The sequence below is a fragment of the Cynocephalus volans genome, chromosome X (assembly GCF_027409185.1).
Source record: "Cynocephalus volans isolate mCynVol1 chromosome X, mCynVol1.pri, whole genome shotgun sequence".
In the NCBI taxonomy this organism is placed as follows: domain Eukaryota; kingdom Metazoa; phylum Chordata; class Mammalia; order Dermoptera; family Cynocephalidae; genus Cynocephalus; species Cynocephalus volans.
Genome location: NC_084478.1, coordinates 88183212 through 88327390, shown reverse-complemented (window position 1 = coordinate 88327390; position 144179 = coordinate 88183212). Strand labels below are relative to the sequence as shown.

Below are 144179 nucleotides of genomic sequence, written 5' to 3'. Positions count from 1 at the left end.
TGAAACGCCCATAATGTGATATTCATTGCATGCCCAAAGTTGTGTGTGCAAATTTATACCGTCATCCAGCTCTCCCAGCTCAACACAGGGCCTAAGCGCTCTTTATACTCATACGTGCTGTTTCTTCAGACATGTAAGCATGCTAGTGAACACACACATTTACACACACACACAGAGGCTGGCCAAACAGAAGTCTAAATGCACTCAAGTGTTTCATTTCCCAAAAAGATATCAGGGCTAAATCAGAAATATTTATACTCAGAGCCATATTACAAAAATATAGATATAATTCATTTCTTAAAAATATAACACAATGTGTATAAATTCACAATCCAACTCAACCTGTCCAGAATTGGACTCATTACTCCATATTTTCTCACTCTAAGCCTGCTTTTCTTCCTATATGCCTTATATTAGCCAACAGTAGCTGCATGTCACTCATGCTAAAAACCTGGAAATTATCCTTGACAATTCCCCTCACCTTCGACATCTACTGTATTATCAAGTCACCAATTTAATCTGCTATTCCTCCCTCTTCTATCCATCTCCTCTTCTCTATTTTCCATTTTCTATTTTGATTGGCTTCAACGTCTTTCTCTGGGGCCAGTGCAGTAGCCTCCTAACAGCTCTTCCTGTATCTGGCATTGTATCTGGTATCATCATCTTTCAAACTGTTCAGTATATTGCTTGCCAATATACTTAAAATATCAAATTGATAACATCACGTATCTTCTTGAAACATTTCATTGACTTCCAATAATAAGAGAATAAAACAAACATATCAAAAATATTGTTTATTACTTCACTCAAATCTCCCTCTCCAGTCTCATTTCCTGCCACTTTTTTTCTCTAATGTTGTGCTTTTATGATACCAAAATGCTTGTGGTTCCTTTCATACAACATGCTGTTCCTCACCTCTGTGCTTGTGGCCATATTGTTATTTGCTTCCAGAATGCCATTCCTACCTTTATTCTCCTGAATAATTCTTACTCATCTTTCAAGACTCAGTTTAGTTGTCATTTTCTCTGGGAAATTAAACTGAATTAAGTTCTCCCCTCCCCCATCCTCAGAAGCCCCATATCACACTATGTACGCCTCTATTACTGCATTTATTTGCTGTATTATTATATGTTTTCTTGACTGTCTCTGACACTATACTTTGAGCACCTTCAGGGAAACAACTATTATTATCATTTATTTTGCATAGCCCTAGTTCCTAGCACAGTGCTTGACACGTAGCAAGTTTTCTAAATATTTACTGAACCAAATTGTTAAATGATTTACCTCTCCAGATTTATCTTCTACCATCATTCTTAATATACATGTACTCTAGTATTGATAAACTACTCGTTGCTTTCTAGACCTGTGTACCTCTTTGCCCTTTCATGTGCAATGCATGCACTTTACCAAATGTGCTAGGTTAGAACACCTTTCCCCAATCGTCCCTCTGGTGAGTTTCTACTCATCTTACTCATTGCAACACAGCACAGTGATTAAGTGTGTGGGCTATGGAATCAGACTCCCTGCCATTTAAATCCTATCTCTAGCACTTATCAACCATGTGATTTTAGGAAAGATATATAACCTCATAACCTCAACTCTAGCTCCATTTACTTATCTACAAAATAGGAATAATAATGGTACCTATCTCACGGTTGTTTTTTCTTTTTCTCATTTAATCTTCTCAATCGTCCCATGATATTTGTATTATTATGGTTTTTATTTTTTAGTTGACATTTATTAATTGTACATATTTATGTGGTAAAGAGATATATTTCAATACATGTGTGCAATGCCAATGCATGATGATCAAATCAGGATAATGAGCATATTCATCATCGCAAACATCTATCATTTCTTTGTGATAAAGAGCATTTGAGCTCCTCTCTTCTAGCCATTTGAAAACATAAAATAAATTACTGTTATAGATGCCTAGCACTACTGAAGACCACTAGAACTTACCTTTCCTATATAGTTGTAATTCTGTATCCATTGATCAACCCCTTCTTATCCCCCCTTTCTTCTCCCCTTCTCAGCCTTTAGTATCCACAATTCTATTATCTTCTTTTATAACTCAACTATTTTTTAGCTCCCACATACGGGTGAGAACATGCAAATCATATTATTGTTGAGATGGTTAAATGAGATAATACACTTAACAGACTTAAAAACAGTGCATATTAAATAGCAAATGCTCAATATATATGTCATTATTGATATTATTAACCTCAAAAATCTAGACCAAGGTTTATAAGGTTCCATTGCTCATCTAACATTATCATGTCTCTTTAGAAAATATTTTAAATGCTAGATTTTGTGAAGCTCTATGCCCTCCTTCATTGTTCCTGAATTTCTTTCCCCACCCTAACATCCCTGGCTTCTTTTATACTGCGGCTAAACTAGTGGTTATCAACCAGAGAAGATGTTCCCCCATTGGGGACATTTGACAATTGTCTGGAGAAGTTTTTGATGGTTATAATTGGGGAAGGTGGTGCTGCTGGCATCTAGAGTGCAGAAGCCAAGCCGTTAAATGTCATAAAATGCACAGGACATCCCTCCAACAAAGAATTATTCCACCCAAAATATCAATAGTGCTGAAGCTGAGAAACCCTTTTCTATACCCTTTTGTCTGTGTTTTCTGAAATTCTCATTTAATAGTCAACATTCTCTATTATGTCATCATTCTCTTAATGCAATATTTACTCCACCCTGAGCTTTAACTAAAATTTGTTGCTGTTTTTTTGTTTTTTGTTTTTTCTATAAGATACGTTTTCATTACTTCCTTCTCAAAGAAGAGGATGCTCACTCTTCCACATCATTAGAGCCTGGTATTAACATCCTCTTAGTCTTCAATGCCACCCCAGACCATTATTTTTCCTCTTTCATACTAAATCTCTCAGCCTTAGAAGTTTATTCCATTTAGCTTATTACACCTTCTAACTGTTATGTTGTTGTCATCTATTGGCTTCCTGGACACATTACCATCACTCGAGGAGAAGTTGGGTGTCTAGCCTCTTAGGCTTTATTTTCAGTCAGTTTCTGCCATCTTTCTAAGAGTATTCAAAGTCCATTTGGATTACCATTCAATACTCTAACCTCAGAGTCATTTTTTTTCTATGACCTTAATAATCTGCATCTTAACAATCATCCAGTTTTATGGTCACTCTGTAGACTATGTCACTATCTAGGTCAGGTTCATCTCTGATATCTTAAACCCTAAAAGCACATAATTAAGTCTTCCAAATTGCTCATGAAGTTATTCCCCATACTTGATTTTGACCTCATTGAGACTGCTCATTATTTGACCTTTAATTTTTTTCAACTTTATTAGCCCTCTTTTTCTTGCATTTCTGACCTTCTGGCTTAGCTTTGCCACCATCTCACTTAACCAACTCTATCACCAATGTCTTCAACTCCCAACTACTCTTTTTCATTAACATTGATTGTCCCACAAATGTTCAACCTTAGATCACTGTTAAAATTCTTTGTCCATTCCTAATGCATGAGCATCTAAACATGGCTTAGAAAATGCTACAACTCTCATGAGTAGCGTCACTTTACACTTAGACTTTACAAACACAATTGGGCCTCTACAAAGTCACCAATCCCTTTATTAGCCTTTAGTTAGTTAGTATCTCATTACCCTTTCAGAAAATACTTCAACAGACAATTTGACTTTCCACTTTACTGATAAACATAATTTTTTTATTCCTTTATGTACAAACATACTTACATTTAAAATCATATTTCCTTCCTTATGAATAGTTTTAGATAGTTTTCTCTCCATTTCAGAGTAATTTCTGTAACCTCTCCTCTTGAACCAATCACATCTTGTATTTTAGGCAACTTTTTATCACTTACTATAATGTAAATTGCCTTTACATATTTTTAATCTCTTCCCATATACTGGGTCTTTCCTTTAGCTTATAAACATGCATAAATTTTTCCTATTCTATAAAAACACCTTCCACTCTTACATGAATTCTGTAGCACCCCTTCCCCCAGCTATCACTTTCTTTCCCTTATTCCCTTCACAGCCATAAACACATAATGGAAAGCAGAAGGAGAAGGCAGGGGGAAGAATTATTTAAAGAAAAAGTAAAAGAGAACTCCCCCTTGCCCCCCCCCCCCGTTAACATCACACACTAAATCACAAATCCAGTAATCTCAGAGAATGACAAACGGGACAAATCTCCAAAAACTACACCTATGCATAGCATATTCAAACTGCAGAAAGCCAAAGATAAAGAAAAAAATATTGAAAGAAGCCAGAGGAAAAAAATATCTTACCCACAGAGTAACAAAAATAAGAATTATGTCCAAGTTTTCCTCAGAAACCATACAAGCAAAAAGAGAATGAAATGAGCTATTTAAAGTATTGATAGAAAAAAGAAACACTAATATTGAATTCTGTTCCTTGTGAAATTATCCTTCAAAAGTGAAGGAAAAAATACTTTCACAGACAAACGAAAAGTGAGAGAATTTATTGCTAGTAGACCTGTTTTGCAAGAAATGTTAAAATAAGTTCTTCAGAGATTAAAAAAAAATGATATATGTCAGAAATTGAGACTACATGAAGAAAGGAAGAGTATTGGAGAAAAAATAAGTAAAGATAAAATAAAAAAAACTTTTATTTTTCTTATTTTTAATTGATCTAAAAGATATCAGTGTTCAAAATAATAATGGCAATAATGTATTTGATTATGTATGCTTATGTATGTTTATGTTATAAGCGAAATGAATGACAGCAATAATACAAGGGATGGGAAAGAGAATGAGGAATATTTTGTTATTATATGGTACTTTCACTACTCATGAAGTGGCATAGTGTTAATTAAAAGTGGACTTGTATTAGTTGTAAATGTATATTGCAAATTCTAAGGCAACCACTAAAAAAAGTTTAAAAATGAAGTATAATTGATATGCTAATAAAGGAGAGGAAATCATATGTTCAATTAAAATCACAAAAGGTAGGGAGTTTCAAGATGGCGGCGGCTGTGGCGGCTGGCGCGGAGTAGCTGAGGTGGAAAAGGTGGCCACTGGGCCTCAGGCAGCCGGGAAACTTGTGGACCTTCCTCTGGCCATCTCTTAAGGGAGGACTGCTGCTGCTGGCCGGTCGTGGGGGCTCAACGCCACTTTGCCCCCGGCAGGAGAGGCTGCCTCATTTACCGGCAACAGCTTTGAAGTGTGGAGCAGGAAAAGAACTGATTCTTAGCTGCAAAAGCGAGTCTTGAAACAGGGAACACGGCGCCAGGGCTGCTGTGGATGCAGCCAGGATCCCGGAGGCTGGGGCCGCGCTGAAGGTGGCCAGCTGCCCTATTCAGGATTCGAGGTTTCAGGCCGGCATTAAAGAAGATTCCTGGGAGCGCCCGAGCGGCGCCGCGACTGAACAGCCCGAGGCGGCAGCGCCGAGAACACGGAAGGCAACAAACCAGAGACAGAGCGAGCGCCCGACCTGGCACAGCACTGTGAGTGATCCCTGGCACAGCTCTGTTCGGGGGGTGGTTGCCCACCTGGCTCCCGCCTGCACCACCAGGCCACTCACTGCCCCAGTGCTGCCTCCATTTTCCCAGGTGCGGGCAGATCCGCCCTGTTCAGCCATCACTGAGCCCATTTGCTTGGCCTGGCGCGGGGCTTTCCGGACCCTGCGGGCCGGCCTCCTCTCCCACTCCCTCCGCGGTTCTCTGGCGGGGCTGGGGGTGTGGGGCGTCCCGACCAGTGTTGGGAGGGCTAGGAAATACGGGCGGGCCGTCTGTCACTCCACTACACCCTGGACTCCGGCCCGGTAAACTTCCTGTTACTGGGAGGCAGATACCATCTCTGCGACCACCAGTTTGGAAAAAAGCCTAACGAATTTCTGGTTGGGAATAGTGTGGCAGGAGAGTTCCCAGGTCCGCTAGAACCTGCCGGAGAGCAGGCTGCAGGCGGGCACTAGACTCGGTTTATACCGGGGGGATACAAAGGTGAACAAGACCCGAGAAAGATCTACACAGTGCTACAAAGGCACCCAGAGAGACCGGTCGTCTGTGCCTAGCAGAAACCTGGTAGACTTCCTGGGCGAGGCGGTGCTGAGCAGGGTCTTGAAGGCCCAGCTGATAGACGAGGGGTGCAGAAGACACACCCCAGCCCAGCACAGTGTGCACAGAGGGGGGAGACGTGCGGCCAGGGAGGCGGAGACTCGACAGAAACCACACACCCAGTGGGGTCGCCACTGCACGATCTAACAGCCTGGGCCAGAGCACACGGAACGGGGAGAAGTCCTGTACAGAAAGTGAAAGCTCAACAGAGATCACACACCCTGTGGTGCGTGATCCACCAGCCCAGCAGAGTACAAGCTGACCAGAAAGGTGGATCCCCGGAGAAGCCCAAGACCCGAGGCAACCACACACACAAGACACTAGAGGCCAACTGAGCTGTCACGGCGGGAGCCATACCAAATTGGCAACCACAGCAACATCCTAGTTAGTCATTAGTCTCAAACCGGTGGACTGTGAAACCCCCTGCCACAATGAATAAACACCAAAAAAAAGACACCAGAAATACAAAAAATCAAGAAAGTACTCCACCAAAAGTTAATAAATCTCATACTCTAGATCCTATAGAACAAGAAGCCCTTGAAATAACTGACAAGGAATTTCGAGTGATAATTCTAAGGAAACTGAATGAGATACAAGAAAACTCAGCTAGACATCATGATGAAATGAGGAAAAGTATACAGGATCTGAAAGAGGAAATATACAAGGAAATCAATGTCCTGAAAAAAAATGTAGCAGAACTTGCTGAACTGAAGAAGTTATTCAGCGAAATAAAAAACACAACGGAGAGTTTAACCAGCAGGCTTGTCGAAGTTGAAGAGAGAACCTCTGAACTTGAAGATGGGCTGTTTGAAATAACACAAGCAGACAAAAAGAAAGAAAAAAGAATCAAGGACATGGAAGAAAATCTGAGAGAGATATCAGACAACCTCAAGCGCTCAAATATCCGAGTCATGGGTATTCCAGAAGGGGAGGAAAATGGAGATTCCATTGAAAACATATTCAACAAAATAGTGGCAGAAAACTTCCCAGGTATAGGAAAAATCACAGATCTTCAGATCCAGGAAGCTCAACGATCTCCAAATGTATTCAACCCAAAAAGGCCTTCTCCAAGACATGTCATAGTCAAATTGGCAAAACTCAGAGACAAAGAGAGAATCTTAAAAGCTGCAAGAGAGAAGCGTCAAATCACCTATAAGGGAGCCCCAATCAGGTTAACATCAGACTTTTCATCACAAACCCTAAAAGCTAGAAAGGAATGGGATGATATTTTCAAAATACTAAAAGACAAAGATTGCCAGCCAAGAATACTCTACCCTGCAAGGCTATCCTTCCGAAATGAGGGGCAAATAGTATATTTCTCAGACAAACAAAAACTGCGGGAGTTCACTACCACAAGACCACCCTTACAAGAAATCCTCAAGGGAGTACTGGGTTTGGTTCCTGAAAAATAACTACCACTGCCATAAAAACCTAAGAAAAATCTAAACCCGCTAGTACAATAAAAATGGCATTCATGAAGAGAAAACAAGCTAACAAAAACACTATCTACAACCTAAGGAACCAACAAACAAAGAAACCAAACAGTAAATCAGAAAGCAAGGAACAAAAGACACCTAAGACAACCAAACAACCAATAAAATGCTAGGAATAAATCAACACCTTTCAATAACAACTCTTAATGTTAAAGGCTTAAATTCCCCAATTAAAAGACACAGACTGGCTGACTGGATCAAAAAGCAGGACCCAACTATATGCTGCCTACAAGAGACCCACCTCACCCATAAAGATTCACACAGACTAAGAGTGAAAGGATGGAAAAAGATTTACCATGCAAACAGAAAAGAAAAACGAGCTGGAGTGGCTATTCTTATATCTGACAAAATAGACTTTAAACTAAAAACCATAAAAAGAGACAATGAGGGACACTACTTAATGATAAAAGGACTGATCCATCAAGAAGACATAACAATCATAAATATGTACGCACCCAATGTTGGAGCAGCCAGATTTATAAAACAAACTCTATTAGACCTAAAGAAGGAAATAGACACTAATACCATAATAGCAGGGGACCTGAACACTCCACTGTCAATATTAGACAGATCATCTAGGCAAAGAATCAGTAGAGAAACACAAGATCTAAACAAGACTCTAGACCAATTGGAATTGGCAGATATCTACAGAACATTCCACCCAACAACCTCAGAATATTCATTCTTCTCATCAGCACATGGATCATTCTCCAGGATAGATCACATATTAGGTCACAAATCAAGTCTCAATAAATTCAAAAAAATTGGAATTATCCCATGTATCTTCTCAGACCACAATGGATTAAAACTAGAAATTAATAACAAACAAAACTTTGGAAACTATACAAACACATGGAAATTAAACAGCATTCTACTTAATGACATATGGGTCCAAGAAGAAATCAAGCAGGAAATCAAAAAGTTTACTGAAACTAATGAAAACAATGATACATCATACCAAAACCTGTGGGATACTGCAAAAGCAGTATTGAGGGGAAAATTTATTGCATTAAATGCTCACTTCAGAAGAATGGAAAGATGGCAAGTGAACAACCTAACACTTCACCTTAAAGAACTAGAAAAACAAGAACAATCCAATCCTAAAGTTAGCAGACGGAAAGAAATCATTAAAATCAGAGCAGAACTGAATGAAATTGAAAACCAAAAAACAATTCAAAAGATCAACGAATCAAAAAGTTGGTTTTTTGAAAAGATAAATAAAATTGACAAACCATTAGCATGGCTAACAAAAAAAAGAAGAGAGAAGACTCAAATAACAAAAATTAGAAATGAAAAAGGCGATATTACAACTGATTCATCTGAAATACAAGGAATCATTCGAGACTACTATAAACAACTATACGCCAACAAATTGGAAAATCTGGAGGAAATGGATAAATTTCTGGACACACACAAGCTCCCAAAACTGAACCGTGAAGACGTAGAAAATTTGAACAGACCAATAACAATAAAGGAGATTGAAGCTGTTATCAGAAGGCTCCCAACAAAGAAAAGCCCAGGACCAGATGGATTCACAGCAGAATATTACCAAACATTCAAAGAGGAATTGACACCGATTCTTTACAAACTATTCCAAAAGATTGAAACGGACGCAAATCTCCCAAACTCATTCTATGAAGCAAACATCATCCTGATACCAAAACCAGGTAAAGATATAACCAAAAAAGAAAACTACAGGCCGATATCCTTGATGAATATAGATGCAAAAATCCTCACTAAAATACTAGCAAACAGAATACAGCAACACATACGAAAAATTATTCATCACGATCAAGTGGGATTCATCCCAGGGATGCAAGGTTGGTTCAACATACGCAAATCAATAAATGTGATACACCATATTAATAAACTCAAACACAAGGACCATATGATCATCTCTATAGATGCTGAAAAAGCATTTGATAAAGTTCAGCACTCATTCATGACAAAGACCCTCTATAAGTTAGGTATAGAGGGAAAGTATCTCAACATAATTAAAGCCATATATGCCAAACCCACTGCCAATATCATCCTGAATGGGGAAAAGCTGAAAGCTTTTCCTTTAAGAACAGGCACTAGACAAGGATGCCCACTCTCACCACTTCTATTCAACATAGTGTTGGAAGTACTAGCCAGAGCAATCAGAGAAGAGAAGGAAATAAAGGGCATCCAGATTGGAAAAGATGAAGTCAAACTGTCCCTGTTTGCAGATGACATGATCCTATATATCGGACAGCCTAAAACCTCTACAAAAAAACTGTTGGAATTGATAAATGATTTCAGCACAGTAGCAGGATACAAAATCAACACACAAAAATCAGTAGCATTTCTTTTCTCCAATAGTGAACATGCAGAAGGAGAAATCAAGAAAGCCTGCAAATTTACAATAGCAACCAAAAAAATAAAATACTTAGGAATTGAGTTAACCAAGGATGTGAAAAATCTCTATAATGAGAACTACAAACCACTGCTGAGAGAAATTAGAGAGGATACAAGAAGATGGAAAGATATTCCATGCTCTTGGATTGGAAGAATCAACATAGTGAAAATGTCCATACTACCCAAAGTGATATACAAATTCAATGCAATCCCCATCAAAATTCCAAAGACATTTTTCTCAGAAATGGAAAAAACTATTCAGACATTTATATGGAACAATAAAAGACCACGAATAGCCAAAGCAATGCTCAGCAAAAAAAATAAAGCTGGAGGCATAACACTACCTGACTTTAAGCTATACTACAAAGCTATAATAACCAAAACAGTATGGTACTGGCATAAAAACAGACACACTGACCAATGGAATAGAATAGAGAATCCAGAAATCAACCCACACACTTACTGCCATCTGATCTTTGACAAAGGCACCAAGCCTATTCACTGGGGAAGGGACTGCCTCTTCAGCAAGTGGTGCTGGGATAACTGGATATCGATATGCAGGAGAATGAAACTAGATCCATACCTCTCACCGTATACTAAAATCAACTCAAAATGGATTAAGGATTTAAATATACACCCTGAGACAATAAAACTTCTTAAAGAAAACATAGGAGAAACACTTCAGGAAATAGGACTGGGCACAGACTTCATGAATACGACCCCAAAAGCACGGGCAACCAAAGGAAAAATAAACAAATGGGATTATATCAAACTAAAAAGCTTCTGCACAGCAAAAGAAACAATTAAAAGAGTTAAAAGACAACCAACAGAGTGGGAGAAAATATTTGCAAAATATACATCTGACAAAGGATTAATATCCAGAATATATGAGGAACTTAAACAACTTTACAAGAAGAAAACAAGCAACCCAATTAAAAAATGGGCAAAAGAGCTAAGTAGGCATTTCTCTAAGGAAGATATCCAAATGGCCAACAGACATATGAAAAAATGCTCAACATCACTCAGCATCCGGGAAATGCAAATCAAAACCACATTGAGATACCATCTAACCCCAGTTAGGATGGCTAAAATCCAAAAGACTCTGAACGATAAATGCTGGCGAGGCTGCGGAGAAAAAGGAACTCTCATACATTGTTGGTGGGACTGCAAAATGGTGCAGCCTCTATGGAAAATGGTATGGAGGTTCCTTAAACAATTGCAAATAGATCTACCATACAACCCAGCCATCCCACTGTTGGGAATATACCCAGAGGAATGGAAATCATCAAGTCGAAGGTATACCTGTTCCCCAATGTTCATCGCAGCACTCTTTACAATAGCCAAGAGTTGGAACCAGCCCAAATGCCCATCATCAGATGAGTGGATACGGAAAATGTGGTACATCTACACAATGGAATACTACTCAGCTATAAAAACGAATGAAATACTGCCATTTGCAACAACATGGATGGACCTTGAGAGAATTATATTAAGTGAAACAAGTCAGGCACAGAAAGAGAAATACCACATGTTCTCACTTATTGGAGGGAGCTAAAAATTAATATATAAATTCACACACACACATACATACACACACACAAACCGGGGGGGGGGGAAGAAGATATAACAACCACAATTATTTGAAGTTGATACAACAAGCAAACAGAAAGGACATTGTCGGGGGGGAGGGGGGGAGGGAGAAGGGAGGGAGGTTTTGGTGATGGGAAGCAATAATCAGCTACAATGTATATCGACAAAATAAAATTTAAAAAAAAAATAAATTAAAAAAAATAAATAAATAAAAAAAATAAAATTTTTCTGAAGCCCATGCAGTATTAGGTCCCAACATGGCTTCAGTCCTTCTCACTTCAACAAAATGATAATCCCAGCCCCAGTAAACTGCATATCCATAACTTTGATTATATCATCAAAGATTACTTTTTCTGTCACAGAAACTGAGAATTGGCTTTAATTATCTCCTCTTCATATTAATGTGATTTTTTTTCATAATAATAATAATAATTAGACATTTGAGAAAAGTCTGAACCTGAATGATAGGCACTTGGGCTTTACATGATACTAATGTACTACACTTAAATTTAAAAATATATATATTATAGTATATGTTGAGGTTGCTTGTGAATAATTGTAAAGTGTATTGAAAATTCCAAAAATAATATTGAAGTTAAAATGATTTAAAATTTAAACATATGTTTAATTTAATATTTAAATATTGTGATTTTTAAAAATTTTGGGTCCTCAGAGTCAATTTCTCTTTACTTACACTATCAATTAGGAAAAAAAATTAATGTTGATTGAATTTATTTAATTAATTTTATTTAATTATGAAAGTTTAGTTCATATGGCCTTAAATAACATTTTCATAGAATTAAATATCTTTCTGTACCTGAAAAAAAAAAAAAAAAAAAAAAAAAAATCACAAAAGGTAGAAAAATAGTGAAAGACAAAAATAGGAAAAAAAACAAGAACAACAAATAGAAAACAGTAATAAACATGGTAGATATTAATCCCAGTATATTAATAAACATTTTAAACATTAATGGTCAAACTGCATCAATGAAAAGACAGAGATTATCAGATTGGATAAAAAACAAGATCTAACTGCATGTTTGCTATAAGAAACCCATGTTAAATGTACAGACATATAGATTAAATGTAAGAAGATGAAGAAAGTTATACACTAACCAAACAAAACTGGAAGTAGCTACATTAATGTCAAACAGAGCAGATAAGTGCAAGAAAAGTTATCAGAAATAAACAGAGACACTACATAATGATAAAGGGGTCAATTCTCCAAGAAGACATAACAATCTTTATTGTGTATGTGCCTAACGAAAGAGGATCAAAATATGTGAGGCAAAAGCTGAAAGAACTGCAAAGAGATATAGATTATAGCTGGACACTTTAACACCCCCTATCAGAAGCGGACATAATCCAGTAGGCCGAAAATGAGTGAGGGCATAGTTGAGCTCAACAGCACCATCAATTGACTGGATATTACTGACATCTATAGACTACTCCAGTCAACAAAACAGAATGCACAATCTTCTCAAGCTCACATAGAATATTCACTGAGATACACCACATTCTGGACCATAAAACACACCTTAACAAATTAAAAAGAATGAAAATCATACAATGTCTACTCTCCAACCATAATGGAATTAAGCAACAAATCAATAGCAGAAAGACAGGCAGAAAATCCCCAAATACTTGAAGATTAAAGAACACACTTTTATCAAGTGTAAAGAACACTCTTTTAAATCACACATGAATCAAGGAGGAAAACTCGAGAGAAATGTAAAAATATTTTGAACTAAATGGATATGAACATACAATTTATCAAAATTTGTGAGATGCAATGAAAGCAGTGATTTGAGTGAAATTTATTGTATGAAATGTATATATTAGACAAGAAGAAAGACTTAAAATCAATAATCCAAGCTTCTACCTTAGGAAACTAGAAAAAGTATAGAGAATTAAATCCAAAGTAAGCAGAAAAAAAGAAATAATAAAATTAGAACAGAAATCAATAAAATTGAAAACATGCACTCTATAGAAAAAAATGAACAAAACCAGAAGCCTATTCTTTGCAAAGATCCATAAAATCCATAAGCCTATAACCAGGTGAAGAAAGAATGGGAGAAGACACAAACAACTTATATTAGAAATGCAAGAGAACAACATTATGAATCACATAGACATTAAAAGAGTGACATTAATAATAATGTAATATTATAAACATCTTATGCTCACAAATTTGATAACTTAGATGAAATGGACCAATTTCTTGAAAGACCCAATCTGTCACAACTCACACAAGAAGAAATAGATGATCTGAAAAGGCCTAGAGCTATTAAAGAAGTTGAATCAATACTTAACAACCTTTCAAAAGAGAAAGCTTCAGGCAAAGATAGGTTCACTGGTGAATTCTACCAAACATTTAATGCAGAAATTATACCAATTCTCTACAGTCTCTTCCAGAAAACAGAATGAGAGGGAATACTTCTTAACTTACTCAATGTAGGCAGCATTACCCTAATACCAAAACTAGACAAAGACATTACAAGAAACTACAGATCAATTTATCTCATGAACACAGATGCACAAATCCTAAACAAAATTTTAACAAACAAAATGTATAAGTCACACAAGATCTATATGAGTAAAACTACAAAACTCTTCTGAAAGAAATCATAGAACAAAATTAATGGAGAGATATTCCATATTCATGGACAGGAAGACTCAATGTTGTCAAGATGTCAGCTCTTCCAATTTGATCTACAGATTCAATGCAGTTTCAGTCAAAATCCAGCACATTATTTTGTGAATATTAGCAAACCAATTCTAAAGTGTATATGGAGAGGCAAAAGATACAGAATAGCCAATACAATATTGAAGAATAAAGTTGTAAGACTGATACTACCCAATTTCAAGAATTACTGTAAAGCTAACATAATCAAAACAATGTGTTATTGATGAAAGAACAGACAAATAGATTAATGGAACAGAACAGAAAGCCCAGAAGTATACCAACATAAATATAGCCAACTGATTTTTGACAAAAGATCAAAGGCAACACAATGGAGAGAAAAGATAGTCTTCTTAATAAATGGCGATGGGTATATGCATGTATTCAAACAACACACTGTACCCTACAAAACATAAATATAAATAAAATTGGGGAAGAAATAACCAGCCACTTATGAAACAGCCAAAAAATAAAATAAAATAAAAATAAGTAAATGAATAAATGGTGCTGGAACAACTTGATATCCATGTGCACAAAAATAAGTAAGAAAGAAAGGAAAAAAAATCTAGACACAGACCTTACACTCTGCACACACACACAAATCAAATGGATCATAGACCTAAATGTAAAACACAAAACTATAAAAATACTAGAAGATAACATAGAAAATTTAGACAAACTTTGGGCCTGGCAATGACTTTTTAGATACAACACCAGAGACACAATCCATAAGAGAAATAATTGATAAGTGGACTTAATTAAAATTAAAAGCATTTGCTCTGCCAAAGACACTGTCAAGGGAATGAGAAGACAAGGTACAGACTGGGAGAAAATATTTACAAAAGACATATCTGATAAAGGACTGGTATCCAAAATATACAAAGAACTCTTAAAACCCAACAGTAAGAAAACAAACAGCCTAAGTTAAAATGGGCAAGAGACCTAAACATACAACTCATCAAAGAAGATACACGGATGGCAAATAATGCTCAAAATCATACATCATTAGAGAATTGCAAGTGAAAAGATCAATGAGATGCCACTACACACCTATTAGAATGGCCAAAATCCAAAACACTGACAACACCAAATGCAGATAAGGATGTCAAGAAACAGGAACTCTCATTTATTGCCAGTGGGAGTTCAAAATGATAAGACAGTTTGGCAGTTTCTTACAAAACTAAATATACTCTTACCATATAATCCAGCAATCATGCTCCTTGGTATTTACCCAAATAAGTCGAAAACATGTTCACAGGAAAACCTGATCATGGATGTTTATAGCAGCTTTATTTATAATTACCAAAACTTGGAAAAAACCAAGATGTCCTTAAGTAGATGAATTGATAAATAAACTGATGGTGCATCCACACAATGGAATATTATTCAGCACAAAAAAGAAATGAGCTATTGAGCCATAAAAAGACATGGAGGAAAAAACGCATATTACTAAGTGAAAGAAGTGCATCTGAAATGGCTACATACTGTATGGCTCCAACTATATGACATCCTGGAAAAGGCAAAACTATGGAGACAGAAAAATGATCACTGTTAGTTGGGGATTAGAGGGAGGGAGGGACGAATCGGCAGAGCACAGAAATGTCTAGGGCAGAGAAACTATTCAGCGTGATACTATAATGGTGTATACATGTCATTCTACATATCTCCAAACCCACAGGATGTACAACACCAAGAGTGAAACCTTAATGTAAATTATGGACTTTGGGTGATGATGATGTGTCAGTGTAGTTTCATCAGTTGTAACAAACGTAACATTTTGGTACAGGATGTTGATGACGGGGGCGTTGGGGGGGGGGCTATGTGTAAGTAGGGGCGCAAGGTGTATGGGAAACCTCTGTACTTTTCGCTGGATTTTTCTGTGAATCCAAAACCACTCTAAAAAATAAAATCTATATAAAAAGAAAAAAGTCTGTTATGTAACATACTTATATCTTTATAGTATTGCAGCTAAATTCATCTCTTGAGGAAATGTGAAACTTTTCTTATATTCCAAAGATACATTTTAGTTCACCAACTTTTGCTCCAGAAACCCTCCTCAACTGCTACAATGGCATCTGCTGTGAATATAGGTAAAATGTGATTAATTCAAATAGTTTGAGTAATTCCTTTTTATCTTCCAATACAGTTGATACTTGGTAAAGCGTTCAGAGCGTGCAATAAAGTGGGCTCTTTGTCATTCTGGATTTTTTCTAGTCACCCTGTACTTCTCAGTCATTTGGGCTATCATGCTTAAAAATCATCTTTGGTTCCTCTATCTCCTTTACCGTCCACATAGAATCAGTTCTCAAACCTTACTGAACATACGAAGATACTTCAAAATGTTCCTGGAAAAAGCAAAATAAATAAATAAATATTTCAATATAATAAAAACCACAGCTCTTAAATACAAAAAAAAAAAAAAACATTTCTGGAAAAAATGGAATTAAATATAATAAGTCTTTCCATGAACTTTTTGAAGACCCCTCATGTCTTAAAATGTCTCCATTTCAGTTGTTTCCTCCACACTGTTACCATATTCCTTCAGGTTCTCACCAGTTCTTTCTCATATTCTTGTAATGGCTGGTTTTTGTATACACTTCTGCCCTCTCCAATTTATCTTATACCTTGCAGTCGAGTGATTTTTATTTCTTAAATACAAATCTGATTCATCCGTTTTCCCGCTGAAAATCTCCAGTGGATCCCTAGTGCTGACAAATTCCTTAGCAGAGCATTCAAAACTTGTCATCTGGCCCCAAACTACCTCTCCATCTTCATATTCTGCAATTCTCCTTCTCTAATGCAGAAACCTTATAGTCAGGCCACATCAAACTATTATTATTATTCAAAGTTACCATGTGTTTTCATGGCCACATACATTTATTCATCTTTGTCCTTCTGACAAGTATGCCTTCTCTTTTCTCCTTGTTCAAATGTAAGGCCCAGCCCAAACATTGCCTCTGCTGTGGCGACTCCTTCTAAATTCTATAGGCAGACGAAATGGGTCCTTTCTCAGAAATGTTAAAGTACTTTGTTTATATCTCTTTTATTACAATAATAATAAGAAATTACTATAATTTCTGGCATACAGTAGGTGCTTTGTAAATGTTTTGATAATTTTGTTGCTGTTGAATTAATTTTTATTCTTACGCATGGAAATCCTATTCTGGGCAGCCGCAAACACGAAATTGCCACTAAGTAAGGCTAAGAATCACCTGTGCCCATGGAAGTAGATGTGTATCTGGGTGAGAGTTTTATTCCTTATAACAAAAAAGTGGAGATGAGAGGGGGAGGGACTTTGAATAAATATCACTATCCTTGACTTTTCACCAAAGGCTGGCATAGCCAGAGAAATTAAGCATTTTGTGTGGTGTAGTGGTTAAGAGGCTAAACTTTGGAGACAAAGAGATCTAGATTGGAATACTTATTATGTCATTTACTAGCTATGTAATTTTGGAGAAGTTAGCTAACTTTCAGAAGCTTCATTTATCCCATCTATAAAATAAGGATAATAGTAATATCCACCCCACCTAATGGGATTGTTGTGAGGAATGAAGAAGGAAATGGATGTAGACCACTACATCAAGAAAATAGTTGGCACCCATAACTAACAGCATAAATGTTAGATTACTACCGTGAAGTCACATATCCTTCTATCATGGATAAAGTCACCATTCAGTAAAAATCCTAGTATTAGGAAAACCTTGTACCACTAAGTAGCTTACTAATGCCTGCTATTATGAAGCATTCCAGTTTCATTTACAATAAATATGGAGAATATAATATTTATTAGTTCCATTCTTGAGATACACTTCTCAGCATAGGACTTGGGTCCATTTCAAACATATTTTTTTCTACATATCAAAAATATATTTTCTGTACATAGTTTAGCAAAAGTTCCAGTTGAATTCTTATTGTATTGCCCTGCAAGAATGAAGAAATATTTGGGAGTTACAAAAGGGGTAGGTATAAGAGAATGAAAAACTTCCTAATCATTTTTTTAATCTTGCCTTCTTTTGACAAGCATGGTAATCTCATACCCAGTTTCATTATTACTCAAAATTTCAAAATAAATTAACTGTCACTACTCAAACCAAATTAAATCAGTGAGGGGTGTACAGGGATGCTTAGATAATCTGGCAGAAACACAGTAGAGACTTTGTGGCCATTTTCCTTATGATGATGTTTCTTTTATTTGTGAGTATATGAATTTGGAAAACTGACATTAGGAAGGCAAGGTAAAGAAAGGCTTAAGCATTTCTATTGTCATGAGACAATTTATATAAGATAAAACCAGGGACTAGAATGGAGCATAGGTGCTCCTTATAGTTACATTTTACGTTATGAGAATTCTTGCATGCTTGCCAAACATCTGTTAAAGAATACAGAAAGCTCGCCTCTCTGTTCCTCAAATTAAAAAAAGAGTTGTAATTGGGTGTTATTATTCAACATTCTTGGTTATAACAAATGAAGGTGGATTACCTCAAAGGAGAAGAGGAGTGGCCAGATTTTGTCCAAGACCCTTGCCTGAGGGCAAGCCTCTAATTGTCCACCACTCCTAAGACAGGGTAGAGTTCATACACCAACTCAATGATCAAGAAGAGAGACCTCACCATTAGAGGGCTGATAAACCAGAGTAAGCAATATCTGATTACTATTTCAGGTTATCTTGAAAAGGAAATTAAGGGATTTTGCTAAAAATTGATGTCAATGTTTTACTTCTTATTCCACAAAAAGAATGCATTAATTAATTAGGTGCCTAGAAAAAAGATCAGACGTCTCTCTTGATTTTTGGCCAAAAATTTCCATGATGCAAACAGTAATTTTCAAACTACATCTCCACCCTCGTAAAGGTTGATATTGCTGTGATTCTGTCTTCCTATCCTCACTCTACACCCAGAAAAATGAGCATAGCCAAGTGTTAAAAGCTTCTGCTTTGGAGCCAGGAAGACTGGGATTCAAATGTCTGATCTACAACTTCTTACCTTAGAGAACTTAGGAAAGCCATTTAAAATCTATGATCCTCAGTTACATATATGAGGGTTTTTCAAAAATTTCTTGGAAAAATAGAATTAAAGGATAGTATGAATCTTTCCACAAACTTTTTGAAGTACCCTCATACAACGGAGATTATGATAGTATTACCTTAAAGGATGAGATATTGCATTTTAATAGTGCATTTTAAATACTAAATAAATGATAGCTATTATTGTGTAATTAAAGAATATAATAACCCTTCCCTACTCATAGATCCAAAGAGGAAATTTCATTTATGAAAAGCAGAGAACACCTCCACAGTTTCAATATGACGGTTGATGGAAACCCTTACAGAAACAAAACTGGTGCAGATAGGTCATGTATTAACCTTCATACAAATTATTTGGCTTATTTTATCTCTCCATTTAAAACGTAATATGTATTCATCACGGACAACTTGGAAAGAATATAAAAAGATAACTCACTAGCTTCTCAACATTTTTCCTTGAGTATAAACCCACAATTCCCAATATTTCCCACTAGATGACACTAGTGGGTAAAATAGAATCCAATTTTGCCAATATTTCCCAAACTGTAGCATGCATAAAGATTATTTACTGAGATTGGGCCAAATTTCAGAAGCAGATAAAGAGAGCAAGAGAGAAACAATACACACATAGCTTTAAGGTACAATCAGATGAATGAAGTAGCAAAGCAGAAAATGCTTGCTTAATATAGATCAGGAGAGGAATAAAAATATTTTGGGCAGTGTATTTGTGGATTTTCAATTGAGCATACAGCAACAAAAATCATAACCTCAAATTTTCTTGAATATGTGTTTCCATCATATGTTTGGAAATAGATGACCAGATAATAAAAGTTGAATAATTCAACATGTTTCTCTATCATTTGGCTACCAGAATGCTCAGAACAAAATTTACTAACAGGAACTATCCCTATTTTCCTTTTCTATATTCTTTGTTATATTTCTTTTAAGCTTTATTGCAACATTGCATGTTTGTGTACTTTAATTTTAAGCCATCTTCAATTATTATCAAAAGTGCTTGGGATAGAAATTGCAGGTTTAATATAATGTATTGCAAATATTCATAAAAATAAGAAAAAAGATTACTATATAAAATAAGTCAAACTCTAAATGCCAAGAAGACAAATGCTTTTCCTCAGATATTGTTTTGATTTGCATTTAAAAACATACCTTATTATTTTATACTCATTAAATCAATTTATTTTTTTAATAAATAACACCCAACACCATTTAGGAGTTTGTGGTAACATTACTGGTGACACCATGAATAAGAAAATTTTTTATTCAAGCCAATATGATAATATGTATCAGAAACCATAAAATTTTCATTACTGATCTATATGGAACAAATATAGAGTTGAGAAAGTTTGAAAGCAGGTATACAACATAGAAGTCAATAAGTTAGAAGAGAAGATGAAAATTGAGTGTAACAGGAACCTCAGAAACTAATTTAGTTGCAAAGGCTAGTCCAATCAAGAAGGTCCGGTCTGGTGGATGGGGTCCAGCCACGAAAGCTGCTAAGTGACGAGCAATAAAGCAGTGAGGTAGAGCCTTCCAGGTTACGGAAGGGTTTTCAATGTCCCTAAAGGAAATTTTTCCAACTAATAAATAGCATGGCAGATAAGGAATAGGGTTCATCCTCTCACTCAAGGAAAGAATTGGCACAGGCTAGACATTGTATCAGGAACCCCCAAAGAGGTAGAATCCTAGGGTTCATGTCTTAGAAAGAAACGAGAATACTCATCAAGACGAACTGCATATTTGAGCTCAAGATAAGCCCCAATCCTATGGAATGAAGAAACACTGGCGATGGGTTATGCTATGATTTGGTTGCCAATAGAGTGCCTGGGATTCAGCCTTTACCAAATAAGTCTCAGAGTCTGCACAACAGCATGTCCTCTTTGTGCTCTACCAAATATTGGAGATGAGGCTATTTAGATATTTTCTGATGTTATTGTAATAGATTCAGACATGGTGGTAAGTCTGTCAGGCAAGTGAGATATTTTTCATAGAGCAAACCCTGGGGGTATTAGATAGGTTTAAAAAAGGTTAGATGAGGTCATGTGGATAGGGTCTCCATGATAGGATTAGTGTTCTTATAAGAAGAGGAAGAGACTGGAGCTCTCTTTAGCATGTGAGGACACAGTGAGAAGGTGGTTGTCTGCAAGCCAGGATAAGGACTCTCATCAAGAGCTGAATCTGCTGACATCTTGATCTTGGACTTTGAGCCTGCAGAACTGTGAGAAAATAAGTGTCAGTTGTTTGAGACACCCAGTCTACGGTATTTTTCTGAAAGTAAACTAAGACATGATCCTAGAATCTGTCCTCTGGTCTACAGAGAAAAATATAGCTCCACACATAATTTTCTATTATTTGGCTTAAATGATTTAGTTACTTCAGGTAAATCACATACAGTGTTCCCTTAAACATAATAAGAACTCAACAGATGTTACGTTTTATTATCTTTATTATTATTATCATTATTACTATCACTGTTATCTTTACATAAATCTCTGGAATGAGTCACAAGAACCACAGGACCCTTAAGAATTTGGAGGGGAAAGGAATCACTGTAAATTGGGAAAAACTACATGAATAATACATAAACATTTGTGTAGAGCTTACAGTTTACAAAGCACTTCCAAACACTTGTTATATACAAGAGTCCTTCAAAAAGTTTGTGGAAAAATAGAATTAAAAGATAAAATGAATCTTTCCACAAACTTCTTCAAGGACTCTCATACACACACACGCGCGCGCGCACACACACACACACACACACACACACACAGACACACGAGGGTACTTCAAAAAAGTCACAGAAAGATTTGTATTATCTTAACTCTATTTTTCCAGGAACACTTAGAAGTACCCTCATGTATGTGTGTGTGTGTGTGTGTGTGTGTGTAATTTACACAATATTCCTATGAGGCATAAATAGTACAGGCAATAACCTGATTTTATAGATGGAGAAGTAAACGACTCCCAAAAGCTCTGGTAATAACTAAGCTTTGATGTGAGCCTGAGTCATCTGACCTCAAGCCTGGTGTTTTTTATGCTCTTTTGATTCCATTAATAATAATAGAGCTGAAAAAGAAACTTTAAAAAGTGAACTGGTCCAACCCAGTCCAAGTTAAAATGGAGAACAGGAAGTATAAAATCACTACTCAGAACCTTATCATTACTTTCTTGATGACTTTGTAAAACTCCCTCAGGGAAGACTTCTCCCTGCCTTACCCACTGTTTTCTGTACCTGTTCCTCAGAACTGTATTTTTACTGTCCCTTTCAGCTGAGAAGCTATTCCTATGATCAGTTGTTCTTTTGACACATGAAACCCCAACATTTTTTTCTTTCTCTTCTGCACCAGACATTTCTCCCCAAGAAAACTTTGCCTTGCTTTCAGAAAAAGAGCACACATACTATCATCAGATCAGTCTTCTATTTGCTTCTTTAACACCAAATCTTATACCATTTTGGATCTATACATTAGAAAATGAGTGTGTTCTTAAGTGTGTGGTGTTCCTTGGGACATTTAAATTTTTTTTACATTATATTTAATTAATACTAAAGATGAAACTGGAAAATGACTTGTCTGCGATGGTTAAGCCTATAAAAGACTTTTCAGAGGGCACTTTGAATATTTATTTTCAGGGCGGAAAGTTATAAGAGCAGTAGTTCTACAAAAAAATATTTTTTTCACCAGTTAGGTTATAAAACACCACAATACACAACTGAAAGTTTACTCATCAAGAACTTTAAAAATAAAAATACAATAAAATAACTACTATAATGGATGAATGATTTAGACCTTCAGCAGCTCAAAAGCAATATACTTTAGGTATTTTAAATATTATTTGTCCCTTTCTTCTGCTTTTATTTTTCATCTTCAGTGTTAGTTGGATTTTTGAGGTGACCTGATTTAGTTTCTTTCTCTTTCTTGTTTGCGTATTGGTTTTAACGGTGGGTTTTGCCCTTTCTTGTAAATCCATGATCCATCCAGTAGTCCCACTACTGGGCATATATCCAAAGAAATGGAAATCACCATGCTGAAGGGATACCTGCACTCCCATGCTCACTGCAGCTCTATTTACAATAGCCAAAATATGGAACCAATCTAAATGTCCATCAACATATGACTGGATAAGGAAAATGCAGTATGTATACACAATGGAATATGACTCAGCCATAAAAAAGAATGAAATTCTTCCATTTGCAGCAACATGGATGAGTCTGGAGAAAATTATGTTAAGTGAAATAAGCCAGACAAGGAAAGAGAAATACTGCATGTTCTCACTTATAACTGAGTGCTAAGGAAGGAAGTAAGGAAGGAAGGAAGGCAGGAAGGAAGGAAGGAAGGAAGGAAGGAAGACAGACAGACAAGACCTAAACAATTCCTTAAACTTTCAGAATACTTGAGATGGATGTGAGGCAAGGAGTGGTGGGGAGGGATAGGTTGGGTAAAGGATATAAAGAAAAATCACGATTTGTAATAACAATATGCTTATAAAGCAGTATACTGAAAAGTATAACCTCCTAAAATCTTTTTTTTTCTTTTTCATGAAATTACTCTACAATTTAGCCCAAACATCAATGAACAACACTAATGCTGTCTATATAATGTGCTCTCTTGATATTATCACTATCACTCTAGTCTAAAAGTGAAAGTACAAAAGAATATTCATAATTGTAAAACAACAGCAAGCCAAACGAAGAATTTCAGGAGTGCCCAGTGTAAGCTGGCCTTAAAATTGTGACCTCTCATTGTAATAAATTGAAATAGACTATACCCAGAGGATGAACAGCAGTAAATAAGCTTAAAAATTGCACCTGCATTTCAGAGTCTGCACAGATTCTGGTCTTTCCTATGAAAATGCTGTATGATGAATTCTGAAAAGCAAGGATGAATGACACTGTATTCATCTATATCCATCAATATTGGGTCTCCCAACTTCTCACATAGGCCCACTATCTTTTAAGGAAAAAATATTAAACTGTCTTGAATTGTTTTCTTCTTGTTTAATGTGTCTTAATCTTGTCTTCCCACTGAGAATATAAACCTCTCTGGGATAGAGGCATCCTTCTGTATCATTTACTTCCCTCCTCCAATATTCATTGTTCATGGGTACAGGTGAAGGAAAAAAGGTGACTTTCAGCAAGTCACTTATCCTTTCTGACAGTATGCTTCCCTATCTTTATAGTAAAGGAGTTGTTCTAGATCAGAGATTCTTCACCATTTGTCTGTATCAGAGGCTATTTGTCTAAGCCTAAACCCCAGAGTCAAATCTGGTAGATCTGGGGCAATGACCAAGAAAAATTTATTTCAGAGAAGTTCCTAATGTGGTTTTGAAACAGACCTCAAGTTGAGAAATGGGTGTAAGAAATCGAGCACTCCACAAACATGTTATTTCTCCTTAGACCATATAAAATGTCCAGTCCTTCTCGAGATTGTTTTGAGTCTAGGGCTCCTCACACTGGCTAGTTCAGCCACTGTTCTACATTAGTCAGCTATCAGATCTCACAATCTGGTCCATCCGGATCTCTAAATGTAAGAAGTAATGAGATTTATATTGTTCTCCTTTGTTTGAACATTAGCATTACTGAAGTGGGTATCCTATACATGCTTATACATTAAGGAGCAGGAGAGAAGAAAGCAAATATCTTTAACCACTTATTTAAACAAATATTGGCACTTAGACTCATCTTCAACAGAATTTCTTTCGTTTTAGGGAGATTCTCTACTCACTGCATTTCAGTGTCCTTTCCATTTTATGAACTTTCTGTTGCCCATGTTGATTATTTCCTCATCATTGCCCAGTCAGCAAAACTAAACAAGTAGGAAAATCATCATATCCAAAGTTTTTACTTCTCCTTGAGAGGAAGTCCCCCCCCAAAAAAAAAATAGAATAGATTTACAAAATACATGGTGTATCAACCTTTATTCTTAATGGATCTGGGAATGAGGATGAGAAACCATGAGTGACCACCAGCGGTTGTGTGACAGCTGACACCTGTGATGGCTGGAGGCCCTAAGCAGCAGTTTATGGCATCATTTGGAAGCAGGATTTGCCACTATACTCTGGTCTTCTGATTCCCAGTCCAGTTTCCTTTCCCCTTTTAAAACCAAAGTACCAGGCTTCTACATTAACTGGACTGGAAATCAGAAGGCCAGGATATCTTCCCTTCTCTTTGGGAATCTTTATTTTGGGGGGGGGGGGGCGTTGCTGGACGGTACGGGATTGAACACCGCACCTTGGTGTTATCAGCACCATATTCTAACCAACTGAGCTAACCAGCCAGCCCTAGTTCCCTAGAATTTTAAGGGTGAAAATTTGTCTAGATTATTTCCATGGGACTTTAAATTAACAATATCCTAGAACTCTTTAATATCAAAGATTAGAAAGCAAAGATCTTTCCTTTGGTTGCCTGTGCTTTTGGGGTCATATTCATGAAATCTGTACCCAATCCTACTACCTGGAATGTTTCCCCTATGTTTTCTTCAAGGCGTTTTATTGTTTCAGGGTGTATATTTAATTCTTTAATCCATTTTGAATTGATTTTCGTATGTGGGGAGAGGGATGGGTCTAGATTCATTCTTCTGCATATAGATATCCAGTTTTCCCAGCACCATTTGCCGAAGAGGCAGTGTCTTACCCAGTATGCAGACTTGGTGCCTTTGTCAAAGATCAGATGGCTGCAGGTGTATGGGTTGATTTCTGGATTCTCTATTCTATTCCATTGATCTGAAATGGGACTATATCAAACTAAAAAGCTACTGCACAGCAAAAGAAACAATTAACAGAGTTAAAAGAAAAGCAACAGAGTGGGAGAAAATATTTGCAAAATACACAACTGACAAAGGATTAATATCCAGAATATACAAGGAACTCAAACAACTTTATAGCAAAAAAAAAGTAACCCAATTAAAAAATGGGCAAAGGAGCTGAACAGGCATTTCTCAAAGGAAGATATACAAATGGTGAATAGACACTTGAAAAAATGCTCAACATTACACAGTATTTGGGAAATGCAAATCAAAACCACACTGAGATACCATCTCACTGCAGTTAGGATGGCTGATATCCAAAAGAATGAGAATTTAAATGCTGGCAAGGTTGTGAAGAAAAATGAACCCTCCTACACTGTTGTTGGGACTGAAAAATGGTGCAGCCTTTATGGAAAATGGTTTGGAGGCTCCTCAAACAATTACAGATAGATCTACCACATTGATCCAGCTATTCCCTGCTGGGAATATACGCAGAGGAATGGAAATCATCATGTTGAAGTGATACCTGTACTCCAGTGTTCATTGCAGCACTATTTTACAATAGCCAAGAGTTGGAACCAGCCCAAATGTCCATCATCAGATGAGTGGATATGGAAAATGTGGTATATCTACACAATAGAATTCTACTCTGCTACAGAAAAGAATGAAATACTACCATCTGCAGCAATATAGATGGACTTAGAAAAATTATATAAGTGAAGTAAGTCAGGCATAGAACGAGAAATACCACATGTTCTCACTTATTTGTGGGAGCTAAAAATAAATAAATAAATACACAAACAAACAGGACAGGGGCAGGGGAGAAGACACAACAATCATAATTCCTTGAGGTTGTTAAGACAAATGAACAGATATGATGTTGATGGGTAGGAGGGGGGAGGAGGAGGGGGGCGGGAAGAATTGGTAAAGGGACATGAAAATCAACTACATTGTATATTGGTAAAATAAAATAAAATAAAAAGAAAGCAAAGATCTTTCAAAAGCTCATGATGAATACCTCCTTAATTTTTCCTCTACGAGATCTTCTGCTATTATTGTCATATATTCCTAATAGCCCTCTGCCTCCATCTCTCTGAGCCTCAAGCCATAAGACTCTACCTAAGGAAGGAGCACTAGCTACTATGTATAAAATGGCACCGTCACCCCCACAGGATGGACTTAAGATCTAAGCAGATGCAGGGTTACCTAGGTAATAAAATTTTGAGAAACTGACATGGGAAGCTCGAATTTTCATACATATTTTTCTCATCAACACATAGAACATTCTCCAGGATAGACCACATGCTAGGTCACAAAACAAGTCTCAGCAAATTTTTAAAAAATGAAATCATTCCAAGTATCTTTTCAGACCACAATGGATTAAAACTGTAAATCAATAATAATCAAAACTCTGGAAACCATACAAGTACATGGAAACTAAATAACAGACTCCAGAAGGACCTACGGGTACAAGAAGTAATTAAATACAAAATCAAAAAATTTCTTAAAACTAATGAAAATAAAGATACATCATACCAAAACCTGTGTGATGCTGCAAAAGTAGTACTAAGAGGGAAATTATTGCAATAAACTCCAAATAAATACCTAACACTACACCTTGAAGAACTAGAAAAACAACAACAATCCAATCCCAAAAGTAAAAGAAAGAAAGAAATAATTAAAATCAGAGCAGAACTAAATGAAATAGAGACCCAAAAAACAATACAAAAGATCAATGAAACAAAAAGTTGGTTTATGAAGAAGATAAATAACAGAGAAAACATTAGCTAGATTAACAAAAAAAAAACAAAAAAGACCCAAATAAGATAAATCAGAAATGAAAAGGGACACATTACAACTGATACCACAGAAATATGAAGAATCATTAGAGATTACTGTAAACAACTGTATGCCAATAAATATGAAAAACAGGAGGAAATGAATAAATTTCTGGACACATACAAAATACCAGGACTGAACCAACAAGAAAGAGAAAACCTGAACAGACCAATAACAGGCAAGGAGATTGAGGCAGTACTCTGTAATCTTCCAACAAAGAAAATCCCAGGACTGGATGGTTTTACAGTTGAATTCTACCAAATATTTAAAGAAGAATTAATACAATTTCTCTTCAAATTATTTCAAAAAATTGAAACAGAAGCCATTTTCCCAACCTTATTCTATGTGGCCACCATCACTCAAAATCAGAGATACAACAAAAAAAGAAAATTGCAGGCCAATACCCTTGTTGAACATAGATACAAAACTCCTCAACAAAATATTAGCAATCAGTATACAGCAAGATATCAAAAAAAATATACACCGTGAACAAGTGTGATTCATCCCACAGATGCAAGGAAGGATCAACACATGCAAGTCAATAAATGTGATACACCACATCAACAAAATCAAGAACAAAAATTATAAATGCAGAAAAAGCATTTGACAAAATTCAACATAACTTCATGATAAAAACTCTAAGCAAATTAAGTATAGAAGGAAATTATCTCAGCACAATAAAAGCCATTTATGAAAAACCAATCGCCAATATCATCCTGAATGGGGAAAAGTTTTTCCAATAAAAACAGGAACAAGACAAGGATATCCACTCTTACCACTCCTATTTAACATAGTATTGGAAATACTAGCCAGAGCAATTGGAGAAGAGAAGGAAATAAAGGGCATCCAGATTGGAAAGGATGAAGTCAAGCTGTCCCTCTTTGCAGATGACATGATCCTATATATTGAACAGCTTATAGTTTCTATAAAAAAAACTCCTAGAGTTGATAAATGATTTCAGCAAAGTTGCAGGATACAAAATCAACATACAAAAATCAGTAGCATTTCTATACTCCAACAATTAACATGCAGAAAAAGAAATCAAGAAAGCTAGCCCATTTACAATAGCCACCAAAAAAAATAAAATACTTAGAAATAAAGCTGACCAAGGATGTGAAAAATCCCTATGAAGAGAAGTACAAACCACTGTTGAGAGAAATTAAAGAGGACACAAAAAGATGGAAAGATATCCCATGTTCTTGGACTGGAAGAATTAACATTGTGAAAATGTCCATATTACCTAAAGTGATCTACATATTCAATGCAATCCCCATGAAAATTCCAATGACTTTTTTCTCTGAGATGGAAAAAGCTATCCAGACATTTACATGGAACAACAAAAGACCATGCATAGCAAAGCAATCCTGGGCAAAAAAAATAAAGCTGGAGGCATAACACTACCTGATTTTAAACTATATTACAAAGCTATAATAACCAAAACAGCATGGTACTGGCATAAAAATAGACACACAGATCAATGGAATAGAATAGAGAACCCAGAAATCAATCTATATGCCTACAGCCATCTGACCTTTGACAAAGGCACCAAGTCTGCACACTTGGGAAGAGACTGCCTTTTCAACAAGTGGTGCTGGGAAAACTGGATACTCATACGTAGGAGAAAAAAATTAGACCCATACCTTTCACCATATACCAAAATCAACTCAAAATGGATTAAAGAATTAAATATACATCCTGAAACAATAAAACTCCTCAAGCAAAACGTAGGGGAAACACTCCAGGAAGTAGCATTGTGTACAGAATTCATGAATAGGACCCAAAAAGCACAGGCAACTAAAGGTAAAATAAACAAATGGGATTATATCAAACTAAAAAGCTTCTGCACAACAAAAGAAACAATCAACAGAGTAAAAAAAACAACCAACAGAGTGGGAGAAAATATTTGCAAAATATACATCGGACAAAGGATTAATATCCAGAATATACAAGGAACTCAAACAACTCTACAGCAAAAAAAAAAAAAAAGTAATAACATTTTTAAATATAAGAATGTAAATGGAAAAATGTTAAAAATAAAGCAGTACAGACAAAAATAGAAATAAAATTAATTAGTTAGTTAGTTAATTAAAAAATAGTAACAATCTTTGTTTTAAATGTATTATCCTGGATATTTTTTAAATGTATTTATTAAGTTCTGAAAACATAGCTGTGCTATTTATTTCTATTAATATCTAGTAAATAAATTGCATGCATATAATATACATAATAAAAATAATACAAATCTTTTCGTGAACTTTTTGATGTACTCTCATTTATCTCATTTCATCCAGTGTATCCAAAATAATATCATTTCAACATATAATACATATTAAAATATTATTGAGATTAAAAAAAGAAGAACTCTGATCCCCAATGTGGCAGTGTTGGGAGTTGAGCCCTAGTGGGAGGTATTTGGGTCATGGGAGTGGATCCCTCATGAATAGATTAATGCCCTATCTGGGGGTGGGTGAGTTCTCTCTCTATTAGTTCCTGAGAGAGCTGGCTATTAAAAAGAGCCTGGCACCTCTCCTTCCTCTCTCTCTTGCTTCCTCTCTCTCCACATGATCTCCTTGCACATGCTGCTGCCCTTCTGCTTCCCTCCATGAGTGGAAGCAGCCTGAGGCCCATATCAGATGCATTTGCTCCAGAATCACAAGCCAAATAAACTCTTTGTAAATTACCCAGTCTCAAGAATCTGGTTATAGCAACACAAAAATGGACTGATACGGAAGCATTGAGCTTAAATTTCCTTCCCTATCAGAAATATCATTTTAAATCAAAATGTTATGAAGTTTCTCAAGCATTTGGAAAAAGCCAGGCAAATCTTCTTCATATAATACATCCCTGTATAACGCAAAAGTGTTCCTCCCAGAAGTAAACAGTAACAGCTTGGGTGAATTCTCATACCTTATTTTACTTTCAGATGGTCCTGTTAAATGATCAGAAGGGATTTATCACAAGCATTAATTAGGTTGGCCAAAAAGAAATCTTTCCCCCATCCTGACTTTGAACATGATTGGTTAATTTGTTAGAATCGTACTGATGCCTTATAAAAGGGCCTCATATTAGCAGAATATTTTATCACTTATCAAGTCTTTTCACCTCTCTTTAACCCCCATAAAAGTACTATGATATTGTTGGGGCAAGTGTTGCTATCCTCATTTACCAAATAAGGACACTGAGACTGAGGGAAGCAAAGTACTTTGTTAGGCAGTTAGTGAGCGGCTGAGTTGAAACTTTACTAAAACACAAATCTTCTTATTCTAAATCCCTTGCTCTGTCTAGCTCTATTCCCACCTGTTTCACTGAATGATTTACTTATGTAACAGGATTGAAACAGGGATATTTGGACACGCTTACCACAGGAGAAAAGCTCTGCTAGGCTACAGAGACAAGTCTCTTTCCCCAACTCTCCTTCAAGGTAGTAACTCTATAAAATGGTACCTTCTATTTACAGATTCCAGAATTTTTGGTCTTTTTTCCATTTATTGGGTTCCTCAATTCTCCACCCACTGTCTTTATGTTCTGCTCCACTGCTCCCTCTCTACTTTTTACATTCTCTCTGTTTTTATAATCAACCTGGAAAAAGTAAAGGGAAGTGCTTAAGTTAGGGTTTCCAGATAAAATACAGGATGCCCATTTAAATCTGAATTGCAGGGAGTTCCGGTCAAGATGGCAGAATAGACGGTCCCTAGCATCACTCTCTCCCACAAATCAACCAATTTACAACTATAAAAATGTAACAATAGCCAAGCTTGGGCCTCTGGAGTTCAGGGGAAGAGGAGGAGAGACCTATGGAGTTCATGAAGGGGGAGAAGCCACATCCAGGCACACTGCCAGCACCTTGGGGACCCTGCCTAGAGGGTTGGGAACAAGAAGCTGGGGTCTGAAGGAGCATGCCAAAAACATCACCTACATGTGGGTGGCCTACCACAACCACCACAGTAATCACGGCTGCCATGAAAGTGGCTAGACATCACAACTATAACACAGATGGTCTGCCAGCCACAGGAGTGCATTGACACAAGGAGAGTCACCAGCAGAGACCAAAGAAAAGAAGAGGATGTCTCTCTACACAAAGCCCATTACAGAGTGATAGAAGAAGCATCTGCCCTATGATAATATTTGGAGACCTGAACACACCCCTCAGCATTGGACAGATCATCTAGGCAACAAATCAACAGAGTAACCATTACTCTTTCAGAGGGAGAGAAGAAATCAGTGGTTGGAGGAGGGAGAGAGGGGGATGGGGAGAGATTGGACAAGGGGCATAAAGAATAAGTACAATTTGTAACAATATACATACTAGTAATATTGATTTGATCAACATATGTCAACATTGAATCCCCAAAATATGTATAATCAATTATGATTCAATTAAAAAAAATAATTAATAAATAAATAAATAAATTTTAATTGCAGATAAACAATAATGTTTTAGCATTAGTGTGTCCCAAATATTGCATGGGGACATATTTTATACTAAAAAGTAATTTGTATCTGAAATTCAAATTTAACTGGTCATCCTATATTTCTATTTGATAAATCTGGCAACCCTAGATCAACTGCACAGGCTCTGATGTCAAAATTACTTCATTTGAATACTGACTCTGACCAGTTGTATAATCTTAGGCTATTTTTTTTAACTTCTCTGAAGTTTAATTTTCTCCTGCCTAAAACCGAGATAATAATAAAATAAGACTGTTGAAAGAAAAAAAATAGGATGCTGTGAATAAAGCTCTTAGCAGAATGCCTACCATACAATAAATACTCGAAATGGTAACTATCATTGAATGATAATGACTAATATCAGCATGTTCCCTGTTAGGTAGACAGGCATTTAATAGGTAATAAAATCTTCAGTTAATGGATAAAGCTCTTTGATAAAAATTTAGGAATTTTTACAGTTAAACTTTAACTCCTCAGTGTCTGAAACAGAAATAAGTTTTGTTATGAAGTAGAATGTACTATCAGTAGTTTTGAAGTCTGGAATGACATACGAGTATGAAGCAGGAATAATATAAAGTAGAATGTTCGGTGTAAACAACGTCCAATACCCAAAATGTGGTTCTCTCAGATTATTTAATGTCTCTGGTCAATCAATTTGGTCAACAGGTGTCAGACAATAAATAATTCTATATGTCAGCTTGTTTCTGTAGAGTACATCAAGAAGCACGTGACCTTAGAGAAGTACACAGTAATAAAGACTTAAAACAAAGCAAGAGAAAGTCAAAGAAGGTGACTAAAAGTGAGGAAGGTCCAGCCAAAGGTTTGAGGTTCAGGAATAGGTCATCATTTACTTAGAACTGTAAGAGAAAAGCGAGCCCCGAGTCTAGCAATAATAGTGTTACTCAGCATGTTTTTGGAACAGGAATCTCAACACTGAAGCAGATACAAGCAAAAGCGAAAGTCAAAATATTTAAAAACTTATATGGGACAGAAAGTGCCACAGGTAGTATTGGAGCTGGCTACTAGAGGCTCCTTTTTTTTTTTCGTTTAGTTGCTGGATCATGAAAAAATACAAGGAACCAGAGGGAGGGGCCAGAGTGTCCAGGGTGGTCATGATGGGAGGACTTGGAGAGTTGGAGGCAACAGCTTCATACCAGCTGGCATGGAAATACTTAACATGTTAATAATAGCTAGAGCCACACTGGTGGATATCAACTAAATAGCATTCCTGGATACAAGACTCAGACTAGTTTATGAGCAGGCCAAGCAGGCAGAGCTACTAGCCTGGAATGTGTAGGCAAGCATGCTTGTACTTTTTATGGCCCCAAAGTTAGACCGTGATGGTTTACTATTGCTCTCTGATTCCACATCAGCTAGACTGCAAGCTTAGTGAAAAGCAGGAAGTGTATCAATTTTGTTCAACATTTAGCCCTATCACTATCCCGGTGCTCACTAAATATTTGTTTAACAAATGATGAGCCAAGTAGTTTTTCTTAGTACCTAGAATGTCCTGAGGATATGACTCTCAGGAAGACAGAAAGCTCTGAGAACTCACTCTGGTTTTAAACTGGCATTGGAAGTCTGCTCCTGACTCATGCTGGTCCCATATCATTAGAACCCTTATAAATAAATTCCTGAGTTTTTCCTAAGGAGAAGACTACAAGGGTGTTCTACAATTACATGGCTTCCCTAAAGTATAGTGGAACCCTTAAAGGCCAGGGGCAGAACTATACAAATCCTTAGTATCCTAACCTGTTCCTTAAACTCTTTCAATTTTACTGAAAGTTTATTTAGCAGAAATTGGTTCAGTTTACAATTAACTGTAGAGAGAAATAAATTTCAGGAAATAATCTAGCTATGAACTTTAGTCACTCTCAGGTAAAACCAAGGTCTCTGACAATGTACGTTTCTCACGATAAACTGTCTCCACTCATTTGGAGAAGTAAAAACCAGAACTATATTGCAATTTGGTTAGCTACAAAGTCCTCAGCTTTAAATAGAAATAGCAGAACAACTCAAAAAATTAGCTTCCACAACAATGATTCTGTATTTTTTAAGTTGAAGTCGAAATACTTAATTTAGTTCTCATCATTTTTATAGACACGTTCTTAAATATAATTATGTTCTTAAATATAATTATGTAAAGGCTATTTCATAAAACTCCAACAAGTGATACTGTGCACTGTAACAAATACTAAACCAACAAATAATAATATCAGCTTTACAAATTTCTAGGAGGCCTTGAGGAAAAGAACAAGACAACACTACAAAAGTCCCAAATTTCCCTTTAGGCATTTTTTAAAAGAACAGTTATCTCTATTTTAACATTATGAGAAGATTTTTTTGCCATCTTTTTTTTTTTTTTTTGCTTTCAAATATTATTTTGTTTTTCATGATTTTCAAACATCTATAGCTGATTGGCTAATTTTCCACGCAAATGACTAGTCATAAAAACATTAAATCACTTTTAATCTGATTGAATGAATATCTGCTGACACTAACTTGTTGATAATTCCTTCCTGTATTGATTTAAAACAATTGCCCACTTTACTGCACAATTATTTCAGTTTATTTCACATACTAATCCTCATCAAGCTACCCCTCCACCCTACATCCAAGCACACATTATGTAGCAATGCTATGTTAGCCAGGTTTATCTCTTAAAAGGAAAACAAATTCATGGTATTTGACAGTATATATACAATTATATATTCATTCTACTCCTGCCCCCAAAGCAGAAACTATTTACCTTGTTTCTCCACTTCCACAAACCAGTTTTAATAAGACCCAGAAAGCCTGCTTACAACTTTTGTTTTTCTCTCAGTGTTAGGTCCGGCCTTAAGAACATCAGGGAGACTGGCTTCTTCTGCGGAATAACCCATGAGACAGATCAAGCCTGAAAATAGCAGGAGTTCAATAAAGACTCTATCCCTTGATTAGACTTTGATGTTTCAAGGACGCTCCTGACAGAAAGTTACCTGAGACTGGGTCAAACCCACTTTGGACCCTACAATAGTGACCTAGAATCCAAAGATGGGATATAAATTAAACTGAACTATACAGGCAGAAAGCAGTACTGTATTGGGCATTATTCTCCATCTCCTCAACTTCTTCCCTGTGAAGAAACATAATGATCCTCCCCAACTACCAAATTTCCCATTCTCATAGATACACGAAACTAATACTTTCAACTCCTGCAAAATTGAGACAGAAATTCATTATTCCATACATTTCAAAAATGTTTTGAAAGGTTATATAAGTGATACTCATGGTAAAAAAAGGAATGACGAGTGACCACTTAAAGCCAAGCTATGCTAAATCACAACCTCATGTGCATATTTCATTCAAGCATTGAAGTCAGAAGGTATGGGGTCAGGACAAAAGCAATACTAAACTCATCATCTCCTCTTATTTAAGTATTGCATTAAATTTTTAGACCATTTTAAACATAAGTGAGTATCTTTAGATAATAAGCATTTTGATGATATAGACAAGAGGGGGAAATTTAAAATCTGACAGTATAATTAACTGCATATCTAAATTTGATACAAGTAAATACTGCTGATTTTTTTATAATACTATGGAGTTGCAACACTATTTATAAATATATCTGCTTCATGAATAAAGTATTAATACATATCATTATACCTAAAAAAAACTATTCACACCAGTAATGTTGCCCAATGACATTTAATTCACTTTAGAAAAGATAAAGTTTAACATCAATAGTTTGTAATTTTAGTAACTCTTGTATTAAAACACAGGAATTTACCAATATAGAAGACAATACATACACAACTTTTTTTCAATCTCTACAAGACACTAGGTCAGTTTTTCCAAAACTCTTACCCATTGTCTCTTCAGAATCAAGTGACTGAATGATTGAAATTGATTAAAAGGATTATGGGAGAGGATGATGGGGAAAGGAGTGATGAAGAGAAAAACAGAAGACAGAGGGCATTTATTCTTAGATTATAGAAATTTGAAGATGGTGAAAATAAACTAAGAAATGTGTGATCAAAAAGAACAAGCTGTGAGGGCACTGAGGTGACTCATTTTATAAACCTTACTCAAAGACCAAAGAGATAATTGGAAGGGAATGTGATTACTAAAGCAAAAAATCTTATTAATATACAATGCAATCATAACAATTCTATAACAGAAATTCATGCCTTTTATTTTACAAATAAAAGTGCATGCCAGTAGTTTTACAATTTCTAGAAGAAGTGTGAGTTGTTAAGTATGGGGTCTTGTTTCCAAGTCTGCAATAAACCATACCATTCCTTTAGACTTATTGTTAACTTATTTAATTTAGATTCCAAAATTTTTGTAACATCTTGCTGAGTTTTATTCTAAGCTAGGATCATGATCGAGGATAATCTGAGAAGTATAAAAAGTTGCCAAGAGACCCTCTTCATTTCTAGATGGTGGTTCTCTGTGCACTTTGTACACTTTACCGGCATGCTTTCCTTCCTCCCATCCCTGAAAACAACCAGGTATAACATAGTGACATAAAAAAGTTGATGCTTGTCCCAAGAAAGTTCAAAAACATCATGTTTTAATACACATGGGACTGGAAAATCCTCCATTTTTTTAAAGCCCTCCCTCCATATTTTTTAAAACATCATTTAAATACTACTTTTATTCAAAGTATTTCCTTATATATGCCTCCATACCCAATCTTGAGATAGACAGATGAGAGTACTTCAAAAAGCTTGTGGGGAAATACAATTAAAAGATAATATGAATCTTTCCATGAACTTTTTGAAGTACCCTTGTAGATTTTACACACATACACATGTGCGCACACACACACACACACACCGTAATGTTCTGTAGGCTATTCTAATTGTCAGCGTAAAAGATCCTATGTGTTGAATATAAAAGGCATTTAAGTAGTACTCATATATCTTTAAGCGTTTTTGTGGAGAAATAAATGTCCCTCTCTGATATAGCTTCTAGTGGTACTTTTATTAGCTTAGAGCAATAGTCCATGCCTCAACCCACTTTTGTGGTAAATAAAGCTGAGTGACAGTGAGGTAATCAATCTGGGGTGGCAATTAGATAGGTAAGTACATACAAACTTGAATGTGGCAACCATTAAAAATGTCAAGATAGCAAGAAAGTACAGTCATAAAGTTCAGTTATTACAGTCTCTTACAAGAATTCAGATATACCATGGGTTAAGTAATTTCTCAAAAAATGTAATAACCACACCCCAAATAAGGCCTGATGTGACATAAGCCAAAGAAAATGGTTGTTTCTGCAGTCTATTAAGTCAGTCCAACCAACATGGTTCCTACTTTAGATGTGATACAAGTTCCCTACTTGTTTGGTTTGATATTTGTATGTTCGGAGTGCTGAATTCAGAACTGTTTCCATGGGAAACTTTATGGAGATTACATAGTGCTAAAGAATGTAGGAGAGCTTCCCGAGCTTTTGATGCTTCTATGTTTTGGTCTTGAGAGATCTGAAGGCTAATCAGATTTACATTATTCATTAGCAAATTGGAAGCCATAAGATTGGTTATGGAGCAGCACCTGGTAAGATTTTCCTCCAAAAATTGTTTGTAGAGTTCGAACACCTTTTTTTCCATATAACTATTAAGCATAGAATTAGAGAGGGGCTGCCTATGAAACAATACACTTTGTTCTTGGATTTCATCCCCATTCAATACCTTTGAGGCAGGTAGTTTTTCTAGAGGCTCAATGATAGAATGACCCAATGGTATATCCACCGAAAGTAAGAGGGACCATTAAAAACATCATCATGTGTGTGTTCCACAAAGCAGCCCGAATCATACACGTTCCCCACATGGTCACCTCCAATCTGTAGGTCAGGATAACTCTGGCAAATACTTGTACATGACCAGGATCGATATAAATCCAGCTGTTTTTCATCATGTTATTCTCTCCTCGGAATGGGCAACGCAACAGAAACATTTCCTGGAAGAGGTGTACCTCTGCATTTCAATACAGTTATCTCATCCACAGGTTTTATTTGATTTGTATCATTACTTTGCTCTGTTAAACTTTCTTTCATAACCTTTTCTTGATTTTCCATCTTAGTAGGAGAAAGTAAATTGTCTTCTATATCTAAAAGCTTCTTTTTCCAAGTTACCTTTTCATCACTTGAAGTCTTCATACGTGTAAGTGGTTTGCAAAATTTTGTATGTTTCTGTTCTTTGTATAGGAGATTAATTAGGAAGGCTTCTCCAAGCATTTTATTAGACAAGTTTTCTAAAAAGAAGAGTGCAGTGTATTAGTATAATATAAAATAACTCATTAAAGCAATGTACATTAAATTTCAAATAAGGATTTATCTTCTACATGAAACAAAAGTGATTTAGGGAGGCAGTGTTGCTCAAAGGACAGAGAATAGGACCAGGAATAAGGTGACTCAGATTCTAGTTCTGCCATTAACTGTTTAACATCAGGTAGTTTATTTAATCATTTCTGGGTCTCAGTTTTCTCATTCATTAAATAATGAAAATAATGTAATACTTAGCCTACCTTTTTCACAGAGTTATTGTCAGGATAATATACCGTGCATGAGAAAGTGTTTTAAAAAGTACAAACTCATACAAATGTATAATTATTATATTCAACTGTCTTTAAGGATTTATTTAGAAATGATATATTCTCTATCTTCAGAGTCTACTTAAAATGAAGCCTGCTTCCAAGGAATTGGTTTTAACTGTGCTTTTAATTAATGTCATTTGAGCCACACACTGAAAAAAATTACTATACCATAGATGTACACAAGATGTGTAAATTTACATATAGTTTGGACTTATGCAAACTTTTTGATTTAAATATGAATATAGCCACTTTACTTTTTCAATAATGTAAATACAAACTGGTTCAAAAAATTCACCATCATTCTTCCTTTCTTTCTTTCGGACTCAAATCTTAGGTCCCTAACCTCTTATTTTGGTCTTTTGCATGATTGTTTAGTGCAATTTTAACACTCCTGAATCTTCTCTATAAACTCTACAATAAAGTGTGAAAGCAAAAAGAAGATTTGATTCAAGACAGAATTCTCCTCTTATAGGTCTATAGTGTCTGCTATATATGCTTCCAGGAAATCTATTTATTATCATATTTGAAGGCTTTTTGGAAGAAAATAAAACAACATGAATCCAAAAACATAATAATTAAGACTTACCTTTTTCAAATGTCAGGATACCTAACGATTTGGTCTTCTGAGATTCCAACAGTTCAAACACAGAAAAAGTCCCTCTTGGCTCGTTTGTTCCTCAGCTTTTGCTTACATCTCGGGAAGATAGCTTTAATCACACAGAATAGTTCGGCTTTCCATTCATATCCTAGGGCTGAACCAAACTAATAGGAAAATGATGTGGGTTGATCACATGTGTGGTATGTTAATGAGCAAATACAAAAAGAGGATCTTGAAAGTGTTTATTCAAGTTGTGGATGACAATGAGAATGGGAAAATGTTAATAGCAATAGCTTTCTTTATACAAGGTAGAGATAAGTTTATTTTAAATTTTTAAGTGGAAAAAACAATATGGTAACGAATATATTTTTTAACAATAAATAATTGAAAATAACCTAAATGACCATCAATAAGAGAATGGTTAAATAAACTATGATACATTTATAACATGAAATACTAAACATTTTTAATTATGTAATGATAATAAGCATCTACTGAGGACTTACCACATGACAGTCATTCTAAATGTTCTACATATATTATTACCTAATTTAAAGCTAAGCTATTATTTCCATTTTACTGAGGAAACAAAGATAGAGAAAAGTTATATACTTGTTGAAGGTCACAAACCTAGTAAATGATGGAACTAGGATTTGCACCAGGTAATTGGATTAGGAACCAGAACTCATGCTCTTAACCACTAGTCTGTTTTCTCTATGTGTATAGAATGCAAGTTGCAGAACAATATATACAGTATAATTCCATCACAAATTGTGTGTGTTACATGCCAGACACTATTCTAAACACTTCACACAAAGTAATTTAATCCGCATAATATCTCTATGAAACAGATATTATTATCCTGGTTTTGCCTATGAGGAAACTGAGGCACAGAGCAGTTAGATAACATGCCCAGTATCACACAGCTGTAACTGTTTTCCTCACCCCTACATCCAGCTGATCCAAGTGTGGCAATGCCTTGTCCTAGAAATCTTTACCTTTTCTACTGTCATGGCTTTTCATTCTTGGATTGCTGTAGCTGCTTCCAATCTTGCCCCCTTCCAATCCATTTGCCATGCTAGATATTGGTCTGCCTTTCACACAAACCTGCTAAAATCTTCAATGGCTTCTGATCACCCATAATAAAAATAGATAAAATTTATTGAGTTCCTCACAAGAGAAAGATGTTCCTAGGCAACTTCTGCACTTAGGCAATTTCTTCACAGCAAATCTGCAAGTTATGAGTATCCACAATTTTGAAAAATAGAAAACATCGTGGAAAAGATTAAAAATCAAAATCTAACATGACACCTGAAAGCCTCTTTGGTTTTCCCTGTTACTTCCTCAGCCTCCATCTTCTATTCCTCTACTTGCCCCTAAAGCTCCAATTACCATGCTACTCATGACTGTTCCTTCTACCTAAGGAACAGTCTACGTGGAACATGTCTGTATTCTCATAATTTCCTGGCAGACTCTACATCTTTCAGGTTTCAGTTTAGCTCTCAATTCTTCAAGGATGCCTGCCTTAACCCACTCAATCTGGCTTAGGTTTCTCTTCATTGCATTTACCACATCTTATTAGTTACCACTCTATGAGTTCCTTGAAGGTAAATGTTTTGTCTTATCCATAGATGTGTTCCCAAGCAGTATGCAAAGAGTCTGGCACTTACTATCACCAATGATAATTATTATCATTTTCTGAACTACCTATGTGCAATGCGTCAGCTCCATTCGTTTAATCCTCACAGTGATGCTGGTAGGTAGGTATCACATCCTCACTTTAAACAACAGAGAAACTGACACTCAGAAAGAAGTAATTTGCCCAAAGTCCATAGTTATTAAGTGGTACAGTCTTAAATTCTATACAAACTTGCCTAACTCGAAAGCTGGGGCTGGGGTTCTTTGGCCCTTCACTCTCAATTTCCATTTTCCACCTTTGGCAAATCCCCCAAGTCCTGTCAATATTATTGCTATCTTCCATTACTTAAAAAGGTTAAACTCGAAAACAAGGCTAGAAAATTGAGCTAAGAATGAATTGAAGAAGCAGGCATTTAAGCGAGAAGTCATCTTTTTACACAGGGGGAAGGGAGAGGAAGTCCTAGGACAGGCAGCGACTGTTGCATCTGCAATTGTACTAACGAAAAGGTCAACTCCCAGTAGGAAAGGGTGGCCTACAGAGCAAGTGCTCGAGAAGGGAGAGGGTCTAGAGAGAAAAACGATAAGAGAAAAGAGAGCAAAAGTTGCTATGGTGGTCACGTCCCTACAAACCCAAGCAACACAAGTTTTATTTATCTCTTTTCTTCACTCATTACATTGCATTTTGGCCATTTCTCTCCCACGTTGTCTCGGTCCTTTCTAAGCGGCCGCGGTTGCCAGCAAGAAAGCTCGCATTCGCCTCCGTTCCCAAGCAAGGGGTCGGGGGCGGGGGGCGGGAGAAGCGGCAGCAAGCAGGACTGCGGAATCCATTTGCTCTTCCCGCTTCTCATCCTGTGGACCTCGCAGATGAGCAGAGATGAGAGGTCTTAGCTGTATCTTACTACTCTTGGGAGTCCAGCCCCCGACCCCAGGCAGGGGTGGGCGGCCCTCGTCGCCAGGCGCCCGGCGGTGCGGGAAATGGGCACGCGCCTGCGCCACAGGGGCACTTGTTTCCCAGCTAATCCTGAGTGCACGAGCCGCTGGCCCTTAGCAACGGCCTCGGGGAAGGGAAGGACTGGCTGTTAGAACTTCGAGAAGCCGAGCTGAACCTGAAACAGCAGTGAAGTGTTTGACCCAACGTTACTTCTTTAAATTAGCCTCGAGTCCAAACAGTGGGTTCCATTAAAGTGTATTATACCAGCGTGTCAGGCTCTAGGGAGGTGAGTGGGAAAAAAAGGACCTCAGCGGTGGGCGGCGGGAGACAACAGTTAAGACATTCCAGTAGGGGACTTCAAGACTGTGCTAAAACACTGCCATCCCCTTTCTGCCTTTTATTCTTCAACTCCTTAAGAGAACAGTTGCCTAGATCAGTGCTGTTCTGTGTGTGATTCACAGACTGGCAATATCAGCATTACTCCACCTTAAATGTACAAAATCAGATTCGCTAGGGGTGGGTCCCAGGACTCTTGTTTTAACGAGCACTCAAGGTAATTTTTATGTTACAGTTTGAGAGTCATGGACCAGAAGTGCTGTACCTCAGTTATGTTACAATAAGAAATAAAAAGGAAGAATAGAAAAAGATATTTCGTGCAAATAATAACCAAATACAGCTGGGGTAACTATACTAATTATCAGACAGTTAGACTTTAGTTGAAAACTGTTACAAGAGGCAAAGAAAGACATTAAATATTGGCAAAAGGGAGAATTACCAAAAAGTTGTAATCATAAACATAAGCACTAAACAACAGAGCCCCATAATATTTAAAGCAAACTTTAAGAGATTGAAGGAATAAACAGACAGTTCTATGATAACAGATGAGTTTTTAATATCTCTCTTTCAATAATGGATATAACATCTAGACAGAACAATAAAGAAACAGCAGAGTTGAGCAACACTGTAAACTAGGCCTAACAGAAATTTAAAGCCTTCTTCCACCCAACACCAGTAAAATGCAAATTCTTTTCAAGTGCACATGAAATATTCTCTAGGATAGACCATATGATAGGTCACAAAACAAATTAAGGTTAATTTTAAAATATTGAAATCATACAATATATCTTGTCCAACCACAGTGGAGTGAAGCTTAGAAGTCCATAACAGAAAATTGGATAATTCCCAAATATGTGGAAATTAAAAACACACTGAAACAACCAATAGCTTAAAAAAGAAATCACGAGGATAATTTAAAAACTATAAAGTATGGATAAAAATGAAAATACAAAATAGCAAAACTTATGGGATGCACTAAGCCAGTGTTCAGAGAGAAATCTATAGCAGTAAATACTTACATTAAAATAAATATATATCTCAAATCAATAACCTCACGTTACACCTTAAGGAACTAGAATAAAAGAACGAACTGGACATAAAGTTATCAGAAGGAAATAAAGACTGGAGCACGGATAAATGAAAGAAAGAATAAAAAGATAATGTAGAGAATCAATCAAACCAAAGGTTAGTTGTTTGAGAAATCAACAAAACTCAAACAATTGTAGTTAGACTGGAAAAGACAAGAAGAGAGAAGACCCAAAATACTAAAATAAGGAATGAAGGAATGGACAGTACTATCAACCTTAGAGAAATTAACAAGATTGTAAGAGAATATTACTAACAATTGTACACCAACAAATTAGATAACCTAAATAAAATGGACAAATTCCATCCAAACACACAAACTACTAAAAATGACTCAAGAAGAAAAAAGAAAATCTGGACAGAACTATAACAAGTGAGGAGATTGAATATATAATCAAAATCCCCCCAACAAAAAGTTTACGACCAAATGGCTTTACTATTGACTTCAACTTATCATTTGAAAAAAAATAAAATAACACCAATCCTTTTCAAACTCTTCCATAAAACAGAAGAGGATGAAATACTTTCTAGCTCATTCTATGTGGCCAGCATTACCCTGATACCAAAGCCAAATAAAAGACATCACAAAAAAGGATATTTACAGACCAATATCTCTTAATGGCTGTAGATATAAAACTCACCAAATTACTGCCAAATTGAATTTGACAGCATTTGAAAATGATTATACACCACGACCAAGTAAGATTTATCTCAGGAATGTAAGAATGGTTCAAAGTAAGAAATCAATTATTGTTCTACACATGAATAGAACAAAGGGAAAAAAAAAAAAAAAAACACATGATCATCTCAACTGATTCAGAAAAAGTATTTGACAAAATCCAAAACCCTTTCATGATAAAAAAAACACTCAAAAAACTAGGCACAGGAAAGAACTGCAACATGATAAAGGTTACTTATGAAAATCCACACCAAAAATCTTACTCAATTGGTAAAAGCCTGAAACCTTTTCCCTTTAAGACCAGCTATAAGACAAGAATGCCTGCTTTCACCACTGCTGTTCTACATTGTACTGGAAGTTCCAGCCAGAGCAATTAGGTAAGGAAAAGAAATAAAAGTCATCCAAATTGGAATGGATGAAGTAAAACGATTTCTATTTACAGCTGACATGATTCTATGTATAGAAAATCCCAAAGAATCCACAAAAAATGTTGTGGGAGCTTAAATAAATTCACTAAAGTTGTAGGGTAAAAGATCAGCACACAAAAAGCAGTTGTGGTTCTATATACCAGCAATGGACAATCTGAAAAGAAAATTAAGAAAACAACTCCATTTACAACAGCATTCAAAAGAATAAAATACCTAGGAATACATTTAACCAGGGAGGTAAAAACCTTATTATACTTTGAAAACTGCCAATTATTCCCTGTAGAAATTAAAGAAGACCTAAATAAATAGGAAGATATTTTGTGTTCATGGACTGGAAGACCTAATATTGTTAATATGGCAGTAATACCCAAAGCAATCTACAGATTCAATGCAATCAAAATTCCAATGACCTTCTTTGCAGAAAAGGATAAGATGGTCTTCAAATTCACTGAAATTGGAAGGGGTCCCAAATAGCCAGCGAAATCTTAAAAAAGAACTAAGTTCGAAGACTCACATTTCCCACTTTCCAAAACTTACTATAAAGTTACAGTAATCAAAGTAATGTTGCACTGGGATAAGGATAGGCATATAGATCAATGTAATTGAATTGGGAACCCAGAAATAAACCTATATATCTATGGTCAATTAATGTTTGCTGAAGGTGCTGAAACTATTCAGTGGAGAAAGAATAGTGTTTTCCATAAATGTTGCTGATACAAATGGATATCTTTGTGGAAAAGAATAAATATGGACCCGTACCTCACACCTTATACAAAAATAAACTGAAAGGGATCAAAGACCAAGATGCAAGAACTGACACTATAAATCTTTTATAATTGCACATAGGAATAAATCTTTGTGTCCTGGATTAGGTAATGGTTTCTTATATATGGCACCAAAAGCACAAGCAACCAAAGATAAAAATAGATAACTGGATTTCACCAATATTAAAAATGTTTGTGCATCAAAAGACACTATCAAGAAAGTGAGAAGACAACATGCTGAATGGAAGAGAATATTTGTAAATCATATATTTGATAGAAGTAGAGTACCTAGAATATATAAGGAAGTCTTACAACTCAAACACAAATAAATAAACAATCCAATTTAAAAATGGGCAAGGACTTGAATAGACATTTCTCCAAAGAAGATATACAAATGGCTAACATGAGAGATATACTCAACATCGTTAGTTACTTGGAAAATGCAAATCAAAACCACCATAAGACAGCATTCCACATTCATTAGGATAGCTATTATTGAAAAAGAAAAAGAAAGAAAAATAATAAGTATTGGCAAGTATATGAAGAAATTGGAACCCTGTGCACTACTGGTGGAAAGGCAAAATGGTGCAGCCATGGTGGAAAACAGTTTGGCAGTTCCTCCAAAAGTTAAACACAGAATTGTCATATGACTCTGCATATTCACTTCTGGATATGCAAACACATACATGAACAGCCCAAATGTCCATCAATAGATAAGTGGATAAACAAATTTTGGTATATAAATACAACAGAATATTATGCATCTATAAATGAGTGAAGTACTGACGCCTGCTAGTCACATACTGTATGATTCCGTTTTCTAAAAACAATGCAGAAGACATAAATCCATAGAGACAGAATGTAGAGAGTTAGTTGCTTAGAGCTCGAAGGAAGTAGAAATGGGGAGAAATTTGTTAATGGGTAAGAGGTTTTACTTTGGTAAAAAAAAAAAAAAAAAGGCAAAACAAAACAAAATACAAGATTGCAGCACCAACTATTGCCTCAGTTTCTGCCTGCCAACCTACTCTACAAAATTCAGATTTCCCAGCCTCCACAATGGAGTGAGCCAGTTTCCTGGGTCCAATTTAACATCTTGGAAATCAGCCAGTCCATGTACATTATCCTACATTTAGTTTTGTAACTTGCTTGTTTCACCATAGTGGGTATAATTGTGTTCCCTCCAAAATATGTTCCAATCCTAACTCACTCACACATTATTTGGAAATAGGGTCTATGCAGATATAATTAAGCTAAATATCTCCACATGTGAATATACTGGATTTAAGTTGGTGCCTAAATTCAATGACTAGTGTCTATATAAAAGAAAGCAGAGGGAGATTCGACACACACAGGGAAGAAGGCCATGTGAAGATAGAGACAGAGACTCCAGTTATGCTGCCACAAGCTAAGAAAGGCAGAAATCATTAGAAACTGGAAGAGCAAAGGAAAGATTCTCCTCTAGAGCTTTCAGAGGCAGTGTGACCCTGCCTACACCTTGGTTTCATACTTCTGAACCATGAGCTAATAAATATCTGTTATTTAAAACCCATAAAGTTTGTGATAAGTTATGACACCCCTAGGAAACAAATGCACTCCAAAGCAATGCACTCCAAATATATTTGTTTATGAAAAACGTTAGTGGATATCCTATTTTTTTATGTTTACAGTGGTACTAATGCCTATAAGATATATGAAAAGAAATAAAATGGCTAAAATTTCTTATAAAAAATCAACACAATCATGTGATGAGCCAAGTCCTTAAAATAATTTACACACACATCTCTCCTATTTCTTTTTTTCTATTCCTCTGAGGAACTCTGGCTGATAAAGATTTTGATACTAAGAGTGTTTCTAAAGGAAATGAATCTTTTATTTTTTAGTTTAGCTCTGATTTAGAAATCTATTTTATTTAATTAACAAATAAAAATTGTATATATTTAGGTGTATAATATGATATTTCCTTAAGGATAAATTTTCTGATTTGGTTCTGGGGTTTCTGGAATTGGTTCTTTAATCTGATTAGATTTAAATACATTAATGATTCTATTTCCAGTGGTAAAAGTGCATTATTAGTTAAAAGTGCATGATGTGTCAATAGAGATATGCAAAATACCACCATTGGGTACTTCTCATCAAATACTTACAAAGGGTAGGTTCTGGGTGGCCATATAGTTCATACCTAAGAACATTTTTGTCAAACTAAATGCATATAATAAAATTGGCAGGCTGCTGCTAACAGCACTGAAGAAAGTAGGGAAAGAAAAAAAAATACTGTTTTGTGAAGTTTCTTTTCCAATTATGAATATATATGTGGGAAGATAGATATGCATGTATGTAAATGTGTATATGTAGTGATTGATATAGAGAGCATATATATATATATAGGGATATATTTATTTATTTATGGGGTCATCATTTAAGATGCATCTCTCACTGGAGATCATAACCAAAAAGTTTAAAAGCCATTATTCTACTGGTTTGAAAAAAAATAAGCCAAACCTAAAGTTAAGGATCCTTTACATTCTTTCAGACTGTGTGTTTGTGGCTGGGCTGTGTGTGTGACTAGTTAAACATTTAGGACCTGGATTGTTCTGACTCACTCCCTTTGATGACAGGGGTGTAATACTGAGGTTAGACTATATTGCAGGTTAGTTTTGAAAAACAGAAGCACTGTGTATAACAACACAGAATAAGAGTCTATAATGGAAACAGTCCAAAGGATAAATAGTTAAGGAATATTTCGTTAATCTTACCCTCCTTGTACTGAGATAGTTTCCTATAGTAGCATTTACCTGATTTAATTATCCAGTATGACGTCTGTTTATTAAGTCAAGTACATTAAAAAATGAGTTACTAATATTTTGTTCTAGATATCCAGTCAATTGGCATAATTTGGAGGCATACTTGATATATCAGTCTATGAGCCTTTATGTTGAGAGAAGAGATACTGTATCTGAGATGGAAAAATTCATTTTAAAGTATGAATATATAAAATTAAAAGTTCCTTAGGCAGAAACATTTCTTCCTAAAGTGCAATGGCTTTCAAACTATTCTTGGTAGTAACTTGCGGATCCCTAGAGTTTCTTGGTGTTTGAGATGGAGGAGGGCAATGTAGAGGATTAGAAATCTTGATTCTTAGTTGATTTTTAGTACAGGGTTTTTAGGTAATGCATGTATGGGACAAAAGTCCTCAGTTAGGAGGCAAAGGCCTACAGCTAGGGGGCAAAAGCCCATCTAATCAATTCTAATCACTGTTTAGGGATGGGATTATGTACTTTGACTATTTAACATACTGATTATTGTTAAAAAGTATTGAAAGAATTGCTGTAGGGAAAAATGTGAAAAATATTTGCTAAGGGCAAGCTGTTTGTTGGTGGAAACTTTAGAAACAATTATACTTAGATTTAATCATAAGAATGTTAACACTTGCTTAAATCATTTAAGGAGAGGTTATATTTTAGATTAGATAATGGTCAAAGTTTGATCAATTTAGCTTCTCACAAATTGTACTTTGGAATGCCACGTTGGCAATTTAAATTATATTACTAGTTTCTGTTGTTTAAGCTATATTTAGCCATAGATAACCTTTGTCACGTTGCCCATATCTTTGTGTCCTTTTGAGATGATTGCATCAGCTGAATTTTCTTGTGAAACTTCCTTGTCTTTACAATAAAAAAACGAAGCTAACTTTGAATCGGGGCTGTATGCAGTCTCTCCTTCTAACAGAGGAGTTGCTGAGGTGCAATACCTTTGGGCTTCTCATTGCATTCATGTTGCTTTGAGTAATCTCTTTTGTGTCTCCATTATACAGCTAGAAGTACAACAGGGCAAGAACACAGAGCCAGCCAGAATCCCACTTTCCCCAAACCACACATACGCACACACCTATTTCAATCAGAAAAGCTCCACTTATGTGTCTTCCATACTGGGCTTCTGCATCATATTTTGTTGGAAGAAAGAGTTACACAGATCAGGTTTAAAAACGATTACCTAGTGATTGCTTCATATCAGTATTAAAAACACAAATTCATGTTTTTGAAAAGAATCTTGAAGTGTGCACTTTATAATGATTTTGCTGTTACTTTACTGTTACACTTCTCACTGTATAACGGAGATGAAAAGAGGATTACTCAAAGCACCATGAATGTGATGAGAAGCCTGAAGGGTCTGTACCCCAGAAAAAATTGGGTACAGCCCTGATTCAAAGTTAGCTTCTGTTTTTTTATTGTAAAGACAAGGCAGTTTCACAAGAAAATTCAGTTGATTCAGTCATTACAAAAGAACACAAGGAGGTGTGCAGTGTTACAAAAGTTATCTATGGCTAAGTATAGCTTAACAATGGAAACTAGTAACATCAGTAAAATTAACAATGTGACATTCCAAAATACAATTAGTGAAAAGCTAAGTTGGTCAAACTGGCTCATTATCTAAAGTATAACCTCTCCTTAAGCAAAAGTTACATTCTTATGACAAAATCTAAGTACAATTATCTCTAAAGTTTCTCCCAACAGACAGCTTGCCCCTAGCAAACATTTTTTTCACATCTTTCCCTTCAGCAATTCTTAAAATCTCTTAACAGGATGGGTGTGACAACCACCTTTTAGCTTTAAAATCATTAAAGTATACAATCCCATATCTAAACAGTGATTAGAGTTGATTAGATGGGCTGTAGCCCAGCTATCTGTGGGCTGCAGCCCCCTACTCAAGGGCTTTTGCCCCATGTATGTATTTACCTAAAAACCCTATTCTAAAAATCAAATGAGAATCAACATTATTTAATTAGAATTGATTAAATGGGCTTCTGTCCTCTATCTGTAGACTGCGGTCTCCTACCTGAGGGCATTTGCTCCATACATGCATTTACTTAAAAACCCTATTCTAAAGTCAAAGGAGAACCAAGATTTCCAACCCTCTACACTTTACAAAATTTCTTTTTCAAGGTGACCTTAAAAGAGGTATAGTTGAAATAAACTGAATCGAGTAAGAAGCCCCAGGCTCTTAACTTACTCTTGCTTTGCAAGTTACTTTGTGTCCTGGGGTAAATCATTTGATTTTTCTGGATTTCAGTTTCCTTGTTGGTAAAATGAAATTGGTCTCGATTAGATTGAAGCAGCAAATAGGTTTTAACTCTTGAGCTGAATCTGATGATTGGTAGGACCTTCCAAAAGTAATGTGTTTAGAAGGACTCTGAGGCTCAACGGGAAGATCATCATGATCACTTAATATCTTCCATGGACAAGGGAATGAATAGAGCAAGTTTGGGGTCAATTTATTTTACATCCCTGGGCTAAATGAACTCCTTAAATCCTTTCCAATTCTAGACAATGGAATGTACTTTAAAAAAAAAAGTAAAGATTACATTAAATAAAGTCTAAAGCACATTAATAAATGACAATATGCAATAAATTTCTGAGCAGAGAAACTGATAAATAATATGGATGGGGAAGGAGGGAGGGATGAGGCAGAGCACAGGAGATTTTTAAGGTAGTGAAACTATTATCTGTGACACTGTAGTGGTAGATACATAACATTATGCATTTTTCAGAACCCACGAAATGGTAAAACACAAAGACAGAATCCTAATGTAAACTGAGGACATTAGTTAATAATAATTTATTGGTATTGGTTCATCAATCATAATAAGTGTACCACACGAATGCAAGAGTTAATAAAAGAGGGCACTGGGGGAGGTGTATATGTGAACTCTCTACTTTCCACTCAATTTTTCTATAAACTTGAAACTACTCTGATAAATCACCTACTAATAAATTTTAAAAAGTGAAAAAGTGACTCACTCGCTACAAAAGCAGACTGTCAAATAATGGCAGTAGAGAAAGTTTCAAAGAATAAAAATATGTTAAAGACTTGCTTATTTCTCCAGCTTCTTCTCTGATCACAGGCACCTGCACATTAGTAAGTGTGTGCTGACCACACACTCTGTACCTTATCCCTTAGCCATACTGAAGTACTTGAAGTTTCTTTAATGTTCCATGATGTCTCTTGCATCCAGGCCTAGGAATGTGCTGCTTCACTCTTCTTGCTTCTTTACTACTTCTCCTTTATGTCTTCGTTTACATATCACTTCCTCTAGGAAACTTTGCCTGACCTCCTTCTATTAAGTCCATCAGCACTTAATAAGGTACCTCTTCTAAGTCCTCTCTTAGCACCATTTACTTACCTTACCGTATTAGAAATGCCTAGTAATTTGTCCATCATCCTGCACTAAATATACATTTCTTGAACGTAGGAACAATGTGTTGTTTATGGTAGTATTCTCATCCCCTAACATAGTACTTGCGACATGTGGTTAGAATATGGGTTAAATGAATGTATAATTAATTATAATTACTATTCACAGTAGCACTTTAAAACTTAGACATTATGAAATGTAGAAAATAAGATTTTAAGACTGCATTCCTTGATGACTCAAAATGTCTTTTTCCTTTTTATATCTCCCCAAAGTATAGCATGGTGGCAGATATATGGTAGGGAACCAAAAAAAAAAAAAAAAAGGTAGAACGGAGTTAGAAGGGCTATTCACTATTAACTATGTAGGACAATGTACCATGTGTTGAGGTGTTGGTCACTATACTAGGTGTTTAATTTGTGTTTTTCCCACCTCCACACCAAGCCAGTTATTATAAATTTGATATACAGATCTTCCCCAATGCTTCAACTTAACATTTTACTAACATTTAGAAATAGTTAAAATTACACATGATCTGTATATATTTCCAATATATACAGTGGAAAACATTGAAAGGAAATGGAATTATCCATCATTTCGCTAAAGTACTGTCTATGTGAACAAACCCATTTGATTGTTTTGACTTACTTCAGCAGCTCAAGCCGGTCCAGAAGCTATCAGTCCAATACTTCATTTGACTTTTTTTGCCCTGACTGAGCGGCTAAAGTTAACACAAGAATCAAAATGCTTTGTGAGTGAAGAGCCAGATTAAAATTGGACAAGCTAAATAGTTGAGGTAAAATCTGCACTACTCCTCCTTGTTTTTCTAAATTGCTTTCATGTAGCATTTGCCTCAAAATTTGATTTCACAGTGCAGACTGTCTGCTGCCATAGCAACAGCAACATTCAGTAAGACCAGGATCTAATTTTTTAATTTAAGTAAATAAAAAGTGTTTGAGCCTCAGAATTTGACTTTATAGTCAATTTTTCAGGAATGTATTTATTTTATATATGGTCACCTAAAGAGGGTCTAGGAGTAGAGAGGAGCAGAAAAGGATGGTTCCTTTTAGCCTGACTTTTAGGGTCATAGTAGTAAGTGGCAAAAACACATATTTTGGAGTTACTAGGATATAGGTAACTGCCATTTCCCAGCTGTGTTACCCTGAGAAAGTTACATAATTTCAGTTTCTCCATCAAAAATATGGAATATTAGTCAGGATTCTCCAGAAAAATGAAACCAATAGGCAATAAATACATAAACAGATAGATACATATGTGCATATACAGAGATATCCCCATATATATATTATCTATGTATATATATGTATCAAAATATCTGTATATCTATAGAGGTACCTATATATCTAAGGATATAGATACAGATATAGATATCTACATATCTATAGAAATATACAAGGGTACTTCAAAAATTTGTGGAAAGATTTACATTATCTTTTAATTCTACTTTTCCATGAACTTTTGAAGTACCTCATATATCTATGGATATAGATATAGATCAATAAAAAAGTGAGGGGATGAAAATAAAGTTGCTAAAAGGAGGAGCCCATTACTATCTCTCCACCTCTTCCCTTACATTATTCAAGTAGCAATGCAAATTAATAGCTCAGGGTTTCTGAAAATCTCAATCAGTTAAATGACTTGTTATGTTTAAACTTTCAAATTTGTAGAGGAAATCAGATATATTTTACTATGAAAGGCAATCATGCTGAGCTTTTGTAATGGTGGAGTGAGAAGCATAGCAGACCTTGCAACAATTTAACTGAAGAAAAATATTTTTAAAGTAATTTAAAGTTTCTGGAAGCTGTCCTAATGGTATACAACCGTATTGTCATAAGGAAATGACAAGAGATTGTAACTTAATTCCACAGAAGAAATGAAGAGAACTTAAGTGGTAAATAAGTCAGTTAATATACATATTAAAATCCTCTATATTTGTGCTCTCCTCTCTTCTCATAGCCTCTTTAAAAGACATAAGATTATATAAAGTTATAATTAAAAAATAATGTACTGTTGGATTTGTAGCACATATGGATGTAATAATATGCATAACAATAATAGCACAAAAGGGAGATGATAAAATAGAGCTTATAGGAGTAAAGTTTCTAAATCTCACTAGGATTAAATTAGTATGAATCTGAAGGAAATTTTGATAAATTAAAATGCATATTGTAAGCCCTAGATAAACTGTAAGAAATTAAAATATTACACCAGAAAATATCCAATGAATTCAAAAGAGAGTAAAAGAGGAAGAGAGGAACAAAACATACATGAGTCAGGGAAAAACAGCAAAATGACAGATGTGAATCCAACATTATTAGTTATATCAATAACACTAATGCCAACCAAATAAAAAATCCAATCTAAAGGCAGATACTACCAAAATAGATTTAAAAGGGCAAGATCCAACTTTATACTTCCTATGAGAGACAAACTTTAGATTCAAAGATAATTGGTTCAGGGGCCGAGCCCGTGGCACACTCGGGAGAGTGCGGCACTGGGAGCGCAGCGACGCTCCCGCCGTGGGTTCGGATCCTATATAGGACTGGCCGGTGCACTCACTGGCTGAGTGCCGGTCACGAAAAAGACAAAAAAAAAAAAAAAAAAAAAAAAAAAGATAATTGGTTCAGAGTGAAAGAATAGAAAACAATAAGAATGACTATAATAATATCACACAAGATGGATTTTAAAACAAAAAATGTAATTAGAGAAAAAGAGGGATATTTTATGATTAAAAGGTCAGTTCATGAAGATGACATGCAATTATAAAACCATATGCACCTAACAAAAGATCCCCAAAATAAATGAAGCAAAATCTTACATAATCAAAGTGAGAAGCAGTCAATTAAACAACAGTTGAAGACTTCAATTAGTAATCTTTAGAACACTCGAGCCCCAACACCAGAGTACTCACTCTTCCCAAATGCACATAATATGTTCTCCAGGGCAGATCATATGTTAGGCAATAACACAAGGATCAATAAATTTAAAAGAACTGGAATCATACAAAGTAAGCTATCCAACTAAGACAGAATGAAATTAGAAATCAAGAACAGAAAAAATTTGGTAAATTCACAAAACGTGGAAATTTAAAAACACACTCCTAAGTAACCAATGGGTTAAAGAAAAAATCACAAAGAAAATTAGAAAACACCTTTATATGAATGAAAATAAAAAACACAACACACCAAATCTAATGTAATGCAGTTAAAGCAGTGCTGAGGAAAACTTATAGCTATAATATTTTAAAAGAAAAAATAATTCCAACTAATACATTAACCTTCCACGTTTGAAACCAGAAAAAGAGCAAACTATACTCAAGCAAGCAAAAGGTTAGAGTGGAAATTAATGAAATAGAAAATAGAAAAATAATAGAGAAAGTCAACAAAATCAAAAATTGTTTTTTTGAAAGATCAACAAAATAACAAGCATTTAGCTATGAAATAAATCAAGAATAGTAATTTGAACTAAAATCAGGAATGAAAAAGGGGATATAACAATCAATTATACAGATGTTAAGTAGGACTATAAGGGAATTAATTGTACAAACAAATGTTTTTGAGCAAATAAAAAAAAACTGTCAAAACTGATAAAGAAAAAAATACAATACCTGAACAGGCCTGTAACAAATAAAGATACTGAATTAGTAATCCAATGACTTCCCACACAAAATAGCCCAAGATCAGATAGCTTTACTGGTAAATTCTACCATATTTAAAGAAGAACTAACACCAATCATTCAAACGCTTCCAAAAAATTGAAGAGGACAACAAACTTCACAACATATTCTGTGAGGATAGTATTAACCCCAATAACAAAACTAGACAAAGACATCACAAGAAGGAAAATGACAGACCAATATCCCCTTATGAATACAGATGCAAAAATCTTCAAAAAAACAAAAAACAAAAACAAAAACAAAAAAACCAGCAAACCAAATCCAGCAACATAAAAAAGGGATTATGCACCGTGTCCAAGTGAAAATAATCCCAGGAATACAAGGTTGGTTTGATTTACGAAAATAATATAATCTACTCTATTAATAAAATAAAGGGAAAAAGCATGTGATTATCTCAATAAATGCAGAAAAAGCATTTGACAAAATCCAACAATCCTTCTTGATAAACACTCAACAAACTAAACATAGAAGGGAACTTCCTCAACCTGACCGAGGACATCTATGAAAAACCCAAAACTAACATGTCATCTAATGCCAAAAGATTGAATGCCTTCTACCTAAATCAGGAACACAGAAATCCTTTTCATGTTCTTGATTTAGAAGGAAAGCATTCAGTCTGATGACAGAATCTTGTATATACAAAATCTTAATCCACTAAGAAAATCTATTAGAAGTAATAAATAAATTCAGCAATGTTGCAGGATACAAAATCAAATACAAAAATCATTTATGATCAATTGTGTTTTTATACACTAGGTAGATGTGAACAATTCAAAAGTGAAATTAAGAAAACAGTTCTATTTATAGTAGCATCAAAAAGAATAAAATGTTTAGAAATAAATTTAACAAAAGGAGGATAAAGTATATATTCTATAAATTAAAAACCATTGTTGAAAGCAATTAAAGACTTACATAAATGGAAAGGCATCACATGTTCATGGATTAGAAGATTTAATATTGTTAAGGTGGCACTGTTCCCCAAATTGAACTAAAGATTCAATGGAATCCCTATCAAAATCCCAGGTTTTTTTTTTTTTTTTTTTTTTGCAGATATTGAAAAACTGATCGTAAAATTCATATGGAAATGCAAGGGATCTCAAAGAGCCAAAAAATATCTTGAAAAGGAAGAACAAAGTTGGAGGACTTATACTTTCCAATTTCAGAACATGCCACACAGCCACAGAAATCAAAATTGTGTGGTACTGGCATATGTACACATATAATACAGTATCATATTGATCACTAAAATAGAATTGAGTGTCTACAAATATATCCTTACATGAAGCATTATTTACAATCACCAAGTTATGTTATCAACCTAAGTGTCCGTCAATGGAAGAAGAAATAAAGAAAATGTGGTATGTATACACAATGGAATACTATTTAGCCTTTAAAAAGAAAATTCTGTCATTGCAACAACATGGATGAACCCGAAGGAAACTACACGAAGTGAAACAAGCCAGGCACGGAAAGACAAAATACTGCATGTTCTCATCAGTACATGCAGTATTTGGAATCTAAAACAATCAAACTTATAGAATCAGAGAGCAAATGGTGGATACCAGAGGCTGTGAGGTAGGGCTAATGGGGAGAAACATCTCAAAGCGTCAAAGGGTACAAAATTGCAATTAGTCAGGAGAAAATAGTAAGTATTTAATGTGACAGATATATTAATTAGCTTGATCCAATCATTCCACGGTTTATACATACATCGTAACATCACTTTGTACCCCATAATTTTATACAATTATAATTTGTCAAAAAATTTTAAAAAAAAGAAATATACCCTTTCATTTTGGTTATCTCATTATTCACAAAGGTGTCAAGAGCATTCATTCAATGCAGAACGAATAGTCTTTTCAGCAAATGGTGCTTGGATAACTAAATATCCACATGCAAAAGAATGAACTTGAATCCCCATCCCATATCATATACAAAAAATAACTCAAAATAGATCATAGACATAAGCAGATAAGGTGAAATTATAAAACTATTAGAGGAAAATATAGGAGTATATCTTTGTGACCTTGGATTAGGCAATGTTTTTGTAAGTATGAGAACAAAAGCAGAAGCAACAAAAGAAAAAACAGATAAACTGATTTGGTTAAAATTAAAAACTTTGTACTTCAACAGACACCCTCAAGAAAAACAAAAGACAACCCATGAAATGGGAGAACATATTTTCAAATCATATATATGATAACAGACTTTTAATCTAATGTGAATGTCTCCTAATCAGTTTTACTGGAACTCTTCAAAAGAAAATAAATATCTGTTTTACATAGAAAAAAATAAGATCAGTGTCAACCTTTCTACATTTTCAACATCTACAACCGGGTGATAAAGTCCATGTGAACTCTCCTTTTTCCCTTCACGGAATGAATGGAATATGTGCAATGAAACCTGACTTCACTAAAATTCTCTGTATTTGGACTTTCCTAAGCAAGTAATTAACAACCTGTTTCAAAATTATCTTTACCCCTACACTCAGATTCCCAAAGAAATGTTGACATTTAACAATACAATCAACAACCAATTTACACTGCTTGGGAAAATGGAAATCTTCTTGAAGGTAAAACATTCTTAAGAGCAAATCAGCTCTAAAACTAGAAATAAGAAATTAGCAGGTCTGATTTACAAACAGAAACATGCCAAATGGAATGTAACAAGTAGCAAGGATTATATTTTCCAAGCAAATATTGTGACAGTTCCTTATAAAATTCACCTTAGTATTCAGAATTTCACTTGTTTTTCTTGTATCTACCAGACGTGTATTTCTCAGTTGACAAAATGAAAGATTTTAATTTAGGAAGACTTAATCCATTCTTTTACTTTAAATATATGCATATGTATGTTCATTTGAAGGTATTGTCTAATAGATATGAACAACTCAAAAATGCATCTGTTTTTGAAGAATGCCTGTTTTTGACAGTGTTAACTTATTTGATATTAAAAGTCAAAATGTCCACATAGAATATTGCAAGTATCATCCATAGCATTTAATAAAGCTCAGGAGAAAATATTGGCTAAGATAATGTTTTAGCATTTTCCAGAATCTGTCACAAAGCACCCTGTTTACAGTTCTCTATAGCATATTTTTATAAACTGAACAGTGGAATAGTGCTTTTGATTCCAGTGTGTATTGCAAAATTCAGAGCCCTAAAAAGAAAACTTAGAAATTGCATTCAAATTGTTTTCCTTGTGTTATTTTCTCATCTCCTTCCCAACCCTCTAAAAAAACATATTAATCATCTAAAATTACTAGTATTATTTAGAAACTCCAGGAACACATAAATTATGTTTCTAAAAGTACTGAGTTTATTTTAAAGCATTGCATCAAGTTTGAATCACCATAAACAAACCCATGTCTTCATTATATGTTGATTTTGGCAAAGAGTACAGACTTGCATACAATGGATACGATAAAGTAGTTGAAAGTAAAAGGTATTTGCTTTTAGTAATAAAGTAGTATGGAACTAAAGTACAATATGTACATCTTCTGGGTAAGTGATTTATGCCATATTTTTTATCTTTTTAGAAGTCTTCAGAATTAATATTTTAAGTTTCCCTTTTCATCTGATACTTGTGCTTTTCACTGGAATAGAGGCATATAAAAGATTGATTAATGCATTCACACAATATATGCCTAAACTGAAACAAAAAGGTCAGATATTTGAGAGATAGTGGCATTTATGATCACAACTTGCTTTAAAGGGGGAAAACCACTAAGATTTCTTTTAGTGAAAACTCAAGGAAAAGCAACCTTGGGCAATGAATGGCAACCTATTTTAAAATATTTAATTAAAAGTCTGAGCTCTTTGCAGAGGATGCCATTTTAAACTTACTTGCCATTCCACTTCCATGACATACATATGCGCATTTCAATGAGTCAAGCAACTTAGAAACATGATGTCATCATAGCTATGTAGTTAAACAAGGAACTTGTCAAATGAATGCATCTATTGCTTTTTTTTGTGGAAAGTCATGTATTCTGTGTGCAATGATAGGCTACATTCAGAAGCCAGGATAACTTGTGGTTCAATACATAGAAGTTTCATCTACAAAAGACTGGGAATGTTATAATTATTGCAGGAAATTACAATGTTTAACATATCATAAACATTTCCTGCAAATACTTTTTAATCACAATAACATGACATCAAAAAGTTACTTATTCTTGTACAGTAAGTTAATGAGGCAATTTGGGAACAAGAGACAGATATTCTCTCTCTCTTTCTCTTTTTTAAAATTCCTCAACATTAAGCTGCAGATATACTTAAGCTGCAATAATAATACCAAAAAAGGCATAGGGTGCTTTCTTTGTAAAAATCACTGAAGTGCCTAAAAATGCCTTGGCAGATAACAATACTATTCTATGATATCTACTTAAAATTTTATTATCATCTCCCATTCTCCTCACCATAATGTTCACATTTAATTATGTATTCATTTTGATTGTTTGCATGTGAAAACACCAACTAATCTATTATTTCAACAATAAGCCTATTTCTTTTGAAGCCAAGATAATTTTGTTATTGTATAAAAGCAACGGAGACTTGTTTTTCAAGATGCTTAAAAGGCAGAATGCTGAAGTTTCATGCTTGCTGCTTTGCCTGGGCTTCTGCTTCCTGAAATGATAAACAAACAAAACAGATAAGTTTGAATATTGCAAAGAAGACATCCATGTGTATTTTGGTTAGACTGCATTAACTCAAATTACTAAGAATATTCAAAAGCAGAGTAATTGCCCCCAGAAAAGATTGCTCAAAAATTCCTAATAGAAAAATTATAAAGTAGAAACTGCTGTCTAGAAACAGATATAATAAAATACTGCCTAATCATTACTAATGGCTTGAAATAACTTAATAAAAGCAAGTGATTTACAGTCATAATTGAAATTTGATTTAAAAATAGCTGGTTTCCTTTTTATGCAATTTTTTATCAAAAATAGAGTGCTCAAAAACACTTCTTAAAAAAAGAAAAAAAACCACTATTCCTACAGTTTTCAGTTAGTTTAGAGTTTTGTTTAATTAAGGTTTAAATTGCTTAGAAAATATGCTACTCATTAAAATATTGTTGCTTTTATGTTTCATGACATTAGGCATGAACAGAGATCAGGCTGTCCCCCTTCTCCTCTGGACAGTGAGGACCTCCAGCACCGGAACTCTGACCTACATGTATGCTCTGGTGCTCAACATAGAATTTCATACAAAATAAACCTCAAATAAAAGTTTGCTGAGCTAAAGATGGGTGGCAAAAGTGACTCTGGAAAAAGAAACATCAGACTTAAGTTGTAAAAATCAAGTATGCTAGACAATATCACTCTAAACACCTGTCAAGAATTGAATGCTTCACAGTCTCAGGAGGAGCCAGGAGCAGCTGACTATTCCAAAATGAGTCTGTTACTAGGTCCAAAAGAAGGGGAAAAAGCAGAAAGAGATGCTAGAGTTTTACCACAGAAAAGACAAAAATGAAGGCAAGAAGAAAATGAGAAAGGACACCATAATTCATTTTTAATACATCCTTAACAAAACAGATAATATATACTATTGACTCACCTAAAATGCCTAGTGAAAAAAGAAAAAAGAAAAGAAAAAGTCCCTAAGCTCTTTTGAAGCTTCTAACATAGTGTTTAACTGTCAAAATGAATATATCTTATATCTTAGTCTCACATTATGAATTTTGTTCATTTTATAGAACAAGCTTTCAAGAATTTCCTCACACACCATGATAAATTTTCTACTAAGACAGCTTAAAAGCCTAGCATATATAGTTGGGGAAGCAGTTGCATAATAATGTGAATATGACCTAATGTGAAGTCCTTCTTCCTATAAGCACCTAACACCTCTGAGTAACTAGTATTTTGGAAGCAGCCTACTTTCCTAAAGCCACAGCATATCAATATTTGCTGTAATTTGTCATAAAATCTATAGCTGTGTTATCTTTTTTAATGGAAGAAATTTACTAGTACAGACATCCAAAACAAAAGGCAATTCAAAATTCTTTGTAATTTGGTATTAGACTACATCATATTAAAGTAAATTATTTACTTTTCTAATTATGTTTTATTCATGTAAATATGTAAAGTTCAGAATTATATATAACACTTTGATTCAATATATTAACACTTTGAAAGTCAGCCACACCCCCCCAACATCCACAATCAGCCCAGTGACGACCACTGAGCAGCTGCAGGAAGCACCCTATACTCCAGAGCTGAGGCAGTGGGGGCCTGACGGCCTCAGCCACTCCCCCGCAACATCTGCAACCAGCCTAGTGATGACCACTGAGCTGCCACAGGAAGTGTCACGGGCTTCCAAGCCAGGGCAGTGGGGGGCCGAGGGCTTCAGCCACACACCCCTGACATCTGCATCTAGCCCAGCAATGACTGAGCTAGAAGTCCCCTGGTCTCCCCTGCCAGAATGAGGAGGGTGCTATGGGCTTTGATAATGCTCCTCCTCCTTCCTCCTCTTCTCACCCAATTTCCCTAACCTTTTCCCTCTACCCCTCCCCCACAAGTGATCTGCAACAACATCTTAGAATGAGGCATGGAACCAAGGGAAGCCAAACCCAGCCACAATTAGGCAAGCTGCCACCACCACCCTGGGGCCCAGCCAGGGGCCTGAGGCATGAAGCCGGGGAAAGCCAAACCCAGCTGTAACTAGGCAAGCTGCTGCCAACATCCTGGGTCCCTGCTGTGGACCCGAGGCATGGATCCAGGGGAAGCTGAATCCAGCCACAAGTAGGCAAGCTGCTGTCACCACTCTGGGGACCTGCTGGGGTCCTGAGGCATGAAGCTGGGGGAAGCTGAACCCAGCTACAACTAGGCAAGCTGCTGCCACCAACCCAGGCCCCACCAGGGTCCTAAGGTATGGAGCTGGGGGAAACTGAAGCCAGTCACAACCAAGTAATGAGCACACCAGAAACACCATTTCCACGTGGGTTGCCCACCATAGCCACCGCGATTGCCACAGCTGCCGCAAAAGCAGCTAGTCTTTATAGCAGCAGCCACCGTGAAGATGGCATGCAAGACTCTCAACTGCACTGACACAAGGAGAGGCAGCAGCAGGGACCAAAAAAAAAAAAAAGAAAAAAAAAGTAGAGGTCCTCTCTCCCCACAAAGCACACTCCAGAGTAATAGAAAAAGCATCTTATTTAGGATAATAGCAGAGGACTTGATCACACCTCTCTCAGGACTGGACAGATCATCTGGGCAATAAACCAACAGAGGAACAGTTAATCTATCAGATGGAGAGAACAAATCTATGGTTATCAGAGTGGGGAAGAGGGAAGGGGAAGATAGGAAGGGGAGGGAAAGAAAGAGGGGAAGGGAGAGGGGAGATTGGATAAGGGGCATAAAGAATAAGTATGATTTGTGACAATGAATATGCTAATAAAAATAAATTTAAAAATAAGCTTTATTATTACCTAAAAAAGTCAATATTTATAGAATCATAAGTCATCTAATCAACCAGCAAGCTTTAGAAACAAGCATGTGAGGTGCTGCTCTCCCCTGCCTACTCCCAATGTAAATATCATTCCATAAATGCACTGGTTTTGCCTCAGGTAATCCTCGGTTCGAATTCCAGCTCTGCTACTCTATTATGTATCCTTGGACAAATTACTTAAATTACCTGAGTATCAGTTTCCCCCTCTGTAAAATGGCATGGAAGGCACTTAGCTCAGTGTTTCCTGCTTATCTCCCCTCCTCTTTTTTGCCTAGACCATAGCTCAGTATTATTTTAAAAATTTTTTTATTATTTATTATAAGCATATTCATTATTACAAATCGTGATTTTTCTTTATGCCCTTTACCCAACCTATCCCTCCCCAAACCTCCACTCTGCCTCCTCCCATCTCTAGTATCCTTAGGTTTGTTTGCTCCTTCTGAAAATTCAATGTATTGGTCCTTCCTTCCTTATTTTCTTCCTTCCTTGTCTTTCATTCTTTCTTTCTTTCCTTCTTTCTTAGCACCCAGTTATGAGTGCGAACGTGTGGTATTTCTCTTTCCTTGTCTGGCTTATTTCACTTAACATAATTTTCTCCCACAAAAAAAGAATGAAATTCTGCCATTTGCAGCAACATGGATGAGTCTAGCTAAGTATTATTAACATACAATCTCTCTTGGAGATGCAGTTAGAATAGGATGAATTCAGTGGAAATACTATTGTCTCAAATCTCACAGCAGTGGCAGTCTCCGTGGCCCCTCCTTAGAGCAGGGTGAGTCAACCAAAGCTAATGAGAACATTTCTCTAACCAGCACCCTCTATTCGTTCAACATGTTAATGAACAATGCCTTTTCCAGAGGGGTCATTTCCTCCCAGTGTGAACATCACTAGATTTTTATTTTAAAATAAAAATACCAGTTATTTTATTTTGTATCTCAAAACCATCACCTCCACTGCAAAGTAAGAAATGCCAGTGTTAGGAAATGCTCTTTTCTATTTATAAAACAGAGTAATAGTAACTATACTTTGCTTTAAGTGCATCAAATATATAAAAGACTATTAAAATTATTTGTCTTCCACAGAAAAATTCCTTGCTTTATATAAATACTTGCCACAGAACACTTTTAAATATCAAGCTCTCCAGTGCAATAGTTTTCAATAATTTTTAAATGTAAAAAGTATGCATGCTAATTATTTGGAAAATAAAGAATGGGAAAAAAATATGTGTATTAGTTATGGTTCCTGTCAGTCTCCTTTTTGCCCTATGCATAGATTTTAAATGTAATTAGAATGTTAACTATACTGTAAAAGCAATTATGTAGCTCATTTTAATATATCCTTTCACAAAATATCACTTTTTAATGACAGCACAAATTCATTCAGTGGACAAACTATTTTTGTTGACCCTGTTGTTGGACATTAAACTGGTTGTCAAAGTTTAGAATACACTTTTGTTCATATTTTAATCCATAAATTAAACTTAGTGGATGAATTAATTTGGTTCCTTCCTGTTAAACATTTAACTTGTTTTCAACATTATAAGATTATAAATAACATTTTGATTCATGATTTATCCATAAAGCTTTTTTCCATGTATAGCATTATTTCATTAGACTATAATGCCTAATGTGAAATTACTGGGTGAAGGAGTATAAACATTTTGGAGGTTCTTGTTGGGAAAATATAGGGAAATGGTCAGGGCCCCTCAGATGTTCAGAATCTTGCTGAGCATTTGCTGTGAATAGGTTGTGTGTATGTGGAGTTAGTGCACCTGCACGGCACCACCACCTTGGCTGGAGTTTACTGCCTTGGGCAGACGCCATTCTGTGCCGCCATGCTTTCCAACCTATGGCTTCCAAGGACCTGTTTGCCAATTACCTAGCTCATAGACCTGCATGTGAGGGGTCTAGGGACCCAGCCTGGCGTGTGAGGGGTCTGGTGACTCAGCCTGAAGTGTGAAGGGTTTGTGACCCAGTCTGGACAATGGGCTTGAGGGGTCTGTGAGCTCCACACCCAGACCTAGCCCTACAATTGGTGTAATTGGCAGGATTATGGGCAGGATAAGTAGCTTTACAACTGGCGTAATCAGCAGGATGCTGATATTAGCCGTAGTGCCACAATTGGCCCAGTTGGCAGGATTATGGGTAGATTAAGTAGCTTTACAAATACCTAATGTGAAATTACCGGGTGAAGGAGTATAAACATTTTGGAAGTTCTTGATACATATCTGCCATTCTGGTTTTTAAAATGGAGCACCAATTTGTACTACCTTCGGTAATATATTAAAGTGTCTGTTTTCATGCACTCTTCTCAGCCCTGCATATTATCATTTTATTTTTGCTTATTTCTCAGATGAAAATTGTATCTCATTTTATCATATTTCTTTTATTATCAGTGCATTTTTCCAATGTGGGTTAACTAGCTATATTTCTTATTTGGTGCACTTTCTGTTCAGCCAATTCTTTCTGGAAGGCTCACTGTCCTGCTAAAGAGGGGAAATTCTGAAAATTGAGCTAAAGGATAGAAAAATAATCATCTGATATCAAATTTATCACTTTTAGTCTTGGGGAAAAAAACCATTAAATACTAACACTCAAAATCTTCCTATCACCAATCCACCCTTCATGTCTATTGCCAATTCCAGACCTCTTATTAACCCAATCTGTCAATTCCCGCTTGTCCAATCCTTCACATCTGCTGTCCTTTTACTCTATTCCTGTTCCCAGGCTTAAACAATGATAGAAAAAACACTACAACCAAGCTGACCAGCTCCCCATATGGCTCATCAGTTCTAACGACAGCTGGGCCCTTGCTCATCTGTCCTTCCATTCATATTCGCCTACTCCTTGGACTACTAGCATTTTCAACAAGTGAATCCTTTCAATTCTCAAGGTTCTAATGTCCCAGATTTACCCTCACTCTGAGCGGATATCTTTTCTTCCTTCCTCACACTTGAAGGTAAGACACTTTCAATTGTGAATTTCCCTAACTTTCCCACACAATAAAATTTCTGTCTACTTTTATCCTTCTCTCCTCATTCCCCCCACTCACAGAAAAACATCATATGTCCTCTCCTTTCCAACACTAACTCCTTCCCTGGATCATTCACTTTTCTGTTTCTTCCATAACCTTTGCTTCATTTCCCAATCACCCAGGTTACAGGCCCCACAGAACTTTAATCCCTCCCAGTTCTTTACACGTACAAGCATCTCATTCATTGCTAAATCATATAATGCATGATTTTTTGGCCTCCTAAATCCGCTTTTCCCTTCCCAAGACTGGCATCCCACTTTAGGCCCTCTCTATCACTTTTCTGGACCCTTAAGGCATTCTCTAATGGGTCTGTCTATATCTAATATCTCATTTCTCCAATGTTTTACAATCTATACAGCTACCAAATGTATTTTCTCGTGACATAGATTAAATCACATCATTTCCTTTCATCATTCCCTATCATGGCTTTTAGATGCCTACAGGATAAAGCAGAAACTACCTAGCACATCAATCATAATCTCGTCCCAACCTACCTAGTCTATTTCACCTCCTAATTCAACCTCCTCTATTTAAAATACCTTATTCTGGAGCCATGCTCTGCTCCCTGAATATATCATCATGTACAGCTACACTCCGATGAAGTGGTTTCTGTTGCTGCCTCTGTGAAAGTTGCCTTACTGTCACTTCAAAATTTTGGGATCCCCAACAGCTCACATGCCACTCCCTCCATGAAACCATTTCCAGTCTCCTTAGTAGAAATTTATGACTATTGCCTCTGGACTTCCACAGCACTTTATTCACACCAATTCTATAGCATTTACCACAGTATGTCATGAATTATAATTATCTGCAGACATATTTATATAATTATTTGTAGACATGTCCCTCACTAGGTTACGAACAGTTTAAATGGAGAAACTGTGCTGTATTCTCTGTATTTGCCCAATGATTAATGTCAGGTCAGTGCTTGACAATAAATACTTATTGAATGATAAGTGAACCCTAATTTTAATTGAAGGGGAGGGAATCATCAGCCACAGAAAACATATCCTTTGTCATACTTCCTCTAATCTGCACTGAACTCCCTGACTTAACTTGGGTCTTACTAATGTATTTAAATAAAAGTGCTTTACCTAACTTTTATTATGACTCAAATTATATAAAGCCTAAAATATAGCATTTTATCCATGGGAAAAGAAAATTTGGCAAGGAAACAGGATTTCACAGTGATGCAAACACAATGCTAGTAAATTGTTTCTAGTGAAAAGGGCAATAACACAGATTCTCAAAATTAGAGATGGAGCTGGAGTTCGAAGAATCTGTTTAACATAAGATTACTTGCTACGAGCAAAACATAAAATGACAGAGCAGGAGACATACATTTTAATTAAGCCAGTGTATGTGGAGAAGACCTACTGCAAAAGGCAAAGGTATATTAAAATCCATAGCTTTGAGACATTTCATTAGATACGCAATTTCATTTGTGCTTCCTTTCTTTATTTGGTCTTCACTGGGAACGCTGCCTCTTAAAATATTAACTTGTGTTGGCAGGAAAAAAGCCCCAAATTTAGCCAGCAATTTAGTGACCAGTTTTGCAATGCAAATGATTATAGTTAACTTGAATGGATGACTTTATCATTTGCTCTCACACAAAGACAATTAACGTTGCCAAGGAGATTACCATGAACTAAGACGCTTGCTGTTGATGTAGATCCTTGCATGACAGCTGGAATAGTGGGGTCTTTAAAATTGCTAATCACTTATTTTTGAGTGGGTCAATGAGATATTTGTTGCCTTGGGCAGCTTGATGGGGGAAGTCACTCCACCTATATCATAAACACATTTATATGTATTTGATTATGCACATCTGTCTGCCCTAAAGATTAAGTGTATGTAGAGCAGGAACTTTTAGCTATGATGCCCTGCCTCTGATTTAATCTGAATACTTAAATAAAGGTGTAAATCTTACTGATTAAAAGCCCCAGCAGCAATAAAATGACCTATAAAGAAGGAAAAAAAAGAATCATACCTTTGAACCAGGTGGTGCTGTCAAGCCTAAAAAGGCATATACTGCATTATTTTCTCTGGCTTCAAAGAAGGCATCATAGTCCTTGGTGAAAGAAAGCAAGAAAAATTAGCAACATGCAACCAACGCAGGAAAGAAAAAAGGAAATTTATTCAGAATGACTTAACTGGTTACCAGGATAAGCTACCTCCTTGGGGGAAGAGAGGCTAACTAATTTCTATAATGCTAGAATTCTGGAAGGAGTAATAGAGGCAAGGCTTCTGGATCCCATTTAATGTGGGTTAGAAAGTATGCTGTTCTGTGAGGCAGAAACTTCAGAATGGTTAATACCATATTACATAGAATTGAAATATGCCTGCAGCTTCCTCCATTGCCCCAAACAGCCAACTATTCCCCAGTAAGAGAATGCTTATTTCTGGTAGAAAAGTGCTCTTCCAGTGCACCATATTTCTCTTCCATTATTCATTTAGGAAGAGATTTTCTCATAGCCTACAGTAGGCCACATATTAACTGGACATGTCCAAGGCCAGAAGAATAGTGAATCTGTGCTGTGCTTTGAGGAAGGGAATGAGATGTTCAAGAAATAGGACCAGAAAAGCGACCAAACCACTAAGAGGTTTGAACCTCGGGGTCCAACAAAAGCCTCACTCAGCTGAATTTGGTTGAGCTTTCTACTTAGTCATCCTCTAACCCACCAAGCATTCTGTAAAAGTAACACAGACTCGCCTAAATTTGACAATGACTTGTAATCAACAGCAAACATACTTAGAAACCATAGCCATTGTCTGCACTTGGTCTTAATTTGTTTGATTTTTGAACACAGAGATAAGCTTGACATTTTGGCTGATTTATTAGAACTGAAAAGCACTTGTGACTTGCTGACTTCTCCAGAGATTGCCTCACCGACAGATTACTGATTACAAGGTTTTTTTCTCAAGCACCTTTTCTTTTCCAGGCACTTGAAGGATTTGAAGATATAAAGTTTACAGCTTCCCAAAACATTGATGACCCTAAAAGTTTGCACCCCACCCCAAAAAACATCAGAATGGTAATTTTCTTCTTATTTGGACTTTCTTTTAACACAGTCAGAATTGTTTAGAGCCATTTGATCTCTCCCCAAGGATTGATTCAAGGCATCTTTTTGTGTACTGTAGATGTTGACAAAAGAATGAATCCTAAACAACAGGCATATATGTCCAGCCTCCTATCCTCTTTGAGTTCACTATTCAAAAGTGAAACTGACTCAATCCTGACACCAATTACAAACTAAGACACATGACTGCTAAGCTACTCAAAGCCATATATGTGTGTGTGTATCATATCTACACTCAGCCACTAGTTTAAAAGAATTCAGGAGTCATACAGAAGGTATTATTATCATCAAAGCAATAGAAACAACCCATGTCAGCCTTTAGATTTCTGTGAAAGAAAGCAAGTCTTCAACTGTATTGAAATCTGTCATACAATGCTATGTAGGGGACTCTAGTTGCTTCTATTTCAAGATTAAAGTACAGTATATGATCATTTGTTGGCCCCAGACTTAGCAAACACAAACGGGTTTGTGAATCTGAGAAAAAAGAAAATCAGGTTCTTAGTTAAGCCATACTAACTCACTTACTCCACAAATATTTATTGAGGACCCACTATGTGCCGAGCACTATTCTTGGTGCTAGGAATATAAAAGTAAACAAAACAGACTATGACATAGTCTCCTTCTATAGGAATTCTTTTGAGTAAAAAAATTAAAGATACTTTATTTACATCTCTGGCATTCCAATAACATTAATCCGGAATGTATTTCACCATATATTAGTAACATATTAATTATCATTTCATGGAAATGTGTTTTAGATCTTCATACACATAAGTGCTTTCAGAACCAAGATTATCTTTATAAATTTTGTATCTTCTATAGAAGAACCTCACATATATAGGTAGAGTAATAGTTTCAGTCATATTCCAGTCAGAAAACAACTTAAGCCATAGATAGTGGTTCTCAACAGGATGTGATTTTTCGCCCAGGAGACACCTGTCAATGTCTGGAGACATTTTTGGTTGTTCACAACTGAGGGAATCCTGGTATTTTATGGGTTGGAGCCAGGGCTGCTGCTAAAGACTCTACAATGCAAAAGGTAGCCCCCACAACAAAGAATTATCTGCCTAAGATGTCAATAGTGCCAAGGGTGAGAAACCCTGATATAGTTTAATAAAGAGAATTTAATACAGAGACATAATTATAAAGGATTAAAGAACAGAAAGGCAAATAAGGGTGGTAAGAGATTAGCAACAGCAGGAAGCTGCTACCACAACTAGATTTAAAGGGAAAAGTGAAGAAAGCAGTAAGTCTGGGCCCAGAAACCGGAACACCTGGTAGAGTTGGCACCACAAAGGAGATGCAGCCACTGTCATGGACACCTCTAGAAACAGGGAGGAAGGAGATACCTTGACTGTTCCCCTCATGCTGCCCTCCACTCTTCCAACCAGTGCCTCCTATTATTAGCCAAAGCTAATAAGGAGTCAGCTTGCAATGGAGACTAGGAAATGTAATTTGAAGAGGCAAGACCCCCACAATATAGAATAGAGCAAGAAAAGAAGGGAGAGGAGATCGCTAAGTAGAAAGGAAAATAAACAACACAGTGGCTCAATAGAGTAGGAGCTTCAGAGTTAGACAAATCTAGGTTTAAATCCGAGTCGCATTACTACTCACTAGTTATGTGATTTAGGAAGCCAGTCAACCTCTTCTAGGCCTCAAATTCTTTACCTATAAAATTGAACTAACGATACCTATCTCATGGGAATAGTATGAGGAAAAATTGTGACAATAGCTGACATACTAGTTTTTTTATGAATTATTACTATATACACATCTCTCTAAGAGTTTATAAAATGACAAATCTTGATTCGTATTGTTATTAAACTTCTAACTCAGTGCCTGGCACAAACAGGTACTCAACAGAAGTCAAATTATTTTTCCATTAACAAATATTTATTTGATTTGTTGAGTCTCACTTTCTGCCCCTTCATTTCCATATCCCCATTTCTCGGTGACACTTGCCTTATTTCTATAACACACTCTATTCCTCTGCAGTGAGGCTTCTGAGGGACAAGTAAGCCAAGTAAATATGGTTTCTCAAATGTACCCTTATGATCCAAAATGTGTTTGTTTTCAAAAGTCAGACAATTGAAATTTCTGCTTCAAAGAGGAGAGGTTAAGACAACATATGCTGGCTTAGACTGGACTGATGACCTTTGAGGCCTCTCCCAGCCCCTGAGATTCAATGATTTGCAGAAATTTCAAATAACTATACAGGCACTGAGGTTTCATTATCTAAAAGAATAAGTGAAGGACTTAGAAGGAGTGACATCATCATGAAGGCAGAATAGATGATCCCTAGCGTCACTCGCCCCACAACCAATCAACTTACAACTATTAAAATGAAAAACTGCCATCCTGAAATTGCTGGAGCTCTGGGAAAAAGAGAAGTCTACAGAGTTTGTGAAGGCATGAAAGGCCACAGCAAGAGGTAGGAGGGACCACTCCAGCCATTTGAAGCCCCATCCCCTTCCAAGGCTGGAATGATAAAAGGCAAGGAGCAGCTGCTAGCACATGCAGCAGCTACCAGGAGATGGTAAAGCTGTAGCCACATACTTTGCATGAAGCTACTTGAAGTCTACATCTCCCAGACCAGCAAAGCCACTAGCAAGCTTCTACTGAACTTACATAGGAGTGAAGGAAGACAGCAATGGGAGGAAGGAACCACCCACATGTCAGTGAGTCTTAGCAAGGAACTTGTGCCTGCCCAACAGGAAATATTTGGTGTGTCGAGGAGCAGGCTGTCCCACTAGGGGAGCACTGTAGTATAATGTAGGCAGCTGGACCGCCTTTCAATCAGCATGGGTGCCACACAGTGGAGACCACTCAGGGTAAGAGAACTGTGGGGGTGCAGTTTGTGGGAAAGATTCAGTCTTGGGCCAGATTTTCCACACAGACCAGTTGTGCCTGTGATGACCCCACAAGACCCAAAAGTGACTAAAAGATTGACAATTAAACATAACCCACACAAAAACCTTTCCCATTTTGAGAAACAGCAGCAAAGCAGCATTTTAGCTCAAACACAGAGCTCAAGTCACAGTACCCACAGGAAGTTTCCCCCAATTTGGGAATTAACCACAAGATTGCAAATTAATTCCAATGCAGAGTTTAAGCAGTGATGCTACCTATTAATTCATCACAGAACAACAACAACAAAAAATCCACAGACTAGAGACAAAGCTCTGATATTAACCAGTAAAGGTCTAACACCACCAAAGAACACATATAAAACCTGGAAGAGGTAGCCATCTCCTCAAATACACAGGCATCAAGGTAAAGACACAAAGATTGAGAAAGAACAGAGAAATATGACACCACCAAAAGAAACAAACAAAGCACCAGCAATGAACCCAGAAGAACAGCAGATTTATGAAAAGTCTGACAGAGAATTCAGAATAACCCTCTTAAGAAAGTTCAGGAAGTCACAAGAAAATACAGATAGAAAATTAAATGATATCTAGAAAACAGTTCAGAAGCACAATGAAAAACTTGACAAAAGAATAGGATCAATTAAAAAAAAACAATTAGAAATTCTAGAAATAAAGAATATATTATCTGAACTGAAAAACTCAATAGAAAACTCCAACAGCAGACTTGATCAAACAGAGGAAAGAATCAGTGAGCTTGAAGACTGCACATACAAAATTACCCAATCAGAGGAACGAAAAGAAAAAAGAATAAGAAAAAGGAAACAAAAATGCCACAATTATGGGACTCCATCAAGCAAAATAACCTCTGCGTGACTGGCACACCCAAAAGAAATGAAAAAGGAAGAGACCTAGAAAGCATATTCATGGAGATAATGACTGTAAATTTCCCAAGTATGGAGAAAGATGATAGCATCCAGGTATAGGAAGCTCAGAGGTTGCCAATCAAATTGAATTCAAAGAAGAAAACCCCAAGACACATCATAATCAAATAATTAAAAACCAAAGACAAAGAAAGTATACTGAAAGCAGCAAAAGAAAAGAAACACATAACTGTCAACAGAGCCCCACTATGTCTCTCAGAGGATTTCTCAGTAGAAACTCTACAGGCCAGAAGAAAATGGGATGATATATTCAGAGGGCCAAAGAAAAAATACTGCCAGCCAAGAATTCTGTATCCAGCAAAGCTAACCTTCAAATATGAAGAAGAAATAAAGTCTTTCCCAGACAATCAAAAGCTAAGGGAATTCTAAAGGGAGTTCTTCAATCTGAAAAAAGATAATGTTAAAGAGCAGCAAGAAAACACTTGAAGGTACATAATTCACTAGTAAAGTAAGTACACAGACAACCTCAGAATACTCCAGTGTTGAAAGGGGGTGGGGATGAATAAGCCACTTACATCCTTACTATAAAGACCGAAGAACAAACCTAAGAAGACAATAACAAATACAACAACTGTATAAGAGATAATAAGCAATATTAAAATATATAACTTCAAACAACAAAATGTCAAAAAGCAGAGTGGGGATGGTGTGAAAGTGTAGAGTTGGCTTTAGTTTTTTGCTTTTTTCTTAGATATCAAAGTTAAGTTATTAGTTTTAAAAAAAAATCTGTTATAAATATAATGTTTTTTGTAAGCCTCCTGGTAACCATAACACAAAAATTTATGAAACATACTAAAAATAAATAACAAGAAATCAAAATATACCACTGGAGAAAACCAAAATGGCAGTAACAAGTCCCTATATATCAATAATAACTCTAAATGTAAATAGATTAATTGCCCCAATTAGAAGACACACAGTAGTTGAATAGATTATAAAACAAGAACCAACAGTATACTACCTACAAGAAACTCACTTCTCCTATAAATCACACACCATCTGAAAGTGAAGGGATGGAAAAGATGTTTCATGCAAATGAAAACCAAAAAAGAGCAGGAGTAGCTATAATTATATCAAATATAGTAGACATCAAGCCAAAGAAAGTAGAAAAAGATAAGGAAGGTCATGATATAATGATAAAGGGATCAGTTCAACAAGAGGATATAACAATTCTAATTATATACACACCCAACACTGGAGTACCCTATTACATAAAGCCATTAATATTAGACCTAATTTGAGAGATACACTCCCACAAAATAATAGTTGGGGACTTTAACAACCCATTTTCAGCAAAGGACAGAACACTGAGCCAGAAAATTAACAAGAAAACATCAGAACTAATCTCTAAGCCAACTGAACCTAACGGACATTTATAGAACATTTCAATCAAAAGCTGCAAAATACACATTCTTCTCAGCACCACATGAAACATTCTCAAGAACAGACCATATGTTAAGTCACAAAACAAGCCTAAACAAATATTTTAAAAATTGAAATCATTTCAACTAACTTGCTCAATCACAAAGGAATAAAACTAGAAATCAACAACAAAAGGGACACTAGAAACTGTACAAATACATGGAAATTAAACAACATGCTCCGAAACAACAAATGGCTCAAAGAAGAAAATGAAATGAAAATTTAAAAATTCCTGTAAACAAATGAAAACACAACACACCAGAAGCTATGTGATGCAGTGAAAACAATTCTAAGAGGGAAGTTTAGCGCAATAAACGCCTACATCAAAAAAGAAAGAGTTTGAATAAACAACTTAATGTTACACCTCAAGGAACTAGAAAAACAATAACAAGTCAAATCCAACATCAGTAGAAGAAGAGATATAACAAAGACCAGAGAAGAAATAAATGAATTAGAGGTGAAAAAAATATATAAAAGATCAATGAAACAAGGAAGTTGGTTTTTGGAAAAGATAAAATTGATAAACATTTAGCTAGACTAATGACAGAAAAAAGAAGGAAGACTCAAACAAATAATATCAGAAATGAAAAATGAGCCATTATAACTGATATCACAGAAATACAAAGGATTGCAAGAGACTATTACCAACAGCTATATGCAAACAAACTGGAAAATCTAAAAGAGATGGATAAATACCTGAACACATAAAACTTACCAAAGTTGAATCATGAAGAACTAGAAAACCTATAGAGTAATGAGTAATGAGATTGAAGCTGTAATAAAGTCTCCTGACAAAGAAAACCCTAGGACCAGATGGCTTCACTGCTGAATTCTACCAAACATTTAAAGAACTAATGCTAATTCTTCTCAAACTCCACCAAAAAACTGAAAAGGAGGGAACACTTCCAAACCCATTATATGAGGCCAACATTAACCTTACATTAAAACCAGAAAAAGATACAACAAAAAAAGAAAACTATGGATGAGGAGCTAGAGTGCCACCCTGGGCCCACACCCAAGCCAAGGAGAGGCCCACCCACTGCCAGACCAGGAGCTGAGGTGAGCACTGTACCATGCACCACCAGCCCAGGCCCCCACAAAAGCCCTGGAGATGCCCACCAACCATCTGACCTGGAGCCAAGGTGAGGGCTGTCCCACATGCTGCCATGCTGGGCCCACACCCAAGCCCAGGAGAAACAAACCCATGGCTCAAGCAGGAGCCAAGGTGAGCACCATCCTGTGTGCTGCCACTCTGGGCCCAGACCCGAGCTGCAGAAAGGCCTGCCAATGGCCTGAGCAGAAGCCAAGGTGAGAGCTGGCCCATGTGCTGTCAGCCCAGGCCCAGACCCAATCCCCAGAAAGGCCTGCCGACAGCCCAACCGGGAGCCTCGGTGATCCACCACAATGACTGCCCCATCTACTGCCACCACAAGGACACCTCACCACCACAGTAGCAGCCAGAGAAACCCTAAAAGCAGCCCAATGCAAACTTGATTGTACTGATACAAGAATAGTCACCAGTGGAGCCTACAAATAAAGGAGGAAGTCTTTCTCACAGCCCCATCCAGAGTAACAGAAAAAGCAAGTATGCTACCAAAAGGCCAAACATCAATGAAAAAATACTAGAACTACAAATAAACAAGAAATAACGACATCACTGAAGGACTACAGTACTTCTCAAGTACCAGACAACATAAAGCAGGAAAACTGTGAAATGTCTGAAAAAGAATTCCAAGCAATGACCTTACAAAAAAAACCTCAAAGAAATAAGACAGAACTCAGTTAGAGAACACAATGAAATAAGAAAAAAAAATCCAGGATAGATAAGATGAAATTTACAAAGAGACTGATACCTTAAAAAAGAATGCAGCAGAACTCTTACAACCAAAGAATTCACTCAATGAAATAAAAAACACATCTGAGAGCTTCAGTAGCAGGCTAGAGCAAGCAGAAGAAAGAATTTCAGATATCGAAAATGGTCTTTTTGAAATAACCCAGGCAGACAAAAAAAAAAAAGAAAGAAAAAAATAATTTTAAAAAGGAAGACAATATAAGAGAGCTAGCAGACAATGTCAAGCACGCAAACATCTAAATCATGGGAGTTCCAGAAGGGGAGGAGAAAGAAAAAGGCAATGAAAATTTTTCAAGGAAATAATAACAGAAAACTTCCCAGGTATAGGGAGAGACACAGACCTTCAGATCCAGGAAGCCCCCCAAAAACACAGATTCAATCCAAAAAGATCCACTCCAAGAAACATTATAGTCAAATTAGCAAATCTCAAAGACAAAGAGAGAATTCTAAAAGCAGCAAGAGAAAAGCATCAAGTCACCTATCAAGGAACCCCCACCAGAATAACAGCAGACTTCAACTGAGCCCTTATGGGCCAGAAGAAAATGGAATGATATATATATATATATATTCAGAATACTAAAAGAAAAAAGTTGCCCGACAAGAATACTATACCCAGCAAGTTTATCTTTCAGAAATGAGGGAGAAATAGTGTATTACCCAGACAAACAAAAATTGTGGAAGTTCACCACCACACGACCAGCACTGCAAGAAATTCTCAAAGGAGTCCTGCATCCAGAATCTGAAAAAGGTAATCAGTATCATGGATACACAAGAAAGAGCAAAACTCCCCAATAAGACATAAATACAAATGAGAAAGAGAAAAAAGCTAAATCATGTCACCTCAAAAATCCAACTAACACTGAAGATGAAAAATAAAAGGGGAAGAAAGGACCAAAAGGTATTTAAAACATCTAAACAAAAAGCATTAAAATAACAAGAGTAAAGCAATACCTGTCAATAACAACCCTAAATGTAAATGGATTAAACTCCCCATTCAAAAGACACAGACTGACTGATTGGATTAAAAGCTAGGCCCAATTACATGCTGTGTTCAAGAGACTCATGTAACCTGTAAAGACATACACAGACTAAAAGTGAAGGGATGAAAAAGATATACCATGCAAATGGAAACCAAAACCAAGCAGGGGTAGCTATTCTTATATCAGATAAAATAGACTTTAAACAAAAAACCATAAAAAGAGACAAAAAAGGCCACTATATAATGATTAAGGGATCTATCCAGTTAGAAGACATAACAATCATAAATATGTAATGCATCTAACAATGGAGAGCCCAGATATGTAAAGAAAACACTCTTAGACCTAAAAAATATGATAATAATCGGTGACCTGAACGCACATCTCTCTCAGCATTGGACAGATCTTCCAGTTAACAAATGAACAAAGAAACACAGGATTGAAACTATACCTTACACCAATTGGGCCTGGCAGATATCTACATAACATTTCATACAACAACAAAACAATATACATTCTTCTAATAAGCATATGGAACATTCACCAGGATAGACCACAGTTAGGTCACAAATTAAATTTTCAAAGATTAAAAAAAAGTTCATCATTCTAAGTTTCTTTTCAGACCAAAATGGATTAAAACTAAAAATCAGTAACAAGTGAAACTCTGGAAACTATATAAGTGCATGGAAACTAAACAATAGCCTCCTGAATGACCTATGTGTCCAAGAAGAAATTAAACAGGAAATCAAAAAATTTCTTGAAGCTAATGAAAATAAAGATACATCATACCAAAACCTAAGGGATACTGCAAAAGCAGTACTAAGAGGGAAGTTTAATGAAATAAACACATAACTAAAGAAGAGAAAAGCTTCAGAAAAATGACCTAATGCTACACCTCAAAGAACTAGAAAAACAAAAACAATCCAATCCTAAAAGTAGTAGAAAGAAAGAAATAATTAAGATCTGAGCAGAACTTAATGAAATGGAGACCAAAAAACAAAACAAAAGATCAATGAAACAAAAAGTTGTTTTTTTCAGAAGATAAAACAGACAATTAACTAGATTAACAAAAAGACATAAGTAAAAATCAGAAATGAAAAGGGAGACATTACAACTGATACCACAGAAATATGAGGCATCATCAGAGCTTAGTATAAACAACTGTACACCAACAAATATGAAAACCTGGAGGAAATGAATAAATTTCTGGACACATACAAACTACCAAGACTGAACCAAGAAGAAATAGAAAACCCGAATAGACCAAAAACAATCAATGAGATTGAGGCAGTAATCAGCAATCTTCCAACAAAGAAAAGCCCAGGACTGTATGGCATTACAGCTGAATTCTATCAAACTTTTAAAGAGGAATTAATACCAATTCTCTTCAAGCTATTCCAAAAAATTAAAACAGAAGCCTTTCTCCCAAACTCATTCTATGAGGCCAGCATCACCCTGATACTCAAACCAGACAAAGATACAACAAAAAAAGAAATCTACAGATCAATATCTCTGATGAACATCAATGTAACAATCCTCAAATGAAATACTAGCAATCAGAATACAGCAACACTTCAAAAAAATTATACACCGTAATCAAGTAGGATTCATCCCAGGGATGCAAGGTTGGTTCAACACACACAAGAAAATAAATGTGATACACCACATCAACAAAATCAAGGACAAAAACCATATGATTATCTCAATTGATGCAGAAAAGGCATTTAACAAAATTCAGCACCACTTCATGATTAAGACTCTCAGCAAATTAGGTATAGAAGGAAATTATCTCAATACAATAAAAGCCATTTATGGCAAACCAATCGCCATATCATCCTGAATGATAAGAACAAGAACAAGACAAGGATGTCCGCTCTCACCACTCCTATTTAACACAGCATAGGAAGTACTAGTCAGAGCAAATAGGCAAGAGAAAGAAATAAAATGCATCCAGATTGGAGAGGATGAAGTCAAACTGTCCAGTTTGCAGACAACATGATCTTAAATATAGAAAAACCTATAGACTCTACCAAAAAAACTCTTAGAACTGATTTAAAATTTCAGTAATGTTGCAGGATACAAAATCAACACCCAAAATCTATAGCTTTTTCATACTCCAATAACAAACTAGCAGAAAAACAAATCAAGAAAGCAAGCCCATTTACAATAGTCACCAAAAAAATACTTAGGTATCAATTTAACTAAGGAGGGGAAAGATCTCTACAGTAACCACAAAAACTACTGAAAGAAATTAAAGAGGACACAAAAAGGGGAAAGACAAATCATTCTCTTTGATGGGGAGAACGACCATTGTGAAAATGTCCATTCTACCCAAAGCAATCTACAGATTCAATGCAATCTCCATCAAAATACAAATTACATTCTTCACAGAAATAGAAAAAGCAATTCTAACATTCATATGGAACAAAAAATGTCCCTGAATAGCCACAGCAATCTTGAGCAAAAAAAAAAAATAAAGCCAGAAGCATAACACTGCCCAACTTAAAATTACATTACAAAACTATTGTAACCAAAACAGCATGGTACTGGCATAAAAAACAGACATTCAGATCAATGGAACAAAATAGAAAAGCCAGGAATCAACCCACATATTTACAGCCAACTGATCTTTGACAAAGGCAGCAAGAACATACATTGGGGAAAAGACTGCCTCTTCAATAAATGGTGCTGGGACAATTGGACATCTATATACAGAAAATTGACACTGGACCTGTGCCTCTCACAATATACCAAAATCAACTCAAAATGGATTAAAGACTTAAATATAAGACCTGAAACCATAAAATTAGTAAAGGAAAATATAGGGGAAACACTCCACATAGTAGGACTGAGCAAAGAATTTATGAACAAGACCCCAAAAGCACAAGCAACAAAAGAAAAACATAAATAAACAGGATTATATTAAACTAAAATGCTTCTGTACAACAAAGGAAGGAAATAACAGAGCATAAAGACAACCTATGGCATGGGAGAAAATATTTGCAAACTATATATACACCAAGGGATTAATATCCAGAATATACAAAGAACTCAAAGAACTGTACAGTAAAAAATATATATATACAATCCACTTAAAAAAGGGACAAATGAGATGAATAGACATTTTTGAAAGGAAGATGTACATATTGCCAAAAGGTACATGAAAAAATGCTCAGGATCACTAATCATCAAAGAAATGCAAATCAACTCACCCCAGTTAGACTGGCCATTATTAAAAAGACTGAGAATACCACATGCTGGTGAGGATGCCAGGAAAGGGGAACCCTTCTACACTGTTGGTTGGACTGTAAATTAGCACAGCCATTATGGAAAACAGTATGGAGTTTCCTCAAACAACTACAGATAGAACTACCATATGATCCAGCAATCCCACTACTGGGCATATATCCAGAGGAATGGAAATCATCATGTCAAAGGGATACCTGCACTTTCACGTTCATCACATCTCTATTTAGAATAGCCAAGATATGGTACCAACCTTAATGTCCCTTGAGGTCAAGGAAAATGTGGCAAATATACACAATGGAATTCTACTCAGTCATAAAAAAGAATGAAATTCTACCATTTGCAGCAACATGAACAAGCCTGGAGAAAATTATCTTAAGTAAAATAAGCTGGACAGAGAAAGAGAAATACCACATGTTCTCACTCATAACTGGGTGCTAATAAAGAAGGAAAGAAAGAGGAAGGAAGGAGGGAAGGAAAGAAGGAAGGAGGAAGGGAGACAGGGAGGGAGGGAAGGAGGGAGGGAGGGAGGGAGAGAAGGAAGAAAGGAAGGAAGGAAGGAAGGAAGGAAGGAAGGAAGGAAGGAAGGAAGGAAGGAAAGAAAAGTCCATAATAATGCACTGAACTTTCATAAGGAGGGAACAAAGCTAAAGATACTAGAGATGGAGGTAGGGAGTGAGGTGGGTTGGAGAATGATAGGCTTGGTGGTGGGCATGGAGAAAGATTATGATTTGTAATGATGAATATGCTAATAATAATAATAATAAAAGAGAAAACTGCAGACCAACATCCCTAATGAGCACAGACACAAAGATCCTCAAGATAATATTAGCAAACATAATCCAACAACACTTTAAAAAGATCATTCACCATGATCTAACGGGATTCATACCAGGGATGCTAGGATGGTTCAACATACACAAGTAAATAAACGTGATACATCACATCAACAGCATGAAGGAAAGCAACCATATGATCACTTCAAGCAGAAAAAAGTGTTTGATAAAATCCAACACCACTTCATGATAAAAACACTCAACAAATTAAAGTATACAAGGAATGTACTTCAACACAACAATGGCCTAGATGACAAACCCATAGCTAATTTCACACTGAATTGACAAAGATTCAAAGCTTTTCCTCTAAGATTTGGGGCAAGGCAGGATGCCCACTTTTCCCACTCTTCAACATAGTACTAGAAGTTCTTGCCAGCACAATAAGGCAAGAGAAAGCAATAAAGGGCATGCAAATAGGAAAGGTGGAAATTGAAGTATCTCTATTTGCAGATGACGTTATCATATACATAGAAAACCTCAAAGGCTCCACTAAAATCTTACTAGAACTAATAAATGAACTTGGTATAGTGGTAGGATATAAAATCAACTCACAAAAATCAACAGCCTTCTTGTATGCCAATAATGAAATAGCTGAAGAAGAAATCAAGAAAGTAATCCCATTAACAGTAGCTACCAAAAAAATGAAATACTTAGGAGTAAGTTTAACCAAGGAGGTGAAAGACCTCTACAATGAAAACCATAAAACATTGGTGAAAAAAATTGAAAAGGACACAAATAAATGGAAAGATAGCCCATGTTCATGGGTTGGAAGAATTAACATTATCAAAATGTTTGTATTACCCAAAGCAATCTACACATTCAAGGAAATCCCTATCAAAATACCAATGGCATTCTTCACAGAAATAGAAAAAATGTTCTTAAAATTTGTATGCAACCACAAAAGACCCTATATAGCTAAAGCAATCTTGAACAACAACAAAAAAAACAAAGTTGAAGGCATTACACCACCTTACTTCAAAATATACTGTAAAGCTATAGTATCCAAAACAGCATGGTACTGCCATAAAACAAACAGACCAATGGAACAGAACAGAAAGCCCAGAAATAAACCCATGTACTTACAGCCAACTGATTTTTGACAAAGGTGAGTAAAATATACACTGGGAAAAAGACAGCCTTTTCCATAAATGATCCTGACAAAAACAGGATATCCACATGCAGAAATTGAGACTAGACCCCATCTCTCAAAATACACAAAAATCAGCCCAAAGTGGATTAAAGACCTAAATTTAAAACCCAAAACTATGAATCTACTGGAAAAAAGCATAGGGAAAATGCTACATGAAATGGGAGTGGGCAGTGTTTTTTTTTGAGCAAGACTACAAAGGCACAGGCAACTAAAGTAAAAATATGCAAATAGGACTCCATCAAACTAAAAAGCTTCTGCACAGCAAGGGACACTGTTAATAAAGTGAAGAGACAATGTACAGAATGGGAGAAAGTATTTGCAAACTACATATCAAATAAGGGGCTAATATCCAGAATATATAAGAAACTCAAACAACACAATAGCCAAGGGAAAAAAAAAAAAAAAACCGAATAAAAAATGGGCAAGGAACTTGAGCAGAAATTTCTCAAGGGAAGATATACAATGGCCAACAAGCACATGAAAAAAATGCTCAGAATCACTAATCATCAGGGAAATGCAAATTATAACCCCAATGAGATATCATCTCACTCTAGTTAGAATGGCTATTATCAACAAGACAGAAAATAACAAATGCTGGTGAGGACACAGAGAAAAAGGAATTCTCCTATACTGTTGGTGGGAATGTAAATTGGTACAGCCATTGTGGAAAACAGTATGGAGGTTCCTCAGAGAACTAAAAATAGATCTACCTTAAGACCCAGCTATCCCACTACTGGGTATATACTCAAAAGAAATGAAATCAATATATCAAAAAGACACCTGCACTCTCATGTTCATCACAACCCTAGTCACAATAACCAAGAGCTGGAATCAACCTAAATGCTCATCAATGAATGAATGGATTAAAAAATTGTGGCATGTATACATAATGGAATACCACTCAGCTATTAAAAAAAATGAAATCTTATCATTTGCAGCAACATGGATGGAATTGGAAACCATCATGTTAAGTGAAGTAAGTCAGGCACAGAAAGACAAATACCACATGATATCACTCATATGTGGAATCTAACAAAAGAAAAAAAAATTGGCTCTCATAGAAGTAAAGAGTAGAATAATGATTACCCAAGGCCAGTGGCGGGGGGAGAGTGGAGGGGAGGGATAGCGGTGGACCAAAGGGTACAAAACTGTGCTATCTGCCCTAAGCAAATCATTGTGCAGTATATGCATGTATTGAAATGACACACTGTACCCAACAAATATGTACAAATAAATATTAGAAAAAATAGCGTAAGTGCCTAAGAGACTGTGTTTTATTTGTACTTGTACTTGCCATGGTGTCTAGAATGGCCATAGGCTATAGAAGTTACTTCAATATACAGTGAGTGAAGGAATTAAGAATGAAGGAAACTACTCCATGGTTAAAATGAAGATTAAGCAAGATAGCACACTTGAAAGCACCTGTCACAAAGCAAAAACTCAATTTTTTGTTTCCCTCATTCCTTATATTTTCAATTAGCTAACTTAAAATTTTAAGATAACTCATTAATGATACCAAAATACAAGTATTACTATCTTCAAGCAGAAAATAAAATATTCATCTTTTTAACTAATTTTAATCTAAATAACTGCTGACTTCTTTTCATAGGCTTCTCTAAGAGCACACCAGAAACAATAAAATTGCTCTGGTTAAAATCAATATGAAAAAATGTAAAGCCAACTATATGTCTCAGGTCTGTATTTTTGTATTTTCAGGTATTTGTGTGTGTGTGTGTGTGTGTGTGTGTGTGTGTGGATGTTTCATCTATTTGCCTCCTAGTAGAACACAAAATACTCTAGCTGCTTAAGGTAGATGCGCAGGACAAATGAGTATGCAGGAAAAATAACTGTATGCAGATTTGGAGATGGGGTGAAATAAATAGGGTGGATTTTGGACAATCTATTTCAATAAACAAGAATTTGAATTGTTTTCTTACCCCACGGTACTGGCTTTCATTGAAAATCTGAGGTGGCAGGGGGTACCCTGTGGCTGGTCGACTGTTTTCTGGTACATTTTCTCTCATCCACTTCCGATTCTCTTCATTGGCTGCAATATCTTTTTCTTCAAATCCTATTTTGTTGGCTTCTAAGAAACCAAGCACATCTTGCTGTTTCTTCTTAATCTAGGACCCAAAGGACAAGAAACCAAATTGCTGAGCAAACAGCTTTCGTTTTTTTTATTTTTCAAATTCAACAAAAGTCAGTGTTTGTGAGCTAACAAATGAATTCAGACAAAGAGCAAAATTTGTGGTTTTGCAGAAGACATAGGATTTTTCCTATATCTTATTATTTTCTTGTTATTTTCCTATTATTGTCTTGTTAGCGATGTCTCACAAGTGGGCTGTAGAACGTTTAGCTCATAGGCTCTTTTATCAATCTGACTCTCTTTTTTCCATTGAAAATTCTCATATCTAATGATGCAGAAGCAAGGCTTGCTGATGCATATCAGTAACCTAAAGAAGTGCAATTAATGCAAAATTGGCAGTAATAGGAAGCTATGCTTTCTGATTATCTACAAACCTCTCTTGGTTTCAGCCCTTGTTGAAAGTCTTTCCGAAATGACCTGGTCTACTTCTAACCTTAACAAGCATTGTAAAGTCAACAGAAATGAGTCTTTCCTTGAGAATCACAAAAGCTTCAGAGTCACTCAAGACTCAATTTTCATTGTTCAGAACAGAAACTGAATAAGATATTAGAGCTAAGCCTGTCTGGATAATAAGTTTGGAATATACTTGCACCACTCATTAGCCCTCAACACATGCTGCTAAAGTGTTTTTCATGTGTGTCTGTCTGTGGTACCTCTTCAACTAGATTAACAGGTAGAGATGACACACTTAGCTTCTCTCATTATCATACCTAGTACAGACAGCTTTGAAAGTAGTAAAATTAATACTCTTTAGTTAGGTTTCTCCTCCGATATGAATTTCTTTTAGAACCTGAATTCATACATCTATGGTAATTACCCATATTTAAAACCATTACTTAAGATTTCTGAACTGCAGGAGCACAATCAATAAGCAAGTTTCTTCATAGAGTCACACTAAAAAGGCACATGGGGCAAAAGCATCAAAAAATAAAATAAAAAGAAGTTTGCCAATGGGAATGAAAATGCAAAATAAGAAACTCACATACAGTCAAGACTCCTCTGGATTTACATCCCAACCCTCACACACATGCATGCTAGCACACAGGTTGTATTTTTGTCCTTCTAAGTTGCTGTTGACTGTGGGTAATAGTTTTCTTTCTCATCATAACCCCCCCCCCCAAAAAAAATCCTCAATTTATCCCAATAGAAATTGGAATTGCTAAAGGTTATTTGGATCAGTGTACTGAATGCCCTTCTTTAAAGATCACTTACAATCCAGCAAAATTTGCTACAGGGTAATTTTTCTAATGGAAATCGTATTTCCTTGTTGGCTCATAAAATCATACTTTCATTTATAAATGTAACATATATCCTCTTTTGAATTTTGAGGAAAACCAATGAAAAAGTAAATAAATATGAATGTTTAGTGGACTAATGCACTTTATGGAAAGGTCGATTAAATCAGTGGTTTTCAACCTTCATAATACAATAGGGAAATCCAATCAATGTGAAGTGTGTCAAGTAATTTGTTGATCATTAGCATATTTACAAATTTGAGTAGATATAAAGATGTCCCATGAATATGGTACTTTCAGAAACCTGGCATGCCAACAGAATTTTTTTTGAATGAGTGAAGAGTTAACACTATAGTTAACATGCTAAGAATAATACATGGCCCTGGGAGAATGGCATCTGCCATGTTTGCATAAGCAGACAAAGGGTAGAGAAACGTTAATATAAATGACTCTTTGAGGCCGTTCCCACCTTATCGGATGCTTGCTATTAAACACTGCACTGTGCTGAATGAAGATGATGGCGAGGCCTGGTAGCTCCATAAGGCTGAACAGAATGGGCCACAACTACACTTTGCTAATAGGTTATGCCATATCAAACATGAACATTTGTTCAGCTCTGAATCTTCAGAGAATGTAAAAAAAAAAAATTGTTTCCTAACTTGATCATATCTGTAAGTCTAAAATTTCACATTTTAGGTTTATTTACAAGAGGGGGAATTTTATATATAAAGAGTTATGCACATGTTCCCTACAACACACCCTGACAAGGGGGCATCCGGTGATGCTAATTTCCCTAAAGGGACTTAAATTAAAGGGAAACAGTGAACAGATGTGACTAAAAACTATACATTGTCAGAATAAACAGAAATGGGTGTCAGAAGGTTTCACTAAGGAATAAAATTTAAATTTCCTACAGAAAAAAGATTTTAGAGTTAAAAAGTTATTGATGAACTTTTCAGCACACAAATGTATTATTAGCAAGTGGACAACAGCACTGTTCAGGAATTAAAATCAATCTTTTTTCAAAAAGTAAACCAAATCCCTCACCTCTACCCAAAGAATGCCAAGTCATTTCTGTCCTCATGTCAGAGGTTTGAGATTCAAGGTATTCTTTCCTCCAAAGACACAGAGCAGGGCTATTGAACAATTGTTGCCTGGAGGAAACAGCTGCCTTCCAACAAGCTTCAGTAAGTTTCTTGGCTGTCAAGTCAAAGGTCAAGTTTCCTTTAAAGAAAGGACACTGACAGCTTTGTAACCTATGAATATTCATAACCAATAAAAATGAAAGAAAGAAAGAAAGAAAGAAAGAAAGAAAGAAAGAAAGAAAGAAAGAAAGAAAGAAAGAAAGAAAGAAAGAAAGAAAGAAAGAAAGAAAGAAAGAAAGAAAGAAAGAAAGAAAGAAAGAAAGAAAGAAAGGACACTGATAAGGTTTCTGCTTTAGAATGTATGCATGTTGCAAATACCAAAGATAGAAGAAAACTTTACTAATGATACTTCAAATAGGAAAACAAGAGATCTCTTCCATGAAAGAAAGTATCAACTTACCACAAAACATTTAATCAAGCTGGGCTTTTTTGCCTTGTTTTATAATCAATCTCTGCCACATTTTCTCTACTGACACTTTAATGAATATTGACAAGCATTATGACTGCGTTGAGCTAAAATCTAAAATAACTGTCAGAATTTGTACTTAGTAGTTATTCAACAATATTTCTTGGGTGCCTCTTAACTCTACTAGATTCTCTAAAATGTCTAAATAAAAAGAGCAGTGATCCCCTTCCAATATTACAATCTAGTGGGAGGGATTAGAAATAGATACATTTAACAGTTCAATTACAACATGGTATTTAAATAAACTAAGACAGCAATACGAAGTGGTTAGGTTAGATGAGACAAGTTAATGACAAAGCCAATGAGAAAAGTGAGAACAAGCACTTACTGCTATTAGCAATGCCACCTAGACTAAGCTTAGTAATGACAGCATAAATGCTAGATTCTCCATCCATCTACATTGCATGCAATCTATAGTTTTAGTGAAAGGAAGATGTACTTAGTGAAGTTTAACGTAACTGGCCAACTGTGAAAATTGAGCTCACAAAGGTGACAGCATATTGTACTAGAACAATGAAAGTATAGTATCACAAAATAAACTTGGAAATTTTCTAAGTGGTTGCCCACAATTTCTTCTTCTAAATTCTTACACATAACTGAAGTCTATACGTGGATACACAATTGTGTGGGTATGTATTTTGTCTTTTTTAAACAGGTTATAATTTGTGACCCGGTCAACTTTCTCAAGGAGAAATTCAAATACGTAGACTCCCTCCAGTTGGTTCTGTTTATTTCAAATGCTACCCAAGGAAGGACCACTCTGCTTTTTAAGAAAATAATAAACCTGCCTTTGCCTAGCCTATACCTAAAGATTTAACAGTGGGGTGGAGGAGGAGTGAACAAATAGCAGTTAAAGCTGCCTTCTCAGTCTTTTACTAATCCACTTACAAACTATATCTGTAAGGAAAATCAAATCTGAAACCCTAGTTAGTCTGTTTGGCACTGGACCAGTGCAGTGCTGCCACTGTGTAGTTCTTTGGTAACCAGAGAGATCCATGTGCATTTTAAAACAAACACTACCATGAGTCCTTAAGCCTCTGGTTTCCTATTGCTCAATATCAGGGCACAACCACAGCAAAAGACACTTGTTTTCAGCTTGTCTGTTTTGAAATATTTTTAAAGTACTTTGGTCACAATCACCCATGTAAAGTCTGTAATTCATACTTGTATCTCTTTACCAACAAGCAACAAGTCTGTGTTAAGATGACTATTAAGAATTTTCTTATTGATCTCCCACCTCCCCCCCTGGCTCCCTGGAGTTCTCCTGACAGATGTTCCAAGATGAGGTGTGGCAGCATGAAAGCACAATCTAAGGTTTGCTATTTTACTGCTGCTAAAAGAAAAAAGATGTACTGTTATTATTTTCTTTTTTAGTTGCGCTTCTATCACAATCATGTCTGCAGTACCATTTCTAAAGAGATGGTAAATTCTAAGTAATTTCAAAAACAGATCATAGTGTGAAAAGAGAAGAAACATCTGTAAAGGAAGTTTCTCAAAAAGAGCTGTCTTAATGTAGTCTCAGTAAAGAAAGTACAATCACGCCAAGTTTATAGGTTAAAAAGGATTTTCTTGACTATGAAATATCATTCTGAATAGCTTCATCTACCCAGCCCTTTATTATCTGAAACTCTTATTTGTCCATACCTTTTTCCAGAATCAGAATTAACTTTAGTCTCCCATTCCTTCAGAGATGGCTTTATGTGTAGATCTAGGAGGCTGTGAGACAAGGAGCATTGGGAGTACTATCCTACCCTATAATGCTACTCTTCTTATGCCTGAAACTCTACCATTACTGATTCACTGCTTTGGCCTTCACAGAAAGGGCAGTGTGCATATTTGGAGTGGAGGGAGGGACTTCCTGGAGAGAAGCAAGTAAGGAAGACAGTGAAGTTTCTTTGTTTGCCTTAGGATTTTGCCTAGAATTGTCCCTACATACATTAACAGAGGGTCACATGATAAAGGGACAGGAATGGCTTCCCCAGACCATCCAAAGAGGAAATATCCAAGCCTTGCTATAAGTTAGTATTGGGATAAGCTTTGCACAGAATAAAGACGTTTAAGGAGAAAGGGAGACTAACACTTGTTGACTATTTGCCGAGTGTTTGCTGAGTATCAAACTCTTAGTGAGGCTATTTACATATATCCACTCAAATTCTCACAAAAGTTCTGAAAGAAGGCTATCCATTTAACAGCAAAGGAGACTGAGGCTCAGAGAGGTTAAGAAATCCTCCCAATAAGACAAAGCTGTTAATTACCTGTAAGCCAAATTACAAATCTAAAACTGACTGCAAAGCCCTGTTCTTTTTCATTACATACCATTCATGGACGAGATGGACCGGAATTCCAAATCTAGCTGGGAAGGTAAGATTGACATATATGAGAGAGTTCCTTCTAAACCATGTGATACTGACTAGAAAGACCAAGGTTGAGATGTCTTGTGTCCTGTCCCAAATAGCCCTCATTAGTGAACACAAATTCCTACTTATTATGACCTACTTCCCCTTGACCAGTCTAAACTGATCCCAGTGAAGTCCTAAGCCCACCAATATGCGGGCTCGCATGAACACAGGCAGCATGCATACAGGAGACCTGAATTGAATGCATGAGGCCTCTGGTTTCTTGCTGACTTCACTGAGAACGATGCAGTCCATGCCTCCCCTTTGTCAAGAGCTCAGTCGCTTAGTAGTTTGGGGTGGGCAAAGTTGGTGTGGAGGATATAATTTCTGTACTTTAAATTTACAAAGAGAGGAAGCCAGGAGAAGCCAAACCACGCTGCCGCTGCTGCCCCTTGGGCCCCACCAGGATCCTGAGGCATAGAGCCAGGCATGTTACCACTGCCAATGCCGCGACCACCACTACTGCCACCCCAGAGCCTCCGCTGGGTTTCTGAGGCAAACCCAGCTGCAACCCGGTAAAGAGCACACCAAAAACACCATTACCATGTGGGTAGCCCACCATAGCCACTGCAATTGCCACAGCTGCTGCAAAGTGGCTAGTCACTATAGCAGTAGTCACAGCCACTGTGTAGATGGCACACCAGACACTCGACTGCATTGCCATAAGAGGAGTCACCAGTGGAGACCAAAAAAAAAAAAGAAAGAAAGAAAGAAAGAAGAGGGGTCCTCTCTTTCCAAAAAGCACACTCCAGAGTAATAGAAGCATCTGCTCTATGATAACAGCAGAGGACCTGAACGCACCTCTCTCTCAATACTGGACAGATCATCTAGGCAACACATCAACAGAAAAGCAGTTAATCTATCAGAGGGAGAGAACAAATCCATGGTTAATAGAGGGGGCAAGGGGAGATGGATGGAGAGAGATTGGATAAGGGACATAAAGAATAAGTATGATTTGCAATAATGAATATACTAATAAAAATAATTTAAAAACAAAAAAATTTATAAAGAAACATGAGAAAGTGCAAAGGCATCAGACCCCTCTTGTTCTTTCCTTTTATTTTTTTAATAAACAATTGTGCCCATCACTTAAAAAACTGTCCAACAACATTTTTGAAGGGCAAAATGATCTGATGACAATGCACTGCTTTTGAAAGCAGAAACAAGTTTTAACTGAGTCAGTAACAAACAAAAGTAATAAAGTTCCTTCTGACTCTGGAAAACACTTATGGGCAGAGGAAAGTTCCAGATAAGAAAGGGCTGGATACACGAGATTATTCAGAACTGATTATTTCATTTAGTTAAGGAAAACCTTTTTAATCCAGAAAATGAACATGACTGTACTTTCACCTCTTTCAGGTGAACACGGTCTTATCAGATGTACATGCCGAGAGAGTTGTTAGCAGATTAATAAATGTTAGACATAAATTTGGCCAAAGACTTAAAGCCAAAAATCCAAACACATACAGGAATTCAGCCGCTACACTGCGGCCAGTTCCAACGCCTCTCCTCTCCCACTGCTTAACACATCACGAGGCCTTGCTCCATCTACCTCTCTAAAAATATGCAGCACCTTCTCCCCCAGATCAGACTACTTTTATTCTTCTCTGAACATGTCATACCCAAGATCTCAGTGTTTTTTCTCACTTTGTTCCCTTCACCTACAAGTCTCCCCTCTCTCCACTGATGTCATTCTAACCTATTCACTCAGGTCCATTCCCTCTTTGAAGCCCTTTGGCTACTCTATCCCCTCCCTTTGATCTCCTGAACTCTGTAACATCCAGTTTGGAGCTTAATCAACTAGTAACAATGTTTGCTAATCATTTCACACATCACAGTTATTGCATCTCTTCAGCTAGTTGATAAGCCCCCTGGAGGTAGGGGCATGCCCTTTGCTCCTGTCCCCCTATATAGTGCTCACCAGAGGGCTGGACACAAATAGACACTCAATACTGATTTATTTCACAATTTTGTTAAATTTAGCACCACCAAAATGCTTATTTTAGTTTTTAATATTATTATTTTCTTTTTTTTTTTATTGACTATGCACATTCATAGGGTACAAAGCTGACCATCACCACCTGTGCCTAAGATGTGATGGTCAGATCAATAGTATAAGCATGCCCATTACCATAAATTGCAATTATTCCCCATATCCCCCACCCAATTAATCCCTGACCTCCCTCCCCCTTCCCCCCTCCCTCACCACACCCTGCAAAACTATGTATGCTCTCTCCTTCTGCAAGTCAAATGCACCACTGTGGCCTTTCTTTCCATCCTTTTTTCTCACTTAGCTCCCACTTATGAGTAAACGCATGCAGTATTTTTCCCTCTGTGCCTGGCTTATTTTACTTAACAGTTTTCTACAAGCTCAACCATGTTGCTGCAAATGGCAGAAGTTTATTCATTTTTATGACAGAATAGGATTCCATTGTGTATATATACCACATTTTTCTTACCGAGTCATCTTTCAGTGGACATTTACGTTGGTTCCATATCTTGGCTATTGTAAACAGAGCTGTGATGGACATGGGAATGCAGATAGCCCTTCAGCATGATTTCAATTCCTTTGGGTATATACCTAGAAGGATTGCTGGATCATATGGTAGATCTATCTGTAGTTGTCTGGGAAACCTCCATACTGTTTTCCATACTGGTTGTACTAATTTATAGTCCCACTGATAGTATATGAGCATTCCCTTCTCTCCACATCCTCACCAGCATTTGTTTATTCTCCGTCTTTTTTATTACACCTGGTCTAACTGAGATGAGGTGATATCTCAGTGTGGTTTTAATTTGGATTCCCCTGATGATTAGTGAGGTTGAGCATTTTTTTTTAAGTGCCTGTAGGCCACTTGTATGTCATCCTTCAATAAATGTCTATTTTGCACCCTGGCCCATTTTTTTTAACTGGGTTATTTGATTTTTTCCTGTGTAGTTGCTTGAGTTCCCTGTATATTCTGGATATTAATCTTTTGTTGGATGTATGGTTTGCAAATATTTTCTCCTTTTCTGTAGGTTGTTGTTTCACTCCACTGACTGTTTCCTTTGCTGCACAGAACCTTTTTAGTTTGACATAATCCCATTTATTTATTTTTTCTTTTGTTGCTTATGCTTTTTGGGCTCTTGTTCATAAATTTTCTGTGCATAGTCCTACTTCCTGAAGTGCTTCCCCTATATTTACCCTTAGCAGATTTACAGTTTCAGTTCTTCTCTTAAGTCTTTCATCCATTTTGAGTTGATTTTGGTATATGGTAAGAGGTGCAGGTCTAGTTTCATTCTTTTGCATATGGATATCCAATTTTCCCAGCACCATTTATTGGAGAGGCAAATTTTCACCAATGTATGTTTTTGGTGCCTTTGTCAAAATCAGTTGGCTGTAAACCTGTGGGTTGATTTTTGGGTTCTCTATTCTGTTCCATTGGTCCAAGTATCTATTTTTATGCCAGTACCATACTGTTTTGGTTACTATACCTTTGTAGTATAATTTGAGGTCAGGTAATGTTATCTCTCTTGCTTTACTTATTTTGCCCAGGATTGCTTTGGCTATTCAGGATCTTTGCTGCTCCATGTGAATGTTAGGATTGTTTTTTTCTATTTTTCTGGAGAATGTCATTGGTATTTTGATGAGGATTGCACTGCATCTGTAGATCACTTTGTGTAGTATCGACATTTTCACAATGTTGGTTGTTCCAATACAAGAGCATGGAATGTCTTTCCATCTTTTTGTGTCCTCTTTAATTTCTTTCAGTAGTGATTTGTAGTTCTCATTGCAGAGATCTTTCACCTCTTTGGTTAAATCGATTCCTAGGTACTTTATTTTTTTGGTGACCACTGTAAATAGGCTTACTTTCTTGATTTCTTTCTGTTAGCTCATTATTGGAAAATATAAACACAACTTCCAGTACTATGTTACCTAGGAGTGCTGAGAGGGAGCATCCTTGTCTTGTTCCTGTTCTTAAGGGAAAAGCCTTCAGTTTTTCCCCACTCAGGATGATACTGGTGTAGACTTGTAAAAGATAGCTTTTATTATGTTGAGATACTTTCCTTCTATACCTAATTTGCTAAGAGTCTTTATCATGAAGGGATGCTGAATTGTGGCAAATGCTTTTTCTGCACCTGTTCAGACAATCATATGTTTTATGTCCTCGATTTTGTTGATGTGGTACATCACATTTACTGACTTGCATAGTTGAATCATACTTGCATCCCTGGGATGAATCACACTGGATCATGGTGTATAATTTTTTTGATGTGTTGCTGTATTCTGATTGCTAGTATTTTATTGAGGATTGTTGATGCTTATTAGAGATATTGGCCTATAGTTTTCTTTTTTTTTTTTTTTTTGTATCTTTGTTTTTGGTATTAGGGTGATGCTGGCCTCATAGAATGAGGTTGGGAGAGTGGCCTCTGTTTCAATTTTTTGGAATAGTTTGAAGGGAATTTGTATTAATTCCTCTTTAAAGGTTTGGTACAATTAAGCAATAAAGCCATCTGGTCCTGGGCTTTTCTTTATTGGGAGACTGCTGATTACTTCTTCAATCTCATTGCTTGTTATTGGTCTGTTCAGGTTTTCTTTTTTTTTCTTGGTTCAGCCCTGGTAGTTTAAACATGTCCAGAAATTTATCCAGTTCCTCAGGTTTTCAAATTTTTTGGCATTTAGTCATTTGCAATACTTTCTAATGATTTTTTTGTATTTCTGTGGAATCAATTGTAGTGTCTCCTTTCTCATTTCTGCTTCGTGTAATTTGGGTGTTCTCACTTCTTGTTGTTAACCTACTGAATGCTTTGTCTATTTTGTTTATCTCCTCAAAAAAAACCTTTTTGTTTCACTGATCTTTTGCATTTTGGGGGGGTCTCTAGAACATTTAGCTCTCCACTGATCTTAATTATTTCTTTCTGTCTCCTAACTTTGGGATTGGATTGTTCTTGTTTTTCTAGTTCTTTTAGGTGTAGGGTTAGGTTGTTTACTTGAAATCTTTCTCTTCTTTTTTTGATGTAAGCATTTATTGATTTAAACCTCCCTGTTAGTACTGCTTTTGCAATTTCTTACAGATTTTGATATGATGTGTCTTTCTTTTCATTGCTTTCTAGAAATTTATTGATTTCCTGTTTAATTTCTTCTTGGACCCATTGGTCATTCAGGAGCCTGTTGTTTAATTTCTATGTATTTGTGTAGAGTCCTGAGTTTCACTTATTATTACTTTCTGGTTTTAATCTATTGTGATCTGAAAATATAGTTAAGATGATTTCCATTTTTTTGAAGTTACTGAGACTTGATTTGTGACCTAACTTGGTCTATCTTAGAGAAAGTTCCATGTAGTGCTGAGAAGAATGTATATTCTATAGTTATTGGATGAAATGTTCTACAGATATCAGCCTGGTCCAATTGGTCTGAACTATAGGTTACATCCTGTGTTTCTCTGTTGATTTGCTGCCTGGAAGATTTGTCTAATCATGAGGAGGGGGTGGTCAGATCCCCCACTATTATCGTATTGGAGTCTATCTCTTTCTTCAGGTGTAAAAGTGTTTGCTTCATGTATCTGAGTCTCCAGGGCTAGGTGAATACATATTTATGATTAATATGTTTTCGTCCTGGATAGATCCTGTTGTCATTTTATAGTGGCCTTCTCTTTTTTTATGGTTTTTGTTTTAAAGTCTATTTTATCCAATATAAGAATAGCTACCCCTGCTCATTTTTGGTTTCCATTTACATGGTATATCTTTTTCTATCCCTTCACTATTAGTCTACATGTATCTTTACTGGTTAGATGAGTCTCTTGAAAACAGCATCTAGTTGAGTCTTGCTTTTTGATCCAATATATCAGTCTGTGTCTTTTGAATGGGGCGTTAAATCCACTTACATTTAGGGTTGTTATTCAGAGGTATTGTCTTATTTCTGGCATTGTATGACTTTTTATTTAGATGTTTTGAGTATCATTTGTTCCTTTCTTCTCCTTTGATTATTGGTCTTACATGTTTGTCATTTTTTGTGTGTAGTGGTAAGATTTAGTTTCTTTTATCTTTCTCATTTGCATTTGTGTTTTACTAGTGGGTGTTTGTGGTAGTGATTATTGGTTTTTGGATTCCAGATACAGGAATTTCTGGAGAATTTCTTGCAGGAATGGCCATGTTGTAATGAACTCTGGCAGTTTTTATTTGTCTGAGAAGTACACTATTTCTCTGTAGTGGATTGAATTATGTCTCCCCAAAACTCCCTGAAGCTTGAATTGTGTCTCCCAAGTTTTATGTGTTAGAGACTTAGGCCCCACTGTGACTATTAAGAGGGTGGGAAATCCTATTACGGTAATTGAAAGGTGGAGCCTTCAAAAGGTGATTGGATTGTAGGACCACGCAGTAGTGAATGGATTAAAAATGGTGGTCAGGGATGTGATTCTGAGGACTATAAAAGAAGAGGAAAGTCTGTCTCTCTCTGCTTCCACCATCTTGCAGTGCAAGACCTCTGGGTCACTGTAGCCACCACTGGAAGAACTTTGGACGTCCCAGCCTCAGAAACTGTTAAACGATAAATTTTGTTTTTCTTTATAAATCAACCAGTTGCAGGTATTTTGTTATAAGCAACAAAAATGGACTAATACAGAAAATTGGTACCAGAGAAGTGGGGTGTTGCTTATAACAAATATTTGAAATTGTGGAAGTGGCTTTGGAACTGGGTGTTGAGGAGAAGCTGGAGGAATTTGGAGGAACTGTTTAGAAAAAGCTGAGATGCTGGTAAAAGTTTAGAAGACAACAAAATGAGGGAAAGTTTGGAACTTCTTAGAGACTGGTTATGGGGTTGCTAGCAGAACGCTGATAGAAATATGGACTGTAAAGACCATTCTAAGGAGGTCTCAGATAGAAATAAGAAGAAGTTTATAAGAAACTGGGGCAAAGATCACCCTTTCTGTGAACTGGCAAGGAATTTGGCTGCATTGTGTTCACGCCCTAGGACTTTGTGGAAGTTGGAACTTAAGAGTTGTGAACCAGAATGTTTGGCAGAAGAGATTTCTAAGCAGGAAAGCATTAAGAAAGCTGCATGGCTACTTGTAAGAGCCTGTGCTGAGTTATGGCAGCAAAGGCATGACATAAGGCCAGAACTTAAAAGGGAAGCAGAGCATAAAGATTTGGAAAATTTGCAGCCTGGCCATTTGGTAGAGAAGAGAGCATCTTCAGAAGAAAAATCCAATGATGCTAAGAAGATTAGTGCAAAAGAAAGGGATTATCAAGAGAAGTGGGAAAAGGCCCTGAAGGCATTGCAGAAGCCTCTGGGGCCAACTCTTCCATTTCAGGCCCATAGACCTAGGGAGACAAAATGGTCTTGGGGAACAGGTCTGAGGAACCCTCCACCAGCTCACTGCTCAGGACCACCTCCATGAGCTGCTTCCAGCACCATCACCCCAGCTGCTTTGGCTACTCCAGCTGTGGGTAAATTGGCCCTAGGTGTGGCTGGATGGGCAGCTTTGGAAAATACTAGCTGGAAGCCTTGGCAGCATCCATGTGGTGTTAGGTCTGCAGGCTTGCAGAATACTAGAGCTGTGGAGGCTTGGGAGCCTCCACCCCGATTTCAGAGGATGTATGGAAAAGTCTGGGGGCCCAAGAAGAGATCTGTCACAGGGGTGGAGGCACCACAGACAACCTTTGCTAGAGCAATGCCAAGTGGAAATGTGGGGTCAGAGTTGCAGCAGAGAAACCCCATTAGAACCATGCCTAGTGGAGCCATGAAAGCAGGACCGCCATGGAGACCCCAACCTGTGGAGCTACCAGCATGCAATGGTAGCCTGTGAGAGCTAAAGCATCACCTGAGATGATGAAAGCCATAGGAGTGGAGCTGCCAGAGGACTTGGGGACTCAATCCCCACACCAGTGTGCAGAGGATGTTGAACATGGAGTCAAGTTACAAGATTCACCAGCTTTGAGATTTAATGCATGCCCTGCTAGGTTTCATACTTGTTTGGGACCTGTTTCTCCTTTCATTTGGCCTATTTCTCCCTTTTGGAATGGGAATATGTACCCTATGTTTGTCCCACCATGGTATCTTGGAAGTAGATAACTTGTATTGATTTCACAGATGGGACTCCGAACTTTGGTTTCTTAAGTTGAAACAGGTTAAGACTTTGGGGATGAAATGAATGTATTTTGCATGTGAAAAGGACATGAGTTTGGGGGGGCCAGGAGTGGAATACAGTGGATTGAATTATGTCCCCCAAAACTCCCTGAAGCTTGAATTGTGTCCCCCAAGTTTTATGTATTAGAAACTTAGACCCCACTGTGACTATTAAGAGGGTTGGAAATCCTATTATGGTAATCAAAAGGTGGAGCCTTGAAGAGGTGGATTGTGCGACCATGAAGTAGTGAATGGACTAAAAACGGTGGTCAGGAGCATGGTTAGGAGGGATTTAAAAGAAGAGAAGTCTGTCTGTATCTCTGCTCTCTCTGCTTCCACTGTCTTGCAATATGAGACCCTTGAGTCACTGTCACCACCACCAGATACTTTGGATTTCTCAGCCTCAGAAACTGTAAGCAATAAATGTTATTTTTCTTTATAAATTATACAGTCTCAGGTATTCTGTTACAGCAACATAAAAAGGACTAATACATTCTCCCTCATTTCTGAAGGATAGCCTGGCTGGGTATAGCATTCTTGGCTGGCAGGGGTTTTTATTGTTTTGTTTTGTTTTAGTATTTTGAATATGTCATCCCATTTTCTTCTTGCTTGTAGAATTTCACTTGAGAAGTCTGCCGTTAGTCTGATAGGGACTCCCTTATAAGTGACTTGATGCTTTTCTCTTACTGCTTTTAGGATTTTCTCTTTGTCTTTGAGCTTTGCCAGTTTGACTATAATGTGTCTTGGAGAGGATCTTTTTGGATTGAATCTGTCTGGGGATCTTTGAGCTTCCTGGATCTGAAGGTCTGTGTCTCTCCCTATACTTTGGGAGTTTTCCATTATTGTTTCATTGAATAGATTTTCAATGCCTTTACCTTTCTCCTCCCCTTCAGGAACACCCATGATTTGGATGTTTGTGTGCTTAAGGTTGTTTGCTGGTTCTCTTAGACATTCTTGATTTTTAAAAAATTCTTTTTTCCTATTTTTTTTTTGTCTGCCTGTGTTATTTCATAAAGACCCTCTTCAAGTTCAGGAATTCTTTCTCTGCTTGTTTTAATCTGCTGCTTATTAAGCTCTCGGTTCTGTTTTTATTTCATTGAATGTGTCTTTCAGTTCCAGAAGTTCTGCTACATTCTTTTTTAAAGGGGTTAATTTGTTTGTAAATTTCCTCCTTTATACCTGGATTTTTTTTTTTTCTCATTTCATTGTGCTGTCTTACAGAGTCCTCTCTTATCTCCTTAGGTTTCCTGAAGATAGTTACTCAGAATTCCTTTTCAGTCATTTAAAGGGTTTCCTGTTCTGTAGGGTCTGTTACTTGAGTTACTGAATTCCTTTGGTGGTGTCATATTTTCTGATTTTTTCATATTTCTATCATGAAAAAATGTTTATTTTGGTCTATGTTTATTTTTGGTCATCTGGTAGATCAGTTGTTTCTTCTATTACTCTGGAGTAGACTTTGAGGAGAAAGACTTCTTTTTCCAGGCTCCTCCAGTGACTCTCCTTGTGTCAATGAAGTCAAATAAGTAGTGGGCCACCTTCATGGAGGTCAGGATGTCACTAAGGCAGCAAGCTGTCCATGCAACAGTAGTAGCCTTGGTGGTGGTGGTTGTGGACCACCTCCACAGAAGCTGTGAGAGTCCTCATGGCAGTGGTGTGGGGTCTTCTTTTTCGCATGGGCAGGGTGGAGGGCTCCACAAGGGGCTGGTGAGTGGCGGTCCAGGTCTCCCGTCTGCCTGGGGCCTCCCCTGTTGATGGCAGCACAGTGCATGGTCTTGCCTTCCGTGCAGGTGGGCAGTGGGCTAGGTGGGTGGCTTTCCAGTTTTCCTGCCTTCCTGAGGTCTTCCCCATCAACAGAAGCATGGGGTCTTTGCCTTTTACATGGTTGAGGCAGAGGGCTGGGGAGGTTGGCTAGCTGGGTTTCCTGCCTGCCTGAGTCCTTAGTTTTTAATTTTAATAAACTTTAATTCTGGAATAATCTTAGATTTACAGAAAAGTTGCAAATATAATACAGAATTCCCATATATCACTCATCCTGTTTCCCCTATCGATAATACCTTACCTCACAGTGGTACATTTGTCATAACTAAGAAACCAACATTGGTACAATACTATTAACTAAACTCCAGACTATTTGAATTTCACCAGTTTCTCCACTAATGTTCTCTTTCTGTTCCCTTCCAGTATATGACATTACATTTAGTCATCATGTCTCCTTAAGTCTCCTATAGTCTGTGACAGTTTCTCAGGCTTTTCTTGTTTCCCATGATTTTGACAGTTTTGAAGAGTACTGGCCAGGATTTTGACAGTTTTGAAGAGTACTGGCCAGGTACTTTGTAGAACACCCCTCAAGTCAGGTTTGTCTTGTGGGGTTTTTTTTATTATTACTATTAAAACTGGGGTTATGGATTTTTGGACAAAAACCACAAAGGAGAAGTGCCTTTCTGATCATGAGAACACATGATAGCAATAATACTTACTGATGGTGATATTAACCTTGATTATTTGGTTAAGGTAGTGTCTGCCAGGTTTCCACTGTTTTCCCCTTTCCATGCTGTATATTTGGAAGCAAGTCAATAAAACCAGCCCATACACAAGCAATCAAAGTGCTCTTTTTTAAAATTCTTACTGCACATTCAATATCTGATGATACTTTCTAGAATTCCTGGGAAGTTTGAGAAAAGTCAGATGGTTATGATCAGCAACCTATGACAGCTTATTCAAAAGTAATATACATTAGTCTTTGGTGCTGACTGAGCTGGATTTCTCATAGTTCAACTGTTATTTGAAAATATGTCTTCCAAAGAAATTGCCTGGATTAAACAATTCATGTATCAAATTAGATTTATGGGTTCTCTAAAATGTATTGGAGAAAACTCCATTTATTAGTGGAATTTAGTTATGTTTTAGCCACCTTTTTCAATGCAAGATATTCCTGCCACCCTTGAAGTACTAATGCTTGTGGAACATACAATATGTCTACATACTTTTATTTTACCTAGGACTTGAATACAGAGAGATATTGTTAATTATTACTGTTTGCACACAGATTTTTGTCCATCCCCAACTAACAAAATAGGTTCTTATTCTCCAAAATACCACTTGGAAATCCTAGAACAAAGGTGATCAGAAGACAGAGTCCTCAGAAATCTCCAGAGTCCTACAGAGTATCTCAATGTTAGCATATCCCCATAGTAGGGAGATAGCAGCTGCTTTAAGCAAAGCAGAGGAGAATTGAAGCTCAAAACTTGTACAAGATTTAGAGTTTCTGGCCTCACAGAAACTATGGGTTCATCAAGCACAGAGAAACACTACAGGGTACCAGAAGGTACTTCATAATTCTTTCCAAATTCATGGGAATTTCAAAATGTGGCTGTATTCTGAAAAGACTGGGAGACAGTACTGTATTCTTATTTATATCAGTAACAGCTACAATTCGTAGAAGGCCAATTAAGTCACAGCAGCTATAGTGAGTGCTTTTTCATTTAATATGCATAGTAGTCCTGTTAGGTAGATATTATTACCTCCAGTTTACTGATTGGAATACTGAGACTCAAAGCAGTTAAATAAATTTATCCAAAGTCACAAAGCTAGTGGGCGGCAGGGCTAGAACTCAAAGTTTGATGTCCCTGACTCCAAATTTTAAGTTTGTTTACCTTCCTGTCTAACCTCATGATATTTTGTATGTATTTTTTCTTAGGAAACTTTTATGTAAGGCCAACAACCTCTTACAAAGAATAATATCACTTTTTGATGTGTTCGTGCTGTATAATTAAATTCTAAATTTTACTTACCAAACTATGATTTTACTCCCTTTATTGTCCAAAAGAGTATGTACACAATTTAGTAAATCTCCACATCATTATGAACAAAAAATGCTTGGAATACCCCATTCCAACTCTAGGATCCTCTGCTGCTAAGGAAGGATCAGTGGTTGAGCCCTGCCTAGTAATGTTGTTTGGAGCTATCGTTCAATCAAGAATGTAGTTCCTGAGTACACACTGGGCTTTAAGGTCAATGTTCTCATCCTGATACAAGCAAAAATAATTAAAATAAAATAAGGATATTATTTATGATCTGAAGGAACTTATAAATTATAATTATAGGGTCATAAATTCCATATTAGCAGATAATTTAAATGATGGAATCTAACCAGCCCTTAATCACAGTCTGGCCTCTTTTTGCTGCAAGGAAGTGGGTATATTAGGAGTGTGCTAACAAGAGAAGAGAGTAGGACACTTAAGATTGTGTTAGTAATGGGCTGCAAAATTCTATATGCATCAGGTCCCTCTCTGCCTTGCACCACATGTATACAATCTCATTGCAAAGTATACTACACTAATTATTTATTAAGTGCTTCCTCTAGGCCAGCACTGTGCTAAGGTTTTATTTAATTCTCACATAATCTTATGAGGCAGCTGCTATCATTTTCATTCCAGATTCCCAGACAAAGAAACTAATGCTCAAATGAATTAAAGAACTTGCCCAAGCTCTGTCAGAGTAAAAAGCACCACTTAAACACTAAGCATAATGAATAACAAAATAATGCACTACCATGCTTGTTGTCTCATGCTAATTAGACTGTCAACTTAATGACAGTCTTGAGTGAAGACGTGGCTCATAATACTTTTGTAACATTCTTAATTCCAAAGCTTGGCCTAAAGTAAGAGCAAGAAAACATGTTGATTACTTGAGGAGTTTTATACACAGGGCAGAAGGTTTTCTTAGATGGTCACTTCAGTCATTTCCCACTCTAAAGTTCTGTGATTATGAAACAAAGAAACATGCCAGAAGCTTTAAAAGCCTCCTGCGACTTAAAAATTTGTTATAAAGTTATGCGAAGAAGCAATGATTTACATGAATTACAATGACTTTATAAAAAAAAAAAAAAGGCTGTATCTCCATTTGAAACCTCCGTGTTTTCTGATAAATAAAGTGTAAACTTAAGAACATTCAAAAGTTCTTCAACAACAGTGTCAGTGGCTTGTGACCATAGGTGGCTATAGGAAATGAGCCCTAAGAGGGAAATTAGATAACAGGTGTTTTCTGCTGTTGTAGCAGCTTTTGAATTAAAGAAAAAGTCTTCCTTGAAATAAATCACACTAACTCTTAAAAGCAAGTACCAAAGCTAAATATTCGTGACAAGTGCTAGTCTAACGTAATGTGGACCTTCCATTCCAAAAAATTTCAGATTAATGTTGCAATAAGAATTTAAAAACAAACCAATTCATTCTAATCCTCACCTCCCTGCCCTAGTCACTGTCATTATCAACTCAGTACAATGAGTTCCTGTATAGATTTCAATCCTATTTAGGAGAACATTGCCATAGTAGAATCAAGGGAATTTGAGTGATTAAAAGCTACAAAATGATGGTGATTTTATAGTAAGTAAAGATGTTCCCCAGCTCACCACCTTCTCTATGCAACAAATTCTGGCAGTTTAAAAAAATAAAAAAGTTATTTAGACAAACCACATCCTAAAGCCACATTTCCTGTAAATGCTACAGCACGTCTAATTCCGGTCAGACAGATTCTCCAGGCAGCCTTCCCATGTAAGGATAAGCAAAAACACATGAATCTTCAAACAGGCTAATGTTAAGTCACAGAACAGGCATATGAGAACCAAATACGGTAGCTAAATTCTCAAGCTCACAACAGATACTTAAAAAAAAAAAAAAAAAAAACAAAGTTGTAACCATCAACTCCAAAGTATCTGTTCTTGAATCACAGGAAAAGTAGTGAGTAATTAATCTGTTCTTATTAGTGTTAACTGGATGACAAATATGAGCCAATTTACCATGTGTTACATTAGCTCTGCCTTTTCTTTTTCCTTTTCTACTGCAGGAAAGGCTACTGTGAAATGTGCTGCTAAGATGGGTACATACCACAGCAGAATATGCATCTGAATAAATAAATTAGTCTGATATGCCCTTGTAGAAAAGGATATACAGATTTCCCAAATGTCTTGAGAGAACAGCCTCTGCTCCACTGTATGGAAGGCACTGTCCTACACTGTGACCAGTAAAAATGTCCATAGACATGACATCATTTGGTATGAAGGATAAGGCTTGAGAGGATACAAATCCTCTACTTGAACTCCAGGGCAGAACAAGACCCTGAGAAGTGGCCCATGGCAATGAAGAGAAGATAATTTTCCCAATTCTCTCTACCAAAACCCCAGATTAAAGGCAAGTAAGGATATTGTCTGTCTTTCTAGTGATCATAGAGTTCCTACTAGCATTATCATATGCCTTGGCAATTCTGAAGGCTGTTATTTCAGTCATAGTCAAATAAAATCAGAAGCATTCTGATAGCATGCACCAAGAGCTATGGAAACATTCATGTTCCTTGATTCAGTAACTTCACTTCTGGATTTCTAGTTTAAGTAAATAATTTGAAAGAGGGCAGAATAATGTGCCTGAAGAAGTTATACAACGTTTTGGTGTGTTCTATTGTTGTTGATTTGTTTGTTTTACAGTAGTGGAGGATTATAGTTGCTTGCATATCCAACCATTTGGATTTGGTTAATTAAATTTTTGGTGGTGTGGCCAGTTGAAAGAAAACTATGATCACACTGAAACTGACCACTGTACAATTATGTAGCAATAAGGAAAAACGTTTTTGACATCAAAAGTGAAAAAGGAAGTCTAGAGAATCCCATTTTTGCTCTGAATTCAACTGTGAAAAGGATAACTGCATATATTTCAAAGACTAACAGGAATTTGTACACAATTATTATGACTGCTTAGAGAAAGCAGGAATGAGTACTTAGCACCTTGATCAAAAGACCAATTGAACTATATTGGGATCATCAAGATTATGGGGACTTTACCCCCCAATATTTCCAGTAGTGTTATATTGCCTTACATAATTTTTAAAAATCAATTCATACATAGGAAGCTCTTACCAGAGGCAGCACGGTATAGTGGAAAGACCATAGACTGTGGAACCTGTGGCAGACACACTCTAATGTGGACTGCCATGATCCCCATCTCCTAGTGTTCACTCTCTTGCATAAACCCCTCCACTTGAATGGGGGTAGGACCTGTTATTTGCTTTCAACCAACAGAAAACAGCAAAGAGGATGGAATGTCATTCTAATAAAGATGTTATGTTACGCAAGGCTTTTATTAGAAGACTTAAGCTAGAGCCTCACTCTCCTTTTTCGACTATGAAGAAGCAAGCTGCCATGAGTACTACAGCCCCAAGAAAATGAATTCTGCCAACAACCACACAAGCTTGAAAGTGGATTCTGCCGTAGTGGAGCCGCCAATGAGAAGTCAATCCTAGCTGACACCTTGATTGCAGTCTTGCAGAGAACTCAGCTAAGCTATGCCAAGACTCCTGACCCATAGACACTGTAATATAATAAGGGTGTATTGTTTTAAGCCACTAAATCTGTAGGAATTTGTAACACAGCATATAAAACTAATATAAAACCCGACTGAGTTGGATTTGAATCTCAGATCCTCCGCTTATTTTCTGTGTGACTGAGCCAGTTGATTAACCTCTCTAAGTCTCAAATTCCTTATCTATTAATTGAGAGCTACAATACCCAACTCAGAATTGTTGCAAAAAAATTATAGATAAGAGAAACAATGCACCTGTCACACTGCCTGCCATAAAAATAGGCTAGACTGTAAATTACAAGCTCTTTCATGGCCGGAACCATGTTTGTCTTGCTCATCATGTTATCTGGTGCCTACTACTATATCTGGCCCATAGCAGATATTCTATAAATCTGTAGTGAATGAATACATAAATGAAATTATGCTCTCAAGGACTGGTAGCTACTATTGTAAATATATACAAGGCACTGTAGAGACAAAGAATTGAGAGAGAATGCCTACCCTCAAGGTGTTAAAAATAATGAATGACACCACAGTGCATCAACCACAATGCAGGAAAGTGTTTCTGGAGCAGTATGATAATAAAGGTATGTAGATGAAAAACCAGACTTTGGAATCAAAAGTAGGAAAATTGTGTCTGCAGGATTCAATAATAACCTTTCTTAAGCTGCTATCAATATTAATAGAAATTACACATGAGGATAATAAGGTATTTAAAGTAAGCAATGTAGTCACTAGGTAGTCACTATAAGGCAAATGGTTTGTAATATGCTGGGCTGCTGCCTGAGCATTCATAATGCCTAGTGACTTTTCTCACTAACATCACGTGATTCTGAGAAATGAGATAGGCTGCTTAGTAAACCTAGTTGAAGGACCACTAGGAGACTGTAAATTCCTCCCTGAGAAACTGAGGAAGATACAACTACTTACTGCATTAGAGTAAAACTCCAACAAAAGTGTTGTGCTCAAAAAAAGGGTTGACCAAAGTAAGAAATTATATCCTGATAATGGTCCATAAAAAAAAAAGTGCTTCTAAATGCAAGAGAGTCTAACAAAAACTTGACTGGCCATTAAATATTGTCAAGCAATACATTTCCTGAGCCCTAAAGTCGATTTCCACCAAAAAATATCTGCCGTATTATAAAATTGCTCTTTTTCTTAGATTGGCTACATTATTTGGTATCTATTAAATTGATCCAAATGCAAAAGAATTACCACTTAAAACAGACAGATAAATCTGAGGCAGCAGAAAAAGTTCCAAAGTTAAGTCAATCTGAACCTTAATCCTTGTACTCAAAACTTACTTAAGCACTCAGGTAGTGGTCACTGTAAAAAGCCACCAACATTTGCTTCTAAGGAAGGGTGGAGACTGAAAATATTGTGAAACAATGAAGAGCAAGGAAGTTATTGACAACTTTTGAAAGTTGCCCAAATCATTCTATGAAAAAGACCAATAACACTCACACAAAGACACAAGCACATCTCAAAAATGCAATTCCTAATGATGCTAGATTGAAAGAAAATTATTTCTCCATTTCCCTTTTTTTTCCCCAAGGGAAAGGAAGCTGCTTTTACATAGGTCCTGCTGCATTTTCAGCTATGTAAAATATCTCATTGCTAAGACCAAATTCTCTCTCAATACAACAAGATTTCAAGCCAATGGATTTTTTAAACTCAAGAGTGGTATTACGGTGGCAACAGAAAGAAGGGGAACAAAACATAGAAAATGATTTAGGGAAGTCTGACCTATTGCTAATGGCATCACTCAAGTCAACAGAGAATCTCAACCTAATACACATTGTGAAGCAAACCATCAAATGCACGCAAGACTCATAATCCTTTGGCATATTGATCAAATTTATGGAAATGGCACAGAATGCAGCAATTCAACTTATTTAAGTGCAATTTATTTGCCCTTAATAATTATTATTCTATTAAATGCCTAATAGCAGAAAATATCAAATCTTTGCACATGTTATATAACTGGGTAATTTCACAGATAAATCTGTCAGATTTTTAGATCACAAGGTCAGTTTTCCAAACAATGAAAACCTTGTCTAACTAAATAGCATGTTTTATTAACGTCACATAATGAAGCAAATAGGCATAGCTTTATTTTTTACACACTGAAAAATTAAACACAGCCACCCAATTCAAAACTAACCCTCAGTTACAGTCTATTCAAAATAAAGGAGTTTGAATGGCCTTACACAAACATAACATGATCACAATTTGTTTTGCTTTTTTAAGCAATTTGTATGTCCACAAGGAAATGTATGTTGACAAATTTTGCTGAACAATCTAAAATTTGTTTATATCAATGCTCCTTCAAGGATGCATGGTCTCAGTTGGTAGATAATTCATGGTCCGATTACTTTTACACACAAAAAAACTGCCTGTACCTGGTTACCCTCTCTAGGCTTTTCTAGGAAAATGACTGCTAAACACATCCTGCTGATGGTAGGTCCATAGCATAATTTTCATACCTAAAGCACTGCTCATGCCTGCAAAAAAAACCAAACACAAACACAAAAAACAAATACTGTTGTGAGGCTGTCACATGGAAAAGGAACCAGAATACCCAATTGAGAATTTAAAAGGGGGTTTTTATCGGTCGGCCGGCAACTGTCCCTCCAAGAAAGTCTTGGAAGGGAGCATCCCTAACTTGAAGTTTAGAGGGTTTTTTAAAAGGCACATTTTTACATTAGTCACACAGTTAAAATTATCAAATAGTCACACACTAATAGTTATCATATAGTTACACACATAACACATATCCTCCTGGCATAAGGAGGGGGTTTGGGGAGGCCTAGTGCAAGCTGATAACAGAAGCTGAAACAAGCCAGTTAATTGCTGATAACAGAAGCTGAAACAAGCCAGTTAATCGCTCAGGGGCAGCTTGGGTGGGGAACAGCAAACAAAATTCAAACTTCTCTACGTGCAGGCTAATACTTAGCTTTTAACTTCTATCAAGGGGGCTGAAGAGCTGAGGAAGATTTTCAAACAACAACATTTTCTAAGCAATTCAAACACTATTTAAACTTAATCAATCTACCTTGTCACACTGCAGTTTCACAGAAGCAAATTTCGTATGTTATGAAAGTGGGGGTCACCCTATCTCAATACTACCTTTTTAAGACTACCTTAGCTTTAGAACTAGTTTTCTTCTCGTCCATAGTCTGTGAAGTGACAAGATTTCCTTACAAAGGAAATTAACCTTTTCTTTCAAGGGAGCATGGCAAGTCAGAGAATTCTGTATCCTGACCAAAACAAATTAATTTGTCATAAGAAAATGAACTGGTCTAAATCCTTAGCTGAGCAGTGTGCCCCAAATGAACATTCCAGAGAACACCATGAATGTATTCTCAGATTCAAGCCAGTAATCATGTTCCGACCTGTCCAGCTAAGGACAACTGCCATATATTACCTAATTAGTTAAATAAGACCAGAATCAAATGGCCTAAGAAGTTAGCTAACTAGTAAACAAAAGTGGTTAAAACAAAAGGGGTTTGTGCCATGCAATTCTGTGGGCTCATCATTGAATTTCTGTGCAATTTAGCTGCTACCATAATTATCTGGACTATGACTATCAAGAAAAACAGCATATCCAGCAAAAAGAACTACTGTAACGAATGATGAAGAGTCTGAGATTTTAACCTACTTGCAAACTAACCAGTAAGCCTGCCACAGTGTTAAAGATGCTGGCAGAAAACATGAGATTCATGAACCACAGATACAGCAGTAGTCAGAGTATCAGCATGTTCTTGAACTTGTTCTCTGATCCTTGATTTCTACAGAGTAACACAGAGGGCCAGGCTACAGGACCTGAATCTTTTATACTGGGCAGTAAGAAAACCTGTCTTTTGCTCTGGAGGGAGACCCTATATCTTTCAAGGTTGTTTGAAAAGAAAACAAAGAACAAAGGCAGTCAGTGCCTCTGCTCACAAGACGTGCACAAATATGCAAGAGACCAATGGAGAATTTTTTGCCAACACCTACCATTTACAACCCATTTGGGCTATTACAGAGCTCCTAGCTCTTGTCTTACAGGTTTCTGAAGGGGAAGCTAATCTGAACATCAAATGTAGTGTTGGGCGATGAAAGCCTGTGATTTCACCACCTGGTTGAACAGAAAATTGTAGGAGTTAAGTTGTATAGCAATTCAATTAAAAATAGAAGCCACAGAGTCTTTAACAATCCATCAGGCCAGACTGAATTCTTCTAGTTCCAGGGATGATAACACATTCATTCAGCAGTCCCTCATAAAGTGGGTTGTTTATTTGTAAAATCAATTCTTGTGACCAACGTTACATCTTTAACTTCTCTCATTCTAACAGCAAATCTTCGTATGTGTGCCAAAAGATAAAAAAGTAAATCATCAACTCATTTTAAAGTGTAGACAAGCTGCAAAGAACTTATTCTCTCTATAAACGTGCTTTTGTCTTAAGCATTTTGATACTGATTCAAGAAACGACCTGACAAAATAAACCTAATACTATTTAAGTTTAAAAAGAAAAAGAAAAAGAAAACTGACAAAATCTTAATGGGAACTAAAGTACTGTATATTAAAGAAGGACTCTAAATGTCTGCTGTTACTACTAAAATGTTATGTAAGCAGAATTGCTTTTTTGTTTTGTTTTGTTTAGTTTTAATTTTATCAGTATTAGGAGTAAGTAAGCATAATTTAAAGGGAACAAAGCTACAGAAATTAAAATACTAATTTTTCCTTATGATTTTTAAAAGTACTCAACTGCTTATTGCAAATGTAGCAAAAACCTGTTTAGAATCCAATTAGAGTCCATATACTGAAAAATGAGGCTTAGTTATGGGCCAGTCTCCATGGTGAATCAGTAAGATATATTCTCTTCATTAAGATGATGTGTTCATGGGCTGGCCCGTGGCTCACTTGGGAGAGTGTGGTGCTGATAACACCAAGGCTGCGGGTTCGGATCCCATATAGGGACGGCCGGTTAGCTCACTGGCTGAGTGTGGTGCTGACACCACCAAGTCAAGGGTTAAGATCCCCTTACCGGTCATCTTTAAAAAAAAAAAAAAAGATGATGTGTTCATATGTATAAGGAGAATGATTTATCCTAAATAATTATCTAGTGATTCCACAATAGATGATTTACTGAAATATATCTAATTGCCCTGAGCATTTGACTAGCTGACTAGCAAAGAGTCATATGTATAATTAACAGCAAACAGGTATTGAATCCCTACTTCTGGCCTTTCTAAAATTTGAATATGTTACTGATAGTCTTTGTGCAACCTAACAAAACAATAACATCTCAGGAATACTGTTGGTAGACAAGGAGTTTCCTTAAACATTTACAGGTCTTTTAAAAAATGTACATGATAAATATTTGTTAATCATTCTTCATCACAGAATCTTGTAGCTTTTTAACATTAGACTTGAAACACACCAACAATTCATTGATGACCATTGTAGGGTAATAGAGAAAAAGCACCAAACATTCCCAGCCTTCCAGAATGTGTGGAATTCCATATACATAATTCATTTTTCCTGGTGTAGAAACAAGAGTGTTGAAAAAACTATTTAAAAATATTTGCTGCTATTCTGTATTAATTAAGATGGAAATTTTAAAAATGATAACCAATTTTTCTATTTTCTTCTGTTCATGTTTACATGAAATATCTAGCAATGAAATCCAACCTCCAAATCCTGTAGGTTAATTCTTGTTCCACATCCCAGGTCATGATAAGACATAAAAGGAAAATAATACTATTTGTTTGAGAAATGTTTACAATTGATGTTTTCAGTCAAGCTGGTGGAATAGACAGTCCCTAACATCACTCTCTCCCACAAGTCAAACAATTTACAACTATCAAAAGGCAACAACAATGAAGCTGGGGTCATCAGAGATCAGGGGAAGAGGAAGAGAGACCTAACTAACGAGTTCACAAAGGCAGAGGAAGCCAAAATGAGAGAAAGAAAGGATCACACTCACCATTTCGATTCTCTGCCACTTCAAGGCTGGAGCTGGTTAGTGCATGGAGCAAGAGATGGCAAAAGCCACTGCTATGCCCTCCATATAAAGTTGCTTAGAGTTGGAAGGGGAGAAGAGGGCCTTGGTAGCCCTCAGGACAGCAAGACCACTCACAGGGTTCCTGTGGACCCACATAGGAGTGAGGAACCACAGACAACTGAAAAGAGGACCCACTCAGAGGCTGGTGAGACATTGCAAGGGACTAAGGCATGGCCCATCCCATGGGAAGTGTTTGGAGTCAGGCAGTGGGGGAGACAGGCCCACAGTGGGAACATCAGGGCAGAGCATGGACACCTGATCAGCCCCCCAGTCAGCACAGGACCACTCAGTGGAAACTGGTAAGGAATACAGAACTGCAGGGGATGCAGTTTGCTGAAAAGACTCAAGCCCAGACCAGAGATTCCACACAACACAGGTGGACCAGAATTCGCAAGACCCGGAAGTACATACAGTGTCAACAATTAAAACCTGAGCTGCACAAAAAACCTTCCCCAGGGAATCAGCAGCAAAGCAACAATTTAGCTCAACTACAGGGCTCAAGTGCTCGTTCCCACAGGAAGTTTTTCCATTTTAGAAAAAAGCAAAGGACAACCAATTAGTTCCAGTGCAGCAGAGGTTAAGTGGTGGGAACAGTGACTAATCTAACACAGAACTGAAAGAAAAAACAGAATACCCACAGACCAGAGACAAAGTTTGATATTAACTAGTAAAAGCCTCACATCACCGAAGAACACCTATAAAACCTAGAAGGACCAGAAGCCCCCTGGGTTCCCAAGCCAAGGAGGGGGAAGGGCTGTGGGCCTCATGCTTCCCTCCGAGACATCTGCAACCAGCAAAGCAATGACTACCAGCTGCCACAGGAAGCACCACAGGCTCCTGACCCAGGGCGGTGGGGACTGAGGGCCTTGGCCATGCACCCAGAAACCCAGAACCAGCTCAGTGACAACTACTGAGCCCCCTCAAGAAGTGCCCTGGGCTCCCAAGCTGCAGCAGTGGGGGGTCAAGGGCCTTGGCCATGCACCCCAGGCACCTGCAACAAGCCAAACAATGACCACTGAGCCACCACAGGAAGCACCCTGGGCTCCTGAGCTGGGGTGTTGGGGGGCCTAGAGACTTAGCCATAGCCCCCTGACATCTGCATCCAGGCCAACAATGACTGAGCCACTGCTGGAAGCCCCCTGGTCTCCCATGCAAGAATGAAGGGGGTGCCATGGGCTTCAAACACACTCCCCTCCTTCTTCTTTCTCCCACCCTATTTCCTTCCCCCTTTCCTTCTCCGCTTCCCCCAAACTGCTCTGCAACAACATCTTAGAATATAAAAAAACTAACATTAATAAATAAATTTTAAAAAAAGAAATGAGCCAGGTGACTCCTCACCCCCAATAGGCCCAAACCAACATCCCCCAGCCCCTGAGGCAGCAGTGATGACCAGGCAGCCCCTGTGGGATTAAGGCCAAGTGAGTCCCCAACCCCAAGAGGCCCAAACCAATGACACCCCAGGCCCTGAGGCAGCAGTGGTGACACAGCAGCCCCCATGGGATCAAGGCCAGGCAAGTCCCCGCACCTGAGAGGACCAATCAATGACCCCCAGGTCCTGAGGCAGCAACAGGCAGCTGACTGTCAGCAAAACTCCCTGCCACTGCTAAGGACATGAGGGTGGTACAAATGCATCAAGAAACCGTCTGCCACAGTGACTAAACACCAATGGAGAGATACGAGAAATATAAAAAAAAACCAAGAAAGTACACCACAACCAAAGGAATAGAATAACTCTCAAGTTCTAGATCCTAAAGAACAGGAAGTTTTTGAAATGACTGACATGGTATTTTGAGCAACAATACTAAATAAACTAAATAAGATACAAGAAGACTCAGACAACACAACAAAATGAGAAAAAGTATACAGGAACTAAAAGAGGTAATATACAAAGAAATCAATGCCCTGAAAAAGAATGTAGCAGAGCCTGTGGAGTTGAAGGATTTATTCAACTAAATAAAAAACACAACAGAGAGCTTAACCAGCAGGCTACAACAAGCAGAACAGAGAATTTCTGAACTTGAAGATGGCCTATCTGAAATAACACAGGTGGACAATATAAAAGAAAAAAGAAATTAAAAAATTGAAGAAAATCTAAGAGAGATAACAGACAACGTTACACACTCAAATATCTGAATCATGGGCATCCCAGAAGGGCAGGAAGAAGGAAATGGCATTGGAAACATATTCAATGAAATAATAGTGGAAAAGTTCCCAGGTATAAGGAGAGATACAAATCTTCAGAGTCACGAGCCTCAAAGATCCCCAAACATATTAAACCCAAAGAGGTCCTCTCCATATGCCAGACATTTCACTAAGTACTTTACATGCATTATCTCATTTTAATTGATGAGAAAATCATTCTCAGAGTAGTTAGCTTCCTTGCCCAAGAGGACAACAGCTAAAAAATGGAGGAACAGATATTCAAACTAAGCAGCTGGACTCCAGAATCCATGATCTTTACCACCACATTATACAATTCATAAGTGACTCCCCCTCTCTCCCTGGCTTAGTAGCTCAGGGCACTTCTGATCCTTTTAAGTTTTATAGGTGTTCTTTGTTGATGTGACCTTTACTGGTTAATATCAAACTGTATCTAGTCTGTGAGTATTTTATTTTTTCTTTCAGTTTTGTGTTGAATTATTCACTGTTCCCACCACATAAACTCTGCACTGGAAATAATTTGTCCTTTGCTTACTTCTAAAATGGGGGAACTTCCTGTAGGGACCAGTACTTGAACTCTGTGGAAGAGCTAAATTGTTGCTTTGCTGATGATTCCCTGGGGAAGGCTTTTTGTGCAGCTCAGGTTTTAATGGTTGACCTTGTAAGAACTTCTGGGTCTTGTGAGATCCAGTACACCTGGGTTGTGTAGAAACTCTGGTTGGGCCTGAGCCTTTTCAGCAAACTGCACCCCCTGCAGTTCTATATTCCTGACCAGTATCTACTGAGTGGTCCTACATTGATTGGGGGGCAGATCAGCTGTCCTTGCTGTGCCCCAGTGTTCTCCCAGTGGCCTGTCTCCCCCATCACCCATGCTCCAAACACTTCCCATGGATGGGGAATGTGCTGGTCCCTTGCAATGACTCACCAGCCTCTGAGTGGCTCCTTTTTTTCAGGTGTTGTGGCTCCTCAATCCTATGTGGGTCCACAAGAACCCTATTAGTAGTCTTGTTGGCCTGGGGGCCACCAAGGTCCTCTTCTCCCCTGCAGTCTCCAAGAAACTTCATCAGAAGGGCACAGCTGTGGCTTTTGCCAACTCCTACTCTGTGCACTCACCAGCTCAAGCCTTAAAGCAGCTGGGGCTCGAAAAGGTCGGAGTGTTTTTTCTTTCTCTCATTGTGGTTTTTCCCACTTTCGTGCAGTCTGTAGGTCTCTCCTTCTCTTCCACTAATCTCTAGTGGCCCCAGCTTGGCTGTCATTGCTTTTTAATAGTTGTAAATTGGTTGATTTGTGGGAGAGAGTGATGCTGGGGACCATCTATTCTGCCACCGTTACCAGAAGCTCCAACTCTTGTTATTCCTACCAAATTACAATCTCCACAAGGGCACTCCCACATCTGATTTATGCTTGTGTTCTTCAGAATACAGCACAGAGTCCCTTATACATTGTAAGTATTCAATAAATATTTTTAAGTAAAGATCTATTCAGGGCAGAGACTTTATGTAAACCACAATGCATCACTTTGATGGTTCTCCTCTCATAAGAATACTAATCGGATCTATTCTACTGGCACTGTAACCACTGTAAAATCAATTATTAGCAGGATTTTCACCTTTCAATCAGTCTTTTTTAGTTCAATTCTAAATAAAAAGACAATGAACTGAAAAAAAGCTGAGTATACAGACTTTCAGGCCCAAGAACTAACCCAGAAAAGAGGCAAGCAAAGAGTAAAGTAGTCAAAAGTACTCTGCTAACATCTCCAACTCCTCCTAGGTTTTCATATTCCTCTCCCCAATCCCTAGTCCCTCAGGTCCTAAAATGTCTTCTGTTTGTGAACAGCAAAGAATCTTTCTTAAAGCTGTTAACAAAATGCACGATCTCCTAGAAGATCTACTTAGAATTGGTTTAAGTTCAAAGATGACCATACACATACAACTGGTTTTTGTTCTCTGCCTGTCTAGTTTGAGAAAGTAAACAATTCAAAAATGATAAATATACCTTGAGGCAAGAAGCATGACATTACATGCTGCATGTAGGCATAATGTCCCAAAGTTCATAGAAAAAGAGGCTCAGCTAACATTTTCATGGAAATGTGCACTGTTGACCAACAGTTCAAATGTAAAGTTGGGTGGTGTCTTGAAGAGACACCTACATGAACATAGTTCCAAATAAACATGACCTGTCCAGTCCTACAATTCATAAGTAACCCTCCACCATTCCTTTTTCTTCACTTTTTTTCTGCCTTTTTTCCTTTGGTCTGTGTTTCATAAAGAATTATGAGGATTTGCATAGAAGAGGCACATATGCTAGATACAAAGATTTTGGAATTCAAGATAAGAAACCAATCCTTAGCAGAAAAAAAAACTACTCAATTAAAAAAAGAGAACTGAATGAATTAATACATGTAAAATGCTTAAAACAATATGTGACACATATTAAATATTCAACTGATGTTACTGTTATCCCTGTTGCTATTATAGTTTATTTCCATAAGTAAGAGAGGCAGTATCAGTGTATTGGCGATGATACTGGACTTTGTCTTAAAAAGTTTGATTCAAACTTTGTCTATTCTACCTACTAAACATGTGATCATAAGCATGTTACTTAAATTTTCTAGGCCTTGGTTTCCTAAGGTCCAAAAAAGGGACATGGGTGCTTACCCTCATAGGTTATTATAAATAACAATGAAAATATATAAAAATATATGTGAAAGAGTTTGTAAATATAATCAAATAAGAATTTAATTCAATAAAATCACTTGACTTTTCTCTCACTACCATATCCCTCACTTGAGTCTGTCCTATGGTTGTACGTGTCCAGGCCATGTCTGCTTTTGTATTGGGGGTTCCCTGGTAATTACTTCGAAGCCATATCAGGGCCTCTTCACACTGTCAACCTATTCTCTCTCTTTCTCACTCTCTCTCTCTCAAACATAAATACACACACACACCACAAAACTTAACGGACGTCAGAACAGTTTCCTTCCCTTTCTCCTAGAATCCTATGTAGTATACAAAGGTACTTAAAAAAAAGTTCACAGAAAGATTTGCATTCTTTTAACTCTATTTTCCACAAACTCTCTGAAGTACCCTTGTATCTTGATTGGTTCCCCGGACTGAGACTAATTTCAAACACTGCCACTTCTTTTAGAAATTCATTATTTATTCTCCATACTATATAGTTTTCAGCCCTTTAAGACATGGCTTGGTCTTGGATCCTCAGCTCCATATCCTTAGTTATACATAGCTGCTTGATATTTTTTGATGGTGTACCTTTTGTTCAAAATGCAGACTGTTGAGTCACATTCCCACGGATTCAATAGGTTTAGAGTATCCATGAATAAAATTAACAGGCATCCTCAGAAATTTCTGAAGCAGGTTGTCCTCATACTACACTGTAAAAAACAATGGAATGTCTATAGAATACCTAACACTGAATGCTTCACCACTCCCGTAGTCATATATTTGCTCTTACTGTTATCTCTCTCAGGAATGCTTTTTCCCTTCATCTCTGATAATGAAAACCTTGCTCATTTTTTGAGATCCAGCTCAAATGCAGCATCCCAGATCATTTCTCCCACAACCGGCACATATGTTCTTTCCAGTTAAATAAGATATGGGACATTATCAGCACTGGTGTACAAGGAAGTATTGAGTGATTATAATCTCTGAACTTTACAATCTGAAGTTTTGCATCTGAGTCTGTGCCTTCCAGTTAACTTTACTATAAGATCTCTACACTGGGTAAATTCATTTAAAAAAAAAGTAAACACCAGTCATCTGATTGGTCAGAGTGATGACTCTGACCACACAGAAACTGGAGAGGAAGACTAGCAGCCATGTCAGTACCACAGATTGAAGATGAGAGGTAAAGAAATAAAAAAACATTTGTCAGCTAGAAAACTGTACAAGTTCAATAATGGGAAATCAGTAATAACCCTCCAGTGGTCTAAGGGCCAACAATGACTGGTTATACAACTACCTAATTGAGTATGTATGGTTGGTATAAGTTATATAATAATAAGGAAAAAAGGAGGAGGGAGGTAAGTAAGAGCAGAATTGGCAGTGACACATGCTAAGGGCAGGATCCACGGATGCAGTTAATAAATGGCAAAATAGGGATTTGAACCCAGATCAACCTGATTTCATTATGCCAGTAGATTTTCAAATCTTAGTGTGATCAGGAATATATTCAGGATATCTAGACCTGGGCCTACAAATATGCATTAGAAACACTCTTCTAGTTATAGGTGGGCAGTGTATAAATCATACCTGAAAAACAGTCAACTATTGTTTCTCATTGTCGCTTGAAGCACTATTTCTCCCCTCTTTTCTTACATTCTACTTTTGCCAAATGAGGGCAAGTTTCCATATCAGCTTTTCAAAGATACTCAACTACCTAGCAAGCCCAAGCATTAAAAAGACAAATTCTCTAACCTCTTTCCTCTTTCCTGTACCTTCCCAAGCTCTGGATTCTGAAAACTAGAGACTCCCTTAAAACTTTGCAAAAGAAAAGGACAACTATCTTCCAGAGGCAGCTTGATAGCTGCAGCCTCTGCTGGGTGTACTAGATCCTAAACCGTCAAGCTCATAAACATGTTTTCCTCGCTAAAGTTAAATATCATCATCATCATAATGATGTTAACCTTACATTTACTGAGTGCCCAGTATGTGCTAAGCATAGTGTAGAGCATATCACATTATCTCCTAATCTTTAAAAGAAATCTGTAAGGTTGGTAATATCTTCATTTTGCACATAAAGAAAGAGTCTCTAGAAAGCAAAAGTTAAGTAACCCATTCAAGATAACCTCCAGTAAATAGTGGTTTGAACCACTTCACGAGATTTGAACACATGCAGCCTGAATCTGATGTCTATGTTCTTAATTGCTCAACTATACAGTCTGTGGAAACCCAGATGTCTCATAACTACTTGCCAGCTCATCAATGTCTGCAATAACTACTGGCCTGAGTCTAAGACACCACCACAAAAATCTAAAAGGGAGAGAAAAAGGACATAGCCCTGTTGCTTCGTGTTGCTTCGCCCCCCACGGATTTGTCACCCCACTTCCCCTGGGTGACGGAGATGCAAAGGATTACTTAAAGCCCATCTCTTCTGAGCAGTGAGAGACCCCAAAGTGGTTAATCTCCCACTGAAACTCTTAAGCAAGAGGCAACCCTTTCTTGGGAAATTAACCCTGAATTGGGGTTCTTTTCCTTCATTTATACTCCAGACCAGGAAGTTACAGGAAGAGAACATAGGTGGGGTTATAGTTTAACAATATAGGCTGGTAACTTTCAGTGAAACAAGCCAGATGACATTCCAGTAGGCAATTAAGTGATCTTACAGCAATTTCTCAGTATCTTTACATAACAATCAGTAACTAGTCTGTCCTTGAGCCAGCAACCTTGCTGTGCCACAAATCTTTATCTTACACAGAGACTTTATAGCCTGAAGAAAATTTCCAGTCCTCCACAAGGTCAATATTTGAAACTGCAAGGCTTTGGAAAACCAGGCCCTATGAGGTACATATGCTTTATAGTATATTCCACATAGCCCAAAACCCAGAATTACAATCCCTCATGTTATTAGAATGTGCCTAGTAAACCTCTATTACCAGGCATATACAGTCATGGTCAAGTGTTCATATGCCTCAAGACCCAAAGTGCTTTAATAGTTTTAGAGGGAGATAGAATTGAAAAAAAAAAAAAAAAAAAGATAAATAATTCTAGTCACGTCTCATCTAAGAATTTTGAAATTTCTGTAAGAATTACTGTTGTTCAACACTGCATAACCTCTCACAACAAAAGAATTTCCATGTTATAGGAAAAAACTCAGTGGATAACACTTTGCTGTAACATAAATCATAAAACAATGTAATTAACAATCACATCTACTGGCCTTATTTGTGTGAAAAATAATCAGAACAACATTGGAAGAATCATTAAAATCTTAAAATGAAAAGTTGCACTGAACTGTTCATAAAAAATTAATGAAAGACAACTAAAGAGAAAATAAGGAAAACCACTTCCTCATCTGTATTTTATTAATGCATAATGCAGAACTGATTTTATGTTTGCCTTATTTTGAGCAAGTGAGCAAGTTGAGGTATTTCTATATTGTGCAACCTATTTGTAATGACAACCTATTTCTTCTAAGGAAATCTGAAGAATTTAGAAAGGGCCAATTAAGAGACCACGTACATTTTTGTGACCTGCTTGAGATGGCTTGTGAAAATACATTGTTCTGGACCATTTAAAGAGGCTAAACATTACAGTTAAACATTAATAGTAAAGTTAATGAAAGATGAAATAATCTGTTGAAGGACAGGCTAGAAAAAACACAAGCTTTCTTAACAGGATGTTCAAAAACATTGAGGCAATTAAGATGAGCCTGCCAAATGGAGAAGTAAAAAAGCAAACAACTTCTATAACTTCTGTGCACTCCAGGCTTACCAGTTCAAAGGCACACTTTACCAGTGTTAATAGTAGCTGACTTCTGCCCATCTTATTAGAATAGTGACAATGTAAAATCCTGGGTATGGATCCTGACTCTGCTTAGTTACTGGCTATAAGACCTTGGGCAAGTAATTCAAATGCTCTGAGACTTGGTTTTCTTTTAGGTAAAATGGGCCTAATACACCTTTTTCAAAGAGATGTAAAGACTAAACAAGAGGAGGAACACAAAGTGCCTGGCTTTGAGCCTGACACCAAAAAGGCATTCAATAAATAGAAAGTTTTTCCACACCCATTTACTCCTTTTCTCCTACTCATTGTTCAAACTCATGCCAAAATCCTATTTTCCCTAAAACATATTTTAGGCATACTGATATTCTTTATATCTAAATTCTTACAGTAGTAGTTTCTAATCTGTGGTCTAGTGATCTCTGTGGGGGGGGGAGGAGTAGGGAGAGAGGAACGGAGTTATTGTAAAGGGCCTACAAAGCTCTATGAACACAATGCATTATCTACAGACTGAATAAATAAGTCTTGCACTTAAACATACAACCATTTTTTCCAATAGGTATAGATTAGATGCTGCTGTATAAACTAAAACACAAATTCATTTCAAAGTGTTACCAAATTCATGGTAGCTTTTTCTTATTATTCTCTCAATCAATGGATAGTAAAAATTCAACTACTATTATGGGAAATTTCCGTATTCATTCTCAGAGAAGCTGGATCCCACTATCACAAGTGGCTCTATAGTTATATGATGTTCTCCAGTGAGAGGACTAAGACAGTCACCTCGAGTACAAAATTTAAGGTGGCACCAGAAAACTCAGTAATCAAGATAAAAAGTATTTTAAAGAAATATTTTAAAAATAAAAATTAATGCAAAAATACATGAGGAACAAAATACCAAAATTTTAAATAAAGACATGGTCTGACAGGACCAGGATTAGGGTGGGGTGAATGAGGTGAAGCTGTGCAACTGCAGGGTCATATCCTGGTGCATAAACATATTGAGGATTTGACCCTGCATGTCTAAAGAAGAAAGACTGGGTCAGTATTTCACAATACAAAAAGTGTTCACTGAAATGTACAGCTGGACCTCTGAAAGAGGAAGCTAATCCATGGCATGAGTGCTTTCACAAAGAAAAAGAGCTTCCTTTGGCGTGTGAGAGCAAGAGAGAAGACATGAGAAGGGAGAGTTGGGTATGCATGTTGAAAGTCTGAATTTAGTAACAGAAACAGTTCCAGGAGAGTATCAATTAAGTAGGAAAATCCTGCTATTTTGAAAGGCTGGCAGCTAGCCTATGTTTCTTTTCCAAAGGGCAAGAGACATCATCATCATCATCACTACCATTTATTAAATGCTTACTATGTGCCAAGAACTATACTGAGAACTTCATCTTGTATAGGCATCACAATTCTGTGATGTATGTATACCACTATTTTCCTCATTTTATTAACTGAATTTTAGAGGGAATTAAATGAGTGTACCAAGTGTAAGGTGCTGTACCTAGTAAAATATTCAAGGGACAATATGAATTTATCCAGGTATACCTGTAATCATAACAAAAAGAACAATAATAATATCAAATAACATTATTGAACAGTTACTGTTTTAAGCACTTTAAGCACTGTGCTAAGTATATTGTTTCATTTAAACTATATAACAGCCAGGCAAGGTAAGTCTTATTATCCCCATTTTTACTGAGGCCTAGAAGTGTGTGTTATGTGCATGCCTGTGTGTGTACAGACATACACACACACGTATATATGCTCGTATATATATTTAGAGAAATACACATATAAATATACATATAATTTATAAACATGCATATATAATATATTTAGCATCTACTATGTGCCAAAAATTATGCTAAGTACCACACACATTACCATAGTTAATTTCATTTGTTTGTATCCAGAGAATATTGCTTCCATAGCCACAGTTAGGCTCTTCTAACCACACAGTTAAGTCTAAAGGTTTGGTATCAGTCTTTATCTGACTGAGGTCCATACACTATAAGGCTCTGAAAGGTTCTCCTTAGAGACATTACTGCTATAACCCACGAAAGCTCATAAAGGCTACAAAACCAGAACTGAAGAAGACTCTTACGGTCTAAATAGAAAACATTCACATTTTAACCTCAAAGCAAACTGACTGGCACGGTTGTGTTTTTTTTTTTTTTTTTTTTTTTTTCTGACACCAAATACAGGTATGTGTCATTTTTCCACACCAGCTACCAATTCTCCATTCTCTGATACCAGCTGGGTGTACGACAACTCAGTTCTGTACCTATCTACCTGGAGTTAATTTCCAATTCAACAAGTTAAAAGGCTCAGTCCCAAAGACTGCCCCCACTCCAGATGCCAGCCAAAAATGGTATTTCCTTGTGACCCACACTCCTGCTGGGTTAACTACAAATTCAGGGGTACCCCCAATCCCCGCCAGGATTAATAATTCAATAGAACAACTCACAGAATTCAGGAAGTGATATACTTACTATTACAGTTTATTACAATACAAATGAACAGCCAGATGAATAGGTACACAGGGCTAAGCCCACAACGGTCCCAAGCCTCCGTACCTGTGAAGTCAGAGTGCACCACCCTCTCAGCATGGGGATGTGTTCACCACCTCAGAAACTCCCCAAAGCCCTTGGTTTAGGGGTTTCTATAGAGGTTTCTTCTCTGGAAACCAGCCCGGATCCTGAAGCTATCTATCCCACCAACCCGCAAGAATAACCTCATTAGCATAAACTCAGGTGTGATTGAAAGAGACACTCCTCTATCACTTCCATCACTCAAGAAACTCCAAAGGTTTTAGAAGCTCTGTGCCAAAAGCAAGAGACAAAGACCAAATACAGATATTTTTATTATACCTCAGTGGTATTCTAATACCTAAATGACAAGTCATTTTGAAAACTGTTATCACACATTAATTTTGCACAAATTAGATCTCCTGTTTTGAATGTAACTATACTAAATTTTCCAGCAAAAATTTAATTGGTTTGTCACAAAGTTGATCATCACCATTTAACAGACAGCAATTCAGTTCAACTAATAATGTCCAGCAGTTGGTAAGAGTTAGGAATCCCCCTTCTTATCAGGTAGAGCAACACACTGACTACTTTCCAACAAAGGACAAAATTTCACAATATAGTTGACTACGCTGTTTACATCCCTAGGTTCAGATAGAATTGATTTTTTAAAAAAAGAGTCCAAAATGATATCTTAATTTCCCTGTTCTAAAAATGATGAATGTAATTGGTATTTTGATGGGCACTGCTCTACAACAGCAAACAGTATAATTCAAAATTTTATGACAATATTTTTTTTTTTTTTTTGAAATTGAATCTTTTAAAGAGGCATTGCATTGGGCCTCACATTAGCCATATCATGTGATTTTCTTCATTAGTAATACCATCAACTATTATTAGTGAACAATGCTCAATACTTGAGCTTTAGGGAATTATTGATTAAAGTATGTTTAAAGTTCTGATTTTGAAATTAGTTTAAATTTAATAAATTGCAAGTCTCATGAAATAGCCAATATTTCATTGGGAATATTGTGGGAATATTCTCTTATGGCAAGATCTTATAGTGTATTGATTCACAGGCAGGAATAATACATGCAGAATGCTTCCTAAAAAGAAAAGAGGAGCAGAAAAGAAGAGAGGAAAATCATCAGATTTATTTTAAGCTTTCCAAAACAAGACAGAAGGTAAGCTATTTCAAGACAAGAGTCTTGTCCCCTATAGAGTTGAATATTTTATTAGTGGGTGCTTAGAAAATATATATTAAGTTGATAACTGGTGAATCTCTATGTATTACATACTGCTTTACTTCCTCTGCTTCCACAGTTTGAAGAATTTGATCTCCCTCTTTACCACACAAAAAGAGGTAAAAATATCCTTCACTGGTCACCCAGATTTCCACAATCTTAGTCCCAGAGTCTAGTGCAAGGAATAGAAAGTAGTACTGCAGCATATTACCAGGGGACGTTGCATATTTCCTTTTTTGGAGAGTTTCCTAAAAGAAAATAGATTACAATCTTTCTGGGACAGTTCACAGGCAGTCCTTATGTGGATGGACTGGATGACTTCCCTTGATCCCTTCTAGCCAGATGCTTCTAATATTATACTTTCAGTATATCTGATGCTGATAAAAATGGAAGAAACCAAAAGTCTATTTCTATACAACGGAAAAGGGACGTTCAGTGTTATGCTTAAAGTTTCTTAATAACAAAAAATATTAATTTTTAATCAATGATCCTTCTACTGAAATATCATTGTTTTAGTCCACTTAAAGAACCATTATAAAAATTTGAAAGCCATAATGCTGTTTTAAAAAGAACAAACTTGGTGCTGGGAGAAAATTAATCCACCAGAACAGGTGGGTCCAACTGGATTTTGCTGCTTTATTAACTCTTGGTAATAAGGCAACCATTTTTATCAGAGTTCAAATGTTTATGGTAGGGAGAGTTAGAAATATGTTTGGGGGAGGGAAGGAAAAGGGGAAGGAGGGGCTAAAATTATCTTTACTTATCTAATGAACTGGTGGAAATCTAAGGAGAAACATCAAGTATTTCAGCAGTCAGTCTTTTTGCCATGTAGTTAGCTAAAAGCAAACATATTCAATAGCCTCCACACTGGAAATTCTGGCTCACAAGGAGATCCTTATCAAATTTAATTGTAGTAGTGACATGAACTAAATCCAAAGTAAATAAAGCACATTGATATGCAGAAACCTGAACCAAACTTCAAACTGTTGGGAATCCTATAACCCTTGGAAAAGAGAAGGAAAGAATCAAAGAGATCAGGAAAGGAGAGATAAACATAAGATGGCTGGGGTGTTATGAGTAAAGGAGTTAATGAATACACCTCAGATTTTTGTAAGGCATAATTGTTTACACAAAGATCAAGGCCAGGGTGGTCCCAAAGTGAAGAGATTGTGCAGAAGTCTAAACAGATAATGAAAAAGGGGTTGAATGTGCTTTGTTGTGGAATCCCAAGGTAGCTGATAGAAACAGTTAGGAAATGAAGCCACAATCTTTAACTTATCATCACTGCTACGTTTGGCTTTAATCAGAACTGTATGATAATCATGCCTATAAAAATGATCAAGTATAAGAAGAAAATGCAAATTGTGCTTAGGATCTACTTCCCACACCCGTCTCTTGTGAAATAGCAGGAAAACTAGGTAAAGGTTTAATTGAAGTAATAAATTATAACCATTTTCAAAATAGTTATCCGAGGAGATCATTGTCAGGGTGACTGGAAGGGGTAGGCACTTGGTAGGCAGGAGAAACCTGACTCCTGTGAGACAGCTTACCAACATGAAGGCAGAGAGCCCCTAAAAACCTTTGCCTTTGAGTCTTTCATATACATCTTATTTGCAGACCGTACAACTTAGTCCCTGAAATTGACATCCCCATACTTCCTCATTCTGGCTCAGGGAGGAAGCTGAGGAATCTTTATTTATTTATTTACTTATTATTGGAACATAGTTGGTTGTACATATCTGTGGGGTGCAGCGTTGAATATCAATATCAATATCAGCAATCGGTGATGATCAAATCAGATAATATTTTTCACTATACAATGTAATCAATATTCATGGCCCTTTACCAATTCCTCCCTTTCCTGCTTACCCCTTCCCCTTTCCCACATTCGGTAACCAATACATTGAACTTTTAAGAGAAGAAAACAGTACTGAGTAATCTTTATTCCTGGCCCTCTCTTGCCCTTGAGAACCCAGATCCAGAGTTTGTCTGGTCCAGTGGCTGGCAATAAATATTTTCCGAATGAATGCGTGAATTTAGGGGTGAGAAACACAGAATCCCCAGAACAAATCATAGATCCAGAATTGGGAGGTCCTGTCTACGTTATCTATTCAAATTGTGCACTCTGTGCAAGGTTCTGCATTTGAGCATCACTGCCGAGTGTTTATATGGTACGTCTGCACATACAACCAAGTTAGTTCAATGTAGATTTAGAATTTAATAATTTCATCTGTATGGAATCCAAAATTTCTAAATTAATTCCATTTATCTTTCTTTATCTTCTTTCTTGAATTGTATTCACCAGATCCCAAGTCAGTACAGAAATCCTAAGGAAGATTATCTGCCTAACAACCTCCTAACCTTATGTGCTTTCCAGTCTCCTGGAAGTTAAATTAGCATTAGGGAGAAGATAGACTAAGTGAAAAAGACTGAATTGAAAAAAAAAAAAAAAAAAAAAAAAAAAAGATTAGATCAGTTATACTTTTTTATGGGTAAAATAATCCATCTCATAGCAAGAAGTTAAAGCGTAGAACGCAGGGCCGGCCCGTGGCTCACTCGGGAGAGTGTGGTGCTGATAACACCAAGGCCACAGGTTCGGATCCCATATAGGGATGGCCGGTTGCTCACTGGCTGAGCGTGGTGCTGACAACACCAAGTCAAGGGTTGAGATCCCCTTACCGGTCATCTTTAAAAAAAAAAAAAAAAGTGTAGAAAGCAATACTTTCTAAAAAGTCAAACTGGTGTTTACTTAAGTTTGCCAAGTGGGAGTAATGAAATTGTCCAGCTGTTCTTCATACTTTCTATAAGAACTTTGACTTTGATGCTATTCTCTTACTGGAGTAATTTTATTGCTGCTAAAAATAAAGACATTTTGCCACATGGTCAACACAGACTTTATATGGTAACTGAAATTAGCAGAGGCTTTTGTACTTTAAAGACAATGATTTCTGAAGTAATTGGGATTTGTCTTGATAAAAATTGTTCATTGGACATATTCAAGTAGAATAACATAAACATGTTTATTTGGTTTTATTGTTTGCTATCACGAATATTCATCTTCTCTCTTTGACAAAATTTCTAAAATATTAATTGCTAAATATTTCAGCTACTAGGTCATTGAGTTAGTTCAAAGTTGATTCTATGTCAACTGCTTTTTCTGCATCTATTGAAATAGTCATATGCTTTTTGTCCTTGAGTGAGTTGTTGTAATGTATCACATATATTGACTTGCATATGTTGAATCATCCTTGCATTTCTGGGATGAATGCCACTTCATTGTGGTGTATAATTTTTTTGATGTGTTGCTGTATTCTGATTGCGGGTATTTTATTGAGGATTTTTGCATTGATGTTCATCAGAGATATTGGTCTGTAGTTTTCACTTTTTGTTGTATCTTTGTCTGGTTTTGGTATCGAGCTGATGCTGGCCTCAAAGAATGAGTTTGGGAGAGTGGCCTGTGTTTCAATTTTTTGGAATAGTTTGAAGAGAACTGATATCAATTCCTCTTTAAAAGTTTAGTAGAATTCAGCAGTAAAGCCATCCGATCTTGGGCTTTTCATTGTTGGGAGAGTACTGATTACTACTTCAATCTTGTTGCTTGTTATTGATCTGTTCAGGTTTTCTGTCTTCTTGGTTCAGTCTTGGTAGTTTGTATGTGTCCAGATATTTATCCATTTCCTCCAGGTTTTAAAATTTGTTGGCATAGAATTGCTTATAATAGTCTATAATGATTTTTCCTATTTCTGTAGAATCAGTTGTAATGACTCCTTTTTCATTTCTGATTTGTGTAATATGGATCTTCTCTCGTTTTTTGTTAACCTAGCTAATAGTTTGTCTTGTTTATCTTCTCAAAAAAAACCCAACTTTTTGTTTCATTGATCTTTTGTATTTTGGGGGGTCTCTATGACATTTAGTTATGCTCTAATCTTAATTATTTCTTTCTGACTACTAACTTTGGAATTGGATTATTCTTGTTTTTCTAGTTCTTTTAGGTGTGGAGTTAGTTTGTTTACTTGAAATCTTTCTATTTTTCTGATGTAAGCATTCATTGATTTAAACTTCCCTGTTATTACTGCTTTTGCAGTATCCCATAGGTTTTGATGTGATGTGTCTTCCTTTTCATTGTTTTCTACAAATTTTTTGATTTCCTGTTTAATTTCTTCTTGGATCCATAGGTCATTCAGGAGCCTGTTGTTTAATTTCCACATATTTGTATAGAGTCCTGAGTTATGCTTATTACTTTCTAGTTTTAATCCATTGTGGTAGGAAAAGATAGTTAAGATGATTTCCATCTTTTTTAAGTTACTGAGACTTGATTTGTGACCTAACACGTGGTCTATCTTGGAGAAAGTTCCATATAGTGATGAGAAGAATGTAGATTCTGTAGTTGTTGGATGAAATGTTTTATAAATATCTGCCCAGTCCAATTGGTCTAAAGTGTAGTTTAAATCCTGTGTTTCTCTGTTGATTTGGTGCCTGGATGATCTGTCTAATGATGACAGAGGGGTGTTCAGGTCCCCCACTATTATCATTTTGGAGTCTATCTCTTTCTTTAGGTCTAATAGTGTTTCCTTCATATATCTAGGTGCTACATTGTTGGATACATACATATTTATGATTTTTATGTCTTCTTGCTGGATAAATCCCTTTATCATTATATAGTGGTATTCTTTATCTTTTTTTATGGTTTTTGGTTTAAAGACTATTTTATCTGATATAGGAATAACTGCTCCTACTCATTTTTGGTTTCCATTTGCATGGTATATTTTTTTCCATCCCTTCACTATGAGTCTCTGTGCATCTTTACTGGTAAGACGAATCTCTTGAAGACAACATATACTTGGGTCTTGCTTTTTGATCCAGTCAGTCTGTGTCTTTTAAGTGGGGAGTTAAATCCATTTACATTTAGGGTTGTTATTGAAAGGTACTGTCTTATTCCTGACATTTTATGGCTTTTTGTTTAGATGTTCTGAGTATCATTTGTTCCTTTCTTCTCCTGTGATTATTGGACTTCAATGTTTGTGGGGTTTTTTTGAGATTGAAAGATTTAGTTTCTTTTGTCTTTCTCATTTATATTTGTGTTTTACTACTGGGTTTTGTTCTTACTTGTGTCTTTGTGGTAGTGATTATTGTTTTTCAGAATCCAGAAGCAGGAATCCCTTGAGAATTTCCTGCAGGACTGGTTGTGTGGTGATAAACTCCCACAGTTTTTGTTTGTCTGGTAAATACACTATTTCTCCTTCATTTCTGAAGGATAGCCTTGCTGGGTATAGTATTCTTGGCTGGTACTTTTTTCTTTTAGCATTTTGAATATGTCATCCCAAATTTTTCTTGCCTGCAGAGTTTCAGTTGAGAAGTCTGCTGTTAGTGTGATGGGGGCTCCCTTATAAGTGACTTGATGCTTTTTTCTTGCTGTCTTTGGGATTCTCTCTTTGTCTTTGAAGATTGCCAGTTTGACTTTAATGTGTTTCAAAGAGGATCCTTTTGGATTGAAACTGTTTGTGTTGAGAAGTCTTCTGTTAGTCTGATGGGGGCTCCCTTATAAGTGACTTGATGCTTTTCTCTTGCTGCTTTTAGGATTCTCTCTTTGTCTTTGACCTTTGCCAATCTGACTGCAATGTGTCCCAAAGAGGATCCTTTTCGATTGAAACTGTTTGGGGATCTTTGAGCTTCCTGGATCTGAAGGCCTGTGTCTCTCCCTATACATGAAGTTTTCCATTCTTATTTCATCAAATACATTTTCAATGCCTTTACTTTCCTCTTCCCCTTCAGGAACACCCATGATTTGAATGTTTGTGCACTTAAGGTTGTCTGCTAGTTCTCTTAGACATTCTTGATTTTTTTAATTCTTTTTTACTTTTTCTTGTCTGCCTGAGTTATTTCATAAAGACCATCTTTGAGTTGGGAAATTTTATCTTCAGCTTGTTCTATTCTGCTGTTTAAGCTCTCGGTTCTATTTTTTATTTAATTGAATGTGTCTTTCAGTTCCAGGAGCTCTGCTACATTATTTTATAAGGTATTAATCTCTTTGTAAATTTCCTCCTTCATAACCTGGATATTTTTTCTCATTTTATTGTGCTGTCTTACAGAGTCCTCTTTTTATCTCATTGAGTTCCCTTGAGATAGTTACTCAAAATTCCTTTTCAGACATTTAAAGGGTTTTCTGTTCTGTAAGATCCGGTACTTGAGAGTTACTGAATTCCTTTGGTGGTGTCATATTTTCTGATTTTTTTCATAGTTCTATATCTCTATGTTTGTTTTTGGTCATCTGGTAGACCAGTTGCTTCTTCTATTACTCTGGCATGGACTTTGAGGAGAAAGACTTCTTCCTCTTTTTTCAGGCTCCTCCAGTGACTCTCCTTGTGTCAATGAAGTACTGGGCCACCTGCACAGTGGTTGTGGATGTTATTAAGGCAGTGAGCCATCTTTGCAACAGTAGTAGCTGTGGTAGCAGCTGTTGTGGAGCACCTCTGCAGAAGCTGTGTGAAGCCTTGTGGTGGTGGTGAAGCACACGAGGTCCTGCCTTTTGTGCGGGTGGAGCATGGGTCTGTTGGGATGCTGGCCTGTTCTCCTGCCTGCCTGGGTATCCCTCCTTGGAAAGTGTGCAACATAGGGTCTTGCCTTCTGAACTGTCGGGGCAGGGTATGGCAGGTTGCTGGCCTGTTCTCCTGCCTTTCTGGGTGCCTCACCCATTGGCAGTGGCATGGCACAGGGTTCTGCCTCTGTGTAGGCGGGGTGAGGGTATGGGTGGGTTGCTGGCCTGTTCTCCTGTCTGCCCAGGTACCTCCCCATCAGCGGTGGTGTGGCTTGGAGTCCTGCTTTTTGTGTGGGTGGGGGTGGCGATCTGGCAGGTTGCTGGCCTGTTCTCCTGCCTGTCTGGGTGTCTCCCTCTCTGGCTGCAGTGCAGCACAGGGTCCTGCCTTCTGTGTGGGTGGGTGGGGGTCTGGCGGGTGGCTGGCCTGTTCTCCTGCCTGCCTGGGTTCCCTGCCCCCCATTGGCAGCAGGATAGTGCAGGGTCCTGTCTTCTGCATGGGCAGGGTATAGGTTTGGCAGGTGGCTGGCCTGTTCTCCTGTCCCCCTCATAGTATTTTTGTACTTGCCTTTCAATATTCTTTTTGTTAAAAAAAAAAAATCACATGAATTCAAAGTCTGGTATAGAATTAGCCTTATTCTGGATCTTGTCACACTTCCTACTTACTCCCTTCAAAACTCACCAGGTGTTTTTCTTGTCACCTGCAAAATTCTCCATACCACCACCAATCCTGTCTCCTCAATATTGCTTAGAAATTTTAAATTTAACACCTTTATTCTTAAATTTTAAGTAGAAATTCACTGAAAATGCTTTACCCCAACTACTGCCTCTTTTGAAAAGTTCAAAATATTTAGCTGATGCACAAGACCAATTATGTTTGTTTCTGAAGGTGTGAGATCAGCTTCTATAATTTTCACTAATGAATTTCCAATAACACTTGTAAAAGCTTTCTTCCATGATACCCTTCATTTTGTGTCATTCATATTCAGCTTATGAGAATGACGAGGCAAAGAAAGGTTTAGTGAACTGTTCAAATCACATAGGCAACAGCAAATAACACATACCTCTTCCTTAAAGCTATGTGCTCTAGCTAAAAGCTTAAAATCCCTTCCAAAAACAATTTGTCTTATCTACTTTTCATTAGATTACCTTACACAAGGTAATTTTCTTATATTGGGATAATGGTACATGTTCTTCATTCTGACTAATAGTATATACTGCGCTATTATAACTTTGATTTTTCTATGCTGGAGAATTATAAGTTCTTTATTTGATGTAACAGACCATCAGAATTATTCTTGGTACTGTAGACCACTGAATTAGAAGTATTTTTCATGATTTTCCAAGTTTATGAGAAAAGCAGTATTACAATGACTTGTAAATTAGATTCAAATCCACATTCACTGTGGTTAATTAGTAAATATCAATTAGTAGGCAGAATAGCGCAGGGGTTAAGATCATAGGCTCTGGAATCAGACAAACCTGGTGGGTGCACTGTGACCCTGCAAGTTCTCTGAGTCTATTTTCTTAAAAATGGGGATAATAAGATTACTTACTTTATTGAGTTCTCATGAGAATTAAAATATATAATATAAGTTCTTACTGCTGTACCTGGCACATTGTAAGCACTTTATGAATGATAACTCAATATCATTATCAACTAAACCTGACAAATTATTTGCATGAGAAATTAAAGCGAGAGATGATTTATCACATTTTTAACACATTAAGTAATTGTCTATGCTTGTCTTCCTTCTAAATCAGCTTTGAAATATCACACTGGAGAGAATGGTTTCCAATATCACACAACTACTATTAAATATATATTTATTGTAATAATCTTAACATTGAGAAATATGTTGCATTTATGATGAAACAACTGGCTGAGAGGACAAAGTTTTCTCATGTAGTAACCATTACCTGCAATGAATATTCTCTGGTGTTTAAAAAGGGAGGTTCTATTTGTCTGGACTCACCACTGGAAATCTCCCATACAGAAATGCTTGGCTCCACCCCAACTCTGTGCTAGTTTCTCATTTCCAGAAAAGACTAAGCCAAAGGGACAGAACTCAAAGACCAAACCCAGAGTTTACAAGTTATAGCAGTACTGCCTTACTGATGAATTTAGAAGATTTAACAGAATCATAAAAAGTCACCCTTTTATTTATGTCGATCTTAGCCACACAAAGATACTTTTCAGGGAACAGAATCAGTCATAAAAATTCAATATGTAACACAAGCCACCATAAGAAAGGACAGTCAAATACTATCTTAAAATGTGCCCTTGGTTAAGCCATTTTATTTAAAAGAAAAGAACTAAGTTGTAAAAGAAAACAGTTCTACTAACATCTCTACTTCTTCCTCTCTAACCCCTACCTCAGTCTCAAGTGCAGGTTACTAGTTATGCATCATCCCGACTTAAATGGCAATCGTATTTCCAAATCACATGACAAGATTTTACTTAGATTTTTGATCAATTTTTTATTATTATCAGCATATTCATTATTACAAATCATGATTTTTCCTTATGCCCTTTACCCGACCTGTCCCTCCCCAAACACCCTCCCTTCCTTCCTCCATCTCCAGTAATCTTAGGTTCGTTCTCTTCTTCTGAAAGTTCAATGAATTGTTGAGATCTTTTCTTTCTCTCTTCTTCCTTCCTTCCTTCGTTCAACACCCAGTTATAAGTGAGAACATGTGGTATTTCTCTTTCCTAGTTTGGCTTATTTCACTTAACATAATTTTCTCCAGACTCATCCATGTTGCTGCAAATGGCAGGATTTCATTCTTTTTTATGGCTGAATCATATTCCATTGTGTGTATATACCACATTTTCTGTATCCAGTCATCTGTTAATGGACACTTAGGTTGGTTCCATATTTTGGCTGCGATGAACATGGGAGTACAGGTACCCCTTCGACATGATGATCTCCATTCCTTTGGATATATGCCCAGTAGTGGGACTGCTGGATCATATGGTAGCTCTATCTATAGTTGCTTGAAAAACCTCCATATTGTTTTCCATAATGGCTGTGCTAATTTACAGTCCCACCAACAGCATAGAAGAGTTCCCCTTTTCCCACATCCTTACCAGCATTTGTTATTCTCAGTCTTTTTAATAATGGCCAATCTAACTGGGGTGAGATGACATCTCAATGTGGTTTTGATTTCCATTTTTCTGATGACTAGTGATGCTGAGCATTTTTCATGTACCTGTTGGCCTCTTGTATGTCTTCCTTTGAAAAGTGTCACATGACAAGATTTTAATGTACTATTGACATGATTTCTATTCAATGCCTATACATGGAGAATGTATAAATGACAGTACTTACGAATGGGTTCTGAAGCCAGGGTTCTTTCTATTTTTTTTTTTTTTTTTGGACCGGTAAGGGGATCGCAACCCCTGGCATGGTGTTGTCTGCACCACTCTCAGACAGTGAGCACACCAGCCATCCCTATATAGGATCCAAACCCATGGCCTGGGCGCTACCAGCGCCGCACTCTCCCGAGTGAGCCACGGGGCCAGCCCCTGAAACCAGGATTCTAATCCCAACTCTGACATTTCCAGCTCTTTGGTCTTGAGCAATATACCTAATGCTTCTGGATCTTAGAGGTACCACTTCCAATTACATAAAATGGGTCTAATAGTAGTACCTTCTTCACAGTGTTATCGTAAAGATAAATTAAAGGAGATAATGTATATAGAGCACTCAGCACAGTGCCTGACATATAAGATGTATAAATTAGTGTTAGCCTTTACTATTACTAGAGTCAAATCTTGATTAGTCATACTAATGAAAGGGTAATGCAATAAAAAAACTAGCAGGACTCAGTAAATATAGTCTTTCACCATCACACACTGTACACAACTATTGAAAGTCAACTTTCTACCCCACATATATGTATAATAAATTATCTCTAAAACATAAAAAATAAAAATAAAAAAATAAATATAGTCTTTGAATTTGTAATGATATTTTTAAACTTATGTGTAAATTTTTTCCCAATTTTCTGGCAATCTGCACCACTTCAAACAAACTAATAAAGCTGAAATGTGAGGCCTGGGCTAGAAAACAATCCCCTTGCTTAAAATTCTTCTCTGCTGGCCAGGTGTAAAAAAGTCAGCTTTGTCTCTCACCTTAATAAAAACAATCATCATAAGTAAACTGCCCTTTCTCTCTAAATGTACTTTTGTTTGATCTTGGTCTGTATTCAAGGAAGTAATTAAATGCTGGGTTTAAAGGTCTCCCAGTGGGTTGCAAAATAGAATCGAAAGTGAACAGATGGTGAGATAGTCACCAACAGATTCTCTTTTAATCTGTTTAATTTTATCAGTAAGAAATAGAATACAAAATTCACCCTTGATAATTCAGTTAAAGCAAAAAATATTCCTACATGGTTGATTATATATATATATATATATATATATATTAGAAAAAATGTTAGAGATTAACTGCAAAGAATTGGAACACTCAACCTGATTGTGTAGAGATCTAATTTACGACCCAGGGAGAGGGCTGACTTTAAGGTTTATTGATCAACACCCTTCCTCAAAAGAGTGCTCTGTGTTAAAGATGAATCTATTTCATCCTTCTCTCCTACCAGATTATGAATCTTTTACTAAACTTCCTCAATACATTCTCCTTTACAACCATTCAACTTTTAAGCATCTTTTTAAATGCCCATGAATCAATATCATTGATACCCATGTTTCCCAAGCCTCTTTAAATTGGACCAAATTATTTCAATGTTTTTGCCATTGTGACTGCGAAGTTTAGGAATTCAGCTGTCAAATACTGGACACTAAATTGAAGGCACTGATCTTGAATCTCTCCATTTGTCATGTGAAAGCTATCATTTTCCACTGTTTGAGGCATCCAAAAAGCATGTCTAGTCATTTGGTGAACAGTTTCTGATTTCAGTCTTCTAAGTTTATGAACACCTTTTAAACAGCATTCAAACAAACCTTGGCAGCTATGACAAAGACCATAACACACATCAAATCAATGTTTAACTTATAAATTCAGAGACACAGCAGCAAAATATTCCACCACCTAAGATGCAATTACTTGAGAACCACATAATGAAGAACTGTGGCTTGCTGTTCTATACGCATATTATTCAAATGAAGAAAACGCTTAACTAGTGACTCATTATCAAGAGTGTTTGTTTTATTCATTTATTTTTGTAACTTCTGCACTGAGTACCACCATAGAGAAAAAATGTGTATATTTAAATTAATATATGAACAATCCAAGCTACAAGTAGCTTCTGTTTTAGCAGTTATAAAAGAGATCGTTTTATAAAAGCTACTCCATAAATAACAACCTCAGAAACCACCTATCTAACACTATCTTAAGAATGCATATAGGCCATGAAATGGAGATCATTATGGGTCTGGGGGAAAGAAGTATGGGGAAAATATTCCCAAACCAGTTTAAATTGTCCAAGCTATCATCACTCTAGCAATTCTGATCAAAGGCCAATGTTAATTTTTGTTAAAAGTCATTGTAATTTATTAAGTTATATAGGCTCTGGGCATACTATTCCTTCTCCATTAAATGTAAATTTACAAGGTATTACAATCTTGAGAAATAAAATGTAGCATATACTACATTTACATACTGTGTCACACCAGATCAAGACCTGCACGAACAATTCTAAACAGGCAGAAATCACTTCCTATCACAGATAACTTGGGAGCTGCATTCCAGCTAAATGGTCCCCATCAAGAGAAACAATATTAAAGCCTGCATTTTCATATCTTGACCAATAAAAGACCAGTTTAGGCTTTTCAAATGTGCATATCTTCTCTATCACCCTGGCCTTGGTTGAACAGACATTTATCCCACTTACTGACATTCACATTTAGACATACTATCCCTTCTCCACACTAGCTCCCCATTTTTCTATTCACCTAAATGCACATGCTCAGGCAACTCTTCTTCAACTTACAGAGCTTACTCCTTACCTTACTTCTTATCTTATGTTCAGATTTATCTCCTCATGCCTACTAGCTGCCACGCATCACTGGGAGGATGTATTTCTTGATGGACAAGAATGTTCTTTTGATTCAGACAGCTTGCATTGGATTCAAGCTTTGTGGCTTACTAGCTGTGTGACCTTGAAAAGTTGTTTAACCTTTCTGAACCTGTATATTTCCTTCTCTGAAAAACAGAATTAATCATAGTATCTAATTCATAGGACTGTTTTCAAGAAAAAATAAGATAGTTGCCTGTCCACAACCCAGAAGAGGGCCCTCACCAGGATCAAACCCTGTTGGCACCCTGATCTTGAATTTCCAGCTTCCTGAATTGTGAGTAAACAAATGTCTGTTGTTTAAACCAAAAAAGAAAAAGAAAAAAGAAGACAGTACCTGACACACTTAAGTGTTTCTACTGGCTATCATTATTATGTCTACTATCAAGAAATCTATTGTAAAGACCAACACACTTGCTTTCATTTCTAAACTATTGGGGCAGAGTTGAGTACAAGTTTGAAAACTTTTTTTTATTAAGCTATGAGATACAGAGGGTCTTGGAACATGAACAAAATAAGTTAATATTGTCTTGCCAGTTATCACAGATCCAGATCCTCCTCACCCAATACAACATGTTAATATCGGTTATTTTTGTGACAACCAATGAGAAGAGTCAGAAAACAAATATTACCAATCCCAAACCAGGATGCTTTTAATTGTTCTTCAGACAACTACACTTAGTCACTTATAGGAGTATATCATTTTGTGCAATTGTTAAGTTCCATCAAAATGTTTGCTCCCAAATTTCTAAATTGTATATTGAAAGCAACATGGCAGGAATTGGTAAAGAGCCACAAAAAATGATTACATTGTGTAATGCTGAATATACTAGTTATCTTGATTTAAGCTTCACATATTGCACACAGGTGTTGATATTCAATTCTGAACTTCACAGATATACACAATCACTTACGTTTCAATTTTTAAAAAGGCATTAATCTTAAAGGAAAACTTCAGTACTGCAAACTGAAGAGTCCCTTTCTGAAGTAAATAATCACCACCCCATTTATGTTTTTTATCCACTTTGCTGATATTCTACTTTTAAATGTGTATATGAATGCCCACTAAAGCCAGGTTTAAAAATGGTCCAGAAACATCAGTAAAAAACTTATTTGAAAGACAACAATACATTATTCCTAGTTGCGAATTTAGTTTATTTCAGTGAATTGCAGTAGCTGAAAGTGTATCTCTCATCTACAGTGCTGAAATTTGAATTAAAATGTATATACTAAAACTCAATGAAACACAGCATTGGGAAAAGGTTCAAAAACATTAGAATAGAGCTTATGCATCATTCCTAGTTTATTTTTAAGTTTAATTCACTGAAATTAAGCAGCTGAAAGTGAATCTTTTATCCATCTTGCTGTAATTCTAGTTTTAAATGCATATATGTAAACTTGTTGAAATGCAGGAGCTCTTCGTAAAGTGCACTCACTTTGTGCTGTTTTCGTATTATTTTTAAATACTGTAAAATTATAATAAAGAAAGGATTTATTTTGGCAATCTGCAATAGAATTTTGATAACACGTTCATATGAACTGCAATTACTACAAAAACAGACAAATCTTGAATCACTCGTGAGAAAAACTTGAAACAAAACACAAATACCATAAACATCTTCCATTTGCATAGTCTTCAACAATGGAGTTCAATAAAGGAAACAATAGAAGACAGCAGTAATTTCTAAGGCTCTTAGAAATATGTCTTAACAAAGAGAAAGAGGTGCAGTTCTCAAATAAAAATTCTAAAAGCAGTTTCTTCTTGAATCTGCTTTTGGGGGAAGGGTAGAAGAGGGAGAAAGCAAAGAATAAATAGCAGTATTAAAACTGCATGGTCCCCAAAGCGAAACTAACTGCCTGATCTGTTCAGTCTAATCAGGGGTTTAACTAAAGGCATTAAGCTGGTCTTTAAAGCCCTATAATTTTGTTTGTTTTGGCAGCTGGCCAGTTTCTTATAACACCAAAGTCCGAACCCATGACCTTGGTGTTATAAGAAACCTTACAATTATTGCATTGAATTGAGACTCTGGGCAACTCAAATTTTACTTTGAAATATAAGAATTAATATGTATAGAAAATAATAAGGCATGAGGCTTATAAAGTGAGGTCCAAAGGAAATAGAAAAAGTTTTCTTTTTTTAACCTAAACTTGGTCAAAAATTGTAAGATTTAAGTTTTCTGGTATTTCAAACCTGTCTAAACAAACCTACAGATTGGTCACCAGAGAAGACAAAGTTCAAGGTTCAAGGTTCTTGTGATTGTGATTTCATATAATCTTCAGTTCTATTCCAAATTCTTTCGGGTGTAAATAAGCCAAAAACCAAAAACCAATAACACACAACCACCCCCACCTAGAATAGCTGCTGTTCTAAAGATCAAAAAGAGGAAGGGGACTCCTATATCCTACATCTCGAATACATACATCTGCTCTTTCCACTGCTGGCTTTTCCGTTGAGTTGAGGAAAACAGAGGCACTTTCACTGATCATGGAAATACACTCAGCTTTCAGCCCAGTTTATCCTATTCTCTCCATAGCTGCTGAGAAATGTTTAATCCATATGAAGAGCAAGTGAATGGGAGGGTGCCTCCTATCATTTGAAGCAGCAGCAACTCAGCCTGCCATTACACAAGAAGCCACTTGTTAGTTCCTTTTCCAGTTCTCAAAATATTTGAAGAACTTAGGAAATGTTAGAAGTAAAATTTTTTGAAAGAAAAGAAAAAGGCAAAATAAGAGCAATATAAGGGAAATAAACAGGTCCCTTGTCACATTAAGTTTTAAAAGAAAAAAAAAAACTTCGTATCATTATTCCTAACTTCCCTTCCCATTTTGTCTAGTTCTAACAGGCCTTTAAGCTTGAAGTTAAACACCCTCTCCTACACACTTTCAAAATAACTCTATTACAGAGGTCTCACTCTCTCAAAATAATCACAATGGCTGAACAGGCTTCCCACTCAATCCTCATCAGTTACAGCATGTGTACCCCCATCATTCATAGAAGTGCACTCCTTCCCCTTGCCTCAGTGCTTAGAACGTATTTGTCAAATGTCTCCCTCTTGAAATGCACCAGTTTGTGATTTTACTTTTCTCCACCTAATTCTAAAGACCCTATACCACCATCTCCCATCTACCAAAACTCGGTGGCTTTCTTTTTCCTTCAAAGGAGAAAATATGGCCCCGACGTCATAAGGCAAACAAAGCTAAACTCCATGGGAAAATGAAATCGATGTAACAAAGGGAAGAAAGGGAAGAAAAGGGGTGGGGTGAGGGATGCAAGTGTCTTCCGAAGGAGAAGCTGCCGGACGAACTTCAGCAATTTAACCGTTCTAGGGTAGCAGAGAATTGGTGTGTAAGAAAACAACAAAGGTGGGCTCCCCACGCTCCTTACCGCCGTAGAGCCAGAGGAAGATGCAATATATACACGGATCACCATTCTGGGAACAGCGGTTTCGGTTGTTTGGGTCCTGAAAACGGCTGCGGAGCAGCTGCAGCAACGGCTGGAATCAAGCTAGGGGCCGAACAGAGGTTGGAAGAGGAGGGTGGGCGGAGGTGGAAGTGGAACTCGCCAGAGCCCCGCCTCCGCCCTTAGCTGCTTTCACAGGGCTGGGAGCTCGCAGTCCCAGAGCCAAACCCCGGAAGGCACAGGCTCGTTTGCATCATTTCTAAATAGTTTAAAAAAAAAAAATAGAGAATCTCGAATAGCACCGCGAGATCTGTTGAAACATTTATTTTTGACTATTCCCTCCCAGAGAAGAGGGGGAAGAGAAGGAAAAAGAAAAAAAGCACTGAATTGAATTAGATTAGAATGAAGAACCTTTTCCCACACAGACTAAAGTCCTGGGCATAACTTCCTGCTGAGAAATGTATGCAAATAAGCTTCCTGAAAGAGCAGTCAATCCAGACAGTAGTAAGAAAATCCTTGTCCTCAAAGCCTTGTGCATTTTAAGATTCCTATGACGTATCGATTTCTCTGATGTTAGCCGGTTGCGGGATTGGGCAGTGAAGTACTGAGTGATGCCATTGAGGTTCGAAGAAAAGTTTCAGTTTCCCCTAAACCCAGAAATGGCAGGATTGGTTTTCTTTTTGCGTTTTGCGTTTTGATAAAATAGAGATCCCTGGTTCTGTGGGAATTTGCAGGAGGTCTGATTGGCAAACTCAAGAATGGAGGAGGAAATCGCAAACAAAGAAACTGAAAATACTGTGTAAGAAAGTGAATAATTTTTGCTTTGTTTTGCTTTGCTTTTTAACTGGGGAAAGGGAGCTGGAGCATATGTTGATGGAGATGTTGAAATGGTGAGCAGAGAAAGCAGATGGTTATTTGTAGCTGTAGGGAAATGAGCAAACAATTGATAATGTCCAGAGAGAGACTATATACTTCAAAGTGCAGTTTCAAGTTTCCAGATATGTGAAATTAACAGAAAAAGAAACTTGCAAGATGAATGAGAGTGGAGAGAGGGAGTCAGTCACTGTTTTACTTCTTTACTTTATTCCTTTGTGGTTTGTCCTACTTCTCCATTCTAGTAGTTTACCACCTTTGCCTAGGCTCGATAATCGCAGTAGCTTCCTAACTGTTCCCCGCACACAGGTTCTTCCTTCTCCAATCTATCTTAAACATTAATTCTAAATAAACTCTTTACATGTGATCCATAAAACAACCTTGAGAAGTGGGTGTTATTACATCAGTTTTGCAAATGAAGAAACTGAAACTCAGGAAAATGAGTAATTTTCTCATTGTTACATAGCTAGTAAATTCCAAGTCAGAACTCAAACTCAGGTCCAACTAACTCAAAAAGATCCCCTCTCTTAACTGCCATTGTAGCACACTGCCTGGGACAGGGAAAGTACTCAAGAAAGTTAGCTATTTTTCTTCCTAAAACATCACTTTCACATATCACTAAAGACAGTATAGGTGGAAATACTTAAGGTAGCTTTTCATTGCCTATCAAATAAAACCTAAATTACGTTTCTAAGAAGCTCCCACCATAATCCGGCCCCACACTATTCATATAATTTTACCCATTGTTCCCCCGAACTAACTTCCCTATACAGTCATTGTTTACCGCCCACTACAGTCACCATGCTTACTCCCACTTTCATGCCTTTGCTCTTCCTGTCCCTTCCTTCACCTTCTCCCCACATTCTGATACCCTTTTTCACCCATTCCACCTATCCAACACTTCTTTTCCAGACACAGCTCAAAATCTTTATACAATGACCAGGCTGATGTAAGTCAGGGTGATCTAGCCACCCTCATCGTTGCCAAGAGCTGGGCTACTGTTATCGTGCTTCCCAGCCGACACGACAGGAGAATCTTCCTTCTGCTTTTGATTTGGCAAAATGGACATAATTTGTCTTACACCATAGTCCAACCTCTCGCCCCTCAGTGGTCAACATGTACTCTATTTGGGCCTGTAATCTCTTTTGAAATGATAAAAATATATATATAAAGAAAAAGAAAGGAAAATCTTCCTATTTATTCTACATGCCCATAAGACAAAACTATCTCTAGAGAATTGAATGGCAGGATCAGCAATGAGTCTGGTGGGTCATATCTGTAACTCTGAGGAACGGGAAGACAATTTCTGATTTTTTTTCTTTTAAACGTAGACATATTAATCTAAATTAAAATTTTCCCTAATAAATTGATTTATAAACAAAATCTGTTGTTAGTTATTGACAACACTCGGGATACATTGTGTGTGGGGAGGGGGCAGGGGGACTTTACCAATAATTCTATAATAAAAATTAACATTATAGATAATATTAGACTTGCTGCTCTCCACATTCAGCCGTCACTGGAATGGATATTCTAGAATGGTCATTTCTGCTTCATTTTAATCCATTGTAGAGCAGTCCCCAAAACCATTTGCTTGTATAATTTGACTAGAACGGTGTTAAGGCCTGATTAAAGTAAGATGGATCAAAGGTCTTGCAAACAGTATTTGTGACCTACTGCCATAAGAAATGTATTTATTGATTGATTAACCAAACGCTAATACTTTTCAAAAATTACGAAATAAATGCATGCTGTGTATATAGAAAACTTAGCAAACACTGAAAGGGAAAAAATTACCTATACTGTCAGTATCCAAAGATAACCACTGTTAATATGTTGGGTGTGAGCCCTTCCAGGCCTAGTCAGAGATAGATAGATGAGGATGGGGGTAGGAGGTTGAGGGAAGTGGTAGGGAGAGATAGAGTGAATATATTTTTTTAAAATTTGTTTATCATAAGATACATACTATTTTGTAAACAGCTTTTTTCCACTTAGAAAATATATATTAAAATTTTCCCTATGTCAGAAAATATGATTCTACATGATATTTTAAATGGCTTTACATGATTCCATTTTAAACATGTACCAAAAGTTTTAAATAATTCTCTATTATTGAACATATTGCTTGTTTTTAATTATTCTATATTGTAGTTAATGTTTCAGCATATATCTATATATCAATAAATGTTTTCCCACATCTCTGATAATTTCCTATGAATAAATTCTTCGATGTGAAATTGCTGGCAAACTGGATAGATACTCCATCCTATTGTTACAATGCTATAATTTGGGCCCCAGTATGCCCTGATCTAGATTGGAAAAAATAATTGTCGATTTCATTGAAGAATTAGCTGTTGTTACTCTAATCACAAGAGCTGGGTTGCGGAGGTGTGAGTTGAGGCCATCGTTGTAGAGAATGGAGTCTGAGAACAGTTCTTAGCAGTTCTTACTCCTCTCCCCTCCCCATCCCACCTTCTTGATTTTCCTGATGTAAGACTCTATCATTCTGTACTTTTCTGAGGTGGGAAGTGATATTCCCTGCCCCATATCCCCTTTGATAGACCAAGTACTCATACTGGTTATGGTGTCAGCATGAGTACAGCACTTCCCAAAATACATATTTTGGTTCCCTGTTCTGGATTTTTGGACCAATACTAAGTGAGAGGGTATAAGACAGTTTCAGTGAGCTAAACATACAATGGTAGAATTTGAGTGAATGTCATGGGTATGGGTAAACAGAATAATAAGACCACAGAATTAAGGGTCTCTCACAGAAAATGTTCCATGTAAAAGTCCAATAATCTCTGGTAGACATGGGCCATACAGATGGCATAGGATAAGGGCTAGAAGACATCTCTCATTCAGAAATTCTACCTCAGGTTTCAATCTCCATCCTTCTCTCCCATCAAACCTTTTCACTGTAGTCACCAAAGGCTCTACTTTATGATGAAAAAAGTCTCCTTTATCTTCAGCCTTTTCTCTGAATGTTCTTTCCACCTTCTTGCCCTAACTGATACCTTTTCTTTCAGGATAGCACTTCCCCTTCTCAAATGGAGATTGCTTATGCTCTCATACCCTACTCAGGGCTGGGAGCCTCTAGGTGGGTTATCTTCATTCTCCATGCCAAAAGAAGCTGCATTTTCTTGCTCAGCAAATGCTCCCTGGGCAGAAGGAGCTCTAACTCATCACTGAGCTCTTTGGAGTTGTAATCCATCCACTTTTCTCGCCCTGGTAATTCCTCACTTTCTTGTTTAGATCCTTGGTATTTTAAGAAGATTTGGTAATGTATCTTCTAACAATTTAAATTGCCTTTAGAGACTTAAGTATAAGACCTGAAATTGTAAAACTACTAAGGGAAAATATAGGGGAAACACTTCAGGAAATAGTACTGGGCAAAGAGTTTATGAACAAGAGCCCCAAAGCACAAGCAACAGAAGAAAAAATAAGTGAGATTATGTCAAACTAAAAACCTTCCGCACAGCAAAGGAAACAATCAATGCAGTGAAAAAACAATCTACAGAATGGGAGAAAAAAATTTGCAAACCATACATCCAACAAGGGATTAATATCCAGAATATACAAGGAACTCAAACAACTACACAGTAGAAAGACAACTAACTCAACTGAAAAATGGGCAAAGGAACTGAATGGACACTTTTTCAAAGGAAGACATACAAATGGCCAACAGGCACTTAAAAAAATGCTCAACATCACTAATCATCATGGAAATACAAATTAAAACCAATTTGAGATATCACCTCACCCCAGTTAGACTGGCTAAAATAAAAAAAAAAAAAACAGAGTAACAAATGCTGGCGAGGATGTGGAGAGAAGGAAATGCTCCTACCCTGTTGGTGGGACTGTAAATTAGTACAAGCACTATGGAAAACAGTATGGAGGTTTCTCAGACAACTACAGATAGAACTACCATGTGATCCAGCAATCCCACTTCTAGGTATATACACAAAGGAATGGAAATCATC

The 144179-nt window shown here is 36.7% G+C and overlaps 1 protein-coding gene and 1 pseudogene across 1 annotated transcript; both read right to left on the bottom strand.

Annotated features, from left to right (window-relative positions):
• Positions 1-37593: 37593 nt before the first annotated feature.
• LOC134368120 (TLR adapter interacting with SLC15A4 on the lysosome-like) lies at positions 37594-38516 on the bottom strand (annotated as a pseudogene).
• A 21298-nt stretch (positions 38517-59814) lies between these two features.
• On the bottom strand, positions 59815-139430 carry SH3BGRL (SH3 domain binding glutamate rich protein like). The gene is made up of 4 exons (XM_063084378.1): positions 139309-139430; positions 84012-84197; positions 67691-67771; positions 59815-59847 (listed from the first exon to the last, which is right to left on the bottom strand). Exons 1-4 carry the CDS (start codon positions 139351-139353, stop codon positions 59815-59817), a joined length of 345 nt encoding a protein of 114 aa, XP_062940448.1. The 5' UTR covers positions 139354-139430.
• Positions 139431-144179: the final 4749 nt, after the last annotated feature.

Bases quoted from the DNA above. Each gene is read 5' to 3' on its own strand.
- SH3BGRL (XM_063084378.1), bottom strand. From the start codon at position 139,353: ATGGTGATCCGTGTATATATTGCATCTTCCTCTGGCTCTACGGCG. The intron at 84,198-139,308 runs GTAAGGAGCGTG...TTTGGGTCCTAG, and splicing joins CTTCCTCTGGCTCTACGGCG to ATTAAGAAGAAACAGCAAGA. The intron at 59,848-67,690 runs GTATGATTCTTT...TTATCATTTCAG, and splicing joins CAGCACCACCTGGTTCAAAG to GAAGCAGAAGCCCAGGCAAA.